The 144,179-nt window shown below is 33.9% G+C and overlaps 1 protein-coding gene and 1 pseudogene across 1 annotated transcript; both read left to right on the forward strand.

Annotated features, from left to right (window-relative positions):
- The first annotated feature begins 15,934 nt into the window (after window positions 1-15,934).
- RFX6 (regulatory factor X6) lies at window positions 15,935-83,876 on the forward strand. Its single transcript, XM_049771351.1, has 19 exons — window positions 15,935-16,154; window positions 16,494-16,650; window positions 19,242-19,365; window positions 23,786-23,847; window positions 39,904-39,981; window positions 40,702-40,729; window positions 57,158-57,265; window positions 62,346-62,423; window positions 62,525-62,638; window positions 65,075-65,124; window positions 68,565-68,724; window positions 70,436-70,580; window positions 71,794-71,903; window positions 72,943-73,060; window positions 74,583-74,705; window positions 75,350-75,556; window positions 78,810-79,322; window positions 80,121-80,333; window positions 83,701-83,876. The coding sequence occupies exons 1-19, from the start codon at window positions 15,935-15,937 to the stop codon at window positions 83,874-83,876; spliced, it is 2,784 nt and encodes a 927-aa protein (XP_049627308.1).
- LOC126008111 (uncharacterized) lies at window positions 37,763-37,893 on the forward strand (annotated as a pseudogene).
- Window positions 83,877-144,179: the final 60,303 nt, after the last annotated feature.

A 144,179-nucleotide genomic window follows, 5' to 3' on the forward strand; every position in this document is an offset into this window, starting at 1 on the left:
TCTAAATAAAAATATTAATAATAAAAAAGAAAAAGAAGATGGAAAAATCTCAATAGAAAGCTAACAGATGACAATAGAACTCTGGAACAAACATAATAGGAACAACATAAAAATCTTTGGAGTCACAGACACCAGGAAAAAAACCCCTGAAGAATCAACAGTCAAGAACATCATTGTTGAGACATTCCCAAAGCTAAAGTGTACATACAATCACATTCTGGATGCCTGAAATATACCAGCTAAAAGAAATCCAAAGAAAAGCACCACAAGACACACCCTAGTCACAATGACGAAAACCATAGAGATAGAATACTGAAAGCAGCAAAATCAAAAAGGGAAATTACATACAAAGAATCATCCTCAAGACTTACAGATTTATCATAAACAATCCTTAGGCCCAAATGTGGGATATCATGAAAAAACCCAATTAAATAATTGCTTCACCAAGAATACTTCACCCAGTCAGACTTTTATTCAGGTTTGAGGAAGGATACAAAGTTTTACGGATAAGCAACAGCTTAGGAACTTTACAGATTCAAAACCAACCTTAAAAGAAAACCTGAACAGTCTACTTTAAAGCAAGGCAGACCCCACAGACACAACAACTTCTAAAAAAGATGACCCCAAATCCCATAACAATGATCTCTCTCTCAATGTCAATGGAATAATGCACCACTTAAGAGAAAAAGAGTGGCAAAATGGAGCCAAAAATTGAATCCAACATTTTTCTGCTTGCAAGAAATATAATTGAATAGTTAGAGAAAAAATGGGCTCAAAGTCAAAGATTGGAGGATAATCTTTCAAGCAAACAACTCTCTTAAAAAACCCTGGGTGGCAGTTCTAATGTCTGACTACCAGTGGTCCTCAAACTATGACTCGCGGGCTACATATTGTATTTGTATCTGTTTTGTTTCTTCATTGCAAAATAGATATATGCAGTGTGCATAAAAATTTGTTCATAAGTTTTGCTTTTACTTTAGTCAGACCCTCCAATGGTCTGAGGGACAGTGAACTGGCCCCCTGTTTAAAAAGTTTGAGAACCCCTGATAGACTTTAGGCTTAAAAAGGTTATTAGAGACAGAGATGAGCATTTCTTAATAATTAAGTAATGTGTACACCAGGAATAAATTACACTCCTAAATATATATGTACACAAAATACTTAAAATACTAAAAAAATGTTAATAGACTTAAAGAAAGATATCTGAACAGACCTATAAATATTGACAAAATTGAAATGGTAATTAAAAGTCTTCCCCCAGGGGTCGGAGAGGTGGCACTAGAGATAAGGTGTCTGCCTTGCAAGTGCTCATGTAGGACCAACCTTGGTTCAATCAACCAGCATTCAATATGGTACCCCCAAGCCAAGAGTGATTTCTGAGCACATAGCCAGGAGTAACCCCTGGCTATCAAACGGTGTAGCCCAAAAACCAAAGGAAAAAAAAAAGTCTTCTCCAAAGAAAAGTCCAGGACCAGGTGGATTTAATAGTAAATTATTTCAAATCTTTAAAGAGGACCTACTGCCTAACCTTTTCAGGTTCTTCTATGACAGTGGTCAGCAACCTTTTTATTCAACCTTTTTATTCAACTGATTTTATCCAAATCTTGCCAAAACCATGGTTGAATTTTATTTTGAGAGCCACAATATTTTTTTGGTCTTTGGGTTTGTTGTTGTTGTTGTTGTTGTTGTCTTTGGCAGTGCTCAGGGTTTACTTCTGGCTCTATGCTCAGAAATCGCTCCTGGCAGGCTCAGAGGACCATATGGGATGCCAGAATTCTAACCACCAACCTTCTGCATGAGAAGCAAACGCCTTACCTCTATGCTATCTCTCCGGCCCCAAGAGCCACATTTTTAAAACCGAAAATACATAGGATGGTACACTGTTTTCAGTTTCAATAAGTTTTTATTGAGAATATTCTGCATGCAAGTATCCACATAGGTCAGGAGGATACAAATAACGCAACTAATAAATCAAAAAATTTAGAATGATATTATTTATCAATAGCATTAAATTCCATAAAAATTGCCTTACAATGTAGAGAAAATTACATCCTGACAATGACTGACAAAGTCACAAACACTAATGTGAACATTGGCCTTACATTTCCTTGGATAATTTGAGAAAGTCAGGTTTGTATGTTGTTTTTAATTTTAGGCACAATTCCAAGTTCTCATCGATGAGACGATTTCTCAATTTACTCTTGATAAGATTCATGCTTGAAAATGATTGTCCGCATAAATATGTAGACCCAAATAAGGAAAGAACAGCAAACTCTAGCTTTTTAGTTGATTATCTGAGTCAGGAATACTATTCCAGGTGTTAAAAATCAACATATCTTCCATCTCTAGGTGTTTCAAAGCAGACCTCTTGTGCTGTGTTCTAAGTTCACATTTGTGTTTCTCCAATCTTTCTAAATTAGCACAAAGATATTGTAATTTTGAGTTCCACAGTTCTTTGTTTTTTAAATCCGGAAATTGCGTTTCAAAGTTGACAATGTCAATATTAAAGGGAGAAAAATTTAATTCCATTACAGTGGCATCCAGAGGTTTTTCTTTTAACAAAGGCCAACGTCACTTTGCTGTTTCTGAAAAGACACATGAAAAAATACTCCACATCACTAATCATCAGGGAGATACAAATCAAAACAACTATGAGGTACCACCTCACACCCCAGAGATTGGCACACATCACAAAGAATGAGAACAAGCAGTATTGGCGAGGATGTGGAGAGAAAGGAACTCTTATCCACTGCTGGTGGGAATGCTGTCTAGTTCAACCTTTATGGAAAGCAATATGGAGATTCCTCCAAAAACTGGAAATCAAGCTCCCATACGACCCAGCTATACCACTCCTAGGAATATACCCTAGGAACACAAAAATACAATACAAAAATCCCTTCCTTACACCTCTATATTCATTGCAGCACTATTTACCATAGCAAAACTCTGGGAACAACCAAGATGCCCTTCAACAGATGAATGGCTAAAGAAACTGTGGTACATATACACAATAAAATATTATGCAGCTGTTAGGAGAGATGAAGTCATAAATTTTTTCTATACATGAATGTACACGGAATCTATTATGCTAAGTGAAATAAGTCAGAGAGAGAGAGAGAGAGAGAGAGAGACGCAGAATGGTCTCACTCATCTATGGGTTTTAAGAAAAATGAAAGACATTCTTGCAATAATAACTTTCAGACACAAAAGAGAAAAGAGCTGGAAGTTACAGCTCACTTCATGAAGCTCACCACAAACAGGGATGAGTTTAGTTAAAGAAATAATTAAGTTTTGAACTATCCTAATAGTGAGAATGTATGAGGGAAATAGAAAGCCTGTTTAGAGTACAGGCGGGAGTCGGGTGGGGAGAAGGGAGATTTGGGACATTGTTGATGGGAATGTTGCACTGGTGATGGGTGGTGTTCTTTACATGACTGAAACCCAAACACAATCATGTATGTAATAAAGTTGTTTAAATAAAAAAATAAAGCATATCATAAAATAAAAAAAGAAAACGGAATGACAGAAAAATGTATTATGAGAAACTATGTAAACCATGGCATTTAAATAATATAATAAAAAAGAAAAAAAGGAAGAAAAAAACGGGAAAAAAAAAAGAGAACCAGGGAGATGGAGGAGAAATTTTGCTCAATAAATGATGAGCCTATCCCCTTTGTGGAGTTATTGAGGCTTATTTGTAACCTGGATTGTTATTCTTTGTGACCATCTATGATTGACCAGTGATTAAATGTACTAATCTGATTGTAAAAAATAAATAAAATAAATAAAATAGGTAATGTCAATATCAGAATTATTTTCTTGGTGATGTTTCAACAGGCTTGGAAGGTGAATCAGTGTTTCTCTGTCAAAATCTTGAGCAAAAACAGATAATTTGTTTTCAAATGAAATAACTTCTAAAGTCGAAAAAATTGTGTTTCCTTTCCCCTGTAGTTTATGATTAAGCTGATTTAGATGTGAAGTAACATCCACATGAAATACAGTTTTTGAATCCACTGATCATTTGTTAATTCTGGATAGTGAACACCCTTCTCGAGGAAAATGGCTTTGATTTCTGATAATAAGAAAGCAAAACATTTCAAAATGTTTACCTTGATAACCAAAATGTGTTGAAAATTTGAAACCCTACAATATGAAGACAAAACACATAAAAAAGAAAAACCTTTTAACAATCTTTAAAAACAAGGGCAGTGTTACAGAGAAAAGTAGTGATTTCACTGAAAGAAAAAAATCTATTTGACACTTTAGTGTGTGCTGCAAGAAACCAAACTAAAATACACACACAAAGAAAAATGGCACTTTGTTAAAGGCAAATGATATGTCATAAAGGAATTATGATAGAGTGCCTGAAACATTTTAAAAATAAATTTTTATTTAAGCATATATGTTACAAAATTATTCATACTTGAGTTTCAATCATAGAATGTACACCACCCTTCACCATTGTGCTTTCCCCATAACCAATGTCCCTTGTTTCCTTCCCCTTCACCCTCCTCTGCCTATGTCAAGGGCAGGCATTTTGCTTTTGCTCTCTATCTTTCTTTTCCTTTATGACACTGAGGGTTGCAAAATTTCCTTTATGACACCATGGTTTGCAATATTGTAAATTAAAGGGTACCATGCATGTCACTTATCCATTTTCATCATCCAGTTCTTGTCCAGAGTGATATGTTCCAACTATCAATGTCATAATGTACCTTTCTCTATTCTAACTGAACTCACCACTTTTTATGGCAAGCTTCCTATCATGGATTAGTCCTCCTGTCCCTCATCCCTATTTTCTCTAGATATTATTACCATATTGCCTTTTATTATCCTTATATGCCACAAATGATTATTCTTGTTTATACCTCTTCTTCTGATTCATTTCACTCAGAATAATAATTTGATGTGTTGATGTATGTACAGATGATGAATTATGCATGGCTCAGTGTTTTTGTGTAGTCACAAGAAACAGAAGTTGCACACACGTACATTGTATCCATTCATTGTATGATAGACTAGATTAAAAAAAAAACTCCCTGCTTAACTGAACTCTGTGACAGATGACACAGTAAAGATAATTTGTGAAATTCACAATTGTGATCAAATCCAGGCTATTCACAACCCTGGGTGAGAGTATGGATGCCCACTACTAGCATCTTCTCCATGAAGAAGTGAAGTGGCTGTTCAGGGGAAGGGTGCTCTTGCCTTGTTGGCAAGAGGGAAGTAGTGCAGTTTCTGTGAGAGCAGAATTTTGACTTTGTACAGCCCCAGTTGGATAAGGAATGGGTAGCTAAGCTTGTGTATTTGGCAGACATTGTTCATTTTATCTATGGATTTAATATTTCTTTGCAGGGAAATTTCACAAGTAGTTTTATTTAATTATTTTTATTTAAATGACAGACATTTATTAGAATATATAATGGCAAATCATACACAGTAATATTTAAGGTACACAATGGCAAATCTTACACAGTGATATTTAAGGTACACGGTGACAATAAATGAGGGCCTTTCCACCACCAGTGTTGTCCTCCCTTCATCCCTGTTCCCAAGCATATATCCCTTATCTCCCTCCTTTATCCTCCAGAATGCTAGTTTTTTTTTTTTACACATGAAGCCTATTGAAGGCAGTTTTTTTTTAATATAATTTTTATTTTGATCATAGTGGCTTACATATTGTTGACAATAATATTTTAGGTACATATTTACATAAAATCAGGGGGGCTTCCCATCCCCAAATTGTCCTCCCTAACCCTCCGTTTTTGTCCTACCTCCCATTTCCTCTTCCCTCACCCTCAGGGCGGTTAGAATATATGGTCCCCTCTGTATCTAACCTACTACTTAGTAGTCTTGCATCAGTTTGGTCTTGCTGCCTCCCTTATTTCCCCCTGTAAGTGGGGGCAGGGCTAGCTAGTTCAAGTTACGTGGTTTTGCCTGAAAAAGAGAAAGTAAATAATCTGGGGTAAGGGTCTAATACCCCGAAAATGGGTAGAATCCTTCTAGAGGTTCTCATCATCAATTTGGGAAGTGAATGAGAACAAGAAGGTGAAACACTCCACCAGTACCAAAGGAAGTGTCAAATATCCAGTGAGGACTCCGGTTATATCGATAGGCACCACAAAAAACAGATAAAAAAATATTAAAAAAATATATAAGAAACAAACAAACAAAAAAGAAAAAACAACAACAACAACAAAAAAAAAACACGCCGTGGTCTTGAAATAAGAAACATGGCGTAGCACAAAACGAAAGAAGAGAAAGGAAGAGAGAAAAAAAAATAAGACTAATTGGGGACAATAATTTCAATAATCACATCCAAACAGAGAAATCGACCAAAATAGCTAGGTAAATAAAAATAATAATAACGATAATAAATGAAGGTAAGATATATATATATATATATATATATATATATATATATATATATATATATATATATATATAAATGTCCAAGGTTTTGTGTTTTTTGTATTTTTGTTTTTTTTCCCTCCTGCCCTGGCACAGTAAATATTGGGGTTATTCGAAAAGGAGTTCACTTGCCCTATGCAATATGGGGTTTCTCCGTCCTTGGAGTATAGTGTCATGGGATCAGCTCTTTGCTCAGGATCATTACTCTCCCGGTGGTGTTTTTTTTTTTTTTTTTTTTTTTTTTTTTTTTTTTGGTGTGTGGAAGACTTCTGCTCTGTCCTGGGTGATACAGTCAGAGCTCTGTGTTTAGAGGTCTCAGTATCTGTACAGATCCTGAGGTAGCAACTCGGGATACCACACCAGAATGCTAGTTTAACTAAAAGCATATATGTTAACACTAATAGAAACCTTTTTTTTTTTTTTTTGCAGTTCCAGATATTTTTACTAGTGGTTTCTTAAAGGTATGGAGTCAAAGGAGCACTGTAAAAACAATGTTAGTATGACAGTTATCATTTGCATGGGTTCACCAAAGATGGGGGTCATGGAAAGAAAAAATTTTGGCCTAAGTACAAGGAGACCCTACCCCTGAAGTTTCCTGACATAAGACTATTTCTAGGCTCCAGGCAAACTAGTTTGTCCAATCCCGGTCATTGTCTGTAGTACCCATACAGTTATATTTTTCACAGTCTTTGTTGTTGATCTCATATTTCTGTATTGAAGGTCCTGGAATCTGTATATCCTACATTGAAGTCAGGATGGTGCGGAGTGGCATCTAATTTCAGCTCGCAATTAACGGTCACTGCAGAAAGCCCTGTCTAGTATGCAGGTCGTTGTTGTTGTTTAAATCTTCTCAGTGTTAAGGGAAGACTCTTTTGAGTAAATCGATGTCAGAGCAGCAGTAGGGTCTTCCCTGGTAGAGGATTGCTTCCAGGTGATGTCATAAACAACATTGGATTTTTCATAGATGGCTTCTCTGGTTCAGGGGTGACTGGAAAATACCCAAACCTCTGAGGCCTGTGCCAGGTCATCATGTCAATGTTCAGGGTTTGTAAGGTTCCATTATACCACAAGATTTGTGTGTTCCTATCTCTATTAGATAAGAACTTATTTGTATGTATAGTATTTTCCATTTTAATGTGCCCATGCAAACAAGGAATAATGCCACCTGATGTTATCAGCACATAAGGGGGCTGCAAGAACAAGTCCAACAATCCCCGTGACCTGGTTCAAACATAAGAATTAAACTGAGGGACTCCATCACCAAAATTCCTTAGTTTTTACAGTGAGACATAAGATGGACGTGTTCAAAAAAGAATCTGATTCTGGGGTAGCTGTGTCTGAGAAGGAGATATTGAAATGTTTCCACTCTTGCAAAAAATTTTCAATTTGCACTTATATTATGCAGAAAGTCATAATCAATATGAAAAACAGCATTTAAGGGCATTAGCTCACAACTTTAATCATGAGTACTCTGAACATGAGAATCCACGGAAAAGAAAACTCTGGGTTGAGAATCCCTTCATGGAAGATGTTTACCCACTCTTGTGTAAAATAAAATATGTGTTTTAAGATCACTCCAGGCACTGTATTTCTTTTTTTTAATATAATTTTTATTTTAATTATAGTGGCTTACATATCATTCACAGTAATATTCCAGGTACATATTTACATTGAATCAGGGGAATTCCCACCACCGAATTGTCCTCCCACATCCACTCCCATCCTGCCTCCCATATCCTCCACTCTCCCCCTAGGGGCTGCTAGAATGCGTAGTTCCTTCTGTGTCTAGTTTATTACTTAGTGGTCTTATAACTGTTTGGTCTTGGTGCCTCCATTACTGCCCCCTCTAATTCGGAGGCGGGACTAGAGAGTTCAAGTTATATGGTTTTGTTTGAGGAAGAGAAAAGTAATATAATGGAGTAAAAATCGACTATGCTGACTATGAGGAGAGTCATTCTAGAGGCTCTCATCCTTGATTTGAGGGACGAAGGGGAAAAGAAGAAGGTGAAACACCACAACGGTTCATAAAGAGGAATCAAATAAGATATTCAGTGAGCACTGCAGCAATAAAAATATGCACCACATAGTTGTCATGGTCTTGAGATAGGAAATATGACAAAGCGCAAAGAGGAAGAAGAGAAAAGAAGAAAGAAAAAGTAAATATATAAATAAAAAATGGACAACTACTTCAATATCTACCCCAAAACAAAGAAATCAACAAAAACTAGATAAAAATAATAAAAAATTAACAGATGGGAATATTTTAAACTGAGAAGCTTCTGCACCTCAAAAGAAATAGCGCCCAGGATACAAGAGCCCCCCACTGAGTGGGAGAAACTATTTACGCAATGCCCATCAGATAAGGGGCTAATCTCTAAAATATACAAGGCACTGACAGAACTTTACAAGAAAAAAACATCTAATCCCATCAAAAAATGGGGAGAAGAAATGGACAGACACTTTGACAAAGAAGAAATACATATGGCCAAAAGACACATGAAAAAATGCTCCACATCACTAATCATCAGGGAGATGCAAATCAAAACAACTATGAGGTACCACCTCACACCCCAGAGATTGGCACACATCACAAAGAATGAGAACAGTGTTGGCGGGGATGTGAAGAGAAAGGAACTCTTATCCACTGCTGGTGGGAATGCCGTCTAGTTCAACATTTATGGAAAGCGATATGGAGATTCCTCCAAAAACTGGAAATCGAGCTCCCATACGATCCAGCTATACCACTCCTAGGAATATATCCTAGGAACACAAAAATACAATACAAAAATCCCTTCCTTACACCTATATTCATTGCAGCACTATTTACCATAGCAAGACTCTGGAAACAGCCAAGATACCCTTCAACAGATGAATGGCTAAAGAAACTGTGGTACATATACACAATGAAATATTATGCAGCTGTTAGGAGAGATGAAGTCATGAAATTCTCCTATACATGGATGTACATGGAATCTATTATACTGAGTGAAATAAGTCAGAGAGAGAGAGAGAGAAAAACACAGAATGGTCTCACTCATCTATGGGTTTTAAGAAAAGTGAAAGACATTTTTGCAATAATAATTTTCAGGCACAAAAGAGAAAAGAGCTGGAAGTTACAGCTCACCTCATGAAGCTCACCGCAAACAGGGGTGAATTTAGTTAGAGAAATAACTACGTTTTGAACTATCCTAATAATGAGAATGTATGAGGGAAATAGAAAGCCTGTCTAGAGTACAGGTAGGGGTTGGGTGGGGAGGAGGGACTATATTTTTTAAATTATAAAATTATATTAATTCTACTTCTTTTAGTTTTTCTCTGGATATTAAATTTGTACTTAGATATTTAAAATTTAATTTTAATATATTTTCCTTGTATCTTATCTCCATATTCTCATCAGTATTTATTTTTTCTTCTGAAACTTACTGCTAAACATAGGTGTACATTTCTCACATCTATTTGTATGTCATCTATTCGTTATATAAAGATCATTTTACTGGATGAGATTAGACAGCTTGTTTTCTTAGTATATCTTGATATGTCCATTAGTGCAAGAGTAAAAAGTGAAATACTGACTAGGAAAAGTGTTCCACTTCCAGCAGGGCTTTCTAAAAAGTGGTCATATACAAAGCATATCATAATTAAGTAATGAGACAATGAAAATAATTTTCCTTCCATTCCCTCACATAGTAAGTGAATCTCAATAAAACATAATAATATCATGAATTTTAAAACAAATGACTTGGGATCGGAGCAATAGCACAGCAAGTAGGGCGTTCGCCTTGCATGCAGCAGACCTGGGTTCGCTCCGTATCCCATATGGTTCCCTGAGATTGCCAAGAGTGATTGCCAAAAGTGCAGAGCCAGTAATAACCCGAGTGTTGCCAAGTGTGGCCCATAAACAAAACAAAAACAGAACAAATAATAAAAACAAATGACTTAAAATATTCATATTTGAGTTAAACTGAGAATTTTATTATTTTTGTCACGTATTCAGATTTCTGGAGAACTCTGCATGATAATTTTATAAACAATTTCAATTAATTCACATTTAAGTGGGATAAAATAATTGGAAGTTTAACATATGCCTATTTTTGCACTGTAGAATTACTTTTTCTCACTGAAGGCCTGTAATTATCATATTCCATAATAGGATCAGAACAAAAATCATCCTTACCATGAACCTGACCCTACTAAAATTCTTCTTTTATATCTTAATGACTTCCTGCTTTAACTATGCAATTTCCTTTTTTATGATCATCTTATATCCTCTTATTTCTAACACTAAATAAAAGCTGTTGGCAATCCATGGATTATTTAATGGAAACTAGTTATAGGAGAATTTTCCATTACTCTAATTTTTCTGATATTGCCTGCCAGAAAGTCATGTAATGACCTTGATAATTTACCAACTATTTTGAAAGGAACAAATTGACATTTATATCGCTCATGTCTTCCTTCAAAATTAACTCATAGTCAGAATCAACTACCTTACTGATGTGATTTAGCTTATAAATTAGTAGCTATAATTACTCTGCTGTAAAGGTGAAGTGGCTTTTAATTCAGTTCATAGAACTGAAGCTTAGATCACATTTTCGGTAAATTTATGAATAGGCTTAATATGCACTTTGCTTTTAGATCTTATTTTATAATGCCAATGAATTAAGGTTTCTGGAGCTGTGAAATGATAGAAATTGCAAATAGATTAACCCAAAATGTGTAATAATATGCAATTATTTGCTTCCTATGTTAGTGTAAATGTTAATATGACTTACTTTTAATATTTTATACCATTAATCTTTTAATTGGTATATTATTTTAGTTATATATTTTCTAAATTAATTAGACATGACCAATTAAAACTGAGTACCATGTTGTTAAAATTCAACATAAATTGACCTATATGTATATGTAACTTCTATTTTTAGTGCTACAAATTTCTATAAAAATAATCAGCATATTATTTTAAATATTGTTCATTTAACACTGCTATTTTTGCTTTCTAAAAATTAATATAAAACTACTTTTATTTTATTAGACTTCTCACCTTAATTTATTTTAATATAGTGTTTCATATCTTAAAAGATGATACTATAATCAGAAAACAATTTTCATCTAAAAATAAAATGACTTCTAATAATTTTCTATGTATTACATATCCATGTAATTCTGTTTATATTTGTTATATTAGGTGGAATAATAATTTTCTTAAAATATATTTACCAATAAGTAAAAATCAATTATGCATATTTCTTTTTTTTTTTTTTTTTTTTTTTTGGTTTTTGGGCCACACCCGGTAATGCTCAGGGGTTACTCCTGGCTATGCGCTCAGAAGTCGCTCCTGGCTTGGGGGACCATATGGGACGCCGGGGGATCGAACCGCGGTCCGTCTCCTAGGCTAGCGCAGGTAAGGCAGGCACCTTACCTCCAGCGCCACCGCCCGGCCCCAATTATGCATATTTCTAATATAATAATTATACATATTTCTAATTTAATTCTATTCCATTAAAATATAAATAATATAGTAATTAAGACAAATATTATGCATGTCATGTCCATGCAATTGTATTTACTAATAAGTTGTGAAAATTAAGAAATTTTTCCATGCCTTTTTTTCACAAAATGTTGGAATAACTCAAGCAAACAATTTTCTAAAGTAAAGAAGACAGAGATATACACAGTTATTGCTAAGAGCTTATAGTGATAAATAGACCAACATGATGAGTATTTCCTGGAATAATTTCCTTACAGTATTTCTCAAGATGATACCTTAGTCCCTCTTGGATTAACCAGTCTTTGATTGCTTACCACTGTCTGAGTCAGATTCATTTATTTACTTTATGGTGCTAGAATAACATTATCATTTTCTTCATGTGCTGGTAAAGAGCAAGAAAACCACTCCTCACACACCAAGTTATTGGTGATGCCTGTTGCTTAGTCATCCCTTGGCTGTCCTTTAAACTTCTCTGTCCTCTTAACTCTTCTCTTTGACTTTCTGAATAAGGCAACACTGAATTTTAATCTAATAGAAAGCATCTTAATGCTATAACTCTTTATCTTCTCCAAAGTCTTCTAAAAGTCTATTTTCCTTGTGCATTTGTGAGCTGTTTATAAAATATGATTACTTATTATTGGAACACTATCACTGAAACTCAACTATCAACAATTTTTAAACTGTATCTCATAGTGCTTGTTTTGTTTTGGTTTGGTTTTTGAGTCACACCACACAGCACTCAGGGCTCTACGCTCAGAAATCACTCCTGGCAGGCTCGGGGGACCAGATGGGATGCTGGGATTTAAACCATCGTCCTTCTGCACGCAAGGCAAACACCCTACCTCCATGCTATCTCTCCAGCCCATCACATAGTGTTTTAATTTAAAAAATATAACCTTGATTCATTTATGAAATTAATTGTATGTAGTCATTATCTTATTCAGAGGCAGGCTTTATGTTTCATATGAACTTTGATTCTTATTAGAAAGCCCAATTTTAAGAACTAAAATTAGTTTCACTAGATATAGCTACCTCTTCTTTTAAACAATATTTATTTACTTATCCTATTATTATTTATCCTCTACTATGGAAAATACTATTTGCTCAGTTTCTCTAACTGATAAATTGTTCAGCAAATATGATATTTTTGGCTGAAAAGCTTTTGAACAGAGAGAATAGTGAAAATTACATTTGTTGTGCACACAAAACTACAGCCTGGAGTTGGTAGGTATAGTTTTTTATAGTACTTATAAATTTTGAAATTGGTAATTTAATAAAACTTCATATTTTTAGCTTCAGGAAAATTTACTACTTCTGTAAGTTAATAATTTTAATTATATAGTCAGGTATATGATATATATGAGTTTTTCTCACTTTGCTTTTGGATCATGTTTGAATATCTGTAGGGTTTACTTCTGGTTCTATACCCAGGGATCACTCTTGTCAGGCTAATGGACTATAAGGGGTGCTGAAGATCTAACTCAGGTATAATGTGTGCAAGGCAAGCTCTCAACTCATTGTGTTATCTCTCTAGTCCTGATGTTTAGTTAAATAATTTTATAAGATATAAATCAGCATTTTAACAAACTTTAGGTATAGAGTTGAGTTTTAAATAGTGTTGGTTAATTATTTACCATTAATTCTAGGACATTTTCAATACCCAAAACAAACAAACAAACTCATATTCATTAAACAACCTCTTCCTCACTATCCCCTACTTCCAGCCTCTGGCAATCAGTAATCATAGATTTGCTTATTCTGGGCATTCCACATAAATAAAATAATATAGTATGTTGCAGTACTTTTTATATTTGGTTTAACTTATTTAGCACTCTGTTTTTCAGATTCGTATCAATCTCTCTCTCTCTCTTTCTCTCTCTCTCTCTCTCTCTCTCTCTCTCTCTCTCTCTCTCTCTCTCTCTCTCTCTCTCTCAGGACTGAGAGGCAATATAGCAGGTAAAGCACTTGCCTATGGGGTGACCAGCATCACATATAGTCCCCTGAACTCCATCAGGAATGATCCCTGAACGTCTCCTTTATATCAATTCCATCTCACCATGTTCAAAAGAAAATCACACTAATTTCTCTCATTTTTTTCTATCTGTGTGATACAAGTGAGAAATGAACTGTTTCATGTGTTCGCGCTTGTGTATGTGTATATACAACTACCAGGTCTGTTAGAAAGTCTGAGGGTGTTTATATAAAAGGGGTATATTCTAAACTTTGAGTATTGTAGGACAAAGTCCTTTAGTAAAATGAAAATACTCAGAGATTTGGAAGCTCAATAAAGCAGATTGGTATATAAGATTAGGGTGTATAGCTTCAGATCTTTGGGTACATTGGTCGGTGGGCATCCCTAGCCAGGATTTGCTGCTGAATTGTCAGTTAAGGAGAAACCTTTTGATGGGAGGTGACACCTTTCCTAGTAAATGGTATTAAAAAGGAGGGGGGGAGTTGTTAAAAACACCACTTTTGAATTTTATTTTTTTTTGGTTTTTCGGGTCACACCCGTTTGATGCTCAGGGGGTTACTCCTGGCTAAGCGCTCAGAAATTGCCCTTGGCTTGGGGGGACCATATGGGACGCCAGGGGATCCAACCGTGGTCCTTCCTTGGCTAGCGCTTGCAAGGCAGACACCTTACCTCTAGCGCCACTTCGCCGGCTCCCACTTTTGAATTTTTAAACAAAGTCCTGCTCTTAGACTGTATTGAGTTTCTCCAGTATTGGTCTTTCAGTCACATACTCACCACTTTAGCTTTTATTTTGTTTGCTCTAAGTTAGTTTTTGAATGAATGTAGCTTAGTATTGTGTTCAAGTTCAGCTTTAAGTAATTTATTTTTCTATTGCTCTGAAAGAGGCTGACATCTCTAGGCTATGGTGAGGTAATATGAACCAAATGAGGATACTTCCTTTTCATGGAGAGTGTGAGGCATAACATTGTGAGAGGAGTAGGAAGGAAGAATGGTAGACAGGCAGGCAGGCAGGCAACACCAAGTCTCTGTCAATTTTTTCGTTTGTTTTGGTTTGTATATTTTGGGGGGGGGTCCACACCAGGTTGTGCTCAGGGTTTCTTCAGGCTTTGCTCTCAGAAATCACTTTTGGCAGGCACACTAGACCATATGCGATGCTGGGGATCAGAGATCTAACCCAGGTCATCAATCTGCAAGGCAAACGCCCTACCTATTGTACTCAGGTCCCCTTACCAATTTCTTGAAGAGTGCAAGATACAATTTTTATCGTATTTCTTTTGCTATTTAAGAAATTACGAGTTTATTTTAAAACATTCATTTTAATAAAAATTCATGGTATTATCCTTTGGAATTGGAGACAAAAACTCGTCAGCGTTTAAATAAAAATACTGTAAATGGTGGTAAATGCACCTTCCATAGTCAGTACTAGAGGGAACCTCAAGGGCAGCGAGGTCCAATTGTTCGTATCCCTGAGAGCAATCGACCATATGTGGTAAGCTGGGGATGGCATCTGTCCCTGATCGCGGAAAACACTTGCCACCCCTGAAGAATAAATAATCCTAGCTCTGTATGCAGAGAAAGTTATAAATGTTCAAGGTCCCCCTCTGTGGTGGAACAGAGCTCCCAGCTCAAGCCTTGCTTGCCCTGCTGGGGACAGAGGAGGCAGCAGCACCCCGCTTCATTCCCAACTCCCACGATTACAGTCGATTCTGAGAATATCCAAAGTGCAAAGTGTTCTGGGGTCCAGAACCAGAGGGGAGAGAAAAACGGGTGTGGCGAATGGGACTCCCCTGGAGAGACGGGCTAAAAAGGATGGAGGGAGGAGTTCCTAGCAGTGCAAGTGTCCCGACTGCAGACAGGTGAAGGGCTGCCCCACTCCCTTCCTCCAGGGAACTGCTATCCCAGTCCGCCCCCAGCTCCGCGACACCCCTGGACTGGCCTTCGCCCCCGCCCCGCGGCCCCGGAGAGCCAGCCCCGCCCCTTGTCGCACCTCCGGGCCACCGCGCGCTCCGTGGGTGCGCTCCGTGCTCGGGTGGGTGCCCAGGTCGCCGGCAGCCAAAAGGATGGCCAAGGTCCCGGAGCTGGAGGGAGCCTTCCTGCAGGCTCAGCCTTTGCCGCAAGTTTCCCCCCAAGTCCAGGAGGACTGTTGTGTGCAGCTTCTCGAAAAGGGCTTACTGGTCTACTCGGAGGACCCAGGATATCTGGGAGCTGAGGCTCAGCCCGGGGGCGCCCAGGGAAGTGGGGAGAGAGAAGACCCGGAGCTGCCCTTAGGCATTAAATCAGGTGAGTTTGCTCCTAGCCCTTTAGGTTTGGGTCGGGGATATATTTTAAGAAGGGCAACCAATTTGAAGAAAATAAAAGGAAAGAAAGAAAAAAAGAAAAGCAGCACAGAGCAAAGAACGCACCCATGCGTATAGAAAGTTTTATACAGATCTTTTAATTAAACACTATTTCTCATCCAGATTGTAAACTCTTTGGGAGTTTGTATCGCTCCTCTTTCGACTCCAGTTCCATCCCCAAAAGTTCCAAGCTACTCTTTTGACTCAGAGGTACATTTAGGTTAGAAACTACTTAATTGATATTATATATTCTGATTTTTGCCACCATTCGATTTACCATCAGAGATGCATCTAAGCAATGGCAGTTTTTCCTCTGAAGAAGAGGATGCTGACACCCAAGACAGCAAAACCAAAGTAGCTGACCCACAACTCGCTCAGAAGAAAACCATCACACAGATTATGAAAGATAAGAAGAAGCAGACTCAACTCACCCTGCAGTGGTAAGATTGTTCTCAGGGACTGTGAAACCTGTCAAGTTTCAAAAGTCAGTGTATTGAGAATGTGCTATCTTCCTCGTTGCTTCTCATATAGGAAGGAAGTTGAAAAAAAACACAGACATTTATCCAAAAATTGTTTATTTCCTCTGAATATTTCGTACAGATATATTTATCAGTCTAATAAAAATGATCTGCAATGCAAAAAACATATAGCAGTTATGAACTAGAATTATAAGTTTTTCAATGTAAACCATAATTAATACTTCTTAAATAATATCAATTTAACATAGAATTTGATCTTTATATATTTGTTACTCGTGGTTTTTATGTTTATAAGACATGTTTCTTGAAACAAAAGGAAGAAGAATTTTAACATTGCCTTTATCCACAGGAGGGCAAATTAAAATAGTATATTAATCATAAGATGAAATGCATTTGAAGTAGAAAGCATGAAAAAATCAGTTAAAATATCAGTATAAACTTAATAATGCTCAGCTGTATTTATTGATAGAACCAGCAATGTGTAATGTATTATCGTGAAATATCTCAAATTGAACTTTGTGAATAATCTTTATAAACTTAGAATTTATCAATAGGTTCTCTCTATATAAAGACATTTTATAATATTGTTGTAGAAGGAAGATATGTTTAAAGCAATAAAACAGAACATTGAACTTTCCCACATAGTGTTAAAAATACAGGTATAAATGTCTTCCAAAATTTGAAGTGAAATGTTTACTTAGTTACAGATTGGTTACATAATATGTGTAATTGTAAAGTATAATTTGAACCTTAGAAAAATAAACAAAAAATAGTTTCTAAAACCAGTATATTTTCTATTTATTCAACATTGATTAAAATTTATTTATATTACATTTCTGTGGTTATTTATTTGAACTCTTTCAAAAATATGAAATGTAGACTAAATATTTTTCTGGAGTGTGGCTTAACTATTAAAGTTATGATTTGCTTAAAAATAAATGCAAGCAATAAATACTTTTAAAACTTACTTGGAATATTTAGGCTACAACTACTTTATTTTAGATATTTTATTATTAAAGAGCCTTTAAATTATCACTTTCATTTTTCAGTTCAAATTTAATGCTTTAAAAAAACAAGCTTTTATGTTATAAAAAGTTATACATTATTGTTAAAGAAAAATTAACACACTCCAAATTAGCCTTATAAATATCTAGGATTATTCAGTTTAAGGACAAAGATTATGTCATCAATAATCTCAGTATAGCAAGATTAAAACTAGGTATTACATGCATATCATTGAAGTAGAATTTTTTAGTTAAAAATATTATTCTTACCAGCGTTTTCATATTTTGAAACTATAGAAAACTGTTATCTTGTGTAAGTTTTCTGTGCCTTGCCTAGAAAATAACTATTACCTTATTTTAGAAACATGATTTTGTGCTTTTTTTAATGTATGTGAATGGTTTTTGTGAATGGTTCCCCAAATACCATAGACTATATTGTGATGTTAAAAATTATAACTGAAATTAAAGTAAAATAACTGGCTGTGTAAATTTAATTTTCATGTCCATTGGGTGTTTGATTAAATTTATTCATGCTTTACTGGATATATAACCACATTGAAATCTTTTTAATTGATAAATGGCTTCTTTTGCCTTACCAGCACAAAGAATAATTCCCTTGGCACTTACCTTACAGACTTTGAGAATATATTAGAAATCTTAAAGGGTTTTATCATATTTTAACCTGAATGCATAGTATTTTTATTTTGGGATAATAATAACAAAAGTAATTTAATTTACATAAAATTAAATTTAAGTAATTTTCACCAAAATCATCTTTGTTAGAGAAACAAAATAGAACTGTTGAGTTGTTAAGTTCTAATTTCTAGACCATTAGTTAAATAGTTATAATAAATATATTTTTCTCATATAAATTGCTTTTTATTGAAATGCTAGATATCAAATTAAACAGGACCATATTTAAAATTTAAGTTATAATAATGATATTCATAATATAATTGGAAGTAATATAGTTTTTAGCATCAACTATATAATTTGTGATTCAAGTACAAAACATTTTAGATAATTATAGCAAAACAACTAGAAATATAGAAGTGCAGCACTATCATTTTAGACTTAAGTGAAATGTTTATCACTATGCTTCCTTAGTTATTCATAATTGAGAACTACTTTGAAAATGAAGAAACTTCATTTACTTACATAAACACTTACTAACTTAAAGCCTGACAGCCATTTAGAGTTTATAATGGTCTTTAAAACAATCTATTATCTCCAATTTTTATGTTTATATTTTATATCACAAAATAGATTTGATGAATGGTGAAAATTTATTTAGTAGAAAGACACGTGATTTGCAGTGTGGGCTAGGCATAAATGATTTCAATATTATTCACAATCTATACTTAACAGGTACTTATTGGGGTTCATAATCTTTTAATAATCCTTGTGATCCAATTTAAATAATATTCAGAATAAAGCTTGCTACTCAAAAATTCACTTGCTTATAGTCTATACTCAGAACACAGATATAACCAATGTAAAAGAGCAAAGAAGAAGATTTGACTTACAATTTTTGGTTATTTTTCTTAGGCTTGAAGAGAATTATATTGTATGTGAAGGAGTTTGCTTACCAAGGTGCATTCTTTATGCACACTATTTAGATTTCTGCAGGAAAGAGAAATTGGAACCAGCTTGTGCAGCCACCTTTGGAAAGGTAAGTTATACTAATTTGTTCTGCTTTTTTACAACTGCAAATATATTGACAGATAAAATTAAAACAATCATCAGGGAAAATTTTCTTACAGAATATCTAGAATTTGGTCCAAAGTATAAATTAAATTTTAAGAAATGTATTTTGAACACTAGATCCATGTATATTAGAAGATTTAATAATATTTAAATTTCTTAAGGAATATCCATTTTAACAGACTGTTTGAGCAGTGATTTTTCCCTTCAAAGAGGTAGAAATTGTAAACTGGGATGGTCTGTATTGAGATTCAAAATTAAGTAAAAGTGAAAATTATCTTATTAATGTAATTTTTGTCTTATTTTTTATTGAATCATGAGAATAAATATATACATTATTAAAGGTTTTATTCTATCATATAACTAGTTCTCTTAATTCTTCATTATATTATGAGTAAATTTATTCTCAACTACTTAATAATAGCATTGGTGAAATCTTTAATTTAAAAACTTTGTTTTCTATTCAACCTTTATGGTTTTTCTGGGAATTTATAAAACCAATATATATATATATATATATATATATATATATATATATATATATATATTTCACATAGAAACTAAGAAACAATCCTTCTTTTGGAAAATACTTGCTTTTTGAGATTCTTTTTATCTTAAGTTGTTTAAGATGTAGAAAACTGTAGAAATATTTGCTCACAAATATTGCATCTCATAATGAATAAATGGAAATCCAAATTCTAACCTGTAGAGGGACTCATTGACTAGAGGATAATGAGCAGTATGGTTAGCCCTCACAATCTTTTAAATGAAAATAATTCCTTTTGAAAATTATTTGGCTATAAGAGATAGTGATAAGATTCACATGATATAATGATTTTTGTTTTTAGCCTAGACTATTTTTTTTTTTTTTTGGTGAAAACTGAAATGTACTTAACCCTTTTAACACTCAGATCTCCAAGTTTATAAAATGAGGATCTAGGAGAGGCAATTTCTAATATCCATTTTAAGATTACTGTACTATGATTTCATTATGACTGTAATTTTAGTAATTTGGGAGTCATTAAATAGCTTGAGTCTGATTAAAGGTATAGAATTAACAAAACTACAAATATGTTTGTAATCATTGTACTTAAATATATTATTTAAAAAATAAGCAGTTTGACAAATCCCAATTAATCTTTTTTTAAAATTTTATTTTTTAAAAAGAGAAAAAACTATTCTTTATACTGATGCCATGACATTACAAGTGATAATTAACATTAACAATTATTAATGCTAATTGTTGCTGCTATTCACAATGTACTAGGCCAAAAGAGCAAAAAAAATAGACACTTATTTCAGGTGTGGCTAGTCAGAGGAAGCTAAATGACTTCTATTTGGGTTTCTATGTAATTGTAGTTGAATAAAATTGTTCTGACAGTATTTATGTTTATGCATATGCATATGTGGTACAAAATTGTTGCCCCTCAAGAACCACCAAAGTACACAAAACTATTCACTGTGCTGATGTCGCTTCTCCTTTCAACTTTATAGTCTCAGTTCTGTTTTCAAAGTCCATGAAGTTATTATTAGATGTTAAAACATTCCTTTATTTTTGTTGCTGTTGTTTATGTATATCACCTATAGGTAAAATCATCTAGTATTTGTTCTTCTGTCTGTAATTTAACTTAATATAATCCTTTCTAACTCTATCCAAATGTCTTCATATATTCATCTACTATTGGGCACTTAGATTGTTTTTAATACTTTGAATAAAAGTATAATATGAGTATAAGTAGCACTGCAATAAAAATAATTTATATGTATATATACACACATACATATATCTATTTTTAATTTGTAAATTTATGCTCCTTGGATAAAAGCCAAGAACTGAGATCACATAATGTAAATTTTAATTTTTACAATTTTGGGGGCCAGAGAGGTGGTGCTAGAGGTAAGGTGTCTGCCTTACAAGTGCTACCAAGGAAGGACTGTGGTTCGATCCACCAGTGTCCCATATGGTCCCCTCAAGCCAGGGGCAATTTCTGAATGCTTAGCCAGGAGTAACTCCTGAGCATCAAACGGGTGTGGCCCAAAAAACAAAACAAAAAAATTTTTCTACAATTTTTGAAAAGTCTCCACATCATTTTCCAGAGTTTGAATAAATCACTTTGTTACCAGCATTAGTGACTGCTCCTTTTCCACCACATTCCCATCAACACTGACTGCTTTTAATCTGTTACCTATAATCATTCTCTTTGGCGTAAGATGGCATCTCATTGCTGTTTTAGTTCATGTTTCCCTCAAAAATAAGTGATGAGTAGCACATTTTATAAGCCTAGTGGTCATCCATGTGTCTCCTTCAAGGAAGTGTCTGTTCATCACTTCTCCCCACTTTTTGGTGAGGTTTTTTGAGCTGTTGAGTTCTGTGAGTGCTTTGTCTTGGGTATTAGGTGAAAAATGTTTCTCCTACTCAGTAAGCAACTTTTTATTTTAGCCCTAGTGACTTCACTACATTTTCACTAAACAAAAATGTAATTTTTTCTTCTTTTTCTTTATTTAAACATCTTGATTATAAATATGATTGTGATTAGGTTTCAGTCATGTAAAGAACACACCCTTCACCAGTGCAACATTCCCACCACCAATGTCCCAAATCTTCCTCCATCTCACCACACCCCACCTGTACTCCAGACAGGCTTTCCAGTTCCCTCATTTATTCACATAATTATGGTAGTTCTCAGTGTAGTTATTTCTATAACTGCACTCACCACTCTGTGGTGAGCTTCATGAAGTGAGCTGGATTTTCCAGACCTCCTTTCATTGTCTCTGAGGATTGTTGCAAAAATGACTTTTATTTTTCTTAAAACCCATAGATGAGTGAGACTATTCTGAATCTCTCTCTCTCCCTCTGACTTATTTCACTCAGCATGATAGATTCCATGTACATCCATGTATAGAAAAATGTCATGACTTCATCTTTCCTGATGGCTGCATAATATTCCATTGTGTATATGTACCACAGTTTCTTTAGCCATTCGTCTGTTGAAGGGCATCTTGGTTGTTTCCAGAGCCTGGCTATTGTGAAATGTGCTGCAATAAATATAGGTGTGAGGAAGGGGTTTTTGTGTTGTATTCTTGTGTTCTTAGGGTATATCCTTAGGAATGGAATAGCTGGGTCGAATGGGAGCTCAATTTCCAGATTTTGGAGGAATCTCCAATTCGCTTTCCATAGAGTTTGGACTAGACTGCATTCCCACCAGCAGTGAATAAAAGTTCCTTTCTCTCCACATCCCAGCCAGCACTGATTGTTCTCATTCTTTGTGATGTATGCCAATCTCTGTGGTATGAGATGGTATCTCATCCTTGTTTTGATTATCATCTCCCTGATGATTAGTGATGAGGAGCTTTTTTTCATGTGCCTTTTAGCCATTTGTATTTCTTTTTTTTTTTTTTTATCAAAGTGTTTGTTCATTTCTTCTCCCCATTTTTTGATGGGATTAGATGTTTTTTTCTTGTAAAGTTGTGTCAGTGCCTTGTATATTTTGGATATTAGCCTCTTATCTGATGGGTGTTGGGTGAATAGTTTCTCCCACAAGGTGGGTGGCTCTTGTATCCTGGGCACTATTTCTTTTGAGGTGCAGAAGCTTCTCAGCTTAATGTATTCCCATCTGTTGATCTCTGCTTTCACTTGTTTGGAAAGTGCAGTTTCCTCCTTGAAGATGCCTTTAGTCTCAATATCATGGAGTGTTTTACCAATGTGTTGTTATATATACCTTATGGTATCAGGTCTGATATCAAGGCCTTTAATCCATTTGGATTTTACCTTCATACATGATGTTAACTGGGAGTTTATGTTCACTTTTTTGCAAGTTGCTAACCAGTCCTTAAGAAATTAACTTAAATGTAAGTATAAATTTTCTTTGGAACCCTTAGTTCATGTATGGATCTACTGTGATTTAAACTTAAAATTATTCTTTAACTAGTTGCTCATTTTAGCAAGGTTGAGTAAGGAGCATAGAAAATAAAGTTTCAAAGCACTTCTTTGGACATGTGTAAACAGAGGAAGTTTCTTGTGTTCTTTTAAATTCAGAGATGGATATATAATTGTCCATAAACCTTTGTTTCTATGAGTAAACACAAATATATTTGCATACATATAATAATGATTGCTTTCATAAAAATATGACATGAAATAAAGTATTAGTATGAACTGTGGAAATTGGGTTAAGGGAACTCCTTCAGTTCATTTTTCTGCCTCTCCTGATGCATTATTATCTAGTAAAACATTTATGGTAGTACCTTTTATACTAAATATTTGCTCGAAGTTTTACACTTTACATAAGTAGATTTTATAATTCTTGAATCTAGAATCTGGTTATAAGTGGCTTGAAATAATAGTGCTACACAGTTTGAAAATCTAAACTAATTGACTTTTTTTTTAGACCATTCGCCAGAAATTTCCCCTCTTGACGACAAGGAGGCTTGGAACAAGAGGCCATTCAAAGTAAGGCATACTCATGAACACATAGCAGACTTATACATGTGATAACTTATACATGAAAACATGACTACAGTATCAAATTATAATATTTATGGTAGTTTATGATGGATTATTTAAATTATTAAATTTACAAAATATTAAAGCTGATACCAAAGTCATAAAAGGGAAATAGTATGTTACCAAAAGAAATCAAAACAAATATTTGATACCTGCTCATGTATTTCTGGTTTACTTTACAAGAAAATACTTTTTTTTATTTTCTTTTATTTTAATTTCAAGACAAATAAAGAGCACAAATGAACCTTTTGTTCATCTTTTAATGAAAATATAATATAAAATGAGGTCACACACTTATTTTCTTAGTTTTCCTTTGTCTTGAGGCATTCTCTGTGAAATACATTTACAGTTTCTTGTTCATAGGTTTTTTTCTCTCTGTCCATGAAATTCTTTTCTTCTGAAAACAAAAGGGATTTGTTTTAGTTTTTATTTTCTTCCTGCTTACATATATAGCCATATATTTTTAATGCTGAAATTCTCTCATATCTCCTGCCATCTCCATGACTAAATTTGTGACTTCCTTCTCATTGTTTGTTTGTTTGTTTTCTCAAAGAGTAGCCATCTGAACACTTTTTTCCCTGAATCACTAACTATGTTCATTTCTTTTTCTCAGCAAAACCTCAGTGGTTTGTTTTTTTTATATTTATCTTATATGGCATCTGTCTAGCATTTGAATGTGTAGAACACATTTTCTTAAAGTAAATGTATCCTAAAGAAACAAAACTTCCAAGTTTCTTTTCTGCTACAATCCTGTCTAGCTCTGTTTGTCTTTATGTCTATTCTTTTAAGCTTACTTGGTGTCAAATTTTATCCTAACATATATGTAGAACTTCTCAGTAAAATATAGTGTAGCACATATGTATTTTAAAAACTTTCAACAGTCACATTAAAACTCACATGAAAGGAACTGATGAAACTGATCTTGGTATTATAGATATCAAGATATTGGTATAGATCTTACGAATCTAACTATTAATTTTGATCATATAATTAATAGAAAAATTCTGAGGCATTTCTGTCCTTGTGCCTAGAAATGTTTTGAAATCCACAATTGTGTATAGTACAATTAAACTCAAATTAGTTACCCTTCATGTGCTCCATACTCAGATACAATGAGAGGTTATTCTGTAGCTAATTCAGCTTTAGATTCTTGCTTGAAAATAAGTTAAATTTTTAAGTTCTCTTGACTGTATCTCCATTCTCATCGTCATAATCTGAACTGATCTTTATTTTGTCTTCAATTCAGAGAATTTTTCCAATTTGATCCTTTACAATCAACTTATATAGCTGATAAATAAGACCTTCACATTCAGTACATAATTTTAAACATTTTTCTCACATTGATATTTGGGCTTATTACAACTTAGTTCCAAACCCATATTCTTATCTTAACCATCTGTGTTTTACTTATTAGCTTAGTCTGATCTTTTTTTTCAAATGATTGTCAATTACTCTTTCTGTCATCCTTTTGTTTATTCCATCTTCCTCTGTGAAGAATGTTCTTTTCTTACAGGTATTAAATTTTAATCAATTTAAAAGAACATCTCATAATGTTCCTCTTATTTTGAATCATTTCTTGGCTTTTTAAATTTAACCTACCTTTTTTTTTTTTAAATTTTGGGCCACATCTGGCAGAGCTCAGGGTTTACTTCTGGTTCTGTACTCAGAAATTATCCTGACGGGCTCAGGGGACCATGTAAGATGCTTAGGATCAAACCTGGGTCAGCTGCTTGCAAGACAAATGCCCTACTCACTGTGTGATTGCTCTGTAACAATGTAGATTTCCTTGAAATCTCACAAAAGTTTTGTTGGTGCCTATATGTTTTGGGTGGAAACATACCTAGCAGTGTTCAGGGCTTACTCCTTATTCTGTGCTCAGGGATCATTCCTAAAAAGCTCAGGGGACTATCTGGGATGCTGATGATTGAACCCAGGTCTGTTTTCTGTGATGCATGCTCCCTCACCATTGTACTATTTCTCCAACCCAATGTTTGCCCTATTTTATGTTTTCTTTTTTGACATTTGGGACACACCTATCAGTGCTTACGGGGCAGTCCTGGCTTAGTGTTTGGGTCATCCATAGAAATACTTGGAGAACATGTGATGAAATCAAATCCAATAGTATGAAATTAATTTTATCCTCTTTCAATGATAGTATTTTGAGATAGAAACTTCTCATTCATGTATATATGTTTTGTTGCCTGTAGTATATAATTATTAACAAGTAGTTATTTAATTATTTTCAATTAAGATGAAAGATATTATGGTTTAACATGAATTAAAGATGAGAGATTGGAGAAGAAAAGGGGTCTATTTTAAGTCAGTCTTTTTCAAAGTTGACTCAATTTACCTGGATGATTTTATTGAATTTGACTCCTAATAAATATATAGGTGAAGGAAAGATTAGATAATGTTTGAAGTAAATAGAAGAAAAAAGGAAGCAAAGCAGAACAGAGAAATCTTCTTCACAGAATCTATAAGAGGACAGGCAGGCAGGCTACTGACAGTCAATTCATTCTAGAAGGAGCCTTTAGGATTAGGGATAAATCATTAACCTTGTTCATTGATAACAGCGAGGCTCCAGATTTAAGTTTATATAACAATATGTGGTGGTGACTTCAGGCAATTTATTTGATTTCTAAAAGCAGATGTACCCAAGAGCAAGGAATATAAAATTTGAATATTTATATATTACTGATATACTATTTTTCACTACTTGCCTATTACATTTTTGCATATTTTTAAATCACAGAAAAATTTCACATAAGAAAGTTAAGTTCATTAAAGATAACAATATACAAAATTTATGCAGCTTATTTTTAGTAATGCTTCTGATGTAATTATTCTTAGCCAGATCATTTTCTCTTATTTATTCCCAAGAAATAGTTTTAGATTTTTATCTGAAGAGATGTAAAAATTCAGCACTGACTATTGGATAGAAATATGATGATTACAGTTAGACAAATCCAAGTTGTAATCATTATTCTATATTTAGCCATATGACACTATACATGTCTCAACTTTTCATCAGTTAAGTGGTCATGTATTTCATAAATTTGTGATGAGAACTAAATAACAAAGAGTAAAGGAATGAATAGAAAAGTGAGTATGCTTTCAGCATAAATTTAACAAAAGAAAGTATAAAATTTGTCTAAAATTTTAGCAATATAACTTAAAGTTATTTATTGGGCATTTATACACATAGTATATCACAAATTCTTACATTTTGAAATGATAGTATAGGTGGTTTCTTGGAACTGGTGATACAGTTCCTATGACAAGAACAGCAAACAGTATTACCTCACTGGCTGAAGTATATACCAAAACTATCAGAAACTGTACCAAATGAGCAGGGTATCTCTGGGAGTTCCTAACACTTCTGCAGATTCCTACTGAAAAATAAGTTATTGACTTGTCCAAGGCCACACAGATACTATTAAAAAAGTAATCATTTAAGTGGATGCTTACTAACTAATTCAACTAGTCAACTGTAAGATTGATATGTATATCTAGCAGTGCTAGGGGCTGTTCTGATTCCAACTTTGTTCAGGAGAGATCTTGATCGTATTCATAGGGTCATATGCAGTACCAGGAATCAAACTGTGATCAATTTCTTCAATATATTGAATTTTTAAAGAGATAACAGTATTTTCTCTTGCATCAATCTTGAACAATTTTAATTCCTTTATACATATTCAGATATATTTGTTTTATATTGATAATATAATATTATATAAATCTAAATTATATATTTTATATAAAGGCAAAGCTATATAGCACAAATATAATTTTGCTTTCTGCTTTTTATTTAATCTTAAAATTTTGGCAAACACTGATCTATGTTACAAAAAGATACTTAGCAATCTAAAGAAAATGAGTGAGACCTGAGTTTATTTTCAAGTTCCATTTCTCTAAGATATAAGCCATTACATTTTATCAGTCCTGAGATTTATCATTATGCATGTGCTACTTATTTTAGAAAGTAGTAGGAGCTATAGTATGAAAATCAAAATATGTCCAATTTAAATAAAATGAGTCCCAAATGTATTCAATCAAAAGGTAAAATATTTTTTCTAAAAGATATAAAATATTTTTTAGAAGAGATAAAGTGTTTTATAGAAACAGATATTTAAAAATTCAAAAGGAAAGAATCAATGTAGTGACATAATTTAATGTCAAAATTATAAACTTAAACATTAAATAATTTATTTTCTATGATATGCCCCATGTTCTACATAGGAAATATTGTGTCTGGTGTTATGAAAATGGATGGAAAGATGAACATTTGATATCTGAAGAGCTCTTCCTAGAATATCTAAATTAAGTATGCTTGTGAGACAAAACAATAACTATTAAGGCAGATGAGCTGCCTAACATTCCATTTCTTTATTCACTGCTACTAATCTCTCCCCTTGAAGGAAATCAACCACACCCCAGACCAGATGCACATATACCCAATATAATGATGAAGAAATTTTTGTGCATTTTCTCCTCATTTTGTCACCAATGTCAAAATATTTTTCTGTACAATATATTTATATTAATCTTTTGAACAAACAAAATAAAGCAAAATTTTATAAGCTCACAATATCTAATGAAAATAATTCTGCATATACTATGAGTTATTATGCAGTTATTCATATTTACAACAATATACAAAATCATGATTTGAAGAAGTTTTAAGATGTAGGGCATGGTATGTGAGAGTACATACTGTGAAAAACATTTATTTAATAAATATTTTATTGCATGTTCTAGAACTAACTCAGCCTTACTCAGCAGAGCTCAACAGAGTACAGCTGAATGAACATTGTTGAGAACACTAACTAGATTTCATACATAGTAGACTGATTTGAAGTTACATTTTAATTTATCATAGACTTTGAGCAGTTAAATCTTGGTTTACAGACATGATGTACAAAAGCTATTATCTTATTTATTAGTAGTGATTTAGTGAGTTAATAAAGTTGATATGACAGCTGCTCTTATCATAGTAAGTTATTGCAAGTCCCTGAACAGCTTAATCCTATCATTTCCTTATCAGTTATCATTTGTATAGTGTAAACTAACATAGAGGCTATGAGTTCATTTAGAACATATGTTTTAGGAATCCTATAAAATGGCAGAATGGATAAGAAGAAATAAAGGTATAAGTATAAATTGGCCAGCAAATGAAGAAAGGTGTTAGACCCATATAAATATTTTAATAGTACACAAGAGATTCAAAACATCCATTTGTCCTCTTAAAGATCCCTTTGTAGTCACAAAATGCTCATGTTAAAATGTGAGCATAAGGAGCTGGATTGATGTAAGTGGATAGGGCATTTGTTTTGCACACAAACAACCTGGTTCGATCTCCAGCATCCCATATATTTCCCTGAACCTGCAAGGTGATTTCTGGGCACTGTACCAGAAGTAACTCCTAAGCACAGGGTTTTTGGGTCTTACCCAAAAAACAAAAACAAAAAATAAGTGAAGATAGAAAATTAATGCTTTATTAGATGTAAATATTTCATGGCACAAAATTAAGACTTGACAATAAAGCCTTAAGTCAAAATTAATGAATGAACACAATTTTGTTAAGCATCACAAAGCATACTTGAATTATTCAAACAGTTTTGTAGAAAAGTTACTAGTTATAACCAGGATTTAAAAACACTTTCCTTTTATATATTTTAAATATAAATGGATAAAATAATATAAACAGGAGGCCAGATGGATATTACAATGGTAGGGTATTTGCTTTGCATGCCAACAAGGTTTAATCCTCAGCATCACATATGGTTCCCAAGCTTGCCAGGACAATTCCTGAGTGCATGGCTAGAAGTCTAATGCTAGTTATGTTAGAATATTTCTAATATTTCCCAGCATAATATACCTTAGGGAAATATATTAAAAATAATTTAGGGGGCCATAGGGCATCTGCTTTGCATGCGCTAACCTAGGACCGACCTTGGTTCGATACCCCTGAGTTCCATATGGTCCCCGAAGCCAGGAGCGATTTCTGAGTGTATAGCCAGGAATAATCCCTGAGCGTCACTGAGTGTGGCCCAAAAAACAAAAATAAAAAAAATAAAATTTAGTTGTTGCAAGTGAGATGAAAATTTCATATATATTTTGCACACAATTACTCTTAAGATGTTTGGAGAACAGAAAAAAAAATACTCTATTATCTGTTCTCTATTCTTAAAGATGCTAACTCATCATTCAAATAACATAAAGCTATTAGTCTAATTTTTAGCTATAAGTTATTAGTCTAATTTTAAGTAAAATTAAAGGCAAAAGATTATTTTATTGGTCCCAGAAGAAATACGAAATTACATGTTTTAAAGCATTGCAAAATGTCTTATAAAATATTGAGATTTGTATTCCTAGAAACCTTTATAACTAAAATTCATTCAATTTAATCCCTATATATATATGCACAGTATTCACACAAGTTCACCCAGTATCCTAGTGGACCTGTTAAAATAAACAGATGTGGTGGTTATGGAAATTATAGACCTTAAGATAATTTTGTGATTTTAAGTTTCTAAATTCCTGGTAGTATGCATGAACTCATTCAATAAATGAAGTATTTGCTTAATTTTTTTAACAGAAAAAGATGCAATGCAGTTTAGTTTATAGTTTAGTAGGAAAGATAAACCATGTGTATAATAGTATATGGTACAAAGATAATATAGGATACATTGTCAAGAGAGAAATTCTTAGATAGATTTTATTTTTCTTGAGAGAGCAGCCACAATATCATGCATTGAATATTTGCCTTGAAGTGTGGTTAAAAAACAAGGACACAAAAACTAAGATTATTTCCAATGAAGAACTCAGCAATATTTAAAGGCACCAAGGTGAGGAAAATGTAAAGTATTTATGGAGATCAAATGCTTCTGATACTGATAGATAAGTTTACATAGAGTTAGTAAATTTTCTCACATCATGTTAGGCAAAAGATTCTTTAGTCTTTAAAATTTAAAGATTAAATTTAAAATTGTTCTAGTATGTGTAAATGCACATATATTACTTAAATATATTTTTCAGTTAGAGGCAAGTGCTTTTAAGTTTTTTATGGTACACTTAAACATTCATGTTATCAAATTATTTTTATTAACTTTTATTTCATAGTATAGAAAGCATATATTTGAAAGTCTGATATATGAAATAAATCAATATTATAGGTTTTAGTAAGTAATATTAGTAATGATTCATCTGGGATCCGTGGAGTTTGCTGAGCATAACATATTTGAAAATATTATGTAAATATATTTCACTTAGTAATTTTTATTAAATAAACTCTAGTCAAAGTTGAATCTTGAGCTTAATAGTAAAAGAGTTACATGCCAAACCAAGTTTGATCCCTGGGAGTGCATATGGTTATTTGAGACTTACTAGGAGTGATCAAAGAGCTTGGAACCAGGAGTAGTTGAAGGGTTCCTGAACACTGGAAGCTCCAAAATTTAATAAAGTCAATAGAAAAATAATTTTTTAAAAAACATTTTAAAAATCCTTTAAAAATTCTATTGAAATTCCATGGTTTACACTATTAATGAGCCTAACACCAAAACCATCATCAGTGAGTCCATATACCTCCCAAATGACTCCAATATATTTTCCTCTTATCAGTTCCAAATCAATTGTGTGAATCCCATTACTTATATCATTATGTTGCTTTTTGACTTTTTGTTGCTACCTTGATGTATAATTTTAAGTCTCACATAAGAGATACTATTATATCTCCTCTTTCTTTTGAGTGATTTCACTTAACATGATATCCTCTAGTGCTATGTTGCACAAATGGAGTGATTTTGCTTTTTTCAGAGCTGAACAGTATTCCATCATACCACAATTTCTTGTTCTATTTATATTCATATGTAGTGAGACATTTGGATTGTTGCCATATCTTAGCTACTGTATTAAATATCCTGATGAGCATAGGTGTTTATGTATCCTTTCTAATTAATGTTTTATTAATCAATGCCAAAAATGTGGAATTGCTGGATCATATGAGAAAGCTTATACTCACTCATAATTAGGAAAATGCAAATCAAAATAACAATAACAATCATATACCTTGAAATAATATATATCAAAAGGTCTGGAAATAGCTAATGTTGTGGAAAGAAACCCTCATTCACTATTGACAGAAATATCATCTGGTTTAACCTGTATGAAAAGCAATTATTTACAGAAATTTATTGGGCTAGTGGCTAAAATGTAGTCATTTAAAATATAATGTTGTGAACAAATGATAAACTTTTCAAAACATGTTATAAAAATATATCTTCAGTTTATTAAACCCATTAGTTTTGAACATCTTTTTTTAATCCTTCAAATATAAAACATTTCCTTATATTTCTTAGTTCTAAAATTTAACAGGGGAAATATTAATACTTATTTTAAACTTAGATTTAATGACTAATTCTTTAAATATATTTAGCTGAATAATAGCTTTTAAATCTGCTGAGGTTTTTTTTGGTATTTCTCTTATCAAATATGTTTACTTTTTATTCTTCTGATTAAAAATATAAATCAGTTCAATGTTTTTTGTTTCCATAAATTTTATTTTCCTTTATCTCTCCCTTCATGAAACAATAGCTCTGAGGTGGCTTTTTACATAAAATAATATTCACTCTGCCTCATAGAAATGGAACAATGGAACAATGTACACCTTAGTTCAGTTTAGTAGACTAATTATTTTATTAGTCCAAGGCTGGACGGTCGGTGCCTAATTCCCTGGGGTCTAAGTTGGTTCCACATGACATATGTTCAAGGTGGGAGATGCCCCTGTAAAAAAGTATGAGTTCTTATCCCTAGTAGATAAGAGCTTGTTTTTATATGTAAGATTTCCCCTTTTTTTTAATATGCCTTTGCAAGAAGAAGTGGTGTTACATTATATTGCTGGTGGATTTGGGGGTGGAGAGAGATGAAAACAAAAACTAAAAATATATATGCTCAAATATATTTAAAGATAAAAGTTTTTTAAAAAAATTAAATAAGGGCCCGGAGAGATAGCACAGCGGCGTTTGCCTTGCAAGCAGCCGATCCAGGACCAAAGGTGGTTGGTTCGAATCCCGGTGTCCCATATGGTCCCCCGTGCCTGCCAGGAGCTATTTCTGAGCAGACAGCCAGGAGTAACCCCTGAGCAATGCCGGTGTGGCCCAAAACCAAAAAAAAAAAAAAATAAAAAATAAAAAATAAAAAAAGTAATTAAAGGATCAAAGTGGGGCCAGAGATAAAACATGGAGGTAAGGTGTCTGTCCTTCATGCAGAAAGACGGTGGCTCAAATCCGGGCATCTCACATGGTCTCCTGTGCCTGCCAGGGACGACCTCCGAGCATAGAACCAGGAGCAACCCCCGAGCGCCACCAGTTGTGACCCCAAAAAAGCAAAAACAAAACAAAACAAAAACAAAAACAAAATAACAAAGAAAAAGGAACAAAGTGATGCAAGAGATTACATTTGGGGAAAAACAGGTTAAGAGGTAGTGTTATATAGGTCTTATATTTATGATGAAAGTATAGGCTTCCCCATTATCTTTTGAGATTTCCTTGTGGGGTATGGGCTTCAGGGTGCCTTTTCATCACACACCTTGGCCTTCCTGAGATTGAAAAAGATTTGCAGCAGGGAGGTCTTGGGGAGAGTTCTTGCAGTGGGAATCCTTTTGGAACTAGGGTAGGTATCAAGCCACAGTCCACTTAGGGAGAGGTGATTAGGAGGGCCACACTGCATGAGTTAGTTGGGGTGTTGGTTGTATTTTCTTGCCGGGAACAAGATGTGGGTTTGAGTGGGTGTCTCTTCACTTGGTGCTGGGTACTTGGTGCTGGGTACTGGCTCGTTGGGGTAGGAGGCCAGTCTTGATGCCTAATGGACTAAGAACTGAGGGTGAACAGTTTTAATATGGTGGGATATCGGAAATGGGATTGAGGGGTGAAGGGATAGTCGTATTTCTGAAGGTGGAGAGGGGATAGTACATGGGAGTGGCTATATAGGCTATAGGTATGGGTTGTTTATAATTTAGGTTTGTCTCTCAAGAAGGATTCCTATCTCTGTGTGCTACTGCCCACATATAAACATATAGAAGTTAGCTTAGGTATATATTAATAAAAAGAGGTGGGGAGAACAAAAGATATGCTGAGTACAGAAAGATAGATAAGTATAGTACATGTAAGGTAAAGAAACTAATAGATCAGCTTTTGGATACGCATAGGTTTCGTGTCTCGAGTACTAACCATTATATTAGTGAGGTCTATCTATACTGGTGTTTATACTTTGCAGTATTGTCCGCAGCACACTATATATCAGCTTTCCTTTCCTATAGAGGAGGTAACCATGTGGTTTTTACTTGATATGGATTGAATTGATGATATTGAGGAGGAGAGGTAGAAGAAGAGGGAGACAAGAAGAGAGAAAAAAACAAACAAACAACAGCAACAACAACAAAAAAACGAAGTAATGAGAAGAGAGGACAAAAGAGCAAGGACAAGTTAGTTTGCTTGAACGTGTTCATTGTGTAGGCCCTGTAATATAAATCTGTAGGTCATGATTGCTGCTTCTAATTTAGCCTCAGAATTTCATGATGAATAAGAAATGGGCCAATTTAATAATTGAGTAGATAAAAACCACTTCTTTGACTTAACTGGTTTCAGAAAATAGAGAAGTGGGTAAAAAATGTGGAAAATGACAGTGAGCTTTTTTACACTGTGCTGTTAAAATTTTTTTTATTGTGGTCAAAGTGAATTACAATTCTTTCACAGTAATATTTGAGGCACATAGTGACAATGAATGAGGGGCATTCACACAACCAGTGTTGTCCTCCCTCCACCCCTGTTCCCAGCATGCAACCCACATCTCCGTTCTTTACCCCTGTAATGCTAGTGCAACTGTTTCCCCTTGTACAGCTTGTTGTAGATTGGGTATTGATTCTTTTGCTATTGATTTTGTATTTGGTATTCATGTCTGTTCAATTTTTATTCCCACCAAATGAACATTCGACTGTCTGGTCTTGGTACCATCAGGGGGAGAAAGAAAGAAAGAAAAACAAACAAATAATCACGAAAGAAAAAAACTAGGAGGAGTTCATCTAGGTGTTATAAATATCCATTTAGAAGAAGGAAGGGAAAAAAGAAGAAAAAGGTAGCAAAACAAAACAAAACAAAAACAAAAACAAAAACAATAAGGGAGTAAGAACAAAATTGCAAAAAGAACAAACAAATAATACGCTGAGTGAAATAAGTCAGAGAGAGAGAGAAAGACACAGAATGGTCTCACTCATCTATGGGTTTTAAGAAAAATGAAAGACATTCTTGCAATAACAACTTTCAGACACAAAAGAGAAAAGAGCTGTAAGTTACAGCTCACCTCATGAAGCTCACCACAAACGGGGATGAGTTTAGTTAGAGAAATAACTACGTTTTGGATAATAATAATAATGAGAATGTACGAGGGAAATAGAAAGCCTGTCTAGAGTACAGGCAGGGGTTGGGTGGGGAGGAGGGAGATTTGGGACATTGGTGATAGGAATGTTGCACTGGTGATGGGTGGTGTTCTTTACATGACTGAAACCCAAACACGATCATGTATGTAATAAAATTGTTTAAATAAAAAAAATTAAAAAAAAAGAACAAAGAAATAATAAACTGAAAACCAAAACCATCAGCTATGGAAAAAAAACCAAGGGGGGGGGGAAACAGAGAACAAAACCAGACCAGAAACTTCTTAAAAAGGGGAGTTTATGTTTCTTCTTCTTCTTCTTCTTCTTCTTCTTCTTCTTCTTCTTCTTCTTCTTCTTCTTCTTCTTCTTCTTCTTCTTCTTCTTCTTCTTCTTCTTCTTCTTCTTCTTCTTCTTCTTCTTCTTCCTTCTTCTTCTTCTTTTTCTTCTCTTCTTCTTCTTCTTCTTCTTCTTCTCTTCTTTCTCTTCTTCTTCTTCTCTTCTCTTCTTCTTCTTCTTTCTTCTTCTTCTTCTTCTTCTTCTTCTTCTTCTTCTTTCTTCTTCTTCTTCTTCTTCTTCTTCTTCTTCTTCCTTCTTCTTCTTCTTTTGCATAGGCATTGGTAAATATGGGAAAATTACAACGGGAATTCCCTTGGCCTAAGAGATACAGGGTTTCTCCACCCTTGAAGCATATTGTCATGGGAACAACTACAGGCTCCATACTCATGCATTTACACACCCCAAGATCTTTTTATGGTGCCAGAAAACTTTCCACTCAGATGTGGGTGATGACATCCTGCTTCTGTAGCTGGAGATCTTGTTATTTGCGTAGGTCATAGGGTGAAGGCTAGGAGAGAGTTTTACTTTATGGTTCTAGGAGTTCTGTTCATTACTGTTGTTGTAATCAGTCTTCTCTAATAAGTGGTCTTGGGTTTTGTTCAGATTCTAGGGCAGAGCCTAGGATATAATATTTCAGCATAGTTCCAGAAGTTTTGCTCAGTCTCAGTTGTCAAAGACAGACCTCTGGAATTAGAAATGTTGGTTTTTGTACAAATTCTAGGCCAAGGCCTAGGCTAGGAAGTTCCTTGATAGGTTCTGTCCAGTCAGTCAGTCTTCTGTAGATAGTGAATTTGGTTTTTACTTAGGGCAAAGGATGGCCTGTCTTCTGGTTGCATCATACCATTAGGTGATGAAATAGGGCAGTCCTCTTTTAGCTCAAGTTGTTGCCATTTCCTCATGTCAAGATGTCATGTTAAAACTGGTGCAAGTCGGTGCTAGAACAGCATTCAGAGTTTTCCTGGGAGGACTTTGATGCTGTTGCTGGAACCTGCATCGGTTCCACGTCTGGGATCTGGGGTTCTGGGTTGGACTGTCCTGTCCAATCACATGGAATCTAAATTGGGTCCACATGACACATGCTTATAGATGGAGGTGACCCTAGCAGACTAATTATTGTCTGTCTACTTAAACTGAGAACTTAAAGCTTTTTTATTTGTTGCTACAAAAGTCTGCTACATTTTCCCATTACTATTTTCAAATGAATGGCTTTATAATATTCTTTTTGGAATTTTCATCTCTTTCTAGTGATTGTTTATCCTGTGAGATACAGTTACAAAATTGTTCATGGTTGAGTTTCAGTTATATAATATTCATTACTCATCCCTTAACCAGTATACACTTCCTGCCATGAACATCCTCAGTTTCCCTCTTGCTGCCCCTGTTCAGACCCCTTCACACACCTTCTCTATGACAGATACCTCTGTCTCTCTTTTTCACTCTTACTCTTTATCCCCTTTTTTTCCTTTAGGCACTATGATTTGCAATACTGTTTCTGAAAGGGTATCATGCATATCCGTTTACAGAACATTTCTGATTGAGTGTATTTCCCGAGTTCATAAAACTTCCTCTCCATTGACTGTGACCCGGTCATTAGTGAGAACTTCTTTACTGCAGTAAAGACCATAATGGACCATAATAGCTGAAAACCCCTCTCTGGATCTCTCATGTTAGATGGCAGAAAGCCTGGTTTAGACCTATTCCAGCTCTTCTGACTCTATTCCTCCTCCTCAGAGACAGACTATTCATCCAAAGAATACATCCTCTTTCCACATCCAATTCCTGGCCCCAAGAATCTGGTGTCCTTTTTGCAAATAGTCTAGATCTGATTCTTGAGCTTTTAAGGACTCATCTCTCATCTTTACTCAAAAGTTTCTCTTTTCTATCATTACACGTTAGGCCTGAGGGCTTGCAAGAGGAAATTGTTTTGGAATAATGAAATGTTTTTTATTATGGATGTGGTAGTGTAAACTGCATGTTAACTTTGATGTGAAAAACAACAAAAATATTACTTGGGAGGAAATGAGAAGGCAGAAATGGTCTTTCAATTTCACTGCTATGTTCTCACAAGGGATTACAAAACCTAAGAACAGTACATTCATATTTACCTGGCAGAGGAGATAACATGATCATGAAGGTGGTTTTCCCAGGGTGAGGCTTTTGCATTGCATTCTGGATGTGCTGACCACTGTGATTTCTCCAAATGTGAGAAACTTGACTGTATAGTAGTCATGAGTAAATGAAAAAAAAAATTGTAATTGCAAACCTACCTACCTACCAGCCAAATGATTGTGGAAATAAATTGTCAAAATAAGAAAACAAGGATTTTTATTAGTTGCTATATAAATGTGCATATGTATATAATATAACATAAACAATATATTATATTTTAAAGTGAATTATATAATTATAAGTATGTACTATATATACAATATAACAATATTATTATAATTATTATAATATTAAGCATATGTATTTTGTCTTGGGCCTTGGAAACATTTAGGAATAGAATTGCTTGACCTTTACTGCTGAAATCGATAAAAGACCTTGAAAACTCAGATCTATTATTTCCCAATCCTCCTTAAACTCATATATTTGTGCAAAGTAATGAAATTTTAGTTTACTTAGGAGATTCCTGGAAGTCTAATTATTCTATTATTTAATTTTTTCCCAATATTAGGTGAATATATAACCACTGTATGTGATGTGTGTGATGTTGATTTGAGGATAAAGAGTAAAAGCAAAAGTTAGTCAACTCTGGCTCCCTTTATTGAGTTGCCACTATTTGTTTAGCCTTTTTTATAAAGTTTGTAGCATTTGCACTTAAGAAGTATATAAAGGATCTACAGCAGTGAGAACGATCTTCTGGTTGAGGGCATGGGTGCGACCCTGGGTTCAGTTGTTGGCAATGAAAATAAATTAGATATGACAATTTTTAGGTCAAGGAGATAGTTCATAGATCAGGAGAACATGGCTCTCCTGTATCAGGTCTCTTATTTGATCCATGGTACACAAAGCCTCTAAAGGACTTCAGATATAGTCTAGATGCCCCAGGACTACTAAGAAGATTCCCTTCTCAAACAATGACAGCATAAAAAATGGGTTGCAACATGAGAATCTTCATGCTTTTGTAATTTTCTATCATTTAGGATTCATGCACACATTTACAAGAGCTATTTGAAGCACTTTTATTCCTTGAATTAGCTTTATAATGTATGACATCACCTCCCATTAAGTTGCACAAATCTATAAAGAAAATTGACCCCATAAACAATTCATTTTTTATTATAAAAATAACTTTATTTGTTTGGAGACTATACTTGGTAGCACTCAGGAGTTATTCTTGGTTCTGCACTTATACATTACTTCTGGTAGAGTCAAGGACAATATGGGGTGCTGGAGATAAAACTGAGGTTAAGGCAAGCACCTTATTTTCTGTACTATTACTCTAGCCTTTATTTACTTATTTATTTATTTATTTTGTTTCTTGTTTTTTTTTTTGGGGGGGGGCCACACCCAGTGACACTCAAGGGTTACTCTTGGCTATGTGCTCAGAAATCGCTCCAGGCTTGGGAGACTATATGGGAGGCCGTGGGATCAAACTGCGGTCCTTCCTAGGTTAGCGCCGGCAAAGCAGATACCTTATTGCTCTGCATCATTACTCCAGCTCTAGCCTTCAAATTCATATGCTTCATATATATATATATATATATATATATATATATATATATATATATATATATATATATATATATATATATATATATATATATATAACATTTTTTCCATGCATAATGTCATGCACTTAGTATATCTGTTAGATATACTACAAAAAAGCAAATTTTCTTGATCTATTAATTAAATTCAGATTAAATAAATTGCAAATACTGACATAGCTATTCCTAATATATCTTGAACCAACACTGCACATGCAGATTTAAATGTCTAAATTTGAATGTAAACATTTGAAAATTTGGGGTGATATGGCACTATTTTAGGTAATTGGCAATGGGAATTTCACTTCTCTTTCAAGCTTAAAGCAAGAAATAAGACCATAAGTGTGAATGCAGCCATAAATAGGGTTAGTTATTATCAAAAGTTACTACTTTAAAAACACAGGTAAAGAAGGCTATCAAGGGCTACATATCTTAATTTTAGATTGTTTTAGTCATGCTTTGCTTCACTTTTTCTTTCAAAAACCTCCTTCATTAACACAGAGATGGTTCCTGTCCTTGTTCTAGGTACCATTATTATGGGATTGGCATCAAAGAGAGCAGTGCATATTATCACTCTGTATATTCGGGAAAGGGCCTGACAAGGTAGAGTTATATTATCTTTTAGACTTTTTTTTGCATTTCCTTAATAACCTTAGACCTGCTTAATATATAGTTTGCTATTTTTCTTATTTAAATGTTTTCTTTTAAGAATAAGATCTTCATTTTATATGAAGAAGCTTTCTCTCTCAAAGAACAACAATATAGATCCCTAAAATACCTATTCAATTTATATAGCTTAAAATCAATGAGCTATTAATATTGTAAGGTAATGAAGAAAGATATATCTAGAAAGCAGAATTTCTTTTAAATAAAATATATTTTTCCATTTAAATTTGAGTCTGCTTGACCATCACTTAACAAAGATTAAAAAATTATCATTACTGCTAATATTCTATATTTTGAATACCAATTTATATTATTAAGATAAAGCTACTAACATGGTATAGATTCTATGAAAGCATACTCAAAATTGTGTTTAACTATAATGAGGATATTATGGATAAATAAGATGGCATCTATAAAACCAGTGAGAATAAAATGAAAAAATTTATAATACTGAGATTTTGAATAATTAACATATATGTGACATTGCCTGACTCTTTTCCCCCTTTATCCCCACACAAATGCTTGGATCCATGTGAAAAATAAAGGTAATTTATCCAGATTTATTTAACTAATCACAGGTCTTCTACATTTTCCAATTGTTATACCTATACAGAAAAATCTTATTTTTATCTAATGGAAAATGTTCTGTTTTCTAAGGTTTTCTGGAAGCAAACTGAAGAACGAGGTAAGAATGATTTATATAGATACTTTAATATGAATTACAAGATGAATAATTATGTTTATAAATTTATTATCAAATATAGATACGAATGCTATTTTTCAGGAATCACTCTGTAATCGAGAATTTCATATAGAGCTCTTTGATTTTTATCACTGATGATTCTTCCCATGAACTTATGGAGAAATTTACAAATTAACTTAAGGAGAGGTGAATTTTTTATTTCCTTACTGAATACCAAATATTTAAGAGATTGCAAAATAGGCCATTATTGATTTGAGTCATTTTCATTAAAATATAAATGAACAGCTTAAAAACAAGGCTATAGAAAGAACTGGTATTTAGAATATACTCAGTTAGACAAAGCCTCTCACTGTTATCAGAAAGCCCAAATATTATTACCATTTGTTTAACCTCTCTCTTTGTGTGTACCTATATGAGTTTGCTGATCTCTTCTGCAGTAATGAAGTGGAGTAAAGATGGTGGAGATGGGAGCTAAGGAGAAAGAAAACGCCACACGTGTATCACACACTTTTTCCCTACACTCCCCTCCATTTCTCTACCCTCAACAAAAGAGCAGATCAGCAAACTGACTTTATCTAAATGAGTTAGACTACCATTAGCGACTGCATGGCTAATTAGGTACATGATAAGGCTTTCATTATCCTCAAGTTAACTAATCATTAAAAAGTGGTGTCCTAGAACTAAGGGCACATGACAGTGTGTTGTGTGGTAAATCTGGACCTGGGCTAAATTGCAGCCACATTAGTTTGGTGAAATGATGCAAGTACATTATCTTTAAAATAATATAAAGTCTCTAGCCCATTGAGATGACCAAATTTTTCCCACCAGTGATTTTAATACACTTAATGGTTACTTATATAATAAAAATTCTTCAGATAGCTCTTTTTATCAACAAAATATTATTAGATAAGCAATTGTGAAAGTGCAAAAATTGGTTTACAAATACACTTTAGTTGACAGAAGTTTATGTCAATATGAATTTAAGTGATTTCTCTTAAGTGTCTTTCCTACCTACCACTTCAGTGAAGCCGGTGGCACTGGTGAACCGTAAGCTGACGCAGCATTTTTGTTGCTAGTCTTGCTTAACATAAAAAAAGAAAAATATTTCACAAGTTTACCATTTTCTTCTTAGAAAGGTTCATCACAAAGTAGTGTAGATTTTATAGTAAAGTTTAAGGTTACACATTATGGTACCTAAAGCAATGTTAGACATCATGATTATTATAATTATGATCAACATAATTAAGGACTTTCAAAAGGCCTGGAACAACTCACTTTTTAAAATGCTAAATGTATTTGTTAAATATATTTTTAAGTTGAAATAAAAAAAGAAACTATTTTGTATTTAGAGTTAGCTGCCATCATAGTGATATTGCTTATGCCCAGGACTTAAACCCACCAGATTTTTATGGCATTCCCCTCTGTTGTGAAAACAAAAAAATGTGCTTTACTCAATGTCAACAACTGGTTTATGCAAAGACAAGAAAGAGGTATATCATTAGAATGTATGTATACACCTACATATATATAGTCTTGATAAGAGATTATTTGGATTTGATAACAGTTCTAGGGATGGAGACTTTAACGAGGAAACTTGATAAAGAAGGAAAAAAGATAAGAACAGCAACGGTTCATTTTGGGATTTATCATATTTGATGTGCTTGTGTAGGCTAGAAATGAACAGGTGGGTATCTAACTGTAAATGAGGACTCACATACTTATTATGATGGTGATATAAAACCTGATAGAAAATAACTGAAAAAAAAGTTAAAAAAGAAGAATATTTTGTGGCACAGAGCTAAGAAAGAAATCTTAGTAGAATGACTATAAAAGGTTATTATGATATGGTTGCAAATAGTTGTAAAATTTCTTAAGTATAGATAATTATTTAAGGGATACCACTTACAGTGTATTTCTGGGCTGGATAAAATGAAAGGAAATGAAATGAATGGAATGAATGGAAATGAGTGAAGTGAATGGAAAGTGTCATTAAATATAAACTGATAGTATTCATTAGAGAAAAGCCTGAACTTAAATTGTGAATGATTATTAGTCTGGTTTTTTACTGTTAGTAAAACAAAATCAGTAAAGAGTAGAAACTGGAGATAGGAAAGATAGTGAAAGTTAAGGGCATTGAATGAGCACTGCTCATCCAATTGGATGAGGCACTGCTGAGATGAGCAAGACAAATTCATATTGGAGAAAATCACTCCAGAAAAAACACTTCTTTCATTAATGTTGTACATAGAATATGATAGGTTAAGTTCAGAAGCAAGTTTAGTTTTGACAGAACTGAGTAGTTTGGCAGTTTCAGACCTATATGAAATAAAGGGAAAATATGAATTTAAAGAATCCAAAGAAAGACCTAATTTATTTCAACCAGGAATCTTTGAAAGTAAACCCAGTATCTTCATATGATCCATCAATTCTATTCCTTGCTGTTTATCCCAGAAAACAAAAATATTAACTGAAAAAGATATGTGAACACCATGTTTATTGTGTCTTTTTTTTTACATAAGCCAAGATGTGGAAATGATTAAAGTGTTCAATGACAGTATCTAAAATGTGATAGCTAAGTATCAATTCTTCTATGGAGAAATTGAAAACATGCTTAACTCAAGTTCTTTACTATTAGACTTAATTTTATCATGAGCCCCTTATAAAAAAAATGGGAAGAGTAATTGTGGAAGAAAAGAAAAGAAAGATATTTAAAATTTAAATTGCGGGAACTGGATGTCTAAAATATGTAGGAGTATTCATAATAAGATGCATATTACCTGTTATTTAGAATACATGCATAAAAATTTTAAATTATGTAACTGGATAAAATGTGTATCAATAATTATATAGGTGATAGATATTATATATGTTCCAATTATTTCTAAATATTTTTGCAATATTCTAACATTTATGTTGGTAGGCAATTAATTTTAAATAAATGATTAAAGTGGTTCTAAAATAACTCTCAGGGACTATGCATGAAACAATAGCTAAGAAACAATGAAATTATAGCTAAGAAACGAAGTCTAAATAAAAATAGTCAAAAGGCTATTTCTCTAACTTATATCAAAATATTGTGTCATTATAATACTAATATAACTATAAGTAAAATAAATCTATATCAGAAATCAGACAAAAATTCTGTATCTCATGTCATTATGAATTTTATGTAATGGGCCAAAGCAATAGTACACTAGCTAGGACAGAGTGTTGCCCTTGTATATGAGTTAGATTCCAGGTACCCCATATGGTCTTTCAAGCCCTCCAATAGTAATTTCTGAGGTCAGAACTAGAAATAACCCTCAGCACCATCAAATGTGACCCTTAAGCAAAAGCTAAAAACAAAGAAAAACAATTTTTGTGAATGAATATAAAAAGAATAACTAAAGGATATATACATATATGTATCTACACAAACTTTAGATGATGAAGGGCTTTCTAAGCATGTATACATATTTTTAAATTTTAGTAGCAAAAGTAAATGAAAATTTAAAAAATAAAAATCATACAGCTCCTCTGTCAAAGATTAGTTTATCACATGCTTGAGGGTCTGTCTCTTTCTCATATATGATTTTGATACAAGGACACATAGTAAGGAAGTAACAAATGGCTAAAAGCAACAAAACCCGAGAGTTGGTGTGCAAAACTGAATTTACCAAAGTTAGGGATCTTGGTAGAGTAGGAGGGGTCCTTGGGACAAAGGTGAAGGAAACAAACACTATGGTGGTAGATGTAGTATTGGACACTTGTATATATATATATATATATATATATATATATATATATATATATATATATATATATAAAACAGTATACAAATCACAATACCTCACTAAAAATGGAAAAAGAAACACAAAGGAAAAAATATTACCTTATCATACACATAAAAAACTTTCTATAAAATATGTGCAATATTTGTGTTAATTCCTTAAAATATTCAAGCTCTTGTAATGGAGAGATTATACAGAGGGTAATTATGCTGTGTGTCTTGAACACAGTTGATGCAGATTCGATCCCTGGTTCCCCAAATGGTTTCCTTAGCACTGCGTTACTCAAGAGTTGCTCCTACCTTTAGGTTCAGAGATCACTCAGAAATAACTCTGTATGGCAGTGCTAAGGGAACCATTTGGGGAACCAGGGATCGAATCTGCATCAATTGTATAATCCCAATTAGTGCAGTAATTATTTCTAGTGAAAAAGAAGAAATGAGATTGGGTGGCAGGAATGTTTGCAGAGGCTGTTTTAACATTTTAAATGTCTAATTTTTTAAATTAAGATGGTAAGTAAGTACATGGGTATTCTTTATCTTTCATGCTTTTCTAAAAAGGTTTGACAAGTCCATAATATATAAAAACATAAAATCAACAACAAAATTAAACAAAAGGATAGGATTATGGTAAAAAAAAAGTAACAATTAGTGGTATAAATTTTGGGTATCTAAAAAACATATTTTGCAGTATAAAATACTTTATTTACACATATAGTGAATCAAATTTCAGAAATGTCTTAGGGAATGTCTCAAAATCTTTTGATCTCCTGGAATAAAATAAACAGCAAAATAAAGTCTAGTCTCAGTATTTGTTGGTCAAAGAAAGCTTTCATTTTTCTGTGAATCTTTCTATAAGAATCAAATTTTAACTAGCTAGATTAATCAAAATGCCATTATTTCTTGGGAAATAAATCCTCTGATCTTATGCATTTCAACCAGGAAGTCGTTCTGATACCCAAGTTTCCTCTCCTTAAACATCATCCATTCATGGCCAGTTTAACAACTTTGTACTAAGATAAATAGCAAATCCTCCCTCCTTGGTATATGCTTTTCAAATATTTGTAGACTGTTATCATGCTCTCTTTTAGTCATCACTTAGCCAAACTGTGCAACTTTACTCCTTTAATCTGTCCTCATAAATCAGATCCTTTTGCCTTCTAATCATATTGATTCTTTCCTTAAGGTTTCTTCTTGTTTTCTTTTGGAAATAAGATTTTTAATACTTCACCCAAGAGTACTGAAGTTATCAATGGGAAGGAAGAAAATAAACAATCTTCTAGTAATTGCTTATGATCTAACACTTCTTTTATAGAATTAAAATCACTAACAATCATGGAACTAGAATGATTTCAATTTCTCTTTTTTTAGGTTATCAATCACTCCTTTCTTTTGGTGTTACTTATGAGTAGCATTTTATCATTCAATTTATCTAACTTATACCACTTTTTATTTAACTGTTAACTTATGTAAGCGACTTTAATTAGAAAAAATCTTGAAAACTCCTGTGGATGATATTCCCTACTTGTTGCTAGCTTCTACGTGCAAACTATTATCAGCATGGGAGTGTTAAATGCATTAAAATAAAACATCTTGTTTCTTAATATGTGTTTCCTTTGCACTTAAATTTTTAAATTAGAAAATGTATACTTAAAAACATATAGCATATACTTAAGATTAAAAAGTGGACCTATGATAAAAGTTCAAGTGCTACTTGATCTTTGTGTACTCCACCCAATCCTATCCACTCCCTGCCTAGAAAAAGTTAATGCTTTCAAGGAAATTGGTTTAATCCTTGCTTTTCCTCAAATTGTATCACTTCAGAATATGAAACTCACAAATGCACTGTTTAGTGTTGCCAAGTTAAATTTTTCTCTATATAGGAGAGAATTCGATTTTATGTGACTTAGTTATCTGCTTGCCTTGCACACAGTTCACCCATAGGAGCGCTCTTTGAGCACACAGCCAACAGTAAGCAGTAAGCCTTTAACATAACTGGGTGTGACTCATAAACAAAACATCCTATGCAAATTGTATTTAAAGGGAAAAAAGTAACTATACTAACACTAGGTAAAAAAGATTTAAATTGGTGTGGGAGTGGTAGCGGGAGCGGTAGGGCGTTTGCCTTGCCCACATTGGCCTAGGACGGACAGCGGTTTGAACCCTGGCGTTCTATATGGTCCCCAAAGCCAGGAGCGATTTCTGAGTGCATAGGCAGGAGTAACCCCTGAGCGTCACTGGGTGTGGTCCCCCCCCAAAAAAGATTTAAATCACAAAATATCCTGTACAGGCCTTAATAAGGCAAGATATAACAATGACATTTACACATCTAGTAACAGCATTAGAAAACATGAGCAAAAAAAGGACAAATTTAAAGAGAAAAATGGTAACACAAAACAATTGGAGATGTCAATGCAGCATGTTCATAAAGGGCAGATCAAAGAGACACAACATAAGTAAAGAGTAATTGGAAAATAAAATATATTAATTAGATATAACAATCTGTATAGAACACTATACCTAATAATGATATTCCCATTTTTGAAAGTACACAAGGGCCATTTTCCAAGATTGAATATGTTATACCACTAGTTTAGTATCAGAGATAGTAAAAGATATATATTGGAGCCAGAAAAAGTGGAGTCCTTTAGGCATTTACCTTGCATATTATCAATCCAGGTTTGATTACTGGTACTGCATATGATCCTACAAGCCCCTTTGCACAAAGCCAGGAGCCTTAAGCACTGCTGGGCATGATCCAACCACACCCTCAAAAAAAGAAAACCCCAAACTAACACCAATATTTCTTAAATTTACAGGGAATATGTTGAGTGTCCTTCCATTGTAACCTGTACACTCTCTTTAGTATTTCTTACAGGATAGATCCAATATAAAATACAATTGCTTACCTTTTTCAAAAATATGAATGCCTTAATTTCTTCACTTTGAAAGACTTTTATCAAACATAAGATTATGTCAAATTTCTCTCTTATGTGAAATATAGGTGAGTGTCAATGTTTCTATTAATACAATGTAAATTCTTTTGTTTGTTTAGACCCACATCTGGCTTTACTCTGGAGAAACTTTATATTATAAAAATATTTATATCAGAAAAATTAACTAACATAAATGTTATCCTGATTGGAAAACAATTTTCCAGCATTTCAAACACCATAACTTTCTCAGAATTTCTCTCCTATTTTATTTATATGTGACATGAGATGAAAAGTAAATTTTTAATAATTTTTTTTACTTCTTTAATAAATATTTAAGCACCATGATTACAGCATGATTACAAGCATGTTTGTAGTTGGGTTTCAGTCATAAACAGAATTATTTCCATTCACCAGTGCAACATTCCCATCACCAATGTCCCCCCTCATCCCCCCTAGCTTGTATTTGCAACAGGCATTCTACTTCTCTCATTCTTTAACATTGTCATGCTAGTTGTTGGTGTAATTATTTCCCTAACAACATACACCACTCTTTGTATTGAGCTTCAAATTGTGAGCCTGTCTTTCTGGCCCTTCCAGCCTTTAATTCTATTTTCTCTGTGGTTTATTACAATAATGTCTTTAATTTTTCTTAAAATCCATAGATGAGTGAGACTATTCTGTGTGTCTCTCCTTCTGAATTATTTCACTCAACATTATAGATTCCATATACATCCATGTATGGGAAAATTTCATGTCTTCATCTCTCCTGAAGGCTGCATAATATTCCATTATATGTGTGTGTGTGTGTGTGTCTTTTGGCCATTTGTTTTTATTCTTTGAGAAATTGTCTATTCATTTCTTCTCCCAATTTTTTGATGGGGCTATATGTTCTTTTCTTATTAAGTTCCATCAGTACCTTGTATATCTTTGATATTAGCCCCTTGTCTGATGAGTATTGGGTGAATAGTTTCTCCAATTCTGTCAGTGGCTTTTGTACCTTAGGCACTATTTCCATTGAGGTGCAGAAGCTTCTCAACTTAATATATTCCCATCTGTTGATCTCTGTTTCCACTTGTTTGGAAAGTGCTATTTCCTCCTTGAAGACGCCTTTAGTCTCAATGTCATATAGTGTTGTAATTATGTGTTGTTCTATATACCTTATGGTTTCAGGACTGATATCAAGGTCTTTAATCCATAGTATTTGATCTTTGTGCATGGTGTTAGATGGGAGTCCTAGTACACTGTTTTGCAAGTGGCTAACCAGTTGTGCCAACAGCACTTGTTGAAGAGGCTTTCCTTGCTCCATTTTAGATTTTTTGCCCCTTTATCAAAGATAAGTTGATTGTATGTCTGGGGAACATTCTCTGAATACTCAAGTCTATTCCACTCATCTGAGGATCTGTCTTTATTCCAATACCATACTGTTTTGATAACCATTGCTTTGTAATATATTATACTATATTTAGAAAAACCTAAAGACTCTGCCAAAAATCTTCTAGAAATAATAGATTCATATAGCAAAGTGGCAGGCTACAAAATTAACACACAAAGATCAAGGCCTTCTTATGCACCTACAGTGGTAGAGAAGAAATAAACATTAAAAAAAAAGCAATCCTATTCACATTAATGCCCCACAAACCCAAATATCTTGGGTCAACTTAACTAAAGAGTTGAAGGACCTATAAAATAAAACTACAAAAGCCTGTTTCAAGAAATAAGAGAGGACACAAGGAAATGGAGACAAATGCCCTGCTCATGGATTGGCAGGATTAATATAATTAAAATGGCAATACTCCCCAAAGTATTGTACAGATTTAATGCAATACCTCTAAAGGTACCCATGACATTCTTCAAAGAAGTAGATCAAACACTCTTGAAATTTATTTGGAACAACATTCACCCAAGAATAGCTAAAGCAATGCTTTGGAAAAGGAAGATGGGAGGGAAGTGACATTTGTTTCTAGTAATCAACACAACAAATTCAACTCTGTTCATTAATGACTTAAATCATGAGCCTTTCTGAGCTATTTGTTCCATTTCAATGTTCTGTTATGTCATCTGTATTTCATTATAATTCTGTTATTTATTCTATTTTACATCTTTCTACTTATTGGAATATTTAAGTTTTGAAAAAACATACATGTGAGTAAGATAATGCCAATATACAATATATTTTTAACACAGTTTTAACAGACAATATTATTTATTGTGGATATATCTATCATTTCAGGCTTCCCCCAACCAAACATACTGTAATTACAAAGTTGTTCATGATTGAGTTTCAGACTTACAATGTAAACTACCCTCACCCATAAACATTTCCAGCCACCAATGTCCTCATTTTTCTCCCCCTCCTCTTGCCTGCCTCTGGGGCAGGCATTTTACACCCCCTTCCTATTTTTTTTCCTTTTAGACACTATAGTGTGCACTATTGTTAATAAAGGGGTACTGTGCATATATCACTTTATCTCAGTTTAGCACTCAGTTATTGTACAGAGTGATCAGTTCTGTCATTCAAAGTTTTATAATACATTTTAAGATCGGCAAAATAAATATTCTTGTCTGATTCTTTTTTATTAGAAGTGTTTTTCTTATATTTGATCTTTTGTCTCTCCACATATATTTTAGAATTTGTTAAATTTCACAGAATAATTTTGATAGGATTTGATTAGAATGTTATTGAACTCACCATCACCTAAAACTATATTTAAAGTTATTTGTGCATATTGACATTTTTCACATTAAATCTTCTTATTATTTCTTTAATACCTATTGACAAAGTTTAATAATTCTAGAGATGGACCTTTTAAGTGGTATTCTGTTGGCTGGGGATATTTCTTGGCCACCTGGGCCATTAAACTGAAAATGTGTGTTGAGGATGCAGTGCTGGTTAGGCTCTGCCTACTGGGGACCACAGCACCACAGTGGTGTTATTACCATAAGTGGTGGTCATCAAGCTCATACCTTGTGGTGCTCCATGAACAGAGTAGTGCTGGGAATAGGATTGTAGTCAAGTGTATAAATGGCCCATGACTTAATCCCTGTTCTATCTCTTTGCCCCAAACTTAATAATATCTTTATAAGTAAGCTAAATTAATTTTTGATATCATCTAATGTTGAATTTTTATAATAAAAACTGTTTTTATATTTTAATATTTTAGGCACCATGTTTTAGGATAGTTAATGATAGAGATTTTTTTGTTTGTTTGTTTTGTTTTTGGGCCACACCCGGCGGTGCTCAGGGGTTACTCCTGGCTGTCTGCTCAGAAATAGCTCCTGGCAGGCACAGGAGACCATATGGGACACCGGGATTCGAACCAACCACCTTTGGTCCTGGATCCGCTGCTTGCAAGGCAAACGCCACTGTGCTATCTCTCCGGGCCCTAATGATAGAGATTTAAATTCAGAACACATCCCAGCACCTTATTCTCCGTCAGAGTGTCCCTATCATCCCACTATTGTCCCAGTGCCTCAACTTCTCCTTATACTTCCTCCCCCCCCTTTCAGTGGTGAGATCCATACTAAAGATGTTTCTGTTGCCTTTAGTGAACTGATGTATTTGTTATATCACATATATGAATAGCATTCTGTGTCTGTCCCTCTCCTCCTGACAACTCAGCATGAGACATTCCGGTTTTATCCTTATAGCAGCAAATTACATTATTTCATTTATCTTATAGATGAATATTAATCAATTGTGTATATGTATTGTGATGAAATTTAAGACAAGTATCTTTGATTTTATAATGATTTATAGTATGTACTCTAAAAATGATTTTACTTCTGGGTAGAAAATTTTAAAAATGCCATCCTTTCTGCACTTAGGATAAACTTCCCTGTTTTAAGCTAATAAATGCTGATTTTAGTAACCCTGTAACCTTACTAATAAGATAGTATGATGTGTGTATGACCCCATGCTGCTGAACATGAAGCAAAGTAATATCCTATAAAATAAGATTTTGAAACTTCTGATCTTTATCTAATATTATAGGTGCTTGCCAGCCTTTACCCACCAGTCTCATCAATTGATGTATAAACATACCTCCTTATTCTGCTATAGAATGTCTCAGTGTGCTTGGTTAAGTTAATAACCTTTATAACATATGTCCCATAGTTTCTTTATCCTTTATATGTTCTTGGACAGAAGTTTTTTTTCTCAGAATTTGCCCGTTGTAAATAGGGCTTAAGTTACCATAGTTTCACATCTATTTTTTGAATAGCTTTTGGACTGTTGGTATAGTTTCCAAGAATTGAATTGCTAGTACACGTAAAAGTTCAATTCCTACTTATTTCAGAAGTTGTCCTTATTGTTTTACCTAAGGGCTGGACCACAGCTGGCATTCCCACCAGCAGTGGATGAAGGTTCTTTTTTTTTTTCTACAGCCATACAATCTAGTTGGTTTTGGCTCTTGGTGGTGTGTTTTTATATCACTGTTGTGAGATGATAAATATCTCGTTGTTGTTTTATTTGCATTTCCCTGATGATAATGAATACAGGAATTTTTCATATGTCTTTTTATTGTACATATGTCTTCTTGAAGGAAGTTTTTGTTCATTTCTTCCACCTACGTCTTTACAGTGTTGGTTATTTCTTGTAAATTTCTACCTGTGCTTTTATCAGATGAGCGGTGATCAAGTATTTTCGCTCATTCTGTCTTTTATTTGATTCCTTTTGTCTTTTGCTGTGCAGAAGATTCTAAGTTTGATGTCTTTCCATTTGCTTATTTTTGCTTCCATTTGCTTGGCTAATAGAGTTGAATGCTTGAAAATACCTCTAGTTTCATGTCATGTAGTATCATACCTATGTTTTTCTAACTATAATTTATTGACTCAGATCCGATAGAAAGATCTTTAATCTATTTTCTTTTGACTTCTGTGCATAAAATTAGAATGAGGTTCAAATTTATTTTTTATTTTAATGTGACAGGCCAGTTTTTCCTGCCCCATTTATTGAAGAGATTTCCTTGCTTCACTTCATACTTTTTGCTCCTTTATCAAAGATTAATTGTCCATGTGGCCAAGGCTCCATCTCTGGACTCTCAATTCTATTCCACTGATCAAAAAATTTGTCCTTGACCATAACCACACTATTTTGATTTTACATATTTGTAGTGTATTTTGAAATTGAGAAAAAGAAGCTTTTTTGTTTTTCCCCTAGTATTTCTTTGGCTATTGGAAGAAAGAGGTAATCATTCAATACAAATTTCAATTTATCTTTATATTTTAAATATGTCATGGTATTTTCATAGGGACTGCACTGCATCTGTAATAGTGATTTAGACAGGATTGCCATTTTGACATGTGAATCTTTAAAAGCCATGTGTAGGGGATGTGATCCTATCGTTGAGTTAATTTTTTTTTACTATATTTAGTAGTAATTTACAGTTTTCTTTGTGTATATTTTTTTCACCTCTTTTCTAAAACTGATTTCTAGGTACTTGATTTTCTTTCTTTCTTTCTTTCTTTCTTTCTTTCTTTCTTTCTTTCTTTCTTTCTTTCTTTTCTTCTCTTCTTTCTTTCTTCTCCTTTCTTTCTTTTTTCTTTCCTCTTCTCTGTTCTCTCTTCTTCTTTCTTTCTTTCTCTCTCTTCTTTTTCTTCTTCTTTCTTTCCTTTATTTCTTTACTTTCTCTCTCTTCTTTTTCTCTTTCCTTTCTCTCTTCTCTTTCTTTCTTTCTCTCTTTCTCTTTCTTCTTCTTTCTTTCTTTCTTTCTCTCTTCTCTTTCTTTCTTTCTTTCTTTCTCTTCTCTTTCTTTCTTTCTCTCTTTCTTTTCTTCTCTTCTCTCTCTTCTTTCTTTCTCTCTCTCTCTCTTTCTTTCTTTCTTTCTTTCTTTCTTTCTTTCTTTCTTTCTTTCTTTCTTTTTCTTTCTTTCTTTCTTTCTTTCTTTCTTTCTTTCTTTCTTTCTTTCTTTCTTTCTTTCTTTCTTTCTTTCTCTCTCTCTCTCTCTCTCTTCTTCTTTCTTTCTTTCTTTCTTTCTTTCTTTCTTTCTTTCTTTCTTTCTTTCTTTCTTTCTTTCTTTCTTTCTTTCTTTCTTTCTTTCTTTCTGCCACACCCGTTTGATGCTCAGAGGTTACTTCTGGCTAAGCGCTCAGAAATTACCCCTTGCTTGAGGGAACCATATGGGATACCGGGGATTGAACTACGGTCCTTCCTTGGTGGCACTTGCAAGGCAGACACCTTACCTCTAGCGCCACCTCACCCACTCCGGTATTTGATTTTCTGATATCAGTTTGTGAATGGTATTGTTCTTTTAATTTCTTTTTTATATTTTATTATTTACATATAGAAGAGTCATAGATTTCTGTATATTGATTTTATAGCTTGCCACTTCACTTTGATTATACAAGTGCATTGTTGGCCACATTCTATTATTATATAAAAACATTGTTACTGGGAGCATTTTTTGTGGAGTCTGTAGGGTTTTAAAAGTGTCACTTGCATTATGTCACCTGCATAAATTTTGTTATTTTAAAAGTATCCTTTAATTATATGCTCTTAGGGATTATAACTTGATGTAAGACATTTACTTTATTTATTTTTTGCCACACCTGTCTTACTCCTGACTTTGTGCCCAGGGATCACCACTGGGAGGACATAGGGACCATGTATCCATGTAATGTGCAGAGATCAAACTTGGGTCAGCAGGATGCAAGTCAGAGGTTCCTATCTATTGTGCTATTGCTCTGACCTCTCAAATATTTTACTTTTGTTGTTGTTGTTGTTGTTGTTGTTGTTTTGGGCCACACCCATTTGACACTTAAGGGGAATTCCTGCCAGGGAATCCAACCATGGTCCATCCTAGGCTAGCTCTTGCAAGGCAGATGCCTTACGCCACCTCTCCTGTCCCCAAAATTTTACTGTTTTTATTGATAATGTATTACTTCTCCTACATCTTTAATAATTATACAACTTTAATTTGTATTAAAACAATATTGGTTTATGACATATGTGCTTCAAGTATACAGAATTTGTCTTATATTTTCCTTTTGATAACTTCTAAAAGATTAATTTATACAATTTATTTCTTTTTTTCAATTTTGTTTTTGAGCCAGGACTAGTGATGCTCAGGAGATAGTCTTGGGTCTGCATTCAGGAGTTACTCTTTGTGGTGCTTAAGGGACTACATGGGATTCTGAATGCAAGTCAGTTTTGTGCAAAGAAAGCACTTTACCGCTGTACTCTCTCTCTCACCAACATTCTGTCCCTTTAGCCAACTTACACACACTCCTTTTCCCTTTTCTGGGAATCACTATTTCGATCATGTAGTATAATTTTTTCCTGTTTATTTATTTACAGAAATTAGGGTATTCATATTGTTTCTACAATACAATTTAATTAGAAGAATTTATTTGTGATTTTATTCTGTATGTGTTCTTTTAAATTATTGCAAATAATATTAGTATTATTTATTTCTTTTCAATCATTAATCTTTCTTTAGTTTTGTTGAATCATATTGCTTTGACAATACTATTAATCTAGTACAATATTAATAAAAGAGAGAATAGACTACCATATTTGATTGATAACGTATTATTTACTATTAAGTATAATATTTGCTACTGGTTTTTGACAGGTAATCTTACACTATTGAATTATTAAGATAATTTTCCTTTATTTCAGAAGTAGGTGGACAGAAAGGGCATGATAAATGATAGAAATAGGATTTAATTTAATTATATAATACATTTTTCTATTAATGTAGTTATTTTAAGTTCAATTTAGCTATGATCATTTATTTTGCTAATGTATCTTGTATTATTTTGAGTGGTAATAAATAAGATTGGTTTCTAAGTTCTATTTTCTTTATTGTATTTTTTTGGTTTCTAAATGCTAATAAAATTTACTATTAGGTATTCTGAACCTATTTGGTTCTTTGTGTTTCTTTCTTGTTTGTTGTCTATTAAAGATTTATTAAATATGTATTTTTAATGAAAATGTATTTTGATGAAATTTTATATAATATCTTGTATTATAATTTTGGGTTTATATTTTTGTTTCTCTTTTTCTATTTTACCAAATAATACATTGTAATTAATAAACATGATTTTACACCAAAGATAAAAGATATAGTAAATAACGTAAACATACCTAGAATTAGAAAATAAGAGCATTTTGTTCTGTGGAACTATTAAACTTTAATTGTTTTTATATCTTTTTCTTAAAGACAAATTTATTTTTTTGCATTTTATTAATTTTTCTATTTTCTGTCAGCATCATTGTTTAAATTGTGAGAATTTTCTGCTCATTAATATACATCTAAAGTTTTGGGAAATCTTTAAAGTGTGTATTAAAATTTTAGGATTTATTAAAAAGGGCACACTAGGACCAACTATATTATATAAATTTGTTATAACCACTTAAGTTTTTTCTTGATTAACTTTTTAATAAATAATCAGAACAATACCATTATTGTAAACAGCATTCCATAGCACTTTTAGTATAAAATTACTTGAAAATAAATATTTTTGAAGATATCAATCCTTCCCATTTTGTCATGATAAGTCTACAAGAGTGTACAAAAATTGTAAATGACAAGATATTTACAGTTGGTTAGGGACCAATCTTACCTATTATATTATGTGTGAAAGTTCTTATCTAATAAATATCTCTAAAATGATAATAAAAAAAAGCCCACAAAATGTCAGAAATGTTCAATGGGCAAACTATGGAAGAGAAGAGAAACACTTTTCCTTGTAATTCAGTTTCATGCATTTATAAACTTTTTTGTTTGTTTGTTTTTTGGTCCACACCCATTTGACTCTCAGCGGTTACTCCTGGCTATGAGCTCAGAAATCACCCCTGGCTTGTGGGGACCATATAGGACACCAAGGGATTGAACCGACATCCTTCTTAGGCTAGTGTTTGCAAGGCGCTTGTAAAGCAAGCCTTACCTCTAGTGCCACCTCTCTGACCTGTCATTGATAAACATTTTATTATAATCCTATGTGCTAAATTTTGTTTGTGAAATAGAAACAATTATTATTAATTTTAACTAATTGTTACCTGATAAATTTGCTATTTCTGTCTCTAATATTCATTTTTGTGCACATGCATTTCATAGAAAACAGCATTAATTCATTAAAAATTATTTGATGTTTGTCACTTTTTTCTAACTTTATGAAACCTGCTGGAGTTGTGCTTTTTCCAAATGATTTAAAAGAACAAAAAGAAGCTAAAATTCTATCAAAGAAAGAGAAGTCCAGAGCACTAATTTGGAAATTATGAGACAAATTTCATGTCACAATCCTACCACTATTTCTGAGAATAAATAACATAATTAAATTTTAAACATCTCATTTACTTAATTTTAAAGATTGGCTTGAGAAATACTTATAGTAAAATTGTTTTAGTATATTATAAAAAACTGCTCAAAACAACATAATTTCAATGATTCTAAATATAGCTTTCAAAAGTTATGCTTTAAAACAATATGAATGAAAAATCTATAGAAGTTCTGAAAGCTGAAAAATGTTTAAATATAAAGTGAGAGATGAATGAAATATATTATCTGTGAAACTACTTATCATTTGTAATTAATGATTCTGTTCATTGGGTCTAATTTATTCAGTTGCATAATTTCATTTACTCAAAGCTCCTAATTTGTTATGTTTTGCAAAATAGAGAATAAAATGAGTTTCTATTTCACTTAATTATGTTTTGAAGCCAAATTGGTAATAACGATTTATCTATTTTATTTGTTTTAATTATAGGGTGGCTTCACACGTAAATATTCACTTAGTTCAAAAACGGGAACACTTCTTCCAGAATTTCCCAGTGCTCAACACCTTGTGTACCAAGGATGCATTTCTAAAGACAAGGTATAAATTAAAGATACTCCTCTATTGATTTTCTAATTTGTTGGTTCCGTATTTTAATTTGCTGGACTCTTCTGGCATATGCAAGAAGCAGTCAGAAATCTGCATAATCAAATATAATTGACTGATTTATAGAAGGGTGGGACAAACATTTACTAACATTGATTAAACCCTTTCTAATTAATTTTTACCATCTTGATTGATAGTGTATAATCAGATAGTTGCAAAATAACCCTTAAAGCACTAAAGATTATTTTTTATTTAAAACTTAGTATTAAGGAAAAAGATATATCTATTAAAGGCAGTTTTTGTAAATGTAAGTTTTTGTTTTTGATTAGGTCTATTTAACTGCAGAAAAAATTTGTAGTCATCAAGCACTTCTCTAAGACAAAATATTTTCTTAGAGTAAAAGAAAGACAAATGTCTTAATGAATGGATGAACTGTGCTAGATGGTCACAAAGGCTCTTTTATTTCTACTTTTTGTCCTCTATTTGATTTGTAATGTTTTAAAATTAGCATTTGAAGATTAGGGCGATTGGTTAGCAATCAGTGGAGCTCACAGACTTCCATGAGGTGTTAGGAATTGAACTCAGGTTCCAACATGCAAACAAGTGCTCCAGTCTTCTGAGTTATCTACCCAGTTCCTGTTATTATTTTTACATTAAGAACATTTCTGTAGTATTTAATTTATAAATAATTCTCAATATGACTTTCCTATGGTTGTATAATAAAACTAAGCTTAGATTCCTCTCTATTTCTGAAGCTTAGATTATTTCTAACAACCTGCAGATTTACTAGTAGCAGAATTCACTATCAAACCAGGCCTTAAAAAATTTCTTTAATTTTCTTTCAACTAACATTATTTTTTTAAATAGCATTTGAGGAAAACACATTTGATAATGTAGTGAATAGATTCATACTCTTAGGGTACAAATACAGAAAATATGATTAATGTTTAGCTGAATTACTTTTGTAGTGGGTTTTCTATAAACAGGAAATAAAATAACATATTGATTTTAAAAAGCTATTTTGATAAGTAGAAATGCCTAGTAACTTTTGGAATTCTGTTTGATTATAGACAAACTCTCTCAGTTAAGAACAGGAAAAGTGTTGGTAATTCTCAGTTTACAGATTACAGATTACAAACAATCTCAGGGAACTAAGTTCACTGGGGGAAGTTTTTGGTGAAGGGATAGCTTCATAATAACTTATGTCATGAATATATTTACTATGCAATTATATCTGGTTGGAGGGGGTTGAGGGAGAACCTCAATGGAAAAAAAACAATGTAGAAAAAGTCAAAGAGAGGTGAGAAACAAAAATGTTCTAATAGTTCAGTTTCTATTTAGGCTTTTAAAAAAGTTCTTATATGCAATTTTTAAAAAAGTACCTGTAGATTATTGCTTGTTCATGATGCACTAATAATAACTGATTTGTAAATTGATTCTCAGAGCTTCTTATCATGAGCACCAAAGACTTTACTTTGTTCTTGAGGACATTGGGGTTCTGCATTACATCTTTCTAGCATTTCCCAATTTCCTAGATTCAAAGTACATAAAACGTCTTCATCTTTGTAGCAGAAAGGCTGGAAATTGGACAGGGAGGAGGGAACCACCCTTCAGAAGTAGTGCCTAAAGCTGAGGACCTGCTTTCTGACTCATTTCAGTATTACTTTTGGCAATTGTTATTCAGGCTCACCAATTGAAAGGAGATAAGTCTTGCCGCTGCTTCTGTCTTCTATATGTGATACTTATTTCTCTTGATATTAAGTAAAACTATATTAGTAGAAATTAAAAAGTTTACTTCAATTAAAATTTATTATATAAAGACTATGTGAATAAGTAAAGGAATTATGTATTGTATATGTATATATAAAATATCAAAAAAGTGCACAAAATGTATAAAGTATATATATCTATATTATGTGTATTAAATATTATATTTTAAACAAATAAATAGATATAATTGTGAAATGAAAGTTTTCCTTTTCTTAGAGTTTAGGACACAAATTATTAATTTTTGAGAACAGTTATGAATTTGTTTTTCTCTTTAAATGAAAAAGAATGCTGTTATTTTGCATTAAAATTATTGAAAACTAATTTCCTAATATAATATCAATGTCAAAAGTAGAAAGCATGTCTATATCACATTAATGGTCATATTTGCTAGAATAGATCTCTCAATGTATCTCACTAGAGATAGACTGAATTTGCTTGTCATCATTATATAGCTGTGAGCTAAGAAACAAAGATGAGAGTTGTCACTTGGCTGCAAAGGTTGGAGAGCAAAAGGTTGGAGAGCAAAAGGTTGGGGTAGGGACATCGTTGTCAAAAACCAAGATACTATTGGGGCAAAAATGGAAAACATCTGACAATTACTTATGTGTCTTAAGAATTACTCCAACATTTTATATGTGCTAATTCATTTAGTGGTCATAATCATGCTCCTCTGATGCTCATAGAACATACTATTAATAACAGGCAGGAACATTTCTAGATTATACATTTTTTAATTTGAATATTGTTAAATTGATAGATTATCTGGTTCTAATAAGTTTCAAATTTTAGAATAGTTTTAAAACTTTTCAATATGCAATGAAGATATCAGTAGTAAAATGGAGCTAGAATCTTTTCTTGATCAATATTCAATTTTCAGATATTTTAGTGACACCTTTAAAAGAAATTTTAATTATGTATCAGATACTGTTTTATATGCATAATATATTAATTGTAATTTATATTAGTATTATGACTTTTCCATTCTGGACAAGCCTCTTTTTCCCCTCATGTTTCTCTTCTTAAATTTCTTTCAGTTAAAACTATTTTGGTTTACTAAAAACATATATCAGTAATATGCTATTTTTACTCATCTTAAAGACATTAAGGACTGAAATTTTGAGACAACAGCAACTTGTGAAAAGTCACTTGATCAGTTATACTATAGAACTAGGATGTCAGATGTGGATAACACCTGAACCACTTTTTTTTTAACTAGAGGCAATTTATTTTAGGTTGTCAGGGTTGATTCAGGACCAAGGCCAGTCTATAGCTTCATAAAGTAGAAAAGGACAATATAGTGAGTTTTCTAAGAATTTTTATTTGTTCATTTGAACATTTTTAAAATAATTTCATTTTGACTCAAGTGAATTACAAATCTTTCACAGTAATATTTTAGATACATAGTGACATTGAATCAGGGGCATTCGCACCACCAGTGTTGTCCTCCTTGCACCCCTGTTCTAAGCATGCATCCTATGTCCCCTTCATTTGCCCCCCAGACAGTATAAGTGGTCCCCTCTGTGTCTAGCTTGTTGTAGTAGGTTATCAATTGTGTTGTTGTTGATTTTGGATTTGGTGTTTAAGTCTGATCATTTTTTATTTCTACTCAGTGTTCATACTACTGTTTGGTCTTGGTAACATCCATTTTTCCCCTCAACTTATGAGGCAGAACAAGATGATTCAAGTTATGTGGTTCTGTTTAAAAAAATAATAAAGTAAAAAGGAAAAAAGCAAAGAAAGAAAAAACAAAGAAACAAAAAAAAAACCACCAGGAAGAGTCCATCTAGAGGTTATAAATAACATTTTAAGAGAAGAAAGAGAAAAAGAAATAAAGACATAACAAAAAAAATACAAAAAAAAAAAACAGAAAAAGACAAAACACCCCAAAACAATGACAAAAAAAATCAAACAAAAACCAAAAAAAAAAAATACAATGACAAAATAAAAATTCAAACAAACAAACAAACAAACAAACACAGAAAAGATGGGCCAGAGAGATAGCATGGAAGTAGGGCATTTGCCTTGCATGCTGAAGGACGGTGGTTCGAATCCCAGCATCCCATATGGTCCCCCAAGCCTGTCAGGAGCCATTTCTGAGGATAGAGACAGGAGTAACTCCCCAGCACTGCCGGGTGTGAATCAAAAAGGAAAACCAAATCAGAAAAACACCACAGAGATAATAACCATGAGCCTGAAATAAAAAGAAAAAAAGAAGAAAGAAAAATAATTGTGCTTTTTGTTTTCCATAGGCACAGCAAATATTGGGGAGATTAAAAAGGAATTTCCTTGGCCTAAGAGAAATAGTTTTTCTCCGCCCTTGTAGCATACTGTCATGGGAAATAACAACAGGTTCTGTACATGCTATTTTTCACTCCTCTCTGTCTTTTTATGGTGCCAGGAAACTTTCTGCTCAGTCATAGGTGATAAAATCAGGCCTCTGTAATTAGAGGTCTTGATATTTGCACCGGTCATAAAATGAAGCCTAGGATAGTCTTTATACAGAACCACCTTTAAAACCACTACCTCACACTCAGCCCAAGATCTTTCTTTTTCTTTTCTTTCTTTTTTCTTTCATTTTATTTTTTAATTTCTTCCTATTTTCTTTTTTTTTAATAATTTTTATTTTGAACAAAGTGGATTACAAATCATTCACAGTAGCATTTTAGGTACATACTGACATTGAGTCAGGGCATTCTCACCACCAAAGTTGTCTTCCCTTTACCCCTGTTCCCAGCATGCATCCCATATCACCCCTCCTTTGTCCCTTTGTCCCCCAGGCTGGTCCCTTCTGTGTCTAGCTTGTTGAAGATTGGGTATCAAGACTGTTGTAGTTGGCTTTGGATTTGGTGTTTAAGTCTGATCATTTTTTTATTTCTACTCAATGTTCATACAACTGTTTGGTCTTGGTGCCTTCCATTATTTCCCCCTCAATTTATGAGGCAGAACAAGATCTTTCTTTATAAGATTATACTGAGATAATAAAAATTTTACCTTATTTTCTTCAACCAAAGGTATTTTTCTTTCTGTAGAAAGTTATAATGTTGCCAGACTCACAGTTACACAGTTAAACTATAAAACCACCTGTTTTATAGGTTTTATCTTACTGAACTGTTCTTTTCTATTTTCTTTCTACTCAGGACAATTCTTTTTGAGAATTGTGCCTTTATTTATTTTTTTTATTCCATAGCACTAAACAAAATTCCTGGTACATAACAGAAACTTTAAAACTATGTGGTGAATGGATGAACAAACTAAGACAGTGTTGAAAGGATGCTTTGGTTAAGCTTTTTCTTCCTTGAACTAGGTTGATACGCTCATTATGATGTACAAAACTCACTGTCAGTGCATCCTGGACAATGCAATTAACGGAAACTTTGAAGAGGTAAGGGTGACAAAGAATGCTGTTCTTGCTATTTTATATATCTTTTGCTGTCCTGTTCTTTATGTGGGCTCATATTAAAAATATTTTTCTTCTGCAACTAGATCCAACATTTCTTATTACATTTTTGGCAAGGAATGCCTGATCATCTTCTTCCCCTGCTTGAAAACCCTGTTATCATTGATATTTTCTGTGTTTGTGACTCAATTCTTTATAAGGTAAGTTTTTCAGGATATCTTACATGAATTTTAAAGTGCTTTAAGGAAATTTTTAAAAGAAAAGTCTATCTAAAGAAAGAGTATCCTATCTAACTATTAAAATATTTTAATACATTTTTATTTGTCTGGAAATAGACCATTCATTTGTTTTCTCAAAAAATTAAGCAGTTTGATAGAATATATCTAATACTATATTCATTTTAACAGAGAATTATACTAAGTGAAACTCAACTCAATTTCCATTTAAAACCAATAATTATTCTAAAAGTGGCATATCAATACATGAATTCTTAGTTTTTAATTGTTTTAGAAATTATTTTTATAGTAAGTAACAAAATGACTTTTTACATTATCAGTATTTGGACAAAGCAGAAAAATCACATTTATGAAATTAATAACAAAAGTTTTAGAAATCTGTAGCCTTACTGTGTTTTGATGACTATTCTCATAGTAAGTCTTAAAGTGTTTACAGAGGATTACTAACAAATAAGACCAAGAAAGACATGATGGCTTTCTATTTAAGTAATTGATTGAAAAGAAAGATTAATTCTCACAACTCCCTAGTTATAGCAACTAGGTTCAAGCTATGGGATAAAACTATATTGCAGTATATATTAAAGTGAGTTTGATTATATTTACTTGTAAAATTGTCATAAGGAAAAGTAAAGCCCCTTTTTTTTAAACAAACTAACACAAACTTATGCATTAAGAAATATCCTCATTATTTGCAGAAAATGTAGCAGAAGTTAGATGTTCTTAGTCAAGAAACAACTTTGCAGAGGAAAAACTGATTGGTAGACAGGAACTAGAACAGGAGTGTATATTTTCAATTAGCTGTTCTCTGTCATTGGAGGGTAAGAGAATGTACCAGAGTACTTTAATATGGCCTTTAGTTTAAGTAGGAAAAGGAATAGGGACATGAGGATACTCCTATTTTCAGGACTGAGTAAGAATGCCATTTAGGAAAGATATAATTTGTATTTATTATTTTCAATATTTGACTTGAAGAAGTAAATAGTAGGGGGAGAGAAAGTGACTCCAAGTATAAGAAGAAGGGGCTAGAGCTATCATACAGAAGGTTAGAGCATTTACTTTGCATGTGGCTGACCAGGAGCACCACAAGGAGTACTTCTTGAGTGCAGAGTTATGAGTAGTGTCTGAAAACTACTGGGTGTGTCCCAAAAAAAGAAAAATAGAAAAGAAAAAGACCTGGGCTCATAAACACACACCACTATTAGAAGTACAATATTACTATCAGCTGGAGAGCTACTCAGTGGGTTATAATACATTTTTGCATGCAGAAGTCTCAAGTTCCATTGCCACACACTGAGCTGAGGACCAGGGAGTAGTCTTTGAAAATCTGAATCTGGGCATCCTCCCCCACAAAACATTATACTGTCAAGCAGTGCCTCCAAGAAATATCCTTCACAAAAATACTAATTTTTCCCAAATGATATTTTTTCTTAAAGGTAAATTTAAGTATCTTTCCATATTTTTATTTTTAAGAGGATTGAGTGATATATTTACTAAATAATGCTTGATTATTTGCCTCTGCATCTGAACCCAATAAAGTTAGGTCCTTTCTATGTGCTACCTACAATGAGAAGTTCGAAATAGTCAAGACTTAACAAAACAACTAAACTTATTTGTTTAATTTTCTTCAATCAGTATTGAAACCAGTAAGGCATGTCAGCACTGTAAAGAAAGCAGTACAAAATAGGTTTCTACTAGGTCATCATTCCATCTCTCAGAGTAGATCAGTGGATCAGTATTTGATTCATGAAATAGTTTTTGATTCCCTAGGTTAGTCCATTAGTAACAAACATCATAGGCTTATGCCATACAATCTCTTGTTTTAACAGTTTTGGGCATATGGAATATTTTCCTGTTGTTGGTAGACTACACTGAATGTTGTAGATTAGGTTTAACCACATTTTGGAATTTCTCCTCTGATCTCTATTTGCCTTCTCTGACAGTCCCACTCATTTTATTATCCCACTCAGCAAATAATCAGAGTGGGTTAATAAAATAAGTGAATCCCACATTATCCTAATCTGTTTGGTTTTCCACCTTCTTTATTTATCAGTTCCCTTGGAGCTGGCCTCAGCATTGATTTCTCCTTTTTACTAGTTCTACCAGGGGCCTACCTACTATCTCAGCCATATTTATGATTTATTTTTTTCTCGTTTATTTATCTACTCTTTCTGTCCTTGCACTTAAGTGCTGCCATGTAAGTCAAGTATTGAATGCTTTAGATTGCTTTACCCTGTACAACTTTCTTTTACATGCATTCACAACATGACATACATACAAACAAAAGTATAACTTAGAGGAATGCCTTACCCATGTTTTCTCTGGAAATAGAAATTTGCAATAAGTGTTTTCTACAGAAATTCTAAGTAGGATATATGTTAACTCTCTTTTGCTGTGATTAAGGTTCTTACAGATGTACTTATTCCTGCCACAATGCAAGAAATGCCTGAAAGGTAGGTTCAGTCATTAAAATATGGTAGTAAACTATAGGTCTTAACTTTACACATCTCCTAAAATATAACAGAAATATATTATTTCCTATTCTTATCCAAGATTATTTTCCTGTTTCAATCCCTTTGTGTTAATTGGAAGAAATGGCTTACAATTCTTTTATTTGAGTTTAACTGAATAAAATTGATAGAATAATCTTAAAATTCCCTTTAAAACTACCGAAGTAAGAGATTAATATTAATTAATATCGAAGTATTGTGGATCTTCAAGATATCAATCTTACTCTTCAATGGAAAACTAGAAAGATGAATATAATTAAATTTAACTTTTAAAAATAATAACAAAATAAAAATTAGGGTAATTTTAATGTTGTTATTATTTTGTTTTCAACTGAAAAAAACAGAAAGTCACATATATTTTTAAAGTTAATTTTTATTTTGGCTTTGTTTTCTTAAAATTATATAGCTTTTAGATGTGCAGTAATCTTAGTTAACATTTGCCTATACTACATTCTGATCTCATACAAGTTTTGTTTCTGGAATTAATACTCTTTTTAATAAAAACATAATATTTTAATTTGAAATTATACCAGAACAATTATCACAAAGCCTTCTTTTCTTGAGATTTGAAAAACTAAAATTGGCAGGGAATCAGATTTAAAAAACTTCTAAGGAAATCATGAAGTTTATTTCAGGGCACACACACACACACACACACACACACACACACACACGCGTGCGCACACACACACACACACACACACACACACACACATATATAAAGAAACTGGGCCCGGAGAGATAGCACAGCGGTGTTTGCCTTGCAAGCAGCAGATCCAGGACTAAGGTGGTTGGTTCGAATCCTGGTGTCCCATTTGGTTCCCCGTGCCTGCCAGGAGCTATTTCTGAGCAGACAGCCAGGAGTAACCCCTGAGCACTGCCGGGTGTGGCCCAAAAACCAAAAAAAAAAAAAAGGAAAGAAACTTAAAATGGTGATACTTAATAAACAAATTATACTTTTATTTGTCTTTTCTTCTAGATTTATTTTTACATAACAATGATTATTTTTCTGGTTAATCATTTATTTTGATCATCAATTTCTAATCCTTATTTATGCATACTTAAGTGTCAGTCTAAAGAATTGTGGCTAATAGTGATAATAACTGACATGTTTGACATACCATGCACTTTGAAACGATATACATTATTTCATTCCTACAACAAGCCTGAAATTAAACTTGTATATATTTCTCTTAATTCATTATTTTAAGTGTTTTAGTTACTTTAGAAAATGCATATTTAAAATATTTAAATATGCATATAGAATGCATATTTAATAAGCACTTATAGTTTTACACATATTGAGGGGTATTCAGGGGCTCAGGGGACTTTCCATGGAGAAGCTCAGCCACATAGGGCAATTAGTTTAATACTTGGGCTAGTAATGTGGATATGCGTAGGCTAGTGGTGCTAATGGCCAGTAATGGTTAGGGGTTATCCAGAACTACCTAATAAGACTCGGAGGCAATGAGGTAGGTTATGAGGGGGCTATGAGTTGCTAAAATTAGAATTCATATTTTCTAGGCAGTGCTCCTTACTATTGAAGTATCTCCCCAACTTGCCCTGAACATTCTTTTTTTGTTTTGTTTTGTTTTGGGGGGCCACACCTGGTAATGCTCAGGGGTTACTCTTGACTATGCCCTCAGAAATTGCTCCTGGTTTGGGAGACCATCTGGGACGCCAGGAATCGAACCAAGGTCTGTCCTGGATCTGCCACATACAAAAAAAATGCCCCACTGCTGTGCTATTGCTCCAGCCCCTCTGAACATTCTTAATTTAAAGTGGCACTGGCATCTTCTTGGGACTACATTTTAAAAAATGACACAAAAAAGCAAATTTTGATGCAAAGTATTATAATTTATATAAATTATACAAAGTATGCAAAGTATGTATAAATTATACATACAATGATTGTATACTGTGAAATTGGTTCTTATCAATAAACATAGGTCAACATTATCATTTTAAATGACTTTAATTTCGAGCTTCTGGAAAATACTATTCTGTAACTAATTCTGAAAATAATTATCATTAAATAATTATATATTTTAAACACAACCTATCAGATTATTCAAAATACATCTTACAATTTCCAATTCATATGAGCAGAAAAAGGTTAATTTATTCATGTAGGACCAGAAAGACAGTATAGCAGATAGTGTTAGCCTTTCATGTGGCCAACTTGGGTTTGATCCCTAGTACTCTGTATCAGGGGTGGCGAACAAGTTTGACACAAAGAGCCAAAATTTTAAACTGTTAGAGTCAGAGAGCCACACCACGCAGTGACCTGCCAAAGCAGACAAAAAGCATCTAATTTAACAATAATCTATTAAACACATATTGCATTTTGCCATTTTGAATGAGGGTAAAAATCCTGCAGTGATGGTGAGGGTGTGCTGTGCCCTGCACACTCAGAACTAACGGCAAGATGTCCCCCCCTCCCCCTCCCCCCCTCCCGCTAGCTGGCCCATGCATTTGTTTCCGAGGGCTGGGAGACGGGAGGACGCAGCCTGGGGGACTACGGCTCGGATCTGTTCTCAGAGGTCCCTCCTCAGAAGCAGCAGAACAAAATCCAAAATGACAAAGAGCCACAGGATACAAAATAATGATCAGAGGCAAAGAGTCGCATTCATTTTTGCTGGGAGCCACATGTGGCTCAAGAGCCGCATGTTCGCCACCCCTGTGATTCCCCTGAGCACCTCCATGAGTGATCCCTAACCAGGAAGCCAGGAGTAAGCCTTAAGCACTGCCAATTGTGTACCTTCTTAAAATAAGTCACTAGTAAATAATATTAGAACCATAAATGAGGTGGGCAGAAAGATAGTAAAGCAGGTAAGAGTTTATTTGCAGCTGACCTGGGTTTGACCTCGAACACTGCATATGTTACTCTGACCACCGCCAGAAGTTAGCCATGACCTTAGTGCCAGGAGTAAAGCTGAGCATCACTGGATGTTACCCAACTGCTTCTCCAATACTCCCTGAAATGACATTACAGATATAATATAATGGAACCAATATATGGATACTTATTTTTCCCTAAAATTTTTCATAGAAAAATATTGAATCATTAATTTTAATAAATTATTTGCAATTGAGCACTTTATTCTAAACTATCACTTGAAAACTTGATAAACTATTTATTATAGTTCTCCTACTAATTCTGTGACAATATACTATTCTAATTTTCATTTAACAATGAGGAAAGAGCAGCTTAAGAATATTTAAAATTTTGACTAAATATAAATAACACTTAAAATGAATCTAAGATGTCTGAAGTCATATCACTGAAATCTCAGAATGATAGTATATTATCATGAAACTATGTTCATTTAATAAATAATAATCTGATTTACATTTAAAACATAAGTGTTTTCTTTTTGTAGCTTATTAGCAGACATCAGAAACTTTGCTAAAAACTGGGAACAGTGGGTTGTTTCATCGTTGGAAAATCTACCGGAGGTTCTTACTGATAAGAAAATACCTATTGTGAGAAGATTTGTATCTTCTCTGAAACGACAAACATCTTTCTTACATCTTGCCCAGGTATGTTAATAAACTCAAAGACATTGGTATTTGAGTCATAAAATTAAAAAGAAAAAATTTTCTGGGGCAGAGACTGGAGCTTAGTGATAAGGAGCATGTCTATCATATGTAGGACTCTTGGTTTGATCTCCAGCACTTAATACATACAAACTACAAATAATAAAACAAAGAACAATACTAAATAGTCTGATAGCAAGACTGAGGAAGTTTCAAAGATTAAAGCTAAGTAGACAACAATTAAATGCAGTATAAAATCTCAAATTGAATGGTAGAACTACAGAAGGATATCAGTGGAAAAGCTAATATATTTTGAAATATCATATAGTTTAGGTATTAATAGTATACAGATGCTTATTTCAATTTATAAATATAATGGTGTGCAAAATAATAATAATATTAGAAAAATCTGGGTAGAGGGTGTTAATACATACTCCCCTATGTTTCCAAATTTTGGTAAATTTAGTATTATTTAAAATGAAATGAATAAAATCTTACCATCCTTCTGATGCAGACACATTTTGTAATGTGTCTTTTAATTGAGAAATGAATTAAATCACTAAAAATTAAATTTGAGGAGAAGAAGCCATCCATTTGATGTGAATTTCTCAAATCACATTTTATTTTTTTGTTTTGTTTTTGTTTTTGGGTCACACCCGGCAGTGCTCAGGAGTTCCTCCTGGCTCTACGCTCAGAAATCGCTCCTGGCAGGCTCGGGGGACCATATGGGATGTTGGGATTCGAACCACCATCCTTCTGCATGCAAGGCAAAGGCTCTACCTTAATGTTATCTCTCCGGCCCTAACCTAGGGTTTCCCTCCCCTCGCCCCAGAGTTCCTTAATAAAACAATTCCATGGGGCCAGAGAGGTGGCAAAGGGCATAAGGCATCTGAGTGCTAGCCTAGGACAAACTGGTTTGATCCCCTGGCGTCCCATATAGTCCTCCAAGCCAAGGACGATTTCTAATTTCTTTTTTTTTTTTCTATTTCCTGTGTTGTTTTTTTTTTCTTTTCATTTTTTTTATCTTTATTTAAACACCGTGATTACAAACATGATTATAGTTGTATGATTAGAGTCATGCAAAGAACACCCCCCTTCACCAGTGCAACATTCCCACCACCAATTTCTCAGATCTCCCTCCTCCCCACCCCCCTACACTTGTACTCGAGACAGGCTTTCTACATCCCTCATTCATTCACATTGTTATGATAGTTTTCAGTGTAGTTATTTCTGCACTTATCACTCTATGTGGTGAGCTTCATGTCCTGAGCTGCACCTACCAGCCCTCATCTCTCTTGTCTCTGAGATACTGTTAAGAATATCTTTCATTTTTCTTAAAGCCCATAGATGAGTGAAACCATTCTGCGTCTTTAAACTGTCCATTATTTTTTTCAGAATATTATTTTCAGAGTAAAAGTAATACTTTAAATTAAAAAGCTAGCATGAAATTGTTGCATATTAAACATGTAACATTGTAAAACCTGTATTTCCTAACCATGGGCTTTTTAAAAGATAATTTTCAAAATCCAAAAATAGATTTCAAACTTTTAACAGAGATAATCTTTATTCTTTCCGATTGCTTTTGTTTGTTGTTTTTTTTTTTTTAAGAAAGCAATTATTTTTGATAGTTTTTCTCTAGGAAAAACTAGGAGCTAAGCATTTCCTTTAAATAGGGAGCAATGTTATAATTCAGTCTTTTACTTTCTCTATGCAGATTGCTAGACCAGCTCTCTTTGACCAACATGTTGTAAACTCAATGGTGTCTGATATTGAAAAAGTTGACTTGAATAGTATTGGATCACAGGCCCTTCTCACCATTTCAGGAAGCACAGATGCTGAATCTGATATCTACACTGAAAGTAAGTCTTCTGTCTGTTTAGAAGTGGCTTCCAACCTTGGTAGCATGGACTTTTTGGCTTGAGTAACTTTGGGAGCAGCAATATTTAGTATCATCCTGGCTTCTCTACCTTAGGTTCAAGTGGAAGCCTCTATTTAGTTGTGATAATCAGAAATGTTACCAGACATTTTCATGTCTCATATCTGTCTGAGAAAACTTGTTTTATTGAAACATTTTAAATAAAAAAATTCCTAAAAATTGTACTTATTGAAGGAAACTTGTAAAAGGAAGAATATGCAAAGAAAATAAGCTATCCACTATCACAAATATATTGCCTAGAAATAATTACAATGGAGATAATTACAATGATTTAATTTTGTGACATTTCTCATTTCACATTAAAGGCACACATATTTCCATATTTGTACTTATTTATACTTACATATTCCCTATATATTTTACACTTTTGGTTACATATGGGTTATGATGCATAGTAAAGTGATAACTTAACACAATACTGTAGAGACCTCTTGCTCATATGTCTATCCCGTGATAAAGTTTACTAAATTGAAATATGACTAGAAAAGCCACTAATTTTTTCCTCCCTTTTACTCTGTAGAGGGAAAGTGTGCTATCTTAGTTGCATAAAAAGTGAATTGCTCTCTGGGGACAGTTCAAATTTACTCCTGCCTTCAATTTGCTGACAAAAAATTACTTATCTTTTAAGATTCAGTAACCACCTTTAATAAAATGATAGTCCTAACTGTTCCATGTAAATTTAATATGATAAAGTATTATTTGTATAAGTAGCTTAATTCTACAGTGCAGAATGTAATTTTTGCTAAAGGTGAAGGCTATGTTCAGAAGGCAGGAAATTAAAAAATAGCTTAATCTAGTTATTATCTTTCAACAAACCTGTTGCTCTTAATCAAAACCTGGAATTCAAAATGAAGAATTGACTATATTGACAATTTTATCTGCTATTAATACTTATATGAAGCAATATTTATACATATTCTAACACATATTTAGGATACAACTTTTGAAGACTAACAAACTATGGATTTCTTAGTTGTTTTTTTAAATAAGAAATAATTCCTTGGACATCTTTAAATTAGTATACCTATCCTTCTTTATATAAAATTATAAATGATATCAAAATTTAAATTTAATTTTTTCTTGGGGTAAAAATAGAGTATAGTATTCTGATTTTTTTATTTTTATCCCTATGGCAGATGATTCTATCACAGTCTTTCAAGAACTGAAAGGTCTCCTTAAGAAAAATGCCACTGTGGAAGCTTTTATTGAATGGTTGGATACTGTCATAGAACAAAGAGTTATTAAGGTACTTTTCCAATGACAGATTTATAAAATAAACCAATAAATATTTTTGTTGTGAGTAAATGCTTACTAATGCTTACTTTTATACTAGTGAGATTTTTTTTTACTGATGATAGGTGGCAGGCTGTGTATGAATTTATTTTCAAAGCATTATAAACTCATATAAAATAGTCATCCCAAATGTCAAAATTAGGACTTTGCTAGATTTGAAATCATTGGACACAGATTTGATCCTATTACTTTTTAGTCAAGTAATATAAAATCTATACCGTTTCTTGTCAGTAAAAAAATAACAACATTAGGTTTGAGAGGGATTCTTTGACACTTTGGTGATGACAGTGCAGTAACTTTGTTCACCAAATGTCTAAACATTAACATTGGTGTAAGCAATGTTTTATTAATAACAAAAACTTACAGCAGCACACCAACAGTAGTCAAAGTTAGAATTGAGATATAGTCCCTTTCTAAATAGTTAGCTTTAAAAAAAAATACAGTATTTAGTATCGATGGGTTTTAATTCCAGGAGTGCAGTATTTTGTGTTTTCTGTCATTACTTTAGTTCTTTCAGTTAACCTTCAAGTCATCCATCATGAAACAAGGAATAGGAACAAATATATCCATCACTGATTGGTGTTAGCTATTCCATATCAAGAAAACTAGTTATAGTGGGGAACATTTTTTTCTCCTGGAAAGAAAACAGATTATCATTCAAAACCAGAGAAGTCAGAGTTAATCATTCACAGAAATATATAATCCTTCACACTTCACTGGTTCTTTTTAAAGTTTTGTCCAAGAAGAAATAAAGACAAATACTTTATGAATTTTTATTTTTATGTAGCTCTCTTAGACAATAAACTACATTTATTTTATTTTGGATTTCTAGGTATCCCTGGAAGGGCCATATAATTTAATGACATAAATTCTGTGCTTTGCCATGTTTATTTATTGATAAGATCGTTTTATCTACTTTTTGATCTGACATAGGATTCATGGAGTAAAGAGATGAAATATTTTCTAGTTTCATATTGTTCTTTTAATTTTAGACAAGTAAACAAAATGGAAGATCATTAAAGAAGAGGGCTCAAGACTTTCTGCTGAAGTGGAGCTTTTTCGGTGCTCGAGTAATGCATAATCTCACGTTGAACAATGCATCCAGTTTTGGTATTTTATATATTTTATAAGACCCTCCTTAAATTATTTACTTTTTCTATTTCCAAGTCTTTTTTTTTGGCAATTACTAAATGGCATTTTACATTTAAAACTATCTGAATGTGAAGAATGGTAGCTATGTGTCTTACTTTAGATGAAGAATTAAATCCTAATAGAGCTTAATTTCATGTTTTTTTGCAAGTTGGTCTGCTAATTTTACAAGGAAGTGCTCTTTAGTGAGTTTTTTTTTTAGGAACTTTATTAACATTATGTACATGAAAAACACATTGCACAATGCCTAGAAAAATGGTGAATCTCAAATGTTATTATTACATTCCATTAGTGCTTATAAATTTTTTGCTAAACAAGCAATAATTAATACAATAGTCCCAAAGACACTACTTATAAGACATATTTTTGCATTTCTTGTAAGGACCTGCACAGTAACCTTGCAGGTATCAGAGAAGAACATAGAGACACAGTTCCATAGATTACTTCATCATCTTTCTGAATGAATGACTTACTAACAAATTGATTCAAGTTTGCTTCTTTGAAGGTTGAATACTTTAGACATGAAATATGGCTCAAGTGGTAGAGTACATGTCTTGTATGAGTGGCTCTGAATGAATCCCTTCCACCAGATAGCTTCCTATTGTATAGTTCTGGTGGTTACCAATTATTGCTTGTTCCTAAGAACAGACCAGGATTGACCCCTATACCAAGCTGAATATCTTCATTTTATCTAAGTTATCCAAGTTCTTAGTTTTATATACAATAATAAATTTATAGATAAAGTGGTAATGATTTGGAGAGTTAAATTTTATAAAGCCTTTACAATAGACTAAGTACATTTTTTAAAATTCAGTTTTAGTGGAATTAGGTTTTAAAAATTAAGCTTTCATTGAGGGAGACACAAAATTTATCATCACTTTCTAAAAAGATCCAGTTCATAGTCAAGGTATCTTAAAATACCCAACATTAAAGGTCTGTTAACAAGCTTGTGCTGGCAACAGTTAAAGTAACTTAAAGTTTGCCATGATATCTTCCACTTGAAAATCATTTTTTTTATTTTTCCAAATCAAAGAGTATCTTGTATCAAGTTAGAAAGACATCTTACCTGATAACTTTTTTCAGACCATGGTGGCCATTGTCTAATTATTTAGTACAAAGTAAACAGAAATAGAGCAGAATGGAGCTCATTCTCCCCAGCTTAAACCTTATCACGCTTCAATGTGTGCCCTCTTAAAGCATAAAGCATGTCTCACTTTCATCCGTATTTTCCTTTGATGTAATTAGTGGCCAAAGAGTTGGCAGGACAGTACACACAGTGAACTAGGCAGGTTGTACAGAGAAAGATTAGAGACCTAAGTTAAGCATGTTGGTCTTAGCAGGTCATTTAAAGTCCAACAAGTATTTGTTTATTTCATTTGCTCCTTGTAGAGTGTAGTGAGATGGTCACAAAGATAACTCGACTTCTCTTTTTCTCCCTTATTTCACCCTCTGATTTCTTTCCTCATTCCCGATTCTTATCAAGGTTCTTTCCATTTGATCCGTATGCTTCTTGATGAATACATTCTTCTGGCCATGGAGACCCAGTTTAATAATGACAAAGAGCAGGAGTTACAGAATTTATTGGACAAATACATGAAAAATTCAGGTAGGTTAAAATGTGTATTGCGTTTGCACATTTTTGGTTAAGCTTCAAGAGATTTTAAGCACACTTTGTTAAATGGATTTATAAAAATCTGAGTTTAGCCCTAGTGATAACACAACTAATCCAGTGTAACAGTGCTATTAGAGTTGTTTTTCTTTCTTTCATTTATGCACAGAATATATAAAAAGCACTTTATTGGAAACTCTGAATCAAGAAAATTTAGTTATTTTGATTTTTATAAAGATGAGAAGTGGCTATAATAGAGATGAACTATAATTCAAATAACATGAGGTATTATACCTTATAAGTAGACCATAATAAATTCTCTAGGAGCTTAGAGAAAGGGAAGTGCATATTTATTTAGGTTCTAGTGGTAGTGACTTTCACTTTAAAGACTGCTTGCTCCAGAGAACTTGTAGAGCTGTATTCGAGCATGCCTGCCTACAATTATATAAGTTAACCAAACCTAGCAAACTATTAAAACTAAAGGTTTGCCTGCATTGCTTCCTATGGAAAACATTTTAGTTTACAAATTTACAATACACTTAAAATGTCTTTATTTTGTTTTCCTTAAGCTGAATTACCAAGAATTTGGGAATGATTTAGCTTTCTAAATTAAAAAAAAAAACCAACAACACTTTTTCCAGATGCAAGTAAAGCTGCCTTTACAGCTTCTCCGAGTTCTTGTTTTCTGGCCAACCGTAATAAAGGGAGCACTGTGTCCAGTGAGTCTGTGAAGAATGAATGTCATGTGGAAACAAATTATCTTCCTCTGCCCTCCAGCCAACCAGGAGGCTTAAACTCTACTCTGCACTCATTCCCTGCTGGGAATTCAGACAACATGCCACTCCCAGGTATGCTGCAAAACAAACTGATAATTACTTGAAATTCAGTATGTCATCTGGGAATTTAGTTTTCTTCCATCCTTCCTTCTTTCCGTCTTACCTTCCTCACTTCCTTTCTTACTTCCTGTCTCCCTCCCTCCCCCTCCCTCTCTTCCTCCCTCCCTCTCTCCCTTCCTCCCTTCTTTCCTTCCATTTTATTTATGTTCTAATGTACATGGACAAATCCTCAAATTCTAGAAAGCTGGGCTTCTTGAATGGTTTCCACTAGTGACCACTTTTTAATTCATACACTGCAACATGGATTGTGTTACTAGAAACACCATATACACATTTTTGTGAAGGGTCAGAAATTTGTTATGGTTGTCCTTTTTTTACATCAACATTGTTTCATAACCCTATAATGGATCACAATTATTACAACCTTGACTATAAAGAAAATATTACAAACACAGAGCTGGGATGTGAGCAATGTTTTCTCTGCTTTGATTAAAATTGATATCTTTCAGGTATCCCAAGAATAAAATTAAACTTATCTTAACTGACTAAGAATAAAACTTTAAGTTTTTTGTGATTTTAGCAACTGTTACCATGTTTTTTTTAAATCAATGCCATTATTAACACAGGCATGGAAATTCAATACTAAGTTCTATTAAGAAATATGTACAATTAGTTGCATTTTTATAGTGGAAGAAAATTTACAGTGGTATAAAATCTTAATATGTCTTGAGGGTGAAACTGCTATTTGTTTTTGACTTTTAAGAAAATTTCATTTAATTTCCACTAATAATTACAATTCTTAAACACTTTTTTATCTTTATTGTTAATCATTAAATACAAATCCGTTTCTATTAGTTTCTTTCTGTCTGACTTCGCTTAGCATAACTTTAGTTCCACCATGTCATGATGAGTTGTATAATGGTATTCTTTCTTACAATTATACAATATTCCACTGTGATTATGTAACACAACTTCTTTATCCAATCCATGGTTAATCATTTGGGCTGTTTCTATATCTTATCTATTATAATAAATCTGTAATAAACATAGGTATGCATATATTCTTTTGAAATAATATTTGTTTGTTGTTTGAGAGTTTATACCATTGGATTTTGCGAGATTTCTTTTTACATATTTCTTTCCATGGAGGTTGAAGCAAATGACATTCCTTCCAATAATGAATGAGGGTTCTTTCTCACCACAATCCTGCCAACACTGTTTCCAGATATTTTTAATTATATTATTCTCTGTGGTATAAGATCATATCTCCATATTGTTTTGCACTTACCTAGCAATAAATGTTAAAGAGCAATTTTTAATATGACTATTTGCCATCTTCTTTAGTGAACTGTCTGTCTCTTCTCATTTTTTTATAGAATGTTGGATTTTGTTGTTTGTGTTGACCTGTGTGAGTTCTACATAGAATCTGGACATTAGCTTTTTATCTGATGCATGAAAATATTTTATCTCATTTGGTAGGGAATCTTTGAATTTTAATTTATTTGGTTGTGCAGAAAATGTTTTTATTTTCTTTTTTAAAATTTTTTTCTTTATTTAAATATCTTGATTACATATATAATTGTGATTAGGTTTTAGTCATGTAAAGAACACCCCCTTCACCAGTGAAACATTCCCACCACCAATGACAGAAATTTTTAATTTGATATTGTCTCATTTCATGATTCCTTTTTTTAAGATCTTAGCCTTTGAGGTATGTTTAATGATAATACCTCTGTATACCTTCCTGGGAAGTTCTATCGATGTTTGCCTCAATATATTTTATATTTATGGTGTAATATTCAGGCCTTAAAACCACTTGGAATTTACCTTTGTAAATGGTTTGAGATACAGTTCCAATCTTATATTTTTACATATAGCTATCTAGTTTTACCAGCACCATGTGTTGAAAGACATGTTTTGTTTCATTTTATGTACTTGGCTCTTTTGTCATAGATTAATTGCTCATAAATTGTGATTTATCTTAGGACTCTCGACTATGTTCCATTTGTCTATAGGCTAAGCTTTATTTCAAAACTATGCGATATTTATTATTATAGCTTTATAGTACAATTCCAAGTTAGAAAACTTAACACATATTTTCTTTTTTTTCTCTCTTAGAATTGCATTAGCATCCAGGAAGTTTTTTGGCTCTATACAAATTTTAGTAGAGTTTGTTCCATGTATTTTAAAAATTTAATTGAAATTTTAATGGGTCTTCATAGAATCTATATAATTCTTTGAGTAGGAAAAATTATGATTTTTGGTGGTAATCTTAATTTACATAAAAATGCTGTTTTAATGGTGTATGCAGACAATTTTACAGTATTATAAACTTACATAATTAAAAAATTCTTTTAGCTTTTGGGTCACACCCGAAGGCGATCAGGGGTTACTCCTGGCTCTACGCTCAGAAATTGCTCCTGACAGGCTCAGGGGACCATCGGGGATGCCAGGATTCCAACCTCCATCCTTCTGCATGCAAGGCAAACACCCTACCTCCATGCTATCTCTCTGGCCCAATTAAAAGAAAATTAAAATAAATAGATTAGACAAAAATTTAGGATAGCAGTTGTATTTATTTTCATCTTTGGTCTGGGATCCTTATATCAAATGAAATGTTTACATTAGCTTTATATTATTAATTTTTTATCATCTTGCAAATTTTTTCTTTATTCTTTGCTTAGCTTTGAGGCCATAAACAGATGAATTCAGGCTATTCATGGCTTGGGTGCTGTTCAGATGTTGCTCTGAGTAGTACTTAGGGGTCCAATATCAGGGATAGAACCTAGGATTCCTGCATGAATCTCAGCTCTTTTAATCTAACAGCCAGTTCAAATGAAGAAAAATCAAATATTCAGAGAGGGGATAAAATTGAAAACTCTGATCACCCATCCATGTTGCTTGCATGATGCTTTAAACTAGTTCCTTTGAGGCCATGGTTATTATAACATTGCTGTTTCTTCTTTTAAATAAATCAGGCTGCTTAACATTTAACTTGTGTTTTAATTGTGGAGTAATGTCAGTAACAGGCCAGCTTGTTCTTCCCCAGCTTGAGTTTAAGTCATCTTCATATCTATGGAAACATGAAGCCTTTTAGACTTTTATCAATAGCCCACAAGCTTGTAGTCTTGAGAATATGCATTTACTATGGTTATAAATGCATATTTTATTGTTCCCTATTTATCTTTGGATAGCTAAAATAAGTAAGTTGGAGAAAAAGTGTATTAAATATGCCAGTGATGAACAACCCCATTTTATTTTCCAGGTCCAGTGGAGCTTTCCCAAAGCACTGGTCATCTGATAACCCCACCAATTTCTCCAGCCATGGCAAGCCGAGGAAGTGTTATTAACCAGGGACCAATGGCAGGGAGACCCCCAAGTGTAGGTTCAGTGCTGTCTGCAACAACACACTGCTCAACATACTCTGAGCCTATTTATCCTACTCTTCCTCAAGCTAACCATGACTTTTATGGGACCAACTCAAATTATCAGACTGTGTTTAGATCACAGCCCCATCCACCAACAGGACTCTATTCTCATCGACCAGAGCATGGTCGATGCATGGCCTGGAGTGAACAGCAACTCTCTAGAGACTTCTTCAATGGCAGCTGTGCTGGGTCTCCATATACTTCTCGGCCTCCTTCTGGTTATGGACCTTCCTCACATGGCCAGGATTCACACGCTATGCAGTTTTTAAATACAGGAAGTTTCAATTTCCTTAACAACACAGGGGCTGCCAACTGCCAAGGAGTTGCATTACCTCCTAATTCACCTAACGGTATTGAAATTTTAAATAACTCTAACTTTTGACATGGCAATAAGGCAAAAACAGACATTGAGTTTTTTTCTGTACTGAGTAGCATGTTTGCAATGAGAAGTTTCTAGATATTTGAAAACTAATTTCTGCCTCATAAATATATATCTTCTTGATTATTCTTATTTAATAAAAGCTGTTTTAAATGCAGTGCATTCAAACATTTGATATCAAAACCATTTGATGCTGATCTTAACAATACCAAGAAAAAATTATGTGCTTTAAAATATTTAACGATTCTTTCAGTTGTTAAAATTAGGATAAGAATCATGCTTTATGTTGTTATGATAAAACCTATGAATCTGAATGAGTTGAAATGACCAGTGAACTGTTTCACCCGCCTCAAATAAGTCATCCTTTGACTTTCTTGTGCCTTTTTCTTAATTATAGGCCAAATTTTCTAGAAACATAAATAAAATTGTCAATTTTACAGAGTGTCATCTTTATGAGAAGCTAATAGAACTTTTTTACTTCATAGGAAAATCTTGTTAATTTCATAATGGACTATGGGAAAGGTATATTAACATATAATTAATGTATTCAACATGTAGTTAAAACGGTAATTAATGTGTATTTTTTAGAAACGTGAAACAGACAACAGATAAAAATATAGTGAACCTATTTATATACTCATAAATACTATTCCATAGTAAATGTAGATTTAGATGCTATCTTTAGGGTTATACCCCACTATTTTGTCTTGTTGTCTTTATGAAATATTCTTCATAATATGTTAATACAGTCTATATGTTTATATTATAGGATACTATGGAAGCAATATAAGCTACCTAGAGTCTCATAAACTTGGGTCTATGGTGAATCAACATGTTTCTGTTATCAGCAGTGTTCGCTCACTACCTACCTACAGTGACATTCATGATCCACTGAACATTTTAGATGACAATAGTAGGAAGCAGACTGGTTCGTTTTATGCAGATACATCACCTTCTGTCACATGTCGAGCTCCAGTAGTAGGTAAATTCTTCTCATGGTTCTTGTAAACATGGAAGAGTTGTGTTGAAATAAATTGGGTATTCAGAGTCCCACAACAGATTTAGCACTTTCTACCCCAAATTATATTTTTGTATGTTAGTATTGGGCTCATAATTTTCAGTGTGCATGTCTTACTGTAGGATCTATTGTTAGATGTGCAATTCTTTTAAAAAGAAATAGTGGGCATATATTATTTTGTAAAGATAATGCTGAGACTTTATAATTTCCACTAGTAAATATGGCATTCTAGGTTTAAACAACAATGTCCTTTAATGAAGATCTCAACTCCATGTAAAATGTGATTTACACTCTGTAGAAAGTGATTTCTATTGCTCTATAATATTTTCAGTAAAAATTAACAGAACAGCATGTTTGAAGTTTCTTGGTATCTTCTTTCTGAAAAAAACCCACAACTGTACAGGTGCATCATCATTACCCAGCAAAATGTCAGCTACAGAGTAAATGAGTTTGAAGTAAAAACCAAAAAATGGAACAGTGGTTCAGTGGTGGTACCTTTGCCTTGCATGTGGCTGACCTAGGAGGGTTCCATCCCCTGGAGTCCCATATGCTCCCCCAAACCAGGAGTGATTTCTGAGAGTATAAGAGCATAGTGAGAAGTAACCCCTGAGCGTCACCAGTGTGGCCTCCCAAAAATAATAATAAAATAAAATAAAAACAGAAAAAAAAACTTATATATAAATTGAGCTTCTAAGTTTATTAGTGCTGTGCAGCCAGAAAAGTATATATTCAATCATATATCAAGACAAGATGTTAATATTCATATAAAATATTTCCAATCTTCTAGTGGCAATTAAAATAAAGTTACTGACATCCAACCACAGTGTAGCAGATAAGAAAAGAAATTTCATCTTTCCCCATTCAGTGTGTTTTTTCCAACAATTAAATAGAAAGCACTTCTTTCCTGTGACCATCACAGATACTCCCTGAGTAGCTGGTCAGCACATTCCATGCTATCTGCAGATGCTCATTGCTTCTAGGTTACTCTAAAGAAGCATAACATTCCATTTCAGGAAGTTTCCTCACCACGAGACTAAAATATACCATGTTGCTAGTGTTACTATTAGTTCTGTTTACTTGTAGAGATAATATAAGCTTTGATGGAACATAGCTTGGGTGCAGGGTAAATTCTTGGCTTTATTGTTAGTGTTGGCTTAGTTAAATTACAAAGAGAGGTTCAGTTTGGAATAGGACTAGAGTTAAAGATGATAAATAATACAAGGTGATTTAGAACCAATATCTTTCCTTAGTTATTAAGGCCTGTTTTATAGGACAAAAAGTTAGTAGTTTTAAAAAATAAGAGGATAAAGCAATGAGAGCATATTGACCTAAATGTAGTCTTAGTGAGTCAGTTAGTCAAATCTTTTGAGAACCTATTATGTGACAGACTTCATTCTAAGTGTGAGAATATCTGGTGACAGGATAAGTTTACTGCTTTTAGAAAGCTACATTCTAGAAGGATATAATATGAAAATAATGAAATAATAAAAATATAATCAAAAGCATCAAAAATATCATTTTAGGTCTTCTAAAGTAATGTCACCAGAGTAAACTTACAGAAATAGAATAACTTATTTAGGTAAGGTAGTAGGGGAGAACACAATGAAGCAGAAGCATTTTAGTTGAAAATTGAGTAAAAGGGGGTACTGACATAAAGATTTGATAATAACACACTAGGCAGATAAACACTAAGCATATTGTCTCTAAGATAGGAATAAAAAGTTCAATGGACAGAAAGTAAGGTACTGTTTTGTTTTGGGGCCATACAAGGTGACGATCAGGGGTTACTCCTGGCTATGTGCTCAGAAATTACTCCTGACTTGGGTGACCATATGAGATGCTGGGGGATTGATTTAGCTTAGATCTGTCTTAGGTCCCTACCGCTGCATCACCGCTCCAGCTCCAGAAAGCTAGTGTGTTTGAGCATTATGAAGCAAGAAGAGAGTAGAGTAAAATAAGAAGGCAGATAATATTACTAACCAGGACACAGAATTTGAATTTTATTCAAAAGTAGTAGGAAATAATTGTAGTATTTGAGAGCACTTTCAACAAGGTTACTCAGTCTGTCATCTGAAGGATATAGCAAAGGTAACACTTGATTAATTGGAGGTTTGGTCTCAATAATATATAATGGGGGTTTGGACAGTAGCTGAAAAGAATGGTGAAAGAGAGGTATATCAGGGACATATTTTGGTTAGATATTTAGGTTTGAGGTTGGGTTTTATTTGTAAAAATGTAAAAGAAATATTTTATTACTTTATTTAAAAACTGTAGTTTACAAAATTGTTCATAATTCAGTTGTTTCTGGCATTCAGTGTTCCAAAACCAATCCCACCAGCAGTGTGACATTCCATCCACCATTGTCTCCAGTATTCCAAATATCCCCAAGACTACCCCTTTAGTCGGCAGAAAATAATTGTTTTATATTATTTGTTATCACTAAATTATTAATGAAATTATTAAAACTATTTTAGTAAAAGAAAATTGTGAAAATTGTTTTCTCTCAATGGAGTCATTAAACCGATAGAAGTTTTTGCTAGGCTGTTTGTTGCCAGCTGAGCATCCTGTGTTGTCGTTTTGTTTATTGAGCTTAGTTGGCTTCTATGTTATTTTTCCATCTCATTTGGTGGGCTTCTACTGCAGAACAGTATTGAGGAATTTGGTGGTGTCATACGATGCAGCTGCAAGCTCCAGGAACTGCAGGATCAATAGAACTGAATCAATGAGTTTATTTAAGGGTGGCTGGGGGATGTTGGTGTGGCTATTAGCACTTTCAGAAGTATGAGTAGAGACTTCCCATTCCAACTCTGTGAAGACCCCAGAGTTTTCAGCCTCCAAACTGGTTGGAATTTTGTCAATTTGGTGTCTGCAAAAATTAGTTGGGAATTAGTGAAGTTGGGGTCATTGACTTGGCAACAACTATGAAATGTGGATGCATATATTGGGTCTGTGGCAGGGTGAGAACTTGTTCCAGTCTCCTCCTGAATGTACCCCAGAATTTTTAGCTAGAGCTATTTTTACACATGAATTTTTATACTTGTTTGCATCTCTTCAAAGATTACTTGTGAATCTGAGAAGCTGGGGCAATTAATTTACAGTAGTTGTCATGTGGGGATGTGTATGTGGCTGCTGGGATTTCTAGAAGAAATATATTATGGAATACTAACAAAGGTGAAAATGAAACAAAAGCATTTTTCTGAAAAGTCATACAATCAAATTTAGTATAAATGTGTGTGCTGAATGCAAGTTTAAAGACAAAAGTTTTTTTTTTTATAAAATTGAGTGGCAAGTACATTTTTTTAATTGATGGTATTTTTTTTTTCTCGTACAGCATCCAGTTTACAAAACCCAATCCCATCCTCCTCATCTCAGTGTATGTATGGAGCATCCAATCAATATCAAACTCCAGAAAGCCTGGATAACCATGGTCCAAACAGTAGAGAAATGGTGTCTTCCTTACCACCCATCAACACTGTGTTTATGGGTACAGCAGCTGGAGGCACTTAAACCAACAATGTAGAGCTGGATTGCAATTTGAAAATTCAATAGTTTTACTATTATTCACTAAGACTGAAGTCACAATAAAGAAAAAAAATATTTCAGTTGCCAGACATAATTTTTCTAGTACTGGCACAAAAGAATGAACAATTCTATAATTCTCGGGATACTTGTGGTTTATCTTACATACAAATTGTTTAAAATATGATTTTATTATTAATCATAGTTTCAAGAGATATAAAACCAGTGCATCTTTGAAGATGCAGAAAATTCAAATATGAAGATTTAATGTTTCATGTCTTTAATTTATTGAAAATCCGTGTACTGTTTCATCTTGAATTATAAAAAAGAGAAAAGTTTATTTAATGCTTTTTAAATGCCTCTAATTTATTAGCATTTCAGAATTGTTTACTACTTCTTATGTGACAAAATGTCAAATTTGTATGTACTACCTCCTATAGAAATGTTTACAATGTAAAGACTTAATTCAATTCATCTTAAACCAAAGTTTTTGATTCCCAATTCCAGTGTATTTGTGTGATAATTTGTGTTACATATCAGTATTCCAATTCTGTGTAACTGACTGGCAATTATAAATGCTTTCCCTCTTTATTTAATAAAAATAAGATGAAATAAAAGAAATAAAGTATACAAATATTTTAAAAGCTTGGTTGCTATTGGGACTGTCAGTATTTCTGAAGAATATTGAGGAATTTCAGGCTAAAGTTTCTTCGGATTAAATTAAAGCAAAAGCTATCAAAAGAAATTAGTTTGATAATACTTGCATTTATATGATGTTTATATAAATAAATGTCTTGTAGACTAAAGTTTTACAAATTTGGAAGAAGCCTTTAATCAAGCACTTTGTTTATAAACTGAGAATAAATGAATGTTCAGTAATCAGCTGGTTTCAAAGACTAATTTAGAAGTGAAGAATTAATTACACATAAACTCATGCAATTTGATATACCATATGCAATTATATTTTTCTTTTTAAAATGTGTTCTAAAATAAAGGTTTATTTTAAGATTCATTGATTATCCTGGGAAACTTTCAGTAAGATTATAGGCTCTTCTGTAGACTCATATATTTTTTTGTATTAAGGGTTAGGTTATTACAAATTGTAGGTATGTTATACAAGGGTCATAAGCCCTAAGCCCACACTATCCAACATAATCTACTTTAATAATAAGAACTGTTTTAAGCAAGCAATAAAAATTTTCTTTGGGCTCATCTGAGTGTTGTTGCCATATTGTCAGCAGTGTTTTTAAAAGGATCTAGTTTATGGGCTAATTTGGCAGAAAAAAAGTGTTTCATAACAAATCAGGATAATTAACAAAATTAATGCTTTAATCTTTGATAGTAATAATTTAAGAGTACCCAAGAGATTGAAATTAATAACTATAAATAAAGTAGTAAAAAAACCATATTTCAGAATTTGAATGTATCTTGAAAGGTAAGGATGAAATTTTTATCACATATCAATGAAATATATATTATGTAGTTAATGTAAAATAATCATACACAGATATGAAAAATTAAAAGAAAAATAAGAAAGAAAATGCTACATACATAGTACTTTTGATACAATGATAAAGGAGTGATGCTTCAGGATAAAAAATTCTGAAATTTTTGAGTAAAGAACAATAGGGAGAAAGTGGTATTTAGTGAAAATTAGCAGCAGTTGAATTGAGCATCATTTCAGAGAATACATTAAAAGTTAGATATGAAGGTTGGAGAAAGAATTATTTTAGGGCTAGTCAAACAGTTTAATGTGACAAGTTTAATGTGACAAGGACCAGGTTCAGTTTGCTGTACCATGTGATACCCCAAGCACCACCAAGAAAAGAGGAACTTTGGTGCACTAGACATTGTTGGGTATGCAATTCTCCAAAATGGTAAAGAATTCTTTCAGTTGTCATTGAGATTTTTCTTAACCTGGTTATAATTTAGTGAGAATAGTTTTCCCTGAATTGATTCCTGCTTTGAGATGAGGAAGAAAAGATCATCTAAAGACAGGATAATCTCAGATGATCCACAATTTGCACCATAGTCTCAATTTTGATGCTAAGGAGACTGACTTGCCCCACCTCTACACCTTATCTTTCAGTTTCTGGCAATGAAACTTAATTTCTCCCAATAGAGAATAAGAGCAATGTTCTGAGAACAGACCTGTTGATAGGACAGTTCTTGGTTTTAGCAGTACTATTCTGAAGATTGCACAAAAAGTAAAAGTGGTAGGTTACTAGTTGAATTCTTCAGATTCTATCTTTTTTTATTTTTTATGTTTCTTGTGTTTTCTTAAATATCTTTATTTAAGCAACATGATTACAAATATGATCATAGTTGGCTTCAGTCATAAAAAGAACATCCTCCTTCACCAATGCAACACTTCCACCACCAATGCCCTGCCATCTTTCTCCTCCCCCACACCGTGTCTATATTCAAGACAGACATTTTATTTCTCTCACTCTTTAACATTGTCATGATAGTTGTTAGTGTAGTTATTTGTCTAATTGTATTCACCATTTTTGTGGTGAGCTTCACATCATAATCCAGTCATTCTGACCCTCATCACTATTGTCTATGGACATTATTACAATGTTGTCTTATTTTTTTATTTTTGTAAAATCCATAGATGAATGAGACTATTCTGTGTGTGTATCTCTCTCCCTCTGACTTATTTTACTCAGCATTATAGTTTCCATGTTCATCCATGTAGAGGAAAATTTCATGACTCCATCTCTCCTGACAGCTGCACAATATTCCATTGTGTACCATAGTTTCTTTAGATATTCGTCTGTTGAGGGGTATCTGGGTTGTTTCCAGATTCTGGCTATTGTAAATAGTGTTGATATGAATATATGTGTGCACAAGACATTTTTGTATTGCATTTTTGTGTTCCTAGGGTATATCCCTAGGAGTGGTATAGCTGGATCATATGGGAGCTCAATTTTCAGTTTCTTGAGGAATCTTTATATTGATTTCCATAGAAAATGTGGTTAATAAATTAGAGAATCACTGATGGTTTTTTTGAACCCATAAAACTGTGCTCATATAGTTGTAGTCTACAGAACAGAATAGAGTACTGATGTGATATTTTTTCAAGTTGTTACACAGCCACCCACCCACCCACACACACACACACACACCCCACACACACACACTGGGGGACAGAGGGAAAAGAAAGAAAACCTTTGAGAGAAATTAATTCTAATATCCAAATTCTCATTTCAACTTTCCCAAAACAACAGGAGGTGAATTCAAGTGATATGTTCATAGACCATGGAAAGGAGCTCAGATTTCTGTAGCACTGGAAGTGAAATTTTTGTTATACAAGTTTCTTAATAGTAGTGATGACTCTTCTATGGTTGGAGTAATAAGCAGCTCATACTGTATTTTGAGAGATTCATGATCCTGAGTGAGTTAAAGAAATTTCAATAAAATACTTCCAGAAAAGTAAACAACAGTGATTATGGCATTGACTATGGTTTTTTTTTTTGAGAAAGATAAGAAATAATGAAGTTATATAAAAGGTCCTTATACTATCTCATTCAGTTATTGAATTCTAAGTTAAACCCTCAAGTTCATAAATGGCAGAGAGCACAATGTGTCTGTTTCAAAAGCACAGTGATTAGGGGTGGAGCAATGGCACAAGTAGTATGGCTTCTGCCTTGCACGTGCTAGCCTAAGATGGACCACAGTTCGATCTCCAGCATCTTATATGGTACCCTAAGCGAGGAGCTGTTTCTTAGCGCATAGCCAGGAATAACCCCTGAGCATCACCTGGTGTGGTCCCCAAACAAACAAATAAACAAAAACCCAAAAGCACAATGATTAAATAAAAAGTTAAATAAATTTCAGTAGCTCCTTAATTATAGGCATTAGCAAAGGCAGGAAAAAATTGGTTGTTGGTAGACCCAAAGTGATTCCATTCACTAATTTCAAGATTTAAGATTATAAAATGAGATCTTGTACTTTGCAAAATTGGTGAAATATGCTTTCAAGTATCTTTCTAATATAAGAATATTATAAATAGTGCTAAATTTTATTTATTTTGGTTATATAATACCATGGTAGAGATACCTACATATTAGAAGCTAGGACAGTTATAAAGCTAAACATTTATACAACTGGTTACAATTAGTAAGTGTTTAACTGAAACTGTGAAAAGAACTGTGGAATTGTGAAAAGAAGGCAAGATGGGGTGGTAGGTACTGACCAGAGTGTTCTTGGAAGAAGTGACAGAACAACTAAGATGGGAATAATCACAAGAAAGTAGGGGTTACTGGAAAAGAAATTATGTTGGGGAGGTATAAGTATGTAGAAAACTGTTCAGGACAGAAATCCATCACCTGAAGAAAATCTGAAAACAAGGCTTAGAGAGATGGAAGAATAGTCAGAAGTCCAACAAAAGTATCCCAAGGCTTCCAAATGATGACCCTGGTGCTGTAATTTGTGACAATTAAACCACATTCAAATGTTGATCACCAATGGACAGGCTGACATGACTGCATTAATAATGATGACAATGAATTTTGATAAACACAAGGAACTTGCATGATTTAAAAGATTCACATACATCTTAGAATAGGGTTGTTACAAATATCAACCTGAAATAATTGTTTTTTTCTTTTTGGTTTTTGGGTCACACCCGGCAGTGCTCAGGGATTACTCCTGGCTCTATGCTCAGAAATAGCTCCTAGCAGGCTCGGGGAACCATATGGGATGCTGGGATTCGAACCACCATTCTTCTGCATGAAAGGCAAATGCCTTTCCTCATGCCATCTCTCCGGCCCCAACCTGAAATACTTAAATGAACCCTGAAATCTGATCTTTATCAACGGTGAATACAATATTACATTTTGAATCCATTAGTGAAAATACCTTCTATGCCCCTTTTATGTCTTCTATAACAACACAAAATTATGAAAATTAACCTCAAGTGTCTTTTCATGAGGTTTCACTTGAGTATTTTTGAAAAATGACATTTCACAGGAGTGGGAGTCAGTACAACAGTTCGGTCACACGTATTACATGTGCCTGACCTGTTTTGGTCCCCTGCACCAAAAGGTGCCTCAAACATCACCAGGTATAATCCTGCGACCTATCAACTCTATAGAAGTAGCACTGGTAAACCCCAGCACTAGTGTCAAAGCCTAGTTACATCTTTGGACTTTTCCATTAAACTTCAGGCCATGGAATAATTTGAGAGATTCCCACTCCTGAGCACTGCTTAGAAAATTCCTTTTTCCAATCATTTATTTTCACTATTTATGCATGCCTTAATAAAATTTTCTATTATTTTTCTATATATTTAATCCCAGACTCCTTTTTTTGAGAAAAAAAGTGTAATCAAGGAAAGTGAAAAAAATTCATTAATGGTTTTAATTAGTCTTTTTTCCATTTGCTGTTGTAATTAATTTTGAGCTAAAATTGAAGAAAACTACAGGTGATGAAAAGGTCAAAACTAAGCTACCTTAGTATATTGTGTTTATATAAATCTTAAATTGATGTCACAGAGTCTTCAAGTAATAATTAGACGAGAAGCACATTTACAAAGTGAAAAATTAACTACTTATTAAGATACCTGCTCTAAAGTAAAGAGAGCCCATTGTTTTTATTAGTTAAAAACAAGGGTGGTTTTCTTTGTAATCAATAGTCAGAATGGGGGACAGAGATTTACAGCCTTCAAGCATCTTTAAACACATGGAAGCAAATATGAGCATTCTGGGCAGTTTGTTAATTAAAAGTCATCATTTAGCTTTGTGTACTTTAGTTTATTGATGTATAACACATGATCTCAATGGAAAATTAACCTGTCTATGCTTTATGTTAAAATGGGTTAGACTGTTTTCTTTGAATTCTGAGGTATTATATTTGCACCGTTTGCACCCCATCTCTCTAGATATATATTCTTCTTATGCATTATTCATTGCCCAGATACCTTTACATTTTAGATTATTAATTTTAACTTTCAAAAAATATTATTTTAGAAAATGTGCCTGGTTATTAAAAAATATTGGGTGATATATCTTAAATTGTATACTTATATTAAAATGTAAATGATGATTAAAATGATATACCAAAGTAGAAGGAAATGTGTAGCAATTTAAATTGCTTACTATAAAGTCATACAAGTTTGCGCTTGAAACCATTATAGCTATGTGATAATGTTTTTAATTGTATCTAAAAGGTGTTCGGTTAGATTGAGGTAAATCTTATGAAATGTTTAACATAATGAATTTTGACACATTGTGTAGACTCAATCAATGGCAATTATTATTTAAAATATTTAATTCCATAGAAACAATAGTAGTTTGAGAATAATAGGATGTCTTATATGTCTTTATGCATTTATAGGCTGCTTTATCTCTAGAGTTGTCTAACAAGGCAACGTAGTTTGTGCTAATTAAATAAGAAATTATTATTTAAAAACAAAAGTAAACAAACTATCATAAATACTTCATGGGGAATCTGAAATAATGCGATATTTTATTATGCAATTATGTTTTGAAACATGATTACAAGTACTATTTAAAATTTATGATGCATATTTTAGTGATCATGCAATGACACAAACTCTTAATATAGGGAGGGAAATTTTTAGTCTTTATATTGTTTTCAAGCTCAATTTTTTCATATGCTCTTTACCATTTTTTCACAAGCTTTTAATATCTAACATTAAAAATAAGGAATTTTATGTAAAAACATTTTATTTATTTTTATGTAAAAACATTTTAATATGAAAATATTTTGTTGATTAATTTTATGAATCTCTAAGAAAAAGTTAAATTAGTTGTCATTGTTGTGGAGCCCATGCAGGAGGGCAGTTTTCCCAGGTTACCAGAATCGCATCCAGCAGTGTTTGGGGAGTCATGTGGTCCTAGAGATGAAATCTGAGATTTTTGCATACTGAGCAACACCCTGGACCTAAGGTATTATATTTTAAAATATAAAGGGTTGTAGTCAGTACTATTAATATATGTTAGATATTTCTTGTGCTTTAATAACTTCAAGGTAAATTACCAAGTGTTTTTTAAACATCATCATTATTATCATATGTGGATAATTATTATAGTCTTTATTCTAGCAAAAACTCCTCCATATTACTAATCTGAACATCAACTACTGGTGATGGAGCAATTACTGTAATATGTTTTGAGGTGCCTGAACTCAAGACTGTACAGACCTAGAGCCTTCCATTTGGTTTACAGATGTCTTTTCTCCCATTTTTTTTATTGCTTTGAAAGCCAGAAACCTATGTCTTTCCTCTCATTCTTTTATTGCTTTGAAAGCCAGAAACCTGTAAGTCATAGTAACTCTCTCATGTCCTCTCAGGTATTCTGTGTCTTCTAATTATCTTTATGAGTTCTTATCTCAGCCTTGTCATCCTCTTGTACAATGCCCTAGTACAAACACTCATCCCTTATCAGGATTAAGGTATTAGTCCCAAGTCAATCCATTTCTTCATCACTTCCAGATAGATCTTCCTCAAACACAGACCACACCCAGCTTAAGATTTTTTTCTGGGTCTTTACCTCAGAACAAGGTCCAAATTCATCTGCTTATGTGTAAGGCTTTTTCATTTTTTCCTTCCTGAATTTAATTCTAATCAATACAATGTATATGGTCTTAGGAACTTTGTCTACAATTGGAAATTTCATAGGATTTTTAGAGGTCAGATGTAATCACTTATAGGCACTAGAATTTCATTTATACCCTGTGTTCAGAATGGAAAGTACAGGGACATGGAATGGCAAGTGAACAATGAAGATAAACTACTTATAAAAATCAATAATGATAATGACTCTAAAATATTTCAGGACATTAAAATTGACACAAACAACTTTGAAAGAACTCTTATTTAAAAGGTGTTTTTGGCTCAATTTTCTATCTTTCTAATGTATGATAAAATGGTGTTATAATCTAAGGAAATAGATCTTGAAACTCCCCCAAATTGATATAAGAATACAGAGGTTTAATAGAGTCTATGCTCAAAAATTAAAAATTAACAAATTAACAAGTTAAAATTAAAAAGAGGAATACTCAGAATTTTTTCTTCCTTTGATGTGTTTAGCTGATGTTTTTGAAAACATCTATACCTACTAATATAGATTTTGAGTTTTTGTTTTTTGTTTGTCTTGTTTGATTTATATTTTTGAGCTACACTTGGATGTCTCAGGGTTTACTCTTGCCTCTGTGTTCAAAGATCACTCCTAACAGTGCTCTGGGGACCCTACAAATGTCAGGGTGGGAACCTGGTTAGCCATGTACAAAGCAAGCTGCCTAAGCATTGTGCTATCTTTCTTGTTCCCACCTTGTTTCCATTTTCTGTGTCTCTCTGAAACATCTCCCTCCTCATTCTACGAGGTGTCTGTTCTGTTTGCTCCCTTTAGATCTCTATGTTCTATCAGTTTATCATGCTACATTTCTGATTCGGAATTAGACACAAAGTTCTGATATGGTGGGGACCATATGTTAAGTTTATTGATGTATTCCCATAACAAATAAGATTTAATTAAAATTGCAAGTAGGAACACCTTCAAACTCAGAACAAACAATTCCCTAGGATTTGTTGTTCAAGGTGATAAGTACCAAACAGTATAATGAGTTCAGATCCAGGTAGTAATATCAATCACTTTCATTTCACAGAGACACAGAACTGGACAGGGCAAAATTTCACTAAGGCTGGGTTTATCCTTTTATAATTAGAAATCCTGGACAGGGGCTGGAGCGATAGCACAGCTGGAGGATATTTGCCTTACACGCGGCCAACCTGGGACAGACCCAGGTTTGATTCCGGGCATCCCATATGGTCCCAGATCTGCTAGGAGCATTTCTGAGTGCAGAACCAGGAGTAATTCCTGAGCACTGCTGGGTGTGACCCAAAAACCAAAAGAAAGAAAATCCTGGACATTCCTAGGAGAAATATTGCATTACTCTTTTGTATTATTAGATATTATTCTAAATCATACTATTTTAAACACATAGCAAATATCTAGTTATTCACTGAAGTAAAATAGATTCTCAACAAACAGTAATTAATTCATCAATTGGTAGATTGTTAAAGCCTGAAAAATGACATTACAATTTGTAAGATCCATATATTCATTCTAAATGAATGCACTTATGCACAAGAAGACAGGTGGCAAATATTCATATTGCATTTTATGAAATTAAAAATCTTCTACCAAGAAATTGAATTACAAATGTGTTTAATGGGGCAGCAACAATAGCGCAGCAATTGGGCATTTGCCTTGCATGCAGCTGACCCAAGACAGACTTCAGTTTGATTCTTGGCGTCCCATCTGGTCTCCACACCAGAAGCGATTCCTGAGTGCATAGCCAGGAGTAAACCCTGAGTGTCACCTAGTGTGGCCCCCCAAAATAAAAAATAAAATAAAAATTTGTAATGAAATACAATATACTACAGATAAATAACGTTTTTCACATACATTAACAACAAATTGTAGAATATCATGCTGAAAGAAAAGGTAAGTTTCAAAGAATAAAATGTAATATTAAATCAACTAAAAATAGGAAATAAAGCTATTAATTATTTACAAATATAAAACTTAATAAAAAATCAATGTGTTTGGGAACCATCTAGCCATTTTCTGACTGTGGTCTACTTTCAATATTGTTTACATCTTGAGGGCTCTGCAGTTCCCTTTTCCACTCCTATTCAAACTTAGGTTCATGCTATGATATGAGTTTCACTGATCAGCCCAATTTACAGTTTTCACCTTTGGCTTCTTTAGAATAATCTGGACCTTCACAGGGAGCATATGGTCTATGACTGTAAAATACTGATTTTTGTTACCTTCATTTTAAAATTTTTTAGGGAGAGATTTAGGAGAATGCCAAAAAAAAATGAAGGTTCAATTAAATGTTAAACATCTTGTTATGTAAAATAAGTGGTGAAGCAAATATAGCAAAATGTTATATTTGTTTAAATGTGATGATGAATACATTGAAGCATAATTCTATCTACTTTTTAATTCATTTATATATTTAACAATTTTTTCTTAAATAGAAAATTTAATATAAGCCATGAGAAGACAAAGGTTATTCAATTTGGTGGGGTTTTTTGTTTTGGAGTTTTACTGGTCACATCTGTTTGTGCTGAGTGGATCATATAAGCTGTTGTAGATTGAAATAATATTGGCTGCTTACAAGGCAAATGTCTTAATTCTTTTCTAGTCTTTCCAGTCTTATTAATTTTAAATTAATATTTCACTCACAGGAATTATTTCAATAATGCATCAGTAAGTAAAAGAAGATGTGTTGTTAAAAGTTATTTATTTCATTAGAAATATTCAGGTAAGGTGCCTGCCTTGCCTGCGCTAGCCTTAGACGGACCGCGGTTCGATCCCCCGGTGTCCCATATGGTCCCCCAAGCCAGGAGCAACTTCTGAGCGCATAGCCAGGAGTAACCCCTGAGCGTTACCGGGTGTGGCCCAAAAACAAAAAAACAAAAAAACAAAACAAAAAAAAAAGAAATATTCATATTTTGGAGAGTTCAGGATACTGTAATAAATAATTTTGTCAGAGATCAAGAATACTTTTTATTAATATTTTTTCTATTTATAAAAACAAGATATTCTCACAAATCAAAATAAGTGATTAAATTGACATAGTTCTGCCTTTAATGTCTAAATTTTATACACGTGCACATATCAATATAATTATATATTTCTCCATGCATATTGATATATACCTAACATTATACATAAATATTTTATGTGTTCTTGAATATTTTATAAAATATGTTTTATTGGTTTAAAATTTTCTTCTGATGGATATTACTTAAAATTTTTTTATATTATGAACAAATAAGTGCTTTCTAAATTTAAAAATTATAACAATGTCCTGCTTCATTGAAAATAATATAGCAGAGTATATTCACAATTTAGTATCATCTTCACTAAACCTTAACAGGTAAATATATGCTAGATTTATTTTTAGTAAAGAATCAACAGAGGAAGAACCAAATTATCAAAGTATTTTAACCATGTTTAATGTCTAGGATACCAAAAACCTAAACCCAAAAGTTAAAAATATTATAAACTTTTGATCAATTATCAGTTTGTTAGTTGATAAGCATTGGCTCTGAATATACTTCCACAATTTTTGCTTTTTTATTCTATAGGTAAGGAAAAATTACTACTCTAGAATTGTTCAAACTGAAATACTAAATCAAAAGTAAATTGTTTACATTTTCTTAAATAGAAATTATTTCCAGAATATTAATAATACTGATCACCAGTTGTGTTATTTTAATTTTCACAACAACTCTGTATAATCTTTTATTATTTACTTGTATTTTTGGGCACACCTTGAAGTATTTATGTTTTACTTCTCAGTCTCAGGGGAGTGCTCAGGTACCACTCCTGGCAGATTGGTAGTGTTTGTGGACCATTAAATCTCCAGGGATTAAACCATTGTGCCACATGCAGATAAAATGAATTAATTCCTGTACTATTTCTCTGGTTCCAAAATCTTACATTAATATTCATGGTGATATTAGGAAAAACTTTTTTTTTTTTTTTTGGTTTTTCGAACCACACCTGTTTGATGCTCAGGGTTTAATCCTGACTAAGCGCTCAGAAATTGCCCCTGGCTTGGGGGGACCATTTGGGGCTCCGGGGGTGGGAAGGTGGATCGAACCGCAGTCCTTCCTTGGCTAGTGCTTGCAAGGCCGACACCTTACCTCTAGCGCCACCTCGCCAGCCCCAGGAGAAACTCTTATTATTTCCTTTTGAAAGAAGATTAAAATAGCTTCAATAGCAAAAATGACAAAGAAAGGATCCTTCTAAGACATGGATATGCATATGTATATATCTATGAGGATATGAAAATAATTTATAGTAGAGTCAATGAATAAGCAGTAGAACTAAAATGGGGAAAAGTACCACTAAACTATGCTTAGTAAAATTTAGGTACTATGGAGATTATGATTCAATCCCGCATCAATAGAAATGTCACATCTCATTCTTTCAAGCCCAGTTAATATTGATGAGGTTATAAACATATGACTTCCTCTTTTGAAATTATTTCTCCATGCAAACACTCCTTTCCATAGCCTAGCAACTCATCTGCCTCCTGCTTTCAAGCCAAGATATATCACACATTCCTTTAGTCAAAAAAGCCATACATTATATTTGCATGAAGAAATAAAAAAATAATATTTCACCCAAAATCTTTGCAAGTACTAATGTCCAACACTCAAGGGGCTTTTAAGTTATATTAAAGATGCAATACTCTTCTTGTACTAATTTTTTTGAGGTAGACCTGTTTTATATCAGTTACTACTAAAATACAAACTCTTCAGTGGTACAAGCAGCTCATGGTTGGAAGCCTCATATGTCATAAAACAAAAATGCCTGGAATTCCTAGGTAACTACAATCTGTATAATTAGTAAGAAAGATATTGAAACATTTCAGGTAAATAGTGATTAAGGTCTCAACTCATGTGATGTATTTGATAAGTTAAAAATAAGAAGACAAGCTTTGAGTAATTAGAAATGGAGGGTGCATGTGATGGTTAGAAGGGAGAGAAAAGAGCTTGCCAGAAGACATCTGAGAAACTTAGGATGTAGTGATAGCAATAACTAATTAGGTAATAACTAATTAGTTAATATAGGCTAAGTGTAAAGATTAAGTGTAGTGAGAGAAATGTCAATGACATGAATATAATCATTCTTTTCTGTAAACTGATTTTGAGGTGTTCTTGAAAATTGTCTGGATTGGCTATTTCTAAGCTATGAACTCCAAAGAAAAACTATATATTCACTGATGCTTATTTAAATTATGTGTTAATTAATACCATATATTGTCAAAGTGATTATGCAGGGAGAGTTCACAGATTGAACAGAACAGTAGAACAAAAGAAGACACCTGCGAAAATCCTACATTTAAAGGGAAGACACAGAGAAGACGTTATGCAAGAGACTCCTGGCAAAAGCTGGAAGCAAATAAAAGAAGAAATTGGACATTGACATCAAGGAAATAGAGAATTTCAAGTTTATCTTACAACAAACAGTGGAAAATATAGCATTGGTATATATATAGCAATATATATTATATATACTATATACAACATATATATTTAATATATAATATATAGCAATATATATAGCAAAATATATAGCAATGCTATATTTTCCACTGTTTGTTGCAAGATAATTTTGAAATTCTCTATTTATATTCTCGATATATAATTCTCTCTGTATATATATATATATATATATATATATATATATATATATATATATATATATATATATGAAAACATCTATTGGGTTTCATAATATGAGGACTGGGTAATTGTGAGGGTGATCTCAATAGAGTATTTAGTTTCAAAGCCAGTTTGTATGACTTCAGATTGAGTTATCAATGGGAAAAGGAAAAAAGGAAGGCAATACAAACACTTTATGTGTGTATACACATGCATCTGTGTGTTTGTGTGTTGTTGCATTGTGCACCATATCACTGAGCTATATCCCTTACCCCAGAAGGAACACTTTAAGTAACTATCCTGTACTCCTGGGTTATTATTTTTTTTTGAGAACACAGAATTATATAGCTAAAAAAAGGAATTTTTTAATTCTTTTTTACTGGAAAAATGATAACTATACATGTAGGCTACAGAGAAATAACTGGCAGAGTAGAAGTTGTTGAAGAGAGGTAAGAGATGGAGCTGATGAAGTTGTAGTCTAGAACATTTGCCCTTGTCTAGACTTGGATGCTTTAGTGGGTTACAGTTATTGTTTTTCCTCCCATTGCTTTACCATAACACTGTATCAGATAAAATCTATGATCTATTTATATATTAAAGAAGATCTGCAACAGCATCTATTCATTTGTGAGCTCTAAATCTGCCAAGGCTTCTTCAGCAAAATTCTGACAAAATAAAGGTGGGGGCTAGAGCTATGGATTGGCAAGAGAAAGTAGAATTCAATAAAAAAAAATTAACTTAGTTGCTTTTTAATTTCTAAACTGCTACATCCCCTTAAACTGACCTCATGATATTCTTTTCTTTATCCAAAAGACAAACTTAGGCATTAGTGCAACACAGTCTGAAAAATCCAAATCTCATGGACACATCTCACGGACTTTCCTACTATTTGAATTAAATTAGGGTAAATTTTAAGTTAGTACATTGCACAAAAACAAATAAAATTATATATTATTCTCCTGGTTCCTAGGTGAAATGCAGAGTTCTGAAATAACAATTAAGACCATTTAGACCAATATGAAGGAAGATACTAAAATTTAAATTCTCTAATTATAGAGTAAAATGAACAATGAAAATCCTTCAGTTTTGACACCTAGTCCATCTCCTATCTTAAGCCTCCTATCCAAAGAAGAACCAAGATAGTGGGTGAGTATTGGAAATATAGGTGAAAACAGCCTTTAATGCTTAATATTATGTTTAATATTATGGCTTGTTAATTCCATATATATGTTAAAAATGATCATACCGTGAACATAGGAACAACAAAATGACTGTCAGAACATGTGACAGTAATAATCTCATTTTATAGCAACAACATTTTTCATTTTTATTTCCAAAATTAATAACTGACTTGACAATTCTTTATTTATTCACTCACTTCACATTTAAGTAGTCTTTTATATAATAATTAGTTATTAAAAATCAAGAAGTATAGTACCTCCCAAATATTACTGCTCTGAAATGTGGTAACATACAATTTCCAGAGCCTACAGCAATCGACAGGCCCATAAAATGTTATATTTTTATTCGTGGCCATATAAAAAGAACTATAAGTAATTAAATTAAAACTTTAACTATCGAAAACAGCATGTATTCAGACAGATGCAAACAATATTTTTATCATATCAAAATTGCTTCTAAATTTGTAAACATGTTGGTCTTTATAAGTTGTTACAGAAAAAAAGAGTAAATATATATTCGATGATGCATTTGACTAATGTGTTTGAGAAATAGGTCACAGACACTCCAAGATACTATATGAATTTATTTCAAGTGCTATAAGAAACATATTATTATAGTAAATATCTAGGGATTACTGAAATGAATTACCCACTTTGTAATTCTTACTAAATAAAGACAATGGTTAGGGAACATAAATTACAGAGCACATATGCATATTTCAGTGTTCCTTTGTATAGTTCAAAGAATCATAAACATAGCTTAAGATCTAAAAAATAGTAGGATGTAAATATAAAGACCAAAAATATAATACAAAAATAAAAAATATGAAAATAAGCAAACAAACACAATCTATGACTCTTGTGATTCACAGAAAAATAAGAATGCAATTCCACTTATAGAGTAGCTACCCAACATGCACATATTTAGTAGTCTTTACATATTGTGTTTAGTCTTTTAAATGTGTTTAGTCTTGTAGTCTCATTGTGTTTAGTCTTTTAATTTCTGTAGATTGTTCCTTCTTAATGGTAGTGCAGATGGACTCACAATTGAAAAGCACCTAAAAAGATTCTATTTAGTATGCAAGCTAGGAAAACTGATCTACCTTTCTCTGGGTTTAGTTGATCATTACCCATGATCAAATAAAAGGCCACATGTTCTAGCTGCCCTTATGCCCTGGTTGCTACAGTGAGAGAAAGGAGGAAAAAAGGGAAAGAAACAGAAACTTAAGATAAATATTCTTACATAAATTTGCATATCAAATTATAAAAATGTGCTCCATATACTCAACTTCTCCATTTCTCTATTTAAAATTTGTTTTAAGGTTTACATGACAAACAATCTTATTATCTCAGATGTACAACATAATGTTGAGACTTTTGTATGTACTGAAAAATTACCACCACAATAAATCTGATTAATGGCAGTCCTCCTACAGTTACTTTTAAAAGAACACCTTTTAAATTTTAAAAGAACAAGTCAGTGGGTTGGAAATAGCTCACAATATATACTTTACCCTTTCTACGATGGAAACAATAATTGCCTATAATAATTAAATAACTTTAAATTAAAAATGCTCTATAATATGTACACAGAATGAAACCTGGATGCTGAGTTTAAAGAGGGAAAATAGAACTGGTTGAGGGTTAAAAAGGATATGATAAGAAAGGGAGCCAGCACATTATATTGAGGCAGTGCAGGAAACAGACGGGGGGAATCCATTCAACCACCTTTGCAGTGTGCTCATTCACATAAGAAGAGAAAAATTATGGTTTTCTTCATTTTCTTTGAGAGTCTGAAATATAATTTAAGGAGTATTAAATATTTTAGAGCAATATTGGGTTGTTTTTATATTACAACATTTAGTAGATATTTTGATTTACATGAAATATTTCTGACTATTAACACTGTACAAACTAAGTTCCCCCCGAATGAGTTTTAAAACATATGGAAATTTGTTAATTTGGTAATCAGGGGAGAAGCAGATAATACGTTAGTATGCATAATCTTACATTTTTCTCAAAAACATACATTTCAAGTATTTTTATAAAAAGAAACATATTGGGGTCCTATTTGGTCCATACTCAGCAGAGCTCAGTACTTCTGACTTTGTGCTTAAAAAACATTTCTGGAAGTGCTCTTCTAGATTTATTTCGTGCCTGGATAAAACTAGAATCAACCACATGAATGCCTGACAGATGCCTTGACCCCTATACTATGTACTTTGGAGACATGATTAGGACTCAAATGATTGATATTGATTTCCTAGGATAGGGAAAACTATTGGAGACCTTTTATTTACTTCCTGCAATAATTACATTTGATTATTACAAATATGATTAGGAAACTATGAAGCATCTTGCATATAAAATATATAATATCAAAGAGGTGATAATTAAAATGTTAAATATCTTGCTAATGACCATGAGATTATGTTTTATTTTTTAAATTTGGCTACCAAGAAAGTGCTATTTGAACTTATTAGTGAGAATTTTGGAAATATCCAAACATTGTTCTTTTTTTTTACATTGTTCTTGTTTAAAAAAATCTTTTCATTATTCTCTTTTATTGGTGGATAATAAAGGGGAAATAGTAGGCATTTTATTGTGACTATGCACACAAGAAATTTGAGATAATCTTACGATTGCCAAAGTCAAGATGAAATACAGAAATAAAGCATTGTTTTATTAATATGAACAAGAATAAGTTTTGGAGAAAAGAACTCTAGTAGAGGTAAATAAATATGTATGAGAAGCCTAGAATATGTATGAGAAGCCCTCAAATTTTCTATTGACTAATGGAATGGCTGTATTGATTAGAAAGAATGAAAAGTACAGATAGAGTCTTGGGGTGATGTCACTTTAGTGTGAGATTGTGTGTCTTCAAGATAAGTAAATCATCTTCTGTTTTCAGATGAAAGCAAAACTTCTATTTTTCCCATTAACTTCAGAAAATTAAAAAATAAGATTTCTTTTTTTATTTATTTTTTATTTAACCAACTTTATTACATATATGATTGTGTTTGGGTTTCAGTCATGTAAGAACACCACCCATCACCAGTGCAACATTCCCATCATCAATGTCCCAAAATAAGATTTCTTATGTTAAGTCAGAAGGCTAAGAATACCAGGTGTTTTCATTAATTGTTGATCTATGGTATCATATAGTTAGGGAATAGTGGGTAACAACGGTGGGCAAAATACAGGCTTGCATCAAGGAAACAATAATAATAAGGAAATAGATGAACATAAGGGGAAGCAAGAAGAGCAGGTCTTCTGTAACTTAGGGACAAGGATCAGGGGTCTTGAAATACATTGTGGTGTAAGGTAAAGTATATATATAAACCACTAGATCCAACACTCCTGTGAGTATGGACCCAAACTACAACAAAGAAATACAAAAACTGTCAAGGAGTTAGGTTTGTGTGTATGTGAAAATCTGAGGTAAATAGTGGAGGGGTAGGAATATTTCAGGAATTTTCAGGAATGCCTGAAAATACATGGTAAACAACTATATTAATCACTGTGTCTAAATAAAACAAAAGAAAAACATTACATTCATGAAAGAAATGAAATTTCTACATAAAAAGTACAGATATGTCACATCATTTGCTATTTCCAGTGCTGCTAAGACAGGGAGGAATTTGACAACTCACTGTGCATCCACCAACCTGAACAGAAGCATATAGCTCAAAACTTCTTTTTGACACCAATAGTCACTTGCTCCATCTGATAATATAATAACCAAGTACTCTTGCTTTGTACTTAATAGCAATTTGAATCCATATACATATTTTGGTGAAGATGAGTTTTAGCTAAATTGTTAAAATTGCATTTTTCCTTTCATAGTTTTTAGTAAACAAAAACTTATCTCTATGTGGGACTTAGAGGTCAAAATATATCCTTAGCACTTTTATCACTTGCTTGCAAGCTAATTCATTGATCAGATTTTATGTTTGCTGTTCACTTTCAATAGCTAAAGGTGAATGTAAATGTATGCTGGGAGTGGGGAAGGCATATATTTAGCAGCATGAGCACATCATCTCTTTGGAAATACTCTTTGAAAACAAATTTATGTGATTATGTTTTATTTATTTATTATGTTGTTACTTAGTTGTTGCTGCTAACAATGCTTTTATCAGGGAGACTTTCTTAGTTGAATAAAAAGATGCTTTCCATTCCAGAGTTGCCTCATTTCTGGGACTCCCTGGAGCAAGCATATCCCTGGATAATAAGATAGCTTGCAAAGCATCTGAAGATAGCATTTCTTTAGCATTATTGTCTGTAATCTGTTGTCTCAGTGAAGAGCATCTGCAACTGGCTTTGTCAAATAGAGTCAGATTGAGATCAAAGCTGAGGTGTTTGATACTGGTTGGCTGGCAAGATGAGCACAGCCAAAGAACAATCAGGTGACTGAGACACAGCTGAGGGGTTCCCGTGCTTTCTTTCACATCTGGTTTACTTCATCTTATCTCTCCTGATAAGAACAAGAAAAAAAATAGACTGAACAAAAGCTAATGATAGTATATTAATAATATAGTCACATACAAATCTGAAGAAATTCTCGAAACTTTTTAGGCATTATCAAGTTAATCTTTCAGTTAGAATTGATGTTGGTCACCCAGTTTTCCCTAAAAGAAAATCCTAAGACTTTCCATTTGACCTTTCCTTGCTTTATAGTTCAAGGAGGCACCTTTGACCTGTTGCTAATCTATGGTATAAAATGAGCTGTTCATAATAACCACCTATTTCCCAATCAAGAGAATTTTTTTTTATCCCCTTGCAATTATAAATCAGACCAAATTTAAAGAAAGGTATATGTTTTACTCTGATACTCGAGGTTCTAGAAAGCAGTGTGGAATGTGAGATTTTTTTTATGCTAAAGAATATTAAACATTAAAAAATCAAGCAATTGCTAAAATAATTTGTATTTCTTTGAAATTCCATTTCCGATTGTTAGGTCTAGTTCCTTTTCAAATCTACCTACTCTTACTTTTGTCACAGATTTTCTTTTTTTTTTTTAATCAATAAAGCAGCTACATATACAAACGTGTTTCTGGAATATGATATTATGTGATATCTCCTATAAGTTATTACAAAACAAAAACACATAGAATCTCATGACTTTTTCTTATATTTTTACATAATTTTTTAGTCAAAATTACTATGTATTCTCATACATGCATTGTTTCGGGGAACATGTATTGTTAACATGCATTGTTAACAACTCATCAGAAAATATTCTTTTTTTGGGGGGGTCACACCAGGCAGCACTCAGGGGTTATTCCTGGCTCTATGCTCAGAAATCTCTCCTGGCAGGCTTGGGGGACTATATGGGATGCCGGAATTCGAACCACTGTCCTTCTGCATGCAAGGCAAATGCCCTAACTCCATGCTATCTCTCTGGTTCCAGAAAATACTCTTGACTTAAGTATTTTTAAAGTAACTTTCCCAGTGTTATACTAAAGAGAATTTATTCTTAATTGTCCATTTCAATTAAAAAAGAACCACTTAACTGTTGATTATCTGGCACCTGCCATAAATGGTTTTAATAGCATCCCCTATAAAATAGACATAAGTGGCAATTAACTTATCTTAAATTCTGATGTTCAATAGACATTAGTCACATATAATCATGGAACTCTTTTAATATAAATAAATTTGAGGCTCTGTGCTCTCTGGGTCGTGTTTATCATCTTAGCCAATCTTCATTTTATCTCTTTAAAGTTAGAACCAATTTCTAGTACCAATTTAAAGGAGAGGAGATTATATGCTGGAAACATTGGGTGAATTCATCAAAGTTATTCATCTAGTTAGCATCAGAGGTAAGAGTCATACATAGGCACCATGAGGTTGAAATTTGTATTCTGAACTACTACAGTTAACAATACACTCTGTTCTGCCACTGTTGCTTCTTTTCTTCCCTCTTCCAAGTTTTAGTCATTTATTTTTGGCTTACTATATACCACAAAGCAACATATTTAGTTTTTTTTATGAACTACACTGAAACTTAAAGGTGAAATGCCTTAACCTTTTGTTTTTTGGTATCAATTAAGACATATAGGGGGTAATGAGATAGTTTAATAGTCAGGGGATTTGCTTGGCAAGTAGCTGGCCTGAGATAGATCCCTGCCACCCATATGAATCTTCAAGCACCACTCCGAGTAACCTCTCAGCATAGAACCAGGATTAAGCTGAGTACAGTCATTGATGCCTCCATCCACAAAAAAGACAGGTATATAATTTTCCTATAATGAAGTCTTATATGCTCATCAGTATACCAGGATCTTTGTCACATTTTTACAAAAAAAATTCCAAAACAACTGTGTGATAGAAGTGCTTTTATTTTAATCATTTTGCAGAGAAAGTTTAAGAAAGTTATTTGATACCACTAAGTTCATAAGCCAAAGATTACCAAAGCCACAATTCATCTCCTCGTCTGATACCAAAATTTATATTTCGAATATTTGGAAGTTGTACATTTTCCAATTTAAAAAAGTGTGATTTGTTTATAGGAATTGTTCAGACATTACCTATATACATAGTATAGGGCTGGGTTTGAGATTGTTTTCATGTCTTTTAAAATGTTAACAGAGGTGCATAGCAGGCCACTCTGCCTCTTCTTTCTGAGAGCAGGAGGAGAAGATATACAGACCCTACACCACTATAACGCATTTTAGATTTCATAAACAAATCATTTCTTTCTTTTTTTTTTTTTTTTGGTTTTTGGTTTTTGGGTCACACCCGGCAGTGCTCAGGGGTTACTCCTGGCTGTCTGCTCAGAAATAGCTCCTGGCAGGCACGGGGGACCATATGGGATACCAGGATTAGAACCAACCACCTTTGGTCCTGAATCGGCTGCTTGCAAGGCAAACGCCATTGTGTTATCTCTCCGGACCCATAAACAAATCATTTCAAATGGTGTCTGAAAACAATTTTTCTTTTCTTGATCATTCTACATGAGCCTGTGAGCACTCTTTAGACACTGTAATAAACACCACACTTCAGGTGGTAAAAACATTCTCTGAGTCCAAATAATATCATGAAAAGTTAAAAAAAAGCTAATATATTTACTATATCAATATTTTTTATTCTTCTTTATCATCAAATAAATTCATAATGATCCATGTGCAAGAGAAAACATTGTACCTTGAAAAATAGAGCAGCAGGTTAAAAGGTATTTTTATCTTTATTTTAAACTTATAGACTTTCTTGTCCATCATTCAAAGAATTCTTTTTCAGTACTGACATCCTGACATGTTAGCAAATCAAGGCTCTAAAACCATACTAAAGCCCAGGTAGATTTTTCTTTACCTGGAGAAGAAAAAGAGTTTACCCTCTCACTGTAACAGATGGTTTTTAATGCAGTGATTACAAAATTCTGAAGGTAAAATGGTTTAATTACAAAGTCAATACTGCCTCCAACCTGGACCGAGTCTTTAGCGTAAAAACAACAGAAGGAGCAGTGCAAACGCTAGGACAATGTTTAACTAGAACTTTGCATAGCTACTGCAATAGGATTTTCTACGGGTTCTTAATAAACCACAAGGTGCATGATGTTGGGTTTTCATTCATTGAATGTCCTCAGAGGATGAAAAGTTATAGAAATACATATATATTTCACTAAGCAATGCATATGTGAAAACAAGCTTGATGAGGTTACTACAGCCCAATGTAACGAGACAGGATACAGTCCAGCAAAAATAAGCAACTAGGAAAACTTAAGGATATATAAAGGTAGTTGTCATAGGAAAGAGTCTGGAATTCATTAAAAAAGAAGGATAATTATATAATGGCCAGTCTTTTAAATATCAAATTGCCCATTTTGACTAAAAAATCAAAGGGAAAATATCAACAACATACTATGAAATAAATGAGAGGTTATATGATTGTAAAACTGTCTTTAATCATATGCAAGCAAAGTCAAAGTTGCTTTTCTTTATGAAACTACCTTGTTTCCGAAACATAGATAAAAAAGTAAAATTCATGCATTCAATGCTATTCTAATCAAACTTATAACTGAAAAAAATTAGAAATTCTGATAAAATATTTTTATATGAATAGCAATATAGTAGATAATTGAACAAATACATTTAAAACTTTTATTTTACCTGGTAAATGGAATTAGAGTCGCCCATGAAACTAATAAAAAGAGAGCTAAATGCATTTTCCTTTAACTAGTGTGCTCTTGCCTTTTATCAACTTAACATTTAAAATAGGCAAGTACAGGATAGTTAGGGTGACTGAGCTAAACAGGTGTGGGAGGATACAAATAGTAAAGTAAAATAAACATGTCTGATGGTCTTATCTCTGTACCTTGTGATCTTAATAAATGTCACCAGGATAACCTAAAACAATTCTTCAAGCAAGTTTTTGGAAAATTAGTAACAGAAGTAATTTTTAATTTGTTTTGGTTGCTCTGGAAGAAAATAGTATCATTCCAGCAGGAGTGCTTGGAATTACATCCAATAATATTTGGCAAGATTGGTATCAAGGTTAAAATAAGGAAAAAAAGAAAAAGAAAAGAAAAATACTGTTTTAAAAACAAAGATGAATTAAAGGTGTACTTTTATGGACATCACATAAAGGTAAAGAATCTTCTGAATCAGAAGTATCTACTTTATTTGTAAAGATCTGTTAATTTTCTAAATTCTTAGCAACGTAACTTATACTTAGTTCATGTGTTATTCCATTTTTCCATATTTTATTTTTTAATTTAAACACCATGGTTAGAAGGCTATTCATAATAGAGTTGCTTTATTTTCCACAGATAAAGTTGTTATTGTTTTACACAGTCATAAAATGTACAACTTCACCAGCGAATATTTCACACTACCAATGTCTGCAATTTCTTTCTCCCTCCCCAATGTCCTCTCCCCTTCCTGTTTCTGGGGCATACATTTTTCTTCTTTCACTTCTCTCTCTCTCTCTCTCTCTCTCTTTCTCTCTCTCTCTCTCTTTTGGTTTTTGGGCCACATCCAGTGACACTCGAGTTACTCTTGGCTATGTGCTCAGAAATTGCTCCTGACTTGGGGGACCATATGGGACACAGGGGGATTAAACCTCGGTCTGTCCTAGGCTAGAATGGGCAAGGCAGACGCCTTACTACTTGTACCAACTCTTCAGCCCCATCTGTCTCTCTATTTTTATCTCTTTCTTTCTGCAATTTTCTGTTTTTACTTTCACATATGTAGTACAGAGCAAACTTTTCCAGTCACCAATGTTCCCATTTCTCTACAAAAATCTCCTTGCCTCTGAGGCAGGCATTTTATATTTTATTTCTCTCTCTCAATTTTTCTCTTCCTTTTTTGACACTGTAGTTTGCACTATTATTAATGAAGGGATGCCATGCATGTAACTTTCTTTTCTTTCAGCACCCAGTTCTTGTCCAGAGTGATCAGTTCTAATTATTATTGCCATAGTAGACCCTTCTAACTACACTCAACGCTCTTTGTGACAGATTAGTTCTCCTGATCCTTATCTCCATTTTCTCTGTATATTATTACCATACTGTTGTTGTTGTTTTTTTATTTTTCCCAGAAATGTGAAAAACTTATCCCTCTCCTCTGACTCATTTCACTTAGTATATTATAAATATCTATGTAGTGAGAAGTAACATACTCAATGTTCATATAGTAGCTTACATGGTTTTTGAGTTCATAACCTTAGTAGAAAAAGGTAGGAAACAAAATGGAATGTATGTATAATATTGATTCATTTGAAAATGTGTACACACAAAACAATAATTCACATTGTGCAATAAAATAAATGCAGAGGAATGGACACATTTTTCTTTCTTTTTATTTCCTGTGTGAGGTATTCTTCAGGAATGCAACATTTTAATTTTATTTACAATTTTAGTTTTTAAATTATCTTTATTTAAGCCTCATGATTACAAACACATTTGTACTTGGGTTTTAGTTATAAAAATAAAACACCCCCTTCACCAGTGCCACCTTCCCACCAGCAATGCCCTCCATCTCTCACCTCTTCCACCCCTTGCCTGTATTTGAGATAGGCATTCTATTTCTCTCACTCACTATCATTGTCATGATAGTTGTCAGTGTAATTATTTCACTAACTGAACTCACCACTCTTTGTAGTAAACTTTATACCATGGGCCGGTCCTTCAAGCCCTCATCTCTATTGTCTTTGGGTATCATTACAATAATATCTTTTATCTTTATTAAAACCCACAGATGAGTTAGACTATTCTGCGGCTATCTCTCTCCCTCTGACTTATTTCACTCAGCATAATAGTTTCCATGTGCATCCATGTATAGGAAAATTTCATGACTTCATTTTCCTGATGACTGCATAGTATATTATTTTGTATATGTACCACAATTTCTTTGGCCACTCATCTGCTGTAGGACATCTTAGTTCCAGAGTCTGCTATTGTAAATAGCACTGCAATTAATATAAGTGTGAAGAAGGAATTTTTGTATTGTGGTTTTGTGTTCCTAGGGTATATCCCTTGGAGTAGAACACTTTTTGATATAGCCAAAGTGTAAAGATTTGGCCATTTTGAGGTAATCATCTATCTTTATATAATATATATATATATATATATGTAGATACTGTGAATTAGTTTCACTTTTAAACATTATGTTACTTACCTTGAATACATGTAGTCCAAGTGGCACACTAGAAAGTTATTACCAAAATTAGATAGTAAGAGCAAAACTGGAACCTCTACAAATATAGTCAAAATAGAATGAAAATAAACAATAACATAGTCACAAAATAGAAGATTTAATAGCAGTAATAATGAGAAACATTTCATTGGAAACAAAACAAATACACATATAAATATTAAAACACAATATTGAGCTAGAGAAGACAGACTTAAGTATAAATGTATGGTTGAATTTATATAACATACAAAACCTGAAAAGGCTGATCTTTCTAATTAATACCCACAATAGTGGCTCCCAGAAACTATTAGTGACTAAAGAGCATGTAAAGGATTGATGACTGGGCCAGTAGAAGCTTCTGTATCATGTTCACAGAGCTGATTGCACAGGTATGCTCAATTTGTGAAACTGCATATATTTGTATACATAGGTAAAACTTAATCATCTGTATATTAGTGCTATATTAATACAAAATTTTAATTACAAGTTTAAAATATAAAAGAGTTGCCTATAAAGAGTGTAATGAAAATAAATATTAATTTTCTGAAGAATGGCTTTCAAAGATTTATTATTGAGAAATTCTAAAGGTTGAATGTTATTATGAGTAAAGATATTTACTTTTTATTTTAGAAAACTTTAAAAGCTGTGTTAAAGAATTGCATAAAGATCTACAAGAAGAGGAAGGATATAGCAATAAAGCTGGGGTAGCCACTGGCAGGTTGGTGGTGAGCAGTGTGTGTATGTGCAAGAGCAACTACCTGGCATATAGCAGAATGGCATTACTTACCGCAGCAGCTTTCAGTTGTGTACTCCAAGCTTGTGTAACAACAGCTGGGGGACAAGTACATCACCCAAGTCAGTAAAGGCACCAGCAAGCAAGACCCATGTCCAGTGAACTACTCCACTCATTTTAAAACATTACCTGCCAAGTGGTGCCCAGGGACAACTTGTGTGATATTACTAGTGTGAACCAGGCATAATTAGTAATAAGTGCTACAGCAAATCCACACATGATGAAATAGAAATGTTTTAAAATCAGCATTTTAATTAACTGATGTACGTGAGGCTCAACAGGAGTGGCTATGGAGTTTGGACTTAAAAAGGTGCCAATTAAATTCAATTGAGGTGAAAGAGTCCAGCTGTGGGCACAGTTTAGATTAAATAAAGAACCATTTTGAATTAAACTGAGGTGTGTGAAATCAGCCCTGAGAAGAACCCATTTCTTTTGTCAAGGAACTCCACCACAACACATAAAAAACAGTAACACTGGGGCCTGAGTGGTGGTGCAAGTGATAGGGAGTTTGCCTTGCACACGCTTGCCTAGGACAGACCACGGTTTGATCCCTGGTATCTCATATGCTCCCCCAAACCAGGAGCAATTTCTGAGCAAATAGCAAGGAGTAACCCCTGAGCATCAGTGGGTATGCCCCCCCAAAACACACGCAAATCAGCAACAGTACAAAGGTTGCAATGGAAAAATGAAGTAGAACCTCACCACACAAAGTGACTAAAGATGTTAGTTCTGACAACTCAAAAAGCATCAACTGTTTACACCACCTCTCTGATCAGGGGTCTTGAGAGTAAATTTTAAGGCTCAATATGGCTAATCTTTACACTTTGGCTATATCAAAAAGTGTTCTACTCCAAGGGATATACCCTAGGAACACAAAATCATAATACAAAAATTCCTTCTTTACACTTATATTCATTGCAGTGCTATTTACAATAGCAAACTCTGGAACCAAGATGTCCTACAGCAGATGAGTGGCCAAAGAAACTGTGGTACATATACAAAATAGAATACTATGCAGTCATCAGAAAAATAAAGTCATGAAATTTTCCTGTACATGGATGGACATGGAAACTATTATGCTGAGTGAAATAAGTCAGAGGAAGAGAGATAGAGACATAGAGTAGTCTCACTTATCTGTGGGTTTTAATAAAGATAAAAAATATTATTGTAATGATACCCAGAGACAATAGAGATGAGGGCTTGAAGGACTGGCCCATGGTATAAAGTTTACTACAAAGAGTGGTGAGTTCAGTTAATGAAATAACTACACTGAGAACTATCATGACAATGATAGTGAGAGAAATAGAATGCCTATCTCAAATACAGGCAAGGGATGGAAGAGGTGAGAGATGGAGGGCATTGCTGGTGGGAAGGTGGCAATGGTGTAGGGGGTGTTCTATTTTTATAACTAAAACCCAAGTACAAATGTGTTTGTATTCATGGGACATAAAGATAATTTAAAAACTAAAATTGTAAATAAAATAAAATGTTGCATTCCTGAAGCAATACCTTACACAGAATAAAAAAGAAAGAAAAGTGTGTCCATTCCTCTGCATTTATTTTATTGCACAAAGTGAATACACATTTTCATTTGTCTAAATGATTCAGTATTATACATCCCATTTTGTTTCCTACTTTTTTCTACTAAGGTTTTGAATTCAAGAACCATGTAAGCTACTATATGAATATTGCGTCTGTTACCTCTCACTGCATAGACATTTATAAAATAGATGACCTGTTTATAACAAATGGATATAAAACAATATGTAAGTTGTCTTATCAGAAATTATATAAAAATTTAAAAGATTATTTTGGAAGTCTTCTCCCTAAAAATCCCCCAAGGTTAGGATAGTCTCTTTAGCAAAATGGTTGAATTCCTTTAGAATATAGTCAGGAAACAAATTTAGGCCCAGGAAAAAAGTAGATATAGGACATAGATAGATATAGATAATAGGACAAACAAATTTGTGCCAAGAAAAAGAGTAAAATAGATGGCAGGCAGCAAATATGTTCCTAGGAAAATCCATAGAATAAAACAGTTTAGGGTCTTTTAGGTGGAGAATTTAAGACAGGCAAAAATAGAATACAAACTTGTCATGTCTTTATTCTTTACTTCAGGGATCCTCAAACTTTTTAAAGTGGGGGCCGGATTATGGTCCCTTAGAGAGCTGGAGGGCCGAACTATATGAGATACTAATTCCTACTCACACTGCACATATCTTATATAAATAAAATGAAAACCATTTATAAATAAACAGATCACGCACCAGTATTTCAATGGGAACTGTGGGCCTGCTTTTGGCTAAAGCAATGTCAATGGTCATAGTCCGGTTCCATATTTGTCACTGCCAGCCATAACAAGTGATGCAAGTAGGCATCAGTTAATCTTGATCTGGTTGGAGATTTCAGATGTTCCATTCTTGAAAAAGTCTGTTCACAGGCATAAGTGCTACAAAAGATGGTTACCATTTTGAGTGCATGGTTCCTGATATTTGGATATATCTCAGAGGGGAGAGATGCATAGAAATTCAAAAGGTTACTTGACTTAAATGCGTCTTTCAGAGAATCACAATTCTGCAGTTCAGCCAGTTCCATTTGGTGAATTGTAAGGACATTTTCAATCTCAACAGAAAATGGGTTACAAAAAAGCTGTATGTCCTGTTTATGGAGATGAAGCTCTTTGAATCTAAATTGAAACTCCTTTTGCAACAATTCTAGAGAAACCAGACATGTTTCCTTTGGGAATGCAACCAATGGTTTGTCCGCTGACAGGTTTTGAGTTGTTAGGAGATGACTGAAGGTTTCCTCCTGTACTTGTTTGATGAGAAGGCCTAATTTTACTTCAATTGTTTTCACATGCGATGCCATATCACAGATAAGCTTCCCCTTGCCTTGAAGTTGCAGACTGAAACTGTTGAGTAGCTCTGTTATATCTGTCAGAAAGGCAAGGTGCCATTTCCATTCTGCATCATTGAGCTCTGGTACTTCTTGGTTTTTTGAAAGTAGAAAAGCTGTAATCTGCGGAAGTAAGTCAGAGAAACATTTCAAAACTCTCCCTCCACTCAGCCAACGGACTTCTGTGGGCAGAGGTGGTTCACGTCATCCCTGAGAAACCGTTACACTGAGTGTATATGCTGGCAGGTATCTTGGCAACCAAACAGCGCTCACTGCTGGCGGGCCAGATCAGACTCCTCTGCAGGCCGCATGTGGCCCACGGGCCGTAGTTTGAAGACCCCCTGCTTTACTTTAAGGGTTCCTAGCGATTGACTATGTGAACTGCTCTAGCCTCTGCTTTCAATATACACATTTTATAAAAGGCTGTCTGCTCTCACCACTCCTCTTCAACATAGTACTGGAAGTTCTTGCTATAGCGATCAGGCAAGAAAAAGATATCAAGGGAATCCAGATAGGAAAGGAAGAAGTCAAGTTCTCATTGCTTGCAGATGACATGATACTCTACTTAGAAAACCCCAAAGACTCTAGCAAAAAGCTTCTAGAAACAATAGACTCATATAGCAAGGTGGCAGGCTACAAAATTAACACACAGAAATCAATGGCCTTTTTATACACCAATAATGATAAGGAAAAGAAGGAAGTCAAGAAGGCAATCCCATTCACAATAGTGCCACACAAACTCAAAAATCTTGGAGTCAACTTGACCAAAGATTTGAAGGACCTATACAAAGAAAACTATAAAGCCCTGCTCCAAGAAATAAGAGAGGACACACGGAAATGGACCCTGCTCATGGATTGGCAGGATTAACATCATCAAAATGGCAATACTCCCCAAGGCATTATACAGATTTAATGCGATCTCTCTAAAGATACCTATGACATTCTTCAAAGAATGGATCCGGCACTTTTGAAATTCTTTTGAAACAATAAACACTCTAGAATAGCTAAAGCAATCATTGGGAAAAAGAATATGGGAGGAATTACTTTTCCCAACTTTAAACTTTACTACAAAGCAATAGTTATCAAAACAGTGTGGTATTGGAATAAAGACAGACCCTCAGATCAGTGGAATAGGCTTGTGTTCTCAGACATTGTCCCCCAGACATACAATTACCTAATTTTTGACAAAAAAGCAAGAAATTCTAAATGGAGCAACAAGTGGCAGAACTCATTAGCCACTTGCAAAAAAGCGAACATAGACTCCCAGTTAACATCAAGTATGAAGGTAAAATTCAAATGGATTAAAGACCTTGATATCAGACCTGATACAATAAGGTATATAGAACACCATGTCGGTAAAACACTCCACGACATTGAGACCAAAGGCATCTTCAAGGAGGAAACTGCACTTCCAAACAAGTGGAAGCAGACATCAACAGATGGGAATACATTAAACTGAGAAGTTTATGCACCTCAAAAGAAATAGTGCCCAGGATAAAAGAGTCACCCACCAAGTGGGAGAAACTATTCACCCAACACCCATCAGATAAGGGGCTAATATCCAAAATATACAGGGCACTGACAGAACTTTACAAGAAAAAAAAACATCTAATCCCATCAAAAATGGGGAGAAGAAATGAACAGACACTTTGATAAAAAGAAATACAAATGGCCAAGAGGCACATGGAAAAATGCTCCTTGTCACTAATCATCAGGGAGATGCAAATCAAAACAACAATGAGATACCACCTCACACCACAGAGATTGGCACACATCACAAAGAATGAGAACAATCAGTGCTGGTGGGGATGTGGAGAGAAAGGAACTCTTATCCACTGTTGGTGGGAATGCCATCTAGTCCAACCTCTATAGAAAGCGAATTGGAGATTCCTCCAAAATCTGGAAATTGAGCTCCCGTTCGATCCAGCTATTCCACTCCTAGGGATATACCCTAAAATACAAGAATACAATACAAAAACCCCTTCCTCATGCCTATATTTATTGCAGCACTATTCACTATAGCCAGGCTCTGGAAACAAGATGCCCTTCAACAGACGAATGGCTAAAGAAACTGTGGTACATATACACAATGGAATATTATGCAGCCTTCAGGAGAGATGAAGTCATGAAATTTTCCTATACATGGATGTACATGGAATCTATCATGCTCAGTGAAATAAGTCAGAGGGAGAGAGAGAGATGCAGAGTAGTTTCACTCATCTATGGGTTTTAAGAAAAATAAAAGTCATTTTTGCAACAATCCTCAAAGACAAAGAGAGGAGGGCTGGAACTTCCTGCTTGCTTCATGAAGCTCACCACAAAGAGTGGTGAGTGCAGTTATAGAAATAACTACACAGAGAACTACCATAATCATGTGAATGAATGAGGGAACTAGAAAGCCTGTCTGGAGTACAGGTGGGGGTGGGTTGGGATGGAGGGAGATTTGGGACATTGGTGATGGGAATGTTGCACTGGTGATGGAGGTGTTCTTTATATGACTGAAACCTAATCATAATCATATATGTAATCAAGATGTTTAAATAAAAAAATTTTTAAAAATGAGCTTACTGTCCTTAGTGCCTATGTCAACTTAAAAATTGCTCACAAATTGAAGGCCAGGAAGTGTGTGTGTGTGTGTGTGTGTGTGTGTGTGTGTGTGTGTGTGTGTGTGTAGTGGATGATATTGTGATGAATAAGTGGCCTACCTGTGAGCTTGCTGATAGCTTCCAAGTTAAGCCTAAAGTTTGAACAATTTGTGTGTATTTATGTATCTCCTTGTGTATTTCTTTGTGTCTCTGCAACCTCTTCCACTGGATGAAATCAAAGGTACCAATCCAATTCGTTTTATTGTGCTTAATTGTCATAGACTATTTGCCTCTATTGGGATATATTTATGAGGATCAATATTTTTAGGAAAATAATATAAAATATTCTAAACTATGCTTCACATTTTTATTTTTATTGTAAGAATTTATTCAAGAGACAAAATTGATTAACATAATGAGGTAAGCTAACATAACATAATATAGTGACATAACATAACATATAATCTAATTGATATAATAATAATACATGTAGGTCAAAGAAAGTTTCTGATTAAAAACACAATTTTTTTCCATAATGGCTTACATATCTTTCACAGTAGTATTTTAGGTATATATTAACATTGAGTCAGGGGAATACCCATCACCAACTATGTTCTCCCCCATTCCAGTTCCCTTTATACAAACCATATACTCCACCATCACACCCCGGGCTGCTAGAGTAGGTGGACCTGTCTTTGATGGCTTACTATTGGTAATCACATATCTGTTTGGTCCTGGAACCCTCCCTTGTTTCCCCCTCTATTTAAGAGGCAGAGCTAGAAAAATCGAGGTATGTGGTTTTGTTTGAAGGAAAGAAAAGCAATAGATTGGGGTACAAAATAAGAGGGAAAAAAAGTCAGAAGTCAAATACACTGAAAATGGGCAGAGTCCCTCTAGAGGCTTCCAACCTCAATTTGAGAGAGGACATGAAAAAGGTAATTGAAATACCACAACAATACAGAAAAAAATATCAAATTAAATAACCAGTGAGCACAACAGCAATAAAGACAGGCACCACACAATAGTCTCAGTTCTGAAATCAAATCATGCTCGAATCAAAAAGAAAGAGAAAGACAAGTCAAAATAAAATAAAATAATATTGGAGACATCAACCGTAATCTCCACACCAAAATAAAGACATCAAAAAAATTGATCAATCGATAAATAAACATGTGGGAAAATGATTGTTTTGTGCTTTTTTTCCCCCCCTCATTTTCTTTACCCCCCTGCATAGGCACAGTAACATTTTTATTTTTAATTGTTTATAATTAGAAGAAAAAAGTTACCATATAGAATTTACTATAGTTAAATACTGAAAGCACTTTTTCCTTTTTTCTAAAAATATTTTCCAAGGATATTCTAATAAAAAAATATATTTTTAAAATGTGAGCTCTGAGTGAGTACATCTTTAATAGTGTTGAACAGCATTCTTATTTTAATATTGTTTGTGTTATTACTATTTTACTTAAATATGTTTATAATTATTATACTTTGTGCTGCCATTATTAGTCTAGTAAATACTACATAGTTTTAATGTCTTTGTCTTTTTTCTCTAATTGTTTTTTTCCACTTCATTAAGAAGGCTTACTAGGTGTCATTATATTCCTCTCTGGTCAAGGAATAGCCTTATCTCCAAAATAAAAGTTCATATTTTTTTCATGTTGTAAAGTATCCCAATGAAAAATGTATATTCTGTTGGTCTAAGATGCTTTTCTTCTTATGTATGTTTTCTGGGGCCCAGAGTGATAGTACAGTGGGTAGGGTTCTTGCTTTAGAAATTATTGGACCAGGTTCTATCTTCTGCATCCTATATAGTCCCTCAAGCCACTATGAGTAATTCCTAAATGCAGAACTGGGAGTAATCCTGAGTAATTCCAGGTGTGACCAAAAACATGTTTGCTTCTTGATACACCAAATATTATACTTAAATAACACAAAAATGTTTTAAATTATAATTGTTTTTTTTGTTTTTTTTTGTTTTGTTTTGTTTTGTTTTGGTTTTTTTGTTTGTTTTTTTTTGGGGGGCCACACCCGGCTATGCTCAGGGGTTACTTCTGGCTGTCTGCTCAGAAATAGCTCCTGGCAGGCACTGGGCATCATATGGGACACCGGAATTCGAACCAACCACCTTTAGTCCTGGATCGGCTGCTTGCAAGGCAAACTCCTCTGTGCTATCTCTCCAGGACCTTAAATTATAATTGTTTATATTACTAAACAAATACTATCTCACATCAGCCAGAACTCTTTTAGAATTTTAATGTGTGTTAGAGCAAGGAATCATATCCTTCAATTTGGCTCCTTCTTTATTCTTTCTTTTGTTCTTGGATTCAAACAGAAAGTAGGAATTCTCTCAAATGAAAAAAAAAAAATAATGCTTACAGTCAAATAACGTATTATGATTAAGAAAAGCCAATGGATGTTACCTGATTTCAGTGATGACCATATAGGTTGGATGACATTTCATCTCTCACCACTAGATAATAACTTACCAAGAGTAAATGAGAGATAACATTTTAACTTCCTTTCCAAAGTTCTTTCAACTACCATACGGTGCTTCCATGTCAGTCTAATTTTAAATGTGAAGTTATCCTTTCCTTGTTGTCGTTAGCATCCAAGTAAACACAGGTTACAATTACAAAACAAATCTTGTCATTTAAGATGCCATTTCTTTCGTCTTCATTTAGAAACAAAGTTAATAAATTTAACACATATTGATAATACTTGTTATATAACAGATTAATATTTGTCAAATGAGAAAACAACATCATTTTATTTACTTATTATATCTTTATTTAAACACTTTGATTACAAATAAGATTGTAATTGGGTTTCAGTCATGTTAAGAATACCCCCCTTCACCAGTGCAACATTCCCACCACCAATGTCCCAAATCTCTCTTCTTCCCACCCAAACCTGCCTGTACTATAGACAGGCTTTCTACTTCCCTCATTCATTCACACTGTTATGATAGTTCTCAGTATAGTTATTTCTCTAACTGCAATCACCACTCTTTGTGGTGAGCTTCATTTCATAGGCTGGACATATAAGCCCTCCTCTCTTTGTCTCTGAGAATTATTACAAAAATGTCTTCTATTTTTCTTAAAACCCATACATGAGTGAGAGGATTTTGTTTCTATCTCTCCTTTGACTTATTTCACTCAGCATAATAGATTCCATATGCATCCATTTATAGGAAAATTTTATAACTTCATCTGTCCTGATGGCTGTATAATAATTCATTGTGTATATGTGCCACAGTTTCTTTAGCCATTAAACTGTTGAAGGGCTGAGTAAGAAATGGCTGACTGTGAGGACTGCCAGGTGAAGTGCTGATTGCTTCACCTGCGGAGTCTTCGCCCTGCTGTGCTTCTTCTGAGGAAGCTGAGGACCTAAAGAGAACCCTGTCCTGTGCTCCTCTGTTTTCCTGAATCCTCCAAGCTCTCCTCAGAGCCCTGGGAAGCAAACCCCCAAAGCACTGCATTCTGAAGCTACCCAGCGAGTGAATGAGTAAGAAATGGCTGACTGTCGGGACTGCCAGGTACAGTGCTGATTGCTTCACCTGCAGAGTCTCCGCCCTGCTGTGCCTCTTCTAAGAAAACTGAGGACCTAAAGAGAACCCTGTCCTGTGCTCCTCTGTCTTTCCTGAATCCTTCAAGCTCTCCAAAGAGCCTTGGGAAGCGAACCCCCTCAAAAAACTGCATTCTGAAGCTACCCAGCGAGTGAGTGAGTGAGTGAGTAAGAAATGGCTGACTGTGGGGACTGCCAGGTGAAGTGCTGAGTGCTTTACCTGTGGAATCTCCGCCATGCTGTGCTTCTTCTGAGGAAACTGAGGACCTAAAGAGAACTCTGTCCTGTGCACCTCTGTCTTTCCTGAATCCTTCAAGCTCTCCTCAGAGCCCTGGAAAGCGAACCCCCAAAAAACTGTATTCTGAAGCTACCCAGTGAGGGAGTAAGTGAATAAGAAATGTCTGACTGTGGGGACTGCCAGGTAAAGTGCTGATTGCTTCACCTGTGGAGTCTCTGCCCTGCTGTGCTTCTTCTAAGGAAACTGGGGACCTCAGGGAGCCCTGTCCTGTGCTTCGCTGTCTTTCCTGAATGAAGCTTTCCTCAGAGCCCTGGGAAGCGAACACCCAAAACCTATATTATGAAGCTACCCAGTGAGCAAGTGAGTGAGTAAGCAATGGCTGACTTTACAAGCCCAGAAAGGGGAAGCCGCTGAACTCTGCTGGAACTCAGATGCCAGCACCCCTATCTGCCTGTCTTCTGTGCTGTGCTCCGTTTTTGGCCTGATTTCATCCTCTGTGTGGCTCATCTGCGGACAGCTTGCCTTCCCTGGATCCTTTCCAAGAGGTGAGTTTACAAGCCCAGAAAGGGTGGAGCCAGAGGAGCACAGCTGCTCCGCTTCACTTCATGGCCATGTACATCATTTAGCCAATGATTACAACCACAACACGTAGAAAAACCCACACTACAAGTGTGACAATGGGAAAACAATGCAGGCCAGCACTAGACATAGAGAATGACAATGGCAACTCTGATGACTTGAATATGACCAACCAACTAGTCAGTCTCTCAGATAAGGAGTTTAGAATAGCAATATGGAAGATGTTCAAATAACTCAAAGAAAGTATAGAAGAGAACACTAATAAAAATCAAGAGAATATGAAAATAGAAATCAGAAAACTCCAAACTAAATTTCGGTCACATAACAGGTCTGAAAAAATTAGTAGATGAATTGAAGAAAAACATGGTTGAGCTTTCCCACGGGTTAACAGCAGCTGAAAATAGAATTAGTACACTACACTGAAAGATGAGATGAATAACAATTCCTTACAGCAGAACATATTGGGAAAAAGCCTTAAAGCAAACAAACAATGGAATAATTACTCAAAGAATGGGAACAGATGAAAATAGAAGTCTTTGATAAGCTCAACAGAAACAACTTTAGAATCATTAGAGTCCCAGAGACCCAGGAAGAAAATCGCCAGAAAGAATCAACAGTCAAGAACATCATTAAAGAGAAACTACCAGAGCTAATGAATACATGTGATCAAATCCTGCATGCCCGAAGAGTACCAACTAAAAGAGACCCCAGAAAAAACACCCCAAGACACTTCCTAGTCACAAAGACAAATCCCTCAGATAGAGACAGAATTCTTAAAGCAGCAAGATCGAAAAGAGAAATTACATTCAAGGGAACATCCTTGAGATTTACTGCAGACCTGTCACTGGAAACACTCAAGGCCAGAAGGCAGTGGTGGGACATAGTGACAAAATTCAATGAAATAAATGCTTCGCCTAGAATACTGCACCAAGCAAAACTCACTTTCAGGTTTGAAGGAACAATACATGATTTCACAGACAAACAACAGCTTATAAACTTTAAAGACTCAAAACCAGTCTTAAGAGAAAAACTGAAAGACCTACTTTAAGACAAAACTGACTAACAGACACAACAAACTTCGATATCAAGATGGCACTAACTCCCAGGACAATTTTTTCTCTCAATGTCAATGGACTAAGTGCAACAGTTAAGAGACACAGAGTGGCTAAATGGATCAAAAACCTCAATCCAACCTTCTGCTGCCTACAATAAATGCACCTGAATAGTCTGAACAAACATAGACTCAAAATAAAAGGCTGGAGGAAAATCATCCAAGCAAACAACACCCATAAAAAAGCTGGAGTGGCCATACTAATATTCAGATGATGCAAACTTTATACTTATGAAAGTTGTAAGGGACAAAGATGGACATTTTGTATTAATCAAGGGATACGTACAGCAGAAAGAAATCACTCTCCTAAACATATATGCACCGAATGAGGGGCCAGGAAAATATTTAATAAAACTGTTGATAAATCTGAAAAATAATATCAATAGCAACACAATAATTCTGGGAGACCTCAACATGGCATTGCCAACACTTGACAGGTCAACCAGACTGTAACTCAACAAGAATATACTAGACCTGAAAAGAGAAATGGAAGAAAGAGGCCTAGTAGATATATACAGAACACTCCAACCCCAGAGCCCGGATACACATACTTCTCTAATGTACATGGGACATTCTCCAGGATAGACTACATGCTAGCACATAAAATATACCTCCATAATATCAAGAGGATAGAAATTTTGCAGGCTACCTTCGCTGACCACAAGGCTCTGAAATTATATGTGAACCACAAAGGGACACAGAAGAAAAACTTTAATACCTGAAAGTTAAACAGCCTAATACTGAATAAACAGTGGGTCCGAGATGAAATCAAAGAGGAAATCAAAACCTTCCTGGAAACAAATGACTATGGAGACACAAACTATCAGAAACTATGGGACACAGCAAAAGCGGTACTGAGAGGAAAATTTGTAGCTTTGCAAGCACACATCAGGAAAGAAGAAGGGGCGTACCTGAATAGATTAATGATGCAGCTCATAGAATTAGAAAGTACTCAACAAAAGGACCCAAAAATAGGGAGACAGAAAGAAATAACAAAGCTGAGAGCAGAAATCAATAAAGTAGAAACCCAAAAAACAATACAAAAGATCAACGAAAGCAGAAGTTGGTTCTTTGAAAAAATAAACAAGATTGATAGACCACTGGCAAAATCAACAAAGAAAGAGAGAGAGAGAGAAACTTGATAACTCGTAGGAATGAAAAAGGAGAGATCACTTTTAATATAGTAGTGATCCAACGGGTAATCAGAAACTACTTTGAGAAACTCTATTCCACTAAAAATGAAAACCTGGAAGAAATGGATAAATTTTTAAACTCTTATAAAATTCCACAGTTGAATGAAGAGGATATAGCATATCTAAACATACCCATCACTATTGAGGAAATTAAGACAGTAATCAAATGTCTGCCGAAAAACAAAAGTCCAGGACCAGATGTATTTACTAATGAATTCTTTCAAACCTTTCAAGAGGAACTTCTACCAATCCTGACAAGACTCTTTCATGAAATCAAAAAAACAGGAACACTTAAAAATAGCTTTTATGAAGCCAACATCATCTTGATACCTAAACCAAACAGAGATGCTACCAAAAAAAATTACAGACCAATATCGCTGATGAATACAGATGCAAAGATCCTCAACAAAATCCTGGCAAATAGGATTCAATGCCTCATTAAGAAAATCATCCACTACAATCAAGTAGGTTTTATCCCAGGAATGCAAGGCTGGTTTAACATCCGTAAATCTATCAACATAATACACAACATCAACATCAAGAAAAATAGAAATCACTTGATCATATCAATAGATGCAGAGAAAGCATTTGATAAGTTCCAACATCCATTCATGATTATAACTCTCAGCAAGATGGGAATGGAAGGAACCTTTCTCAATATAGTTAAGGCCATCTATCACAATCCAGAGACAAATATTGTCCTCAATGGAGAAAAACTGAAAGCCTTTCCTCTAAATTCTGGCATAAGACAAGGCTGTCCTCTCTCACCACTCCTACTCAACATTCACTGGAAGTACTTACTATAGTGATTAGGCAAGAAAAAGATATCAAGGGAATCCAGATAGGAAAGGAAGAAGTCTAGCTTTCATTGTTTGCAGATGATATGATACTCTACTTAGAAAACCCTAAAGTCTCTACGAAAAAGCTTCTAGAAACAATAGACTCATATAGCAAGGTGGCAGGCTACAAAATTAACACACAAAAATCAATAGCCTTTCTATACACCAATAGTAATAAGGAAAAAATGGACATTAAAAAAAACAACCCCATTCACAATAGTGCCAAACAAACTCAAATATCTTGGAATCAACTTGACTAAAAATGTGAGGGACCTATACAAAGAAAACTGTAAAACTCTGCTCCAAGACATAAGAGAGGACACGCGGAAATGGAAGCACATACCCTGCTTATGAATTGGCAGGGTTAACATCATTAAAATGCCAATACTCCCCAAAGCATTGTACAGATTTAATGCGATCCCTCTAAAGATACCCATGACATTCTTCAAAGAAGTTAATCAGGCATTTTTGAAATTCATTTGGAACAATAAACCTAGAATATCCAAAGAAATCATTGTGAAAAAGAATATGGGAGGAATTACTTTTCCCAATCTTAAACTTTACTACAAAGCAATAGTTATCGAAACAGCATGGTATTGGAATAAAGATAGGACCTCAGATCAGTGGAATAGGCTTGAATACTCAGAGAATGTTCCCCAGACATGCAATTACCTAATTTTTGATAAAGGAGCAAGAAATCCTAAATGGAGCAAAGAAAGCCTCTTCAGCAAGTGGTGTTGGCACAACTGGCTAGCCACTTGCAAAAAAATTGAACTTAGACCCCTAGCTAACATCATATATGAAGGTTAAATCCAAATGGATGAAAGAACTCGATATCAGACCTGAAACCATAAGATATATAGAACAACACATAGGTAAAACACTCCAGGACATTGAGACTAAAGGCATCTTCAAAGAGGAAACTGCACTCTTCAAGCAAGTGAAAGCAGAGATTAACAGATGGGAATATATTAAACTGAGAAGCTTCTGCACCTCAAAAGAAATAGTGCCCAGAATACAAGAGTCCCCAATGAGTGGGAGAAACTATTCACCCAATACCTATCAGACAAGGGGCTAATCTCCAAAATATACAAGGCACAGACAGAACTTTACAAGAAAAAAACATCTAATCCCATCAAAAAATCGGGAGAAGAAATGAATAGACACTTTGACAAAGAAGAAATACAAATGGCCAAAAGACCAATGAAAAAGTGTTCCACATCACTAATCATCAGGGAGATGCAAATCAGAACACACCCCAGAGATTGGCACACATCACAAAGAATGAGAACAAGCAGTGTTGGCGGGGATGTGGAGAGAAAGGAACTCTTATCTACTGTTGGTGGGAATGCCGTCTAGTTCAACCTTGATGGAAAACAATAAGGAAATTCCTACAAAAACTGGAAATCGAGCTCCCATATGACCCAGCTATACCACTCCTAGGAATATACCCTAGGAACACAAAAATACAATACAAAAACCCCTTCCTTACACCTATATTCATTGCAGCACTATTTACCATAGCAAGACTCTGGAAACAGCCAAGATACTCTTCAACAGATGAAAAACTAAAGAAACTGTGATACATATACACAATGGAATATTATGCAGCTTTCAGGAGAGATGAAGTCATGAAATTTTCCTATACACGGTTGTACATGGAATCTATTATGCTGAGTGAAATAAGTCATAGAGAGAGAGAAAGATGCAGAATGGTCTCACTCATCTATGGGTTTTAAGAAAAATGAAAGACATTCTTGCAATAATAACTTTCAGACACAAAAGAGAAAAGAGCTGGAAGTTACAGCTCACCTCATGAAGCTCACCACAAACAGGGATGAGTTTAGTTAGAGAAATAACTAAGTTTCAAACTATCCTAATAATGAGAATGCTCGAGGGAAATAGAAAGCCTGTCTAGAGTACAGGCGGGGGTTGGGTGGGGAGGAGGGAGATTTGGGACATTTGTGATGGGAATGTTGCACTGGTGGTGTTCTTTACATGACTGAAACCCAAACACAATCATGTATGTAATAAGTTTGTTTAAATAAAAAAATTAAAAAAAAACTGTTGAAGGGCATCTTGGTTGTTTCCAGAGTCTGGCTATTGTAAATAGTGCTGCAATGAATATATGTGTGAGGAAGAGGTTTTTGTATTGTATTTTTGTGTTCCTAAGTTATATCCTTAGGAGTGGTATAGTTGGATCGCCTGGAATCTCAATTTCCAGCTTTTGGAGGAATCTTCATATTGTTTTTCATAAAGGTTGGACTAGATGGCATTCCCACCAGCAGTGCATAAGAGTTCCTTTCTTTCCACATCCCTGCCAGCACTGCTTGTTCTCATTCTTTGTGATATGCGCCAATGTCTGTGATGTGAGATGGTACCTCATAGTTGTTTTGATTTGCATCTCCTGGATGATTAGTGATGTGGAGCATTTTTCATGTGCTTTTTGGCCATTTGTATTTCTTCTTTGTCACAGTGTCTGTTCATTCTTTTTCCCCGTTTTTTGATGGGATTAGATGATTTTTTCTTGTAAATTTCTGTCAGTGCCTTGTATATTTTGGAGATTAGCCCCTTATTTGATGGGTATTGAATGATTAGTTTTTTCCAGTCAATGGGTAGCTCTTGTATCCTGGGCACTATTTCCTTAGAGGTGCAGAAGCTTCTCAGCTTAATACAGTTCCATCTGTTTATCTCTGCTTCCACTTGTTTGGAGAGTGCTGTTTCCTCCTTAAAGATACCTTTAGTCTCAATGTTATGAGTGTTTTTTACTCACGTGTTGTTATATATACCTTATGATTTCAGGACTTTAACTTATTTGGATTTTACCTTTGTATATGGTGTTAGATGGAGGTCTGAGTTTGCTTTTTTGCAAGTGTCCATCCAGTTGTGCCAACACCATTTGTTGAAGAGGCTTTTCTTGCTCCATTTAGGATTTCTTGCTCCTTTATAAAAAATTAGGTAATTGCATGTCTGAGGAATATTCTCTGAGTACTCAAGCCTATTCCACTGATCTGAGGGTCTGTCTTTATTCCAATACCATGCTGTTTTGATAAATATTTCTTTGTAACATAGTTTAAAATTGGGGAAAGTAATGCCTCCCATATTCCTTTTCATAGGAGTGCTTTAGTTAATCGTGGGTTGTTCCAGATGGATTTCAGATGCATTTGATCCACTTCTTTGAAGAATGTCATGGGTAACTTTAGAGGGATAGCATTAAATCTGTATAATGCTTTGGGGAGTATTGCCATTTTAATTATGTTAATCCTGCCAATTCATGAGCAGAGTATTTGTTTCCCTTTCCACATGTCCTCTCTTATTTCTTGGAACAGGGTTTTATAGTTCTTTGTATAAGTCCTTCATGTCTTTGGTCAAGTTGACTCCAATATATTTGAGTTTGTGTGGCACTAATGTGAATGAAGTTGTTTTTTTAATGTCCATTTCTACCCTATCATTATTGGTGTATAAAAAGGCCATTGATTTTTGTGTGTTAATTTTGTAACCTTCCACCTTGCTATATGAATTTATTGTTTCTAGAAGGTTTTTGGTAGCATCTGTTTGATGCTCATGGTTTACTCCTGGTTAAGCACTCAGAAATTGCCCCTGGCTTGGGGAGACCATATGGGATGCCAGGGATTGAACTGCGGTTCTTCCTTGGCTAGCGCTTGCAAGGCAGACACCTTACCTCTAGCGCTACCTCACCGTTCCCAGACTTCTTCCTTTCTTATATGGATTTCCTTGATATCTTTCTCTTGCCTAATCACTATAGCAAGTACTTCCAGTACTATGTTGAATAGGAGTGGTGAGAGAGGACAGCCTTGTCTGTACCAGAATTTAGAGGAAAGGATTTTAGTTTTTCTCCATTGAGGTTAATATTTGCCATTGGCTTGTGGTAGATGGCCTTAACTATATTGAGAAAGGTTCCTTTCATTCCCATCTTGCTGAGAGTTTTTTTTTTTTTTGTCAAGAATGGGTATTGGAAATTATCAAATGCTGAAAAAGCAAAATCTTAATATTGATCATGAATGCCATGAACCTTTTCAATTTTTGAGTTTCTGCCTCTGTTCCAAAATACTAACGGTACTAAATCTGATAATATGATAAGTAGGGAGAAGAGATAAAAGAAACAAAATGAGAAAATAAGAACAATAGGTAGAAAAGAGCACTGTTTAAGGTGTTGGCTGGATAAAATCTATCCTACAATAGGCCCGCTTTTATTTATCCCCTTGGATAAGCAATTGGGAACTCTGAGATGACCACAACCACAACCACAACCTTGTCTCATTCTGTCTGTTTTCTTCTCTCACAGAAACTTTTCTGCCAAGTGGACTTTCCTCTCAGGTCCCTCTTCTCTGAATCTTGTCATCTGGACCCTGATATAATGTAATAAATCTCCTGAAATGTTCATTGAAGAAGGTGCTTCTCAGATGGAAGTTACTTCTTCATTATTTTATTCCTTTAGTAAAAATATTTTTGTTTTTTGTTTTGGCTTTTGTTTTGTTGGGTTTTTTTTTGGTTTTTTTTTGGGGGGGGACCACACTCGTTTGATGCTCAGGGGTTACTCATGGCTATGTGCTTATAAATCGCTCTTGGCTTGGGAGGACCATATGGGATGCCCGGGGGATCAAACCGTGATCCGTCCTAGGCTAGCACTTGCAAGGCAGAAACCTTACCTCTAGCGCCACCACTTCAGCCCCTAGTAAAAACATTTTAAAAAGAAAAATGACTGTTTTTGAGGTTGACTTATGAGTCTGTAGAATTACCTGACTCCGCCTTGTTGTATAACTTGATAGAACTGAAAATTCTAAACAGAAAACCAGGACAATGTTTAGCTGACCCTCTCACCCTTCTGACAGAGTAAGTATTCTGTCTTCCCTTGGCTAACAATTTTTACTAATGATAGCAACAAAATTATTGGAGCATGCAATAAGCTATTCAGTGGTCAAATAGGTCATCTTATGGCTAGTATTAAGATTTAAATATCCTTTAAAATTAAACACTTTGGGGTTATTAATGTTTCCTTTCCTCTCAAAATTTTTGTGTTGAGAGGAGGTATGGGAGGAAATGTATTAGCAACAGTAGGATGTGGAGAATAACTCTAAGTACATTAAACATCTGTTGATGAAGCTATTAGCACAATTTGCAGATACCACCACCTGGCCCTTATTCCATTTTGTTCAAGCCTTAGTACCTGAAAAATATACTATAGCAATCATGTTACCCTTCTATTATATCTTTTACTGCTGCATTAGGTGGAATGTAAGCATCAATCTGTTCCCACTAAGAGAAATAAAGAATGTCCTACTTATAGCAAAAATCAAGTGCCAATAAGAAAATGCCAAAGGTTAAATAACACTTAGCATCTCAAACGGGCTATGTTACTGTGTGAAAGGAAGTCCTTAAAGTAGAAAATGGAGGTAAAGGCATCTAGAGTTTGTATAATCATACTATTCAGGTGAGAGAATTTCAGCTTCTTCCTTTAAAAATCCAGTTTATTTTCAAATGTAACATCATATTTTTCTTAGATAGGAAATTTAATAAAATAGGTTGTCAAAAAAGAAGTAAAAACAGAAAGGAAGAAAGAAAGAAAATAAGAAAAGAACTCCAGATACCCTGACCATTAAGCCTAACTTATTCTTTTGGAATAAGCAGGTGAACAAGTATCTGCTCTGAAGCCTCAGATGACTTAGGAAGACCTAATAAAGAAATGATAAAGCTCTGTATTGAAAGAAACATTGAATCCCTTGCCTCACAACCTGTCATCTTAAATTTCTATAATTTCTGGTTCTTTAACTACAAAAATGTTCTTTCATATTGAATCTTACTCCCTTGTTTCCTGGCGTTTAAGCTCTTTATATAATATAATTTTGTTCTCACACAAAAGAATTTCATATCTGCTGAAGTGCTTCAGGGAATCTATGTAACAAAAGAGTTATTTTTTCTTTAACTATTATACAAGTTTCTCTGATTTTAGTTTGATAAATGAAAATTGTGATTTAAGTCAATTACTCTTTATGAGATGAATTAGTTCACTCACTTGAGTTTTAGAAAAGGCCAACCTAGATTATACTTATACAGGCTAAATGGTTCTGTGCACCTGCTTCCTTAATTTCTCATGCCATATATGCAAACTACCTTAAACTTTTTTCTGCCCTCCAAAATAATTTGTTTTATCTGTTCCCCAGGTAAATTTTGTGTCTTGCCTAGTGGGTACCAAAAATCTTCATAGTTGTGCATAAACCCAAATATTATGACTAAAGAATGTGTCTTAGTTTACTGTAGTTGGCCAATAATTATACAAAAGTAGTTCATTTTTCTCTGTAAATTGGTGGCATATGTGTTGTGTTATCATTTAAGTCTTTGACATTCTTAAAAGTTGAATGTGCTTGCATTAATTTTAAATTTTTTAGATAATTTGTGCTTTAATTTCTTTTGTAAAATGATGGGAAAGTACATAATATTGCATTTAGAATTTCAAACATATATTTTTGGCTTTCAACTGATATTTTAATTTGCTTATTAGACATAATGTGCCACAAGAGTTAATCAGTTTTCCATAATACTATAATTAAAGAAAACTTTATAGAAGGAAGGACTATGCATATTTTACTAAAACTATAGCTATAAAAGATATACAGTAACTCAAAAAGATCTATTGAATAGATTTATTAGGTATTAGGGGAAACTACAGAAATATATTGCAGCTAACAATAAGATCTGTAATTTATCAGACAAGAAATTAATCTTTTTTCAAGAAAACATAAGAAAATAGATTGTAAAAATCTTCCTTCTGGGGCCGGGTAGGTGGCGCTGGAGGTAAGGTGTCTGCCTTGCAAGCGCTAGCCAAGGAAGGACCTCGGTTCGATCCCCCGGCGTCCCATATGGTCCCCCCAAGCCAGGGGCGATTTCTGAGCACATAGCCAGGAGTAACCCCTGAGCATCAAACGGGTGTGGCCCAAAAACCAAAAAAAAAAAAATCTTCCTTCATTTAATATAATATATAATAAGATGATAATTTCCATTTATCAAAGTGTAAAAAAATTTTATTAAGTACTTTAGTAAAACACTAGAGACAGAGAATTCTTTTTTATTTTATTTTATTTTATTTTATTTATTTATTTTTTTTTTTTTTTGGTTTTTGGGCCACACCCGGTGACGCTCAGGGGTTACTCCTGGCTATGCGCTCAGAAGTCGCTCCTGGCTTGGGGGACCATATGGGACGCCGGGGGATCGAACCGCGGTCCGTCTCCTAGGCTAGCGCAGGTAAGGCAGGCACCTTACCTCCAGCGCCACCGCCCGGCCCCGAGAATTCTTTTTTATAATTGCATTTATTAAGTTATCTCCTTAAGAGAATACCAACACTATTTTTCTTAGTTCACTTAAGTCCAGAGAAACTAACCCTAGATGGAATGCCCACATTAGATATCATGGTGCTCAAAGTTAAATACAGATGATGCAGATAAAGAGTTGAGGCGAGGGCCCGGAGAGATAGCACAGCGGTGCTTGCCTTGCAAGCAGCCGATCCAGGCCCGAAGGTGGTCGGTTAGAATCCCGGTGTCTCATATGGTCCCCCGTGCCTGCCAGGAGCTATTTTTGAGCAGACAGCCAGGATTAACCCCTGAGCACCGCCGGATGTGACCCAAAAACAAAAACAAAAGCAAAACAAAAAAAAAAAAAGAGTAGAGGTGGAGGGGAAATTAGTGGAAATGCTAAGTATAATAATCAAAATATGGAAATAATTTAAATGTTCATTGACAGATGAGTGGTAAAAAAAAAAAGTAATGTTATGCAATACTAGCAGTTATTTGGTTTTTGGGTCACACCTGGCAGCGCTCAGGGGTTACTCCTGGCTCTATGCTCAGAAATCGCCTCTGGCAGGCACATGAGACCATATAGGATGCTGGGGTTTGAACCACAGTCCTTCTGCATGAAAGGCAAACGCCTTACTTCCATGCTATCTCTCTGGCCCCGGAATACTAGCAGTTATAAGAAATGATAAAATCTTTCAGCTTGCTGCAATTGGATGGTACTGAAGGATAGATTAAGGGATAGATTAGGAGAGAGAAGAACATATACTAGATGATCTCATTCAGTTGTATATAGAGAAATAAAACAAGGAAATAAACAGTTTTAAACAAAGACAAACCTTAGCCTTGGATAAAACTAAATTTACTAAGCAGTAGGGTAAGAGTTGGGAGCAAAAAAGATTGATTAGAATTAGTATAAGGATGGTAGTATAAGGTCTTGGACACTTTGATAATGGTGAGTATAAAAACTGTACAATAATGAGTATTGATAACACATGTTACCTAAACTGAATAAAAATAAAATGCTTTAAAAATTATTAAAAAAGAAGAAGCAATCAGGGATCAGGGAATCTTGTAGGAGTCAGTGGTGGAGTGCAGAATCTCAGTTAAAGTAACAATGAGTGGTCAAGAAGACCCTGATTTCAAAACTGGCTGATTTTAATAGAAAATTTATATTTCTTATATAATTTTACGTTACTTCTCATCCTTGAGCTTATATATGCATAGATAAGCTATTTATATTATATGTGCATAAATAAAGATAATAAATTTATATTTTATTAAAGTGTTGTAAGCAAGCAATATGAATTCAGTAGCTATTTTTAAATAATAACTATCACATTATTGTTGCCATTAACACCATCACTACCTCTATTATCAAGTTATCATCATCATTTTAACATTAAGGATCTTTGGACATTGAAGAGAAGTGGTAGCAGTTTGCTTTTTGTTCTTAAATTGAGCTATAATTGGCATATATTTATTTCAGGTGTGCAAGATATTAGTTCAATGTGTGATTGTTTTGTGAAATAATTATTATGCTTAGCCACTTAGCATTTATTACTATATATATGTTGCAAATTTTTCTCCAGTGAAGTGTTTAAAAATTTACTAGTTTAGCAACTTTCAAAAATACAATACAAAATTATGAATTATTGTCATTGTATCATTATGGCATTTTTATTTTATGAATGTTTTGACCCTCCTACCCATTTCTCCAGATTTCCATTCCCCTGACTCTGGCACTACCTGTCAGTGTTTTGTATCAATAAATTCAGTTTGGAATGAAAAAAAATTTGACATATAAGTGAGATTATATGGTATTTATCTTTCTCTGGTCTTACTTATTTCACTTAGTATAAAGCCATCAAGATCTATGTTGTCACAAATGACAAGATTTCCCTCTCCCTTTATAAAAACTCCCTTTATAAAAACCTTATCTATGACCTTTTTATTGATTTGTCACTGGGCATATCCTGCTATTGAAAATCCTACTGCAATGAATATATGGGCACACATTTTCCAATTAGTGTTTTAATTTTCTTTAGGTAATTGAAGCTGCTGGATTCTATGTAGTTTAACTTTTTAACTCTTAATTTAAGTTGCCAATGACAATGTCTCTTCTACTTATTCTTACCAACATCTGTCATTTGAGGGTTTTTTTTTTTTTTTCTGTTACAAGTTGTTTGTGATTGAGTTTCAATCCCATGGGCCTTTTAAATAGCCATTCTAATAAAAAAACATTGCTAGTAGATTCTTAGATGAAGTCAATGGAACCCTCACGGGTAGCTAGATTGCCCTCTTACTTAGAAGCACATGTCCTTCTACAAGATCTCTAGGTGATTCCTGAGAACCACTAATACATAAATCAAATATTCTGATTAGAGGTGAAGGATTCTTTCTAGAACAAAGGCGATGGAGATCAATTTACATCACTCTAAATACGGACAATAAAGGGATCAGGACAGAAAATCTCGTGGGTTTTTTTTTCTTCTTCTCTGGATTCTCTAGGGAAGAATGGTCAAAGAAAACAGCTGATGCCTAGGAGGGATTAAATTGTTCTTCTTGCTGAAACTGCTGAGGTAGTATCAGTATCTTGCTTTATATAGAGCTGGGCTGTGTGTTCTTATAGAGTGTTAGCAGGAAGGCCAAAGTGACCAGCTGTTAACAGTGGCCTTTCTTTCTGTAGCTGGATTCATTTTTGAAGGTTGCTGGACGAAAGGAGCCTAAGATCTCTTTTTTTGTTTGTTTTTGTTTTTGTTTTTGGGCCACACCCGGTAACGCTCAGGGGTTACTCCTGGCTATGCGCTCAGAAGTTGCTCCTGGCTTGGGGGGCCATATGGGACACCGGGGGATCGAACCTCGGTCCGTCCAAGGCTAGCGCAGGCAAGGCAGGCACCTTACCTTTAGCGCCACCGCCCGGCCCCTTAAGATCTCAAACTGCCAATAGTAGGAACTAATAGCCTCTCTGCTCCAGGAGAAACAAGCGTTCTTTTATATGCTGATCTTTGCCCTGTGAATTAACCTGAAGTGACTTGGCTTACATGCTTTGAGACTGTTCTCCTGCCTGACCTTTTCCTCACTTAAAATGAGCATCCATCCCCAAACTGTGGAATTTTGCTGGTTAGTCACCAACCATTCTTTTTTTTTTTTTTTTAATTTCTATTGTGACTGAATTCATTACACAAAATTATTTACGGTACATACTGACAATGAATGAAGGGCATTCCCACCCCCAATGTTGTCCTCCCTCCACTTCTGTTCCCAGCATGTCTCCCATTTCTCTCTCCTTTACCACCCCTCCCCCAGAATACTAGTGTAACTCGTCACCAACCATTTTTGGGGGAAATGGAAATAGGGGAAGGAAGAGTATAGGGTAATTAAATAAAGAAAATTAATGACAAAGGTCTACAGCTGAAGAATCAAAATTTTACCAAAGCACAGAGCCAAGGATATAACTCAGATTGCAGAGTAGCTTCTGAGGACCACCTGAAGAACACTGTAGCAAAAAACAAAACCTCAAAACATAGAGAGCTTCTGATTCCTGATACCTAGCTCCACAGTACCGTTAAGAATCTGAATATTTTCCTATGACTTTGAAGTTAGGACGAAACAGGATTTACTTGTGGTTGCTTACTTACCAACTGGGAGCTCTGAGGTAAAATAGAGAGTGACCAGACATTTAAAGGAGTATTGTTAAATTCAATCACCACGGAAGATGCTTCATCCTCTTTCGAGTCTCACTGCTCCCTCTTCTGGATGCTTTTCACAAATCAGTCTGTGAAGGAGCACCAGCTTTCCCTAATAGAATATATCCTGCATTAAAAAAAAAAAAAAGCAGGACTTACTTTCTGCATTATAAACAATATATAAGCAAAATATATATGGCTAAATTTCTAGATATATAAAAATATATGTTATGAATATATTGATTCACAATATCATGCTGTATATTTATATTATATGTAATATATAATATAATTTTATATTTTTTTAAGTTTTAGAAATATAGAAGTATTCCCAGAAAGAGTCAGTAAATAGACTCCATGTGCCAGAGAAATTACATTTGTTCAACTTCTTTTCCTTTTCAACAAACCCACATCAAGAATACTGAGTGTTGGGGCCAGAGAGATAGCATGGAGTAAGGCATTTGCCTTCCATGCAGAAGGACATTGGTTCAAATCCCGGCATCCCATATGGTCCTCCAAGCCTGCCAGGAGCAATTTCTGAGTGTAGAGCCAGGAGTAACACCTGAGCACTGCTGGGTGTGACCCAAAAAACAAAAAAACAAACAAAAAAAAAGTACTTAAATGAGCTTCCAGATAAAAACCATAGAAATGAAATGCCATCGACTCAACACAATTTATTAAAAGGACTTTCTTTTCTTTTTTGGCCTTTTTACTTTGTTATCGATTTCTATAGTAGTTTGCATAAAACATCCTTTCCCAATACCTTTATTTTATAAGGGAGATTTCCTTTGTTATAGAGTTGTTTAAAGTTTTAATATGGATAATTTCAAGCTTGTACCTCATAAAATATTCCCTTTCAGATATTCAACATCAAAGACCAAAGTTAGCAACAATACAAGCCAAAGTGCTCATACACCCATTTACTATTATATTATTTTCAAGCAAACTTTACACATATTAGCTTTTTCATAAATATGTATGTCTTTATTCCAAAGAGTGTGTACTATTATAGCAAAATTTTGGCATTATTATTACCTAAAAATAATATAAAATATCTGCTATGTTAAACCTTTAATTACCTTTTTAACTTCAAACATAAAACTACTCATTTGTGCTCTTATTATATGCCATAAATAATGTATATTATATGACAACTGTGTGTCAAACATTGCCCAAAATAAATTTTAAGTCCTTTTTCTAATGAAAATTGATGAATTTTGGTAATTCTGTAATTGGTAAATTTAATTGGTGCATAGATGTAACATAGATACATGCGCAGAAATACACAGAAACACATATATGCATGCACAAGTATAAAACCTGCACTTAGACCCATAGACCCAATAAGTACTCACACAGAAAATTTCCCATACCTATTTTTCATTTTAATGCTTTTTCCTAGTTTTCTTCTTAATGGGGTTGACTTCTGTTTTCCACAATTTAGAGCTATACTAATGGAGCTACCTTGTTTGGTTGCAAATTCCTGGAACTAAGATTGTAGAGAAAGCATGAGGAAGAGCCAATTAGACAATTGTGAATATACACGACTTTAAACGTGTATATTTATTTACAGTGCTTCTTGGCTAATAGTTAATCAGAAAAATTTTGGGAGCAACAAAATGCTTCAAAAATAGTAGAAGAATAAATAATACTATCATACCAAATTATCAGAGAACGAAGGTAGTTTTTGGTGAATGATCATCTATTCCATAGCATGATACATATCTGCAGAGTAGCTAAAAAATTAGTTCTAAGAAAGGGGTGAATAAGCAAGAATTATAGAGATCAGCATTAGAAGTTTTTTTAAAATTTCTTTAGGTTACTGATTCTAATGCATCAACAATTTTGAGAACAAGTCAAAATTAAAAGGCTTTGGGCTAAGGAATAATTAACAATCAAATAAAGCAAGTTCCACATACTATCATTAGAGGGCAGCACTGCACCAACAATTAAATGTTTCATTACATTAATGCATTTCATCTGCATTTTAAATATTATACTCTCAAGAAACAGATTTGACTATGAATTTATGTAACATTTAACTGATTTTATAATCCCATATGAATGATTAGCTATTTAAACTTCTCTGTATTCCAACTAGAATTTTGGTCAGAATAAGAGGTATTATTTTCAAATTACTATATATTTTCAATAACTGTTACTTTTTTATTCAACAAGTATAAACTATTTGCTATTGATTTATGATAGTATAAAACTTTGAAAGTAAGCTTGACTCCTCTATGTATAAAACCAACCATACTGTGACCAAAATTCTGGTGCACTATCAAAATAAGCCTCTCAATTTATTCCTCCATTCACTTCTTTTTTTTTTTCAGAGAGATAACATCTTTATTTACCCTGGCCAACATTGTGGCTTATATCATAAGCATATTTAAGCACATGCCATCCTTAGCTTGCCCTGCATCTTTTTTTTAATATAATTTTTATTTTGATCATAGTGGTTTACATATTGTTGACAAAAATATTATGGGTACATATTTACATAAAATCAAGGGGGTTCCCATCACTGATTTGTCTTCCCTACCCCTCCATGTTCGTCCTACCTCCCATATCCTCCCTCAAGCTCGGGGCTGCGAGAATATGTGGTCCCCTCTGTACGTTGCTTACTACTTAGAAGTCTTGGTCTTCCCAGTGTCCCATATGGTCCCCCGTGCCTGCCAGGAGCTATTTCTGAGCAGACAGCCAGGAGTAACCCCTGAGCACCGCTGGGTGTGGCCCAAAAATTAAAAAAAAAAAAAAAAAAAAAAAAAGAAGAAGTCTTGGTCTTGGTGCCTCCCTTATTTCCCCCTCTAACTGGGAGGAAGGACTACATAGTTCAAGTTATGTGGTTTTATTTGAAGAAGAGAAAAGTAGTAAACTGGGGTAAAAAGTCTAATATGTTGAAAATGGGCAGAATCCTTCTAGAGGCTCTCATCCTCAGTTTGAGAGATGAAGGAGAAAAATAAGGTGAAGCACCCCAACAGTACAAAAAGAATTGTCAAATATCCAGTGAGCACTCCAGTGGTAACGATAGGCACCACAAAAAAAGCCATGGTCTTGAGTTAAAAAACATGGCGGAGCACCTAAAGAAAGAAAAGAAAAGAAGAAAAAAAAACAATATTAATGGGGACAACAACTTCAATAATCACACCAAAACAAAGAAATCGACAAAAAGTAGATAGGTAAATAAAAATAATAATAATAAATGAAGAAAAAATAATATATAAAAGATAAAAAATGTTTTTTGCTTTTTGCCTTTTTTTCCCTCCTGCAAGGCACAGTAAATATTGGGGTCATTTGAAAAAGAATTCACTTGGCCTAAGCGCTATGAGGTTTCTCCACCCTTGGGGTATATTGTCATGGGATTAACTATAGACTCCGTTCAGGTTCATTTACTCTACCGGTGGTGCTTTCGTGGTGTTTGGAAAACTTCTGCTCCGTCCTGGGTGATGAGATAAGACCTCTGTATCTAGAGATCTCAGTATCTGCACAGGTCCAGGAGTGGGACTTATGATGAAGTCTTTCTTTGTGGTTCTAGAAGTTCTGTTCCCTTAGTGTCATTTTAATTTATCTTCTGTGGTTGGTGGTCTTAGTCTTTGCACTGATCCTGGGATGGAACCTAGGAGAGCATCTTTCATTGTGTTTCTAGAAGCCCCATTCCATTGCGATTGTCTCTGCTGGACCTTTGGAACTGGGGATCATGGTTATTGTGTGGGTCGTATTTCAAACCCTAGAGTAGGGCTTTTTTATTTGTCTCAAGATATATTCAGTCCAGTCATGGTTCTAGCAGGCAGTCATCTGTAAATCGCGGTCTTGGTTTTTGGACTGACCAAAGGGTGACAAGTCTTCTGATTTTGTCTTATCGTTAGATGGTGAGGTGGGATAACCTGTTCTTAGGTCAAGTTGTTCCCATTTTCTTTGTTGTCAGGATATCATATTAGAGCTGGAACTTGTTGGTGGCCCAGCGGTATTAAGGATGTCCCAGATGGGGTTTGTTTCCTGTAGCTGTTGTGAAGAACTGTGTCAATTCTATGTCTGGGATCCAGGGTTCAAGGCTGGACGGATGGTGTCTAATCACCTGAGGTCTAAGTTGGGTCCGCGTGACATATTTTCAAGGTTGGAGATATCCCTGTATTGTAAACAATTTATGAGTTCTTATCTCTAGTAGATAAAAGCTCTTTTTTATGTGTAAGATTTCCCCTTTTTTTAGTGTGCCTTTGCAGGGAGAAATGGTGCTACTTTGTATTGTTCGTACGGGGGCGGACAGAGAAGAAAACAGAAACAGGTCACACATCCAAACAAGATAAAAATAGGGATAAAAGTATATGTGCTCACATACGTATATGTAAAACAAACATTTAAAAAATGAATTAACACAATAATTAAAGGAACCATGTGATGTCTGAGACTACCTTACTTTTGGGGAAAAGCAGGTAAAGAGGTGGTGCAATATTGGTCTTATACTTTTGTTGGAAGTATAGGTTTCCCCATTGTCTTTTGGGATTTTCTTGTGGTGTGTGGGTTCCGAGGCACCTTTCCTTCACTCCCCCTGATCTTCTTGAGATTGGCAAAGAATTTGCGGCAGGGAGGTCTTGTAAGAGTTTTTGCATTGGGGATACTTTTGGAGCTAAGTGTGGTTGTAAGTAACAGTCCACGGTAGGGGGATTTGGTAGGGAGGGCCGTGCAGTATGAGTCCTACAGGGAGTTGGTTGCCTTTTCTTGCGGGGGGAGAGGTGTGGGTTTGACTGGGTGTCCCTTTGCTTGGGTGCTGGGTACTGGTTCGTTGGGGTAGGAGGTCAGTCTTGATGCCTAATGGATTAAGAACTAAGGGTGAAGAATTTTAATATGGTGGGAAGTCTGGATGGGATTGAGAGGTGAAGGGATTGTTGTATTCCCAAAGGGGGGAAAAGGGAAAGTATATGGAAAGGGTAGGGAAGAAGAAAAGAGAAAATACATTAGAAAGAAAGGGAGAAGAGAAAAGAAAAAAAAGAAAAGAAAAAGAAAAAAGAAAGTAGTTAGAAGAGGAGAAAATAGCAAGGGAATGCTAGTTTGCTTGAATGTGTTTGATGAGTAGGGCCTGTAGGAGGGGTCCTCAAACTTTTTAAACAGGGGGCCAGTTCACTGTCCCTCAGACCATTGGAGGGTCTGACTGTAGTAAAAACAAAACTTATGAACAAATTCTTATGCACACTGTGTATATCTTATTTTGCAATGAAGAAACAAAACAGGTACAAATACAATATGTGGCCTGCGGGCCATAGTTTGTGGACCACTGGCCCTGTAGTATAAGTCTGTACATCACAGTTGCTGCTTCGGTGGTCTGACTGGTCACATGCTTCAAATCCTAAAGGAAGGTATAACCTAAAAATAAAGTGTATGTTAAAGAGTTTTCTCGGGACATTCTCGTAGTGCAAGCTGGGTATGGTATCTCGTGTGACTGAGCCCTGAGATGCCATCTTAGTTTGTCCACCCTTTGTTTCCAAGAGTACCTGTGGACAGAAAAGCTGAGAGGTTATTTTAAATATAGTAAGATTAAGGCATTAAAACATAGTGTTATGGGATGTTTTCTTTGGAGTCAGTGATTTCCCGTGGTATACTTTACCTGTGGTCCTGTATAAGATCCCTAAGGGATTATTATGGGCCTTTGTAGTAGAAGGCTGATTACTTACCTGTTCTCTCTATTCTGCTGTTTCTACTGTTACTGGTTTCTTTGTGGTATAATGTGTAGTCAAGAGTATGTGTTGTTCCTTTTTCATGTATTTTGGGCACTGCTCCCAAGTATACGTTGAGTATTACCATGTTTGGAGTTTCTACCCTGTTATACCCTGTTATTTGATTATTGAGTATTAGTTGTATATAAGGTGTATGTCCTAGGTGCTTCAGAATAGTGCTATCATTCTGTGTTTATCTTTTGTCTTCTGACTTACTTCGTTTAACATAATATATTCTAGGTCCATCCATGTTGCTGCAAAGTCGGTGATTGTATCATTTCTGACTGCCATGTAGTATTCCATTGTGTATAAATACCACATCTTAATGATCCATTTATCTGTTGTTGGACATCTAGATTGGTTCCAAGACTTGTCTATTATACTGAGCATTCACTTCTTTTTGAATATAATGAACATTTTAGTTTTTTCAGAGTCTAAAAGTTGTTTGGCGTTCCTTATCAATTTTACTTTCTTATTCTTGTGCATATGTATGAAAGTGTGTGATAACTGTCTTTCATCTCTTGATTTATTTTTTGAGGAATATCACCTCATATTATGCATGTTGCCATTACAACAGGAATACTTTAATATATTTTTAAGAGTTGAGTTGTATTGCAATGAATATCTCATGATTGATTTATTTACTTAGTCATCTGTTCATGCACATCTAGATTAATTCTGTGTTTTGATTATTGGGAGTACTGTGGCTAAGAGTGTGAGGGTGAATTAATGTCTAAATTCAATAAATAAATGTTGAAGTGGTATTGTTTTATTATGTGGACTTTCCATTTTTCTCTTAAAAACATTTTCCCCATTTTTGCTATTTACTATTCTACTAGGTGTACATGATTTTGTCTCTATATTTTTGGTTATTTATTATTTGCTTTACTTTGTTTTTAGAAGCCACACTTGACTGTGCTCAGCGTTTAGTGCTACATCTTGTGCTGAGGTATCACTTCTGGTAGTGCTCAGAGCACATACTCAGTGTCATGGACCTAAGTATGGTTGATCACATGCAAGGCAAGCAATTAACAACGAATAATATCTTTTGAGTGCTTTCTCCAAATATTTTCATCATTTGTTTTCAGGTTTTTCTTTTTTTCTTTTTAATAAGACTTTTTATGAGTGAGATATATATGGATATAGTTATAAGATTATAAAATAAGTTATATGTAATGGTGATTTTGTTTGGCATTTTCTTAACAACATCTGACAATGATAATTTTTCATGTGCCTATTGGGCATCTCAATATCTTTTGCTGAGGTGTTTCTTTTTAGGACTTCAGTCTACTTTTTGATTAAATTGTTTTCTGTTCTTTTTAAATTGTGTGAGTTTTCCCCATGCAGAGAGAAAGGGATTCTCTTTTACTAATGGTCAAAATATCAACTGGTTTAGTCTTTTTAGATAACAGTATATAGACTTTTATCAAAAAAAACCCTAGAAATTGAGCTCCTATATGATTCAACAATGCTGCTTTTGGAAATATAGTTTAGGAGCCCTAAAATATAATAAAGAAAAAATCTGTACTATTTTCATTGTAGCACTATATTTTAATTCACAATAACCAAAATCTGGAAACTACCAAGTGCTCAAGAACAGATAAGCAGATAAAGAAACCATGGTTCATAGACACAATGAAATATTAGGCAGCTATTACAGAGAATGAAGTATAAAATTTGTTTTCTATAAATAGACATAGAGAAAATTATGCTGAGTGAAATGAGTCAAAGCAAGAGTTATATACAAAATGATTGCACTCACCTTTGGCATATAAAATAACAAACCACAGTCTGAGAATAATACTCAAAGATAATAGGAATGATGGATAGGAAGTGCTGTTAAGATATAGAAGGGACAACTATTACAATTAAAAATAAATCACTGTGAATAAACTGGGACTTGAAAGGAAATAGTAAGGTGATATGCACGATACCCCTTCCACAACAATATTTCAAACCTCCATTATGGAAAAAAGTGAGGGGGGGGTCAGAGACATGGAGGCAGAGAGAGAGAGAGAGAGAGAGAGAGAGAATTTGTCTACATTAGAGGTAAGCTGGAGGAGAGGGTGGTAAGATGTGAGTGTAATTGTTAGTGAGAAATGAATACTGGTAACAGGACAGATGTTGGAACATTGTACAAGCAAAAATCAACTATCAACAACTTTTTAACTCTATCTCATGTTAATTTAATTTTTTAAAGCATACATATGAAAAAAGAAAGAACACAAAGCTAACTTGGGAAGCATGCCTAACAAATATGGATACTACCTGGATATTTGGAAGAGTTCAAGCTCTGGCTCATGCGATATATATTGCTGTTATCTATAACTATCAATATATTTAATCCATTTTTCTCTTAAGATTCTTTTAAAGCAATTTCATAAAGAACTAACATTCTAAGAAATACCTAAAACCACATAATTTTAAAAAATTGCCACCAGGTTTCATGGTCCTGCTCATGAATTTCATGAACTTATTCATGTAAAAAAAACCATTATATCCCCCCAAATATCATGTTATAAAAAGACTCTCTTGTGATCAGAGTGAAGCATAGTGGATAGGGTTCTTGCCTTGCACACAGTCGACATGAGTTTAATTTCAGTATATTTTATGATCTCTGCAGCAACCCAAGTGAAGAGCCAAGACTAACTCCTGAGCACCATCTTATATGGCTAAAACAAAACAACAAAACCAAAAAGATAATTTGTGTAGGCAATGGGAAGTAGCAGTGCGTTACCTTGTGCACAAGGAGATTGTGGTCTGGAACGTGGTTTGCAGGTGAGGTGAGGTTAAGTTACAGTAAACTAAACCAGTAACCCCTGACTATAAAGATAGTATAGGAGGTAAAGTGCTTACCTTGCATGCAGCCCACACTATATAGAGATCCCTGAGAATCTCTAAAAATAAACCTTGAACATAGGTACATTTTGTGCTTTCCATCTCTCTTCTTTATCATCCTACAAGGATATTTCAATAGATTACTCACTGGATAAAGTTCACATGATCTGAATTGCAATAAAAAATGGGAAGCGATACCTACAGACAGGCTCTGACAGGCACGGTCACCATCATTACATGAGCTTAAAGGGGTGTGGCAGAGAGAGGACCTGCACCTTCTGACAGATAACAACAGGGAAAAGACCCGAGGTGGGGCCAAACCTTAGCAACTGCTGCCATCATCCCACTTAGGGCCAAGCTCCAGAGAAGGAACCCAGCCACAAGACACAGGTGACAAAGGAGATCTGATACCCAAAGGCAGAACACTCTTGAGCCAAGCCACCAATTCAAAGAAATATGGTTAAACTAAGGAAGATACTAGCAGTTGGGGATATGGATAAAATCCTAGCAAGTTTCCAAGTCCACCAAATGCATGAGCCCAATAGATGAAGACCTAAAAGTAGCAATGAAAGCCTTGGCAATAGAAAGCAAGGAATCACTAGCCAGTGAGTTCAAGAAATTCATAGATGAACAAATCAACGAACTCAAAGAAGAACATTTACAGAAGATGAAAGAATCCATAAAATAAAATTAAAAAAATAAAAAAACATCTTAGCAAACCATAATCGCAGAATTACACAGTTGTAGAATTGCACAGAAGAACTTGTAGAAAAACTACAAACCCCAAATGACAAAGAAGCCAATAAGAAAATAAGAGGTAAAGCATTTGAAGAAAATATTAGGTATTTAATTAACAAAGACAAAAGAAATAATCTAAAGATTGTAGGAATACCAGAAGGGGAGAAAATAGGGAAAAGAGAAGAACAAATGGTGAGGGAAATAATAGCAGAAAACTTTTTTACCCTCTGGAAAGAGGCTCCAGGGCAAATCCAAGAGGTGAAAAGAGTTCCTAATAAAATAGATCCTAGTAAACCAACATCAAGACATATAGTAATCCAAATGGCAAAATACAAAGAGAAAGATGAATTCCTTAAAGCAATAAGAGAGAAAAAACCCTCAAGTACAAAGGAAGGAACATAAGAATCAAACCAGATTGCCCATTTGAAACAATTCAAGCAAGAAGACAGTGGAATGACATATTTAAACTACTGAAAAAAAAAAAAAACTTTCAATCTTGAGTTCACTACCCAGCAAAACTCTCCTTCATATGAGAGGAAGGACTAAAAACATTCTCAGCAAAAAAGAACTCGCACTATTTATGCTAACCAAACAGAAGCTAAATGAACTACTCAGCAATGAATTACACAACCCAAACACCTAATTGTAACAATCACTTTACACAATATAATTGCATGATATCCCTCTCTCAATTATCTCCTTAAATGTCAATGGACTAAACTTCCTCATTAAAAGACACACAGTAGAGGGTTGTATTTTAAAACAAAAACTAGGTATCTGTTGCCTGCAAGAAACACACCTAAAAGTACAGGATAGACACAGGCTTAGAATAAAATGATGGAACTCAATTGTTCAAGCCAGTGGAAAACAAAAGAAAGCGGGGACAGCCATTTTTATATCAGACCAAATTGCATTCAACCTCAAGAAAGTGATCAGAGACAAAGAGAGTCACTACATACTGCTCAGTGGAACAATAGATCAAGAAATACTAACTCTGGTCAACATTTATGAACTGAATGCAGACCATTTTCAAGATGCTGAGACAGATCTAGCAATGTATATATGTGTTGGGATTTTTTTCTGTAAAATAAAAATTAATCAAATGAAATATGTTTAACAACAGGAATTGTTATCTTTTAACTCTTACTTGGCTTTTCCTCAGTCATTCTGACCT

Source organism: Suncus etruscus, chromosome 4 (assembly GCF_024139225.1).
Source record: "Suncus etruscus isolate mSunEtr1 chromosome 4, mSunEtr1.pri.cur, whole genome shotgun sequence".
Classification (NCBI taxonomy): Eukaryota; Metazoa; Chordata; class Mammalia; order Eulipotyphla; family Soricidae; genus Suncus; species Suncus etruscus.

Bases quoted from the DNA above. Each gene is read 5' to 3' on its own strand.
- RFX6 (XM_049771351.1), top strand. From the start codon at position 15,935: ATGGCCAAGGTCCCGGAGCTGGAGGGAGCCTTCCTGCAGGCTCAGCCT. The intron at 16,651-19,241 runs GTAAGATTGTTC...TATTTTTCTTAG, and splicing joins ACTCAACTCACCCTGCAGTG to GCTTGAAGAGAATTATATTG. The intron at 79,323-80,120 runs GTATTGAAATTT...TTTATATTATAG, and splicing joins ACCTCCTAATTCACCTAACG to GATACTATGGAAGCAATATA.